At 45.1% G+C, this 144179-nt stretch overlaps 1 protein-coding gene across 1 annotated transcript; it reads right to left on the bottom strand.

Moving 5' to 3' along the window:
• Positions 1-32940: 32940 nt before the first annotated feature.
• Positions 32941-96901, bottom strand: LOC141139002 (omwaprin-a-like). The gene is made up of 3 exons (XM_073624771.1): positions 96768-96901; positions 34646-34789; positions 32941-33103 (listed from the first exon to the last, which is right to left on the bottom strand). Exons 1-3 carry the CDS (start codon positions 96850-96852, stop codon positions 33099-33101), a joined length of 234 nt encoding a protein of 77 aa, XP_073480872.1. The 5' UTR covers positions 96853-96901; the 3' UTR covers positions 32941-33098.
• Positions 96902-144179: the final 47278 nt, after the last annotated feature.

Consider the following 144179-nt stretch of genomic DNA (forward strand, 5'->3'; position numbering starts at 1 on the left):
ACTCCATTGATAGGCTCACTTTCATAAAAATGAATCAGTCTTGGATCAGCAGCTATCAAGCACCTGATGCTAATATAACTGATTGAATTTGCTATGGAGTGGTATCCCTTGAAGACTGCCTATGCTGACTATCCTATTCCTTCTCAATCTTGATGTTGCTAGCTTCCAACAATATTTTTGGTTTAGGGCACCACCACCACCACCCAAGGCCCAATTTTTCTGGGCATGTAGTTACAATTTTTGATATAATATTTCACAGCAGGGCCTGTTCCTGCACCCAACAAGAGTATCTGTGGCACCACCACCACCACCCAAGGCCCAATTTGTTTGCCCCTGTTTAACAGGGGCATGTAATTACAACTTTTGATATAATATTACAACACAGGGCCCATTTCTGTACCCAATAGACATGTGCATTTCGTTTCGTTCCGAATCGAAATTCGGACAAATTTTTCATTATTCGGAAATTCAGATGCATCCGAATTTCCGAATTACAAAGGTAAAGAATTTAAACGAATCCGAAAAAAAACGAACTAATTCAAAAACATATTCGAATCGAATTCAAAGACAAATTCGAATCGAATTTGAAAAAAATAGAAAACGTTTTTCTAAAAAAAACAATATGATAGAATATAAAATAATAAAGCAATAGAATATATATATATATATATATATATATATATATATATATATATATAATTTTTTTTTATTATTCTCTTCTATTGTTTTTTATGCTTTTCTTTTCTATTATTTTATATTCTATAATAGTCTTTTCAATTCAGATTCAAATTCATTCTATACGAAATTCGAATTTCGAACATGGCGTCTGAAGTTTGAATTTAGTATAGAATGAATTCGAATAGAAAAGATTAGAACAGAAAATAATAGAAAAGAATAGACTAGAAAAACAATAGAACAGAATAGAAGAAAATATAATATATATATTATATTTTCTTCTATTCTGTTCTATTGTTTTTCTAGTCTATACTTTTCTATTATTTTCTATTCTATTCTAATCTTTTATATTCAAATTTGATTTCGGTCTATATGAAATTTGAATTTTGGAAGATGTTTTATATATATATATAATATTTTTTCTATTCTGTTTCATTGTTTTTCTATGCTATTCTTTTCTATTCTATTCTAAACTTTTCTATTCGAATTTGAATTCATTCTATACGAAATTCGAATTTCGGAAGATGGCTTCTGAAAGTGGAATTTCGTATAGAATGAATTCGAATTTGAATAGAAAAGATTAGAATAGAAAATAATAGACTAGACAAACAATAGAACAGAACAGAATAAAATATAATATATATATTTTATTCTATTCTGTTCTATTGTTTTTCTAGTCTTTTCTTTTCTACTCTATTCTAATCTTTTCTATTCAAATTCAAATTAATTTTATAAGAAATTCAAATTTCGGAAGATGGTTATATATATATATATATATATATATATATATATATATATATATATATATATATATATATTTATATTTATATATTTATTTATTTATTTATTTTTCTATGCTGGTCTATTGTTTTTCTATTCTTTTCTTTTCTATTTTTTTCTATTTTATTCTAATCTTTTCTATTTGAATGCAAATTCATTCTATACGAAATTTGAATTTCTGAAAATGGTTATACAGAAACAGAATGAAATAGAATGTATATATATATATATATAAAAACCATCTTCCGAAATTGGAATTTGGTACAGAATTAATTCAAATAGAAAAGATTAGAATAGAATAGAAAATAATATAAAAGAATAGCATAGAAAAACAATAGAACAGAATAGAAAAAAATATAAAATATTCTATTCTAATCGTTTCTTTTTGAATTCATTCTGTATCAAATTCCAATTTCGGAAGATGGTTTTATTTATATATAAATATATATAATATATAAATATTTATATATAAATATTATATAAATAATATTGCTTTCTATTCTGTTCTACTGTTCTATTGTTTTTCTATTCTATTCTTTTCTATTAGAATTTGATTTCATTCTATTTCTATATAACCATTTTCCGAAATTCGAATTTCGTATAGAATGAATTTGAATTCAAATAGAAAAGATTAGAATATAATAGAAAATAATAGAAAAACAATAGAACAGAATAGAAAAAATATAATATAATATAATATAATATATATATATATATATATATAATCTTTTCTATTCAAATTCAAATAAATTCTATACCAAATTCTAATTTTAGAAGCCATCTTCCGAAATTCGAATTTCGCATAGAATTATTCAAATTCGAATAGAAAAGTTTAGAATAGAATAGAAAAGAATAGCATAGAAAAACAATGGAACGTAATAGAAAAAATATATAATATATATAAAACCATCTACCAAAATTGGAATTTGGTACAGAATGAATTTGAATTTGAATAGAAAAGATTAGAATAGAATATATTATATTTTTTCTATTCTGTTCTATTGTTTTTCTATGCTATTCTTTTATATTTTCTATTCTATCCTAATCTTTTCTATTGGAATTCGATTTCATTCTATACAAATTTCAAATTTCGCAAAATGGTTATATATAGTTTACTTTTTCAAATTAAGTTAATGTTTTTTTCTAATGTGGTAGAATTTTTTCAAATTTGACAGTTTTTTTCGAATGTGGTATTTTTTCGAACTTGATAGTTTTTTTCGAATGTGGTAGAATTTTTTCGAATTTGATAGTTTTTTCGAATGTGGTAGAATTTTTTCGAATTTGATAGTTTTTTTCGAATGCGGTCGAATTTTTTCTAATTCGAATATGAAACCAAACGAATTCCGAAAACGAATGTAACGAATGCAACTAATTGAACTAAACGAATTTAGTTAAATAACGAAACGAAACTAAATTAAACAAATTTTTTCATCCTGCACATGTCTAGTACCCAACAAGGGTAACTGTGAGGGGTTACAGTGTTGTGGCACCACCACCACCACCCAAGGCCCAATTTTCTGCCCCTGTTTAACAGGGGCATGTAATTACTACTTTTGATCTAATATATTTTACAGCAGGGCCCGTTCCTGCACCCAACAAAAGTATCTGTGAAGGCTTATGCCCTGTACACACGGTCGGACATTGATCGGACATTCTGACAACAAAATCCATCGTTTTTTTCCGACGGATGTTGGCTCAAACTTGTCTTGCAAACACACGGTCGCACAAAGTTGTCGTAAAATCCGATCGTTCTGAACGCGGTGACGTAAAACACGTACATTGGGATTATAAATGGGGCAATAGCCAATAGCTTTCATCTCTTAATTTATTCTGAGCATGCGTGGCACTTTGTCCATCGGATTTGTCTACACACGATCGGAATTTAAAGGATCGGATTTTTTGTCGGAAAATATTATAGCATGCTCTCAAACTTTGTGTGTCGGAAATTCCGATGGAAAAAGTCAGATGGAGCCCACACACGGTCGGAATTTCCAACAACAAGCTCCGATTGCACATATTCCGTCGGAAAGTCCGACCGTGTGTACAGGGCATTACAGTGTTGTGGCACCAATACCACCGCCCAAGGCCCAATTTTTCTGTCAAGTTTAACAGGGGCATGTAATTACAATTCTTGATATAATATTTCACAGCATGTTCTGCTGTGAACCGAACCAGGGGTGTTCGGCTCATCCGTAGTAAGTAGGGTTGCACCAATACCACTTTTTTAAGACCGAGTACAAGTACTAATACTTTTTTCAAGTACTCCCCGATACCGATTACCAATACCTTTTTTCAATGTCATGTGACAGTGGCACTAAAATGCAGCACTGATGACGCATAGACAGTGTCAGTAGTGTTTTTTTTTTTTACAATTTATTTTCTTTTGTTATTTTTTTTTTTTTACAATGCTTTGCTTTTTTTTTGGGGGGGGGGGGGTGGAGGAGTGGACGGTGTCAGTGTGTTTTTTATTTATTTTTTTATTATTTTTTCAATTTAACCTTTTAAATATTGATTACAATTCTTTTTTTTTTTCTTTATGAGCCCTGTTGGGGGGCTTTGGTGATATATCAGGGGTCTGTTAATCTCCCCTTTGAGACATGGAAAGGGACTGAGGATGGAGATTCCCCAGTCCCTTTCTCAGCAGCCTCAGCTGCACTGAAGATGAATGGAGAGGAGACAGAGGCTCCTCTCCATTCATAAATTGAAGCATCGTAAACACTGATGCTGTGCATTCGGAAAAGGAAGGAGCCGGTAAATATTTGACAGATCCAGGACAAAGGGGGGGAGGAGCACGGATGGGGGAGCGGAGCACGGAGGGGGGACAGGAACACCGAGGGGGAACAGGAACATGGAGGGGGACAGGAGGAGCCTGGAGGAGGACATAAAGGGGGACTGGAGGAGGATACAGGGACAGTCAGGGGATGATCGGTGCGGTGGTGGGGGGAGTTACAAGCACCGACCCCCCTGTATAGATTTCAATATAGCAGCTGAAAGGCGTGGGGGGGGGAGAGGAGGAGAAGCGGCTGTCAGCTGCTATAATGAAATCTATACAGGGGGATCTGTGCTGATATCTATACACCAATCACCGCTGACTGCCCAAGTATCGGGTCAAGCATTGGAGCATTTGCGCAAGTACAAGTACTCGCGCAAATGCTCAGTATCGGTACCGATACCGGGACAACCCTAGTAGTAAGTGATGCAGAGTTCAGGGGTCAGTAGTAAGTGAACCAGAGTTCAGGGGTTATTAGTATTTGAGGTGGAGTTCAGACGTCAGTAATAAGTGAGGCAGAGTTCAGACATCAGTAATAAGTGAGGCAGAGTTCAGACGTCAGTAGTAAGTGAGGCAGAGTTCAGAGGTCAGTAGTAAGTGAGGTGGAGTTCAGGGGTCAGTAGTAAGTGAACCGGAGTTCAGAGGTCAGTAGTAAGTGAGGCGGAGTTCAGAGGTCAGTAGTAAGTGAACCGGAGTTCAGAGGTCAGTAGTAAGTGAACCGGAGTTCAGAGGTCAGTAGTAGGTGAGGCAGAGTTCAGAGGTCAGTAGTAAGTTAACCGGAGTTCAGAGGTCAGTAGTAAGTGAACTGGAGTTCAGAGGTCAGTAGTAAGGTAAAGTTCAGAGGTCAGTAGTAATTACCAGAGTTCAGAGGTCAGTAATAATAAACAATCAGCTTGGCTTTCAGACTAATGCGGTGCAGCTTTCCCACACCATGGCTGCAGCGCAGTGTAACCGCGGTCTCCGTGTGGATTAGTTGCACTTTGCCATAGACTTCTATTATGTCCCCTGGTTTGCGCTTTCTGAAGGTGCACCAAAACCGCCCTTTCAGTTTTTGTTTTCAGAAAGCGCACTAAAACTGCAGGATCTAATAGAAGTCTATGGAAAAATGCAACTAATCCGCACCGAAACTGTAGGTACGCTGCGCTACAACCATGAAAACCATACGGCATTAGTGTGAATGCACCCTACTGGGGGGAGAGAAGACCATAAAGCATATTTTATTAGTATAGGAAGACTTTTGCTTTATTTTAACATTCCCCTTTAAGCCCCTTCCACTGTAAAAAAACAATTTGGCAACACCCACCGTTCACTATGTCTTTGGGGGGCACACCCTAATGAAATAGGCCACGCACACCCATCATGCACACAACATATAATTCATCTAAATACACACGCCAGTAAAATGTGTCAACACCTTTACCAGTCAAAAGATCTCCGGCACATAGTGTGTGTGCTGCAACGTCCTTTCATAATACACATTTCACATGTTCATGCACATCTCATTACCCCAAAGAAATTTGCGTAGTTAAAACATTGTTGGTGTGAACAAGACCATTGGCCATAGCTCCCAACTGCCCCTGATTTAAAACAAAGTCCCCCTTTCCTCCTCATTTGTCCCTCATTTTGGTCTGATCTATATGGTTGTATATAAAATGCACCTTTTATCTTTCAAAATGTGTTTCCCAGTGCTAAACCTTTCATCCAATTTCAAATTCCAAAATCCAATATAAAGGAATAGTAGTGGTAAAAAACAGTCATTTCATTTCGAAAGGGGGGGCGTGGAAGGGGGAGTGTCTTATGCCTACATACTTTTGCTAATAGGTGTCTCTTGTTCCCATCTCAGAAAGTTGGGAGGTATGCCATTGGCACCAGGTCAATGATTGTAGTAAATTCTTGCAATCTACTATGTACTGTATATTCACCAAATCAAAGAACCTGCAAGCACTATTCACATTCCCATACAGGTGTGCAAAATATAATCAAACCACTCAGTCAGTGTGCCATGCTGTGTTCCCCTATGCAAGTGATAATCACAAATACAAGTAAAACTGAAAAGTGACAAAAAGCAAATACATGCAATCAAAGTGCATATATAATACTATGATAAAGTGATTATAGACAATTATATGTGAAGTCCATATAAATCCTGTGTAGTGTAGCCCCAACAGCCAATCGGGGCTACACAACTGCAAACCTACCAAGACATGGCCATTCACCTAAACTGACAGGCCATGGCAACTCTGGAGGATCCACAGCTCAGGTGGGAGAATCTGTCCACAGGACAACTATTACTCGTGCACTCCAAAAATCTGGTCTTTATGAAAGAGTTGAAAAAAGAAAGCCAATGTTGAAAGAAAGCCATAAGAAGTCCTGTTTGCAGTTTGCGAGAAGCCATGTGGGGGACACAGCAAACATATGGAAGAAGGAGCTCTGATCAGATAAGACCAAAATTGCTTTTCTTCATCAGGGACATTGAAGCTGGTCAGAGTTGATAGGGAGATGGATGGAGCCAAATATAGGGCAATCTTAGAAGAAAACCTGTTATGCCCTGTACACACAATAGGATTTTCTGATGGAAAATGTGTGATAGGACCTTGTTGTCAGAAATTCCGACCGTGTGTAGGCTCTATCACACATTTTCCATTGGAATTTCCGACACACAAAGTTTGAGATCTTGCTATACAATTTTCCGACAACAAAATCCGTTATCGGAAATTCCGATCATGTGTACACAATTCCGACACACAAAGTGCCACGCATGCTCGGAATCAAGCAGAAGAGCAGCACTGGCTATTGAATTTCATTTTTCTCGGCTCGTCGTACGTGTTGTATGTCACCTCGTTCTTGACGTTCGGAATTTCCGACCAAGTTTGTGTGACCATGTGTATGCAAGACAAGTTTGAGCCAACATCCGTCTGAAAAAACTATGGATTTTGTTGTCGGAATGTCCGATCAATGTCCGACCGTGTGTACCGGGCATTAGAGTCTGCAAAAGACTTAAGACTGGGGCGGAGGTTCACCATCCCGCAGGACAACAACCCTAAACATACAGCCAGAGCTACAATGGAATGGTTTAGATCAAAGCACATTCATGTGTTAGAATGGCCCAGTCAAAGTCCAAACCTAAAACTGAGGAAAGACTGGAAAATTGCTGTTCACAGATGCTCTCCATCCAATATGACAGAGCTTGAGCTATTTTGCAAAGAAGAATGGACAAAAATGTCACTCTCTAAATGTGCAAAGCTGGTAGGGACATCCCCCCAAAAAATTGCAGCTGTAATTGCAGCGAAATGGAGTTCTACAAAGTATTGACTCGGGCGGGGGGGGGGGGGTGAATACTAATGCACGCCACACTTTTCACATATTTATTTGTAAAAAAAATTGAAAACCATTTATAATTTTCCTTCCACTTCACAATTATGTGCCACTTTGTGTTGGTCTATCACATAAAATCCCAATAAAATATATTTACGTTTTTGGTTGTAACCTGACAAAATGTGGAAAATTTCAAGGGGTATGAACACTTTAAGGCACTGTAGTACTTGGTGGCAAAACCCTTGTTTGCAATTACAGAGGTCAGACGTTTCTTGTAGTTGGCCACCAGATTTGCACATATCTCAGTAGGGATTTTGTCCCACTCCTCTTTGCAGATCTTCTCCAAGTCATTAAGGTTTCGATGCTGACGCTTGGTAACTCGAACCTTCAGCTCGCTCCACATATTTTCTATGGAATTAAGGTTTGGAGACTGGCTAGGACACTCCAGGACCTTAATATGCTTCTTCTTGAGCCACTCCTTTGTTGCCTTGGCCGTGTGTTTTGGTTGTGCTGGAATACCCATCCATGACCCATTTTCAATGCCCTGGCTGAGGGAAGGAGGTTCTCACCCAAGATTTGATAGTACATGGTCCCGTCCATTGTCCCTTTAATGTGGTGAAGTTGTCCTGTCCCTTTAGCAGAAAAACATCCCCAAAGCATAGTGTTTTCACCTCCATGTTTGACGGTGGGGATGGTGTTCTTGAAGTCATGGGCAGCATTCCTCCTCCTCCAAACACGGTGAATTGAGCTGATGCCAAAGAGCTTGAGTTTGGTCTCATCTGACCACAACACTTTCACCCAGTTCTCCTCTGAATCATTCAGATGTTTATTATTAAACTTCAGACAGGCCTGTACATGTGCTTTCTTGTGCAGGGGGACCTTGCAGGCTCTGCAGGATTTTAGTCCTGTAGTGTGTTACCAATTGTTTTCTTGGTGACTATGGCCTTGAGATCATTGACAAGATTCTCCCGTGTAGTTCTGAGCTGATTCCTTACCATTCTCATGATCATTGAAACCCCACAAAATTAGATCTTGCATGGAACCCCAGACTGGAGGAGAATGACAGTTATTTTGTGTTTCTTCTATTTGCAAATAATCGCACCAACTGTTGGATGGATGGTGCTGGGTGTAGTGGGGTGATTCATTGTTGAGACTGGAGGGATGGATGGTGCTGGGCGTAGGTGGGGATGCATTGTGGAGACTGGAGGGATGGATGTTACTGGGCGTAGGTGGGGATGCATTGTGGAGACTGGAGGGATGGATGGTGCTGGGCGTAGGTGGGGATGCATTGTGGAGACTGGAGGGATGGATGGTGCTGGGTGGGGATGGGGATGCATTGTGGAGACTGGAGGGATGGATGGTGCTGGGCGTAGGTGGGGATGCATTGTGGAGACTGGAGGGATGGATGGTGCTGGGTGGGGATTGGGATGCATTGTGGAGACAGGACGGATGAATGGTGCTGGGTGGGGATGAAGATGATTGAGTTGCATTGTGAAAATGGATGATGATGACTCTGGGTGGGGATGAGAGTTACATAGTGAAGAGGCTCTCCAAAATGTAACTCTCATCTGCACCCAGAGTCTATGCAACTCAATGATGCCAGCTTGTCAGCCTCAGGTATCCCATCCAAGAAGAAGGAGATTAAATAAAGTCCAAATCAAATCTACAGGCAGCACAGGGGGCACAGCAGCATACAATACATTTTTGTGACTTTGTATGGTGGGGGGCGCTGAATCTATATAGACAGTAAACTGAATAGCATCTGGATAATTGTGCTCAAACAAACTGAATGTGAACACAACAGTGTACCATACAAAATTATATAAAAATAAAAATATATGTATAAAAAGTGTCAAAAGTGCATATTACAAGAGAATGACAACCATCCAATCTCTGCATATATAGCAAAATAATATCTTTGTGAAAAACAGTATGAAAATTCTAATGATGAAAAAATGTGAATAAAAAATAAACTAGAATAGAGCCCACATGCAATTGAAAATGGTGCAAATCAATATGCATTAATCTTCCGCTGTTGCAAAATATACAAAATGAACAAAATGAATATAAGTGAATCTTCCTCTGTGTGAATAGACGACCTTCACCAGCTGTGCAACACACCCAAAGTGCTCTGTAAGTAGATGTCCGCTTACCAGAAGATGTGGACCTTTTTTAATTAAAAAGAGGTCAGTTATAGCCTTTAGCAAGAAATGGCCTCAGGCGTGCTTGGTTATGCAATCTTCATCCCTTTTCCGGTCCCTGTGGTTGTCGGCAGCTGTTGGTGAGGCGCACGCCAGCTACCACACGCAGAGCGGAGCTTTCATACTATACGAGTGGTATAGCCTCAGTGCCGGGCGAGGGCACTTTCAAATGTAAGCAGCATTTTGGCTTTCTGTTTTTAATCGTTTTTTTAATAAATGGGATTACACTATTTTGGACCTTCTTGTATCCTTCTATATATTGCTGACGTTCTACTGGGGGAGAGGAAGAGGTTACCCACAAGGCTTATCCACACCATGGTAGCAAGCCATTTCTTGCTAAAGGCTATAACTGACCTCTTTTTAAGGTCAACATCTTCTGGTAAGCGGACATCCACTTACAGAGCACTTTGGGTGTGTTACACAGCTGGTGAAGGTCGTCTATTCACACAGAGGAAGATTCACCTATATTCATTTTGTTCATTTTGTATATTTTGCAACAGCGGAAGATTAATGCATATTGATTTGCACCATTTTCAATTGCATGTGGACTCTATTCTAGTTTATTTTTTATTCACATTTTTTCATCATTAGAATGTTCATACTGTTTTTCACAAAGATATTATTTTGCTATATATGCAGAGATTAGATGGTTGTCATTCTCTTGTAATATGCACTTTTGACACTAAGTTTTATACATATATTTTTATTTTTTATTTTTATTTTTTTTGTATGGTACACTGTTGTGTTCACATTCAGTTTGTTTGAGCATAATTATCCAGATGCTATTCAGTTCACTGTCTATATAGATTCAGCGCCCCCCACCATACATATTCTTCCACTTGCACTAGAATTCCTATCTAGTTCGGGGGTTAGCAGCTTACATTTTTATTCAGTCACATTTACCAATTTGCATGCACCTGTTATGGCTGTGTCCATGTGCACCATCGACGAGCTGGCCACTCCCCCCTGCCCCTGTCCCGGCCAATCACATTGTAAGCATACCTACCACCATCCATCATGTTCCGCCTCAACAGGGAATGGAAGAGGAGCGCTGGCTGCGATCTCCTGCTTGGGGTGTTGCTATTCTGATAGGCGGTGAGTGCTCGAGCAGCGGAGCGGGCTCACTAAATTACATTACTGGAGAATGTTACTGATTTCTTCAGGGCGTGGGTAAAAGTAGACGGAAGTAGCGGAGCTGCTAAATGATTAATTTCACATGCTGCTGTAGGACCCTCTAGGACCCCTTACATGAGTACCGCCTGTACCCCCTGATGGTGGCCCTGAGCAGGATAATCAATGTTATTCACTGTTACCTGTCAATGGTCATAAAGTTAGGGCTGATTGGTGTCTGTATCTTGTAAGGGGGACAGACTCAACTAGTATTGTCAGCAGTAAACACTGCGGCATATGTCAGAGCTATATAGAATAAATGTATAATAAAGGTGCGTGACTGTGGGGGGACATTACAGTGTAAATTTTTTTTATTAAAAAATCATACAAACATACAGCTCATTAATAAAAACATATTTACACAAAAATAAACAACTAAACAAAAACAAGCATGCTTACATCAGCAAGTAAAGAAAACCGTTTCCTGACAAGATAAGATATTAAGAAAAATATTTTAATGACAACAAAAAAGAGACTACAAACCTCAACTTAAACACAATCCAGGCTAAGAAACCTTTTGAGATTTAATCGCCATCAGGATGCGATTCAAACCCCCCCATTAACCCCTCCCCTCACATCATTCACCCCGACTTCCACTTCCATTCACCTTGCATTCTGCACCAGCCACCCTCATTCCCTTCCCACCTCCCCCTACAACATCATCCAATCCATCCCTCACTCCATCCCTCTGTGTCCGCTGACCTCCAGCCGCACTTCTGCCAGGCCGAGGAGGAGGGGTTGGCACCACCATACATTCTGGTCCAGCACCCTCCGCTGCCTTCACTACACTAGGAGAAACAATAGGTACAGACACAGACTTGACAACCACACTTTTTGACACTGACTGGGAAAACCACAGACTGGGGGGACACTGACACCGCAGAGGGCCTCACAGACACAGATTCTGACGGGACAGAGACACTAGGATCCCCTGGTACAACCTCCGCCAACCCAGACTCTTCTCTATCCGGACGGAAGAATTCCTCCACTAACTCTGGCTTATGCCCCGTACACACGGTCGGATTTTCCGATGGAAAATGTGTGATAGGACCTTGTTGTCAGAAATTCCGACCGTGTGTAGGCTCCATCACACATTTTCCATCGGATTTTCTGACACACAAAGTTTGAGAGCAGGATATAAAATTTTCCGACAACAAAATCCGTTGTCGGAAATTCCGATCGTGTGTACACAAATCCGACGGACAAAGTGCCACGCATGCTCAGAATAAATAAAGAGATGAAAGCTATTGGCCACTGGCCCGTTTATAGTCCCGACGTACATGTTTTACGTCACCACATTTAGAACGATCGGATTTTCCGACAACTTTGTGTGACCATGTGTATGCAAGACAAGTTTGAGCCAACATCCGTCGGAAAAAATCCTAGGATTTTGTTGTCGGAATGTCCGAACAAAGTCCGACCGTGTGTACGGGGCATTATTGTGCAAAGCCTCAGGGCACCGGCTATAAGGGTGACCAACCTTATCACATAGGTTACATTTAATGTTGTTACAGCCCCTTGCCAGATGCCCCAGTTCCTGGCACAAAGAGCACTTCTGTTCTGGACATTTAGAGGAGAAATGTCCCTTGACTCCACATTTATGGCACAGCTTAGGTTGACCAGGGTAGAAGACAGTAATTCTATCTCTACCAATAAAGGCAGAGGAGGGCAAATGCTGGACCACATTCACACACACACTCAACCTCATTGATATTGACTACCCACCTGTCCAGATTCCCCTATCATCCACAATCTTTTTAGGGAATGTTTCACCAAACCTCCTCAACCAGACCCATAAATCCTCGGGGGGTATAGACTCATTCCTTGTCAGGATAGTCAATTTTTTATCAAGGGCTGTCGTGAGACAACTTTGGGGGCAAGCCCCTTCCAGTCCGGCTGGCCCCCATATACACGCTCATACCGCTCCCAAAACAGATCCAGCGATTCTGGATGCACAAATGATAAATTATATTCATAGGAACCAGCCGGACTGAAGAGAGCATAAATATCCTCCGCCTTAAATCCCATGGCTAGGATCTTATCCACAACCACCCTCCTGATAGGTGGAATATCTCCTCCTTCCCACCTGAGCTGCATCACATTCCTGCGTTTAACGGAAGAACGTGCGTTAGGTGAAAGTCGCACAACTGGCTTCCTTCCACCACCAATAGCATGACTTTGTCCCGACACAGCCTTTGCATAATTCCTAACTGGGACAGATGAAACATTAACTGGCTGCCTAGGAACATTAACTGGCTGTATAGGAACCTCTGAAAACTGGTTTGGTAAATTACCCACCACTTGATCCTCCCTCCTCCCCTCCAGCACAACAGTCCCGCTCACCATAGTCCCAGAAGTACCACAGTTACCAGCAGTCCCATCATCAAGTAAATTCTTCTGTTTAGAAAAAACACCAGCTGTTTCAGCGTTCATACGGTACTCCTGCTCTGCAGTTTCAATGTTCATGCAAGATTCCTGCTCTGCAATTTCAATTTTCATGCAACATTCCTGCTCTGCGCTGTTAGTGTCCATATTGGACTCCTCACAGCTAGGGATGAGCTTCGAGTTCGAGTTGAACTCATGTTAGACTCGAGCATCTGCTGTTCGCCAGTTCGCCGAACAGCGAACAATTTGGGGTGTTCGCGGCAAATTTGAAAGCCGCGGAACACCCTTTAAAAGTCTATGGGGGAAATCAAAAGTGCTAATTTTAAAGGCTTATATACATGGTATTGTCATAAAAAGTGTTTGGAGACCCGGGTCTTGCCCCAGGGGACATGTATCAATGCAAAAAGAAGTTTTAAAAACGGCCATTTTTTCAAGAGCAGTGATTTTAATAATGCTTAAAGTGAAACAATAAAAGTGTAATATTCCTTTAAATTTCGTACCTGGGGGGTGGCTATAGTATGCCTGTAAAGGGGCGCATGTTTCCTGTGTTTAGAACAGTCTGACAGCAAAATGACATTTTAAGGGAAAAAAAGTCATTTAAAACTACTCACGGCTATAATGAATTGTCGGTCCGACAATACACCTAAAAGTTCATTGATAAAAACGGCATAGGATTTCCCCACAGGGGAACCCCGAACCAAAATTTAAAAAAAAAATGGTATGGCGGTCCCCCTAAATTCCATACCAGGCCCTTCAGGTTTGGTATGGATATTAAGGGGAACCCCGCTGCAAAATAAAAAAAAAATGGCATGGGGGTCCCCTCAAAATCTATACCAGACCCTTCAGGTCTGTATGGATTTTAAGGGGAACCCCGCGCCAAAATTTTAAAAAAAAATGGGGTGGGGTTCCCCCAAAAATCCATACCCCCAGATTCTGGCCCCCCTGTGTCAATTGGTAATGGGGTACAAATGTACTCCTACCATTTCACAAAAAAAGTGTTAAAAAACACAAGAGACGGTTTTTGACAAGTTCTTCATTAATTTCTTCTTCTTCCATCTTCTTTCTTATGGTGTTCTTTCTGTGTTCTTCTTCTTCCTCCATCTTCTTCTTCATCTTCTTCTTCTCCTTTTTCTTCTTCTTCGTCCGCTCTTCTCGTCCCGCATCTTCCTCCAGGCTTCTTCTCCACTCCGTCCGCATGATCCGCCTCAGTGGGAGTCTTCAGCCGTGTGACGCTTCGCTTCTTCTGACACTTCTTATATAATGGAGGGTGGGGCCACCCGGTGACCCCGCCCTCCTCTGACACACGGGGAATTCACGGGACTTCCCTGAGGCTCCCCATGTTGTCAGTGGGGGGCGGAATCACGTAGAATTTTTTAAAAATTCTTTTTGCAGTGATACATGTTCCCTGGGGCAGGACCCAGGTCCCCAAACACTTTTTATGACAATAACTTGCATATAAGCCTTTAAAATGAGCACTTTTGATTATTCATGTTCGTGTCCCATAGACTTTAACGGTGTTCGCGTGTTCGAACTAATTTTTTGACTGTTCGCAAGTTCTGCTGCAAACCGAACCGGGGGTGTTCGGCTCATCCCTACTCACAGCCAGCAGAAACTTCTCTGTTTGGATACATGCCATCTCTTCCTGCATTCCCATGATCTTCATTTGATGAGTCGGTGCCACTCAATGGAGATTCCTGTAATGGCCGAAAGTTTCTGTTCCTCCTTAACAATGCAGCAAAGTCTGTTCACCACTTTATCCTGGAAGACTGGTAAAGACTGGTAAAGACTCCTCTTGCATAGGAACAGGCCCAGGATCCATTGCAGCTTGAGCACATGGAGTAGGCCTCAGCGCCTCTGGAGAGCCTCCACCTTCATCTTCCCCAATATGGTCCATACTTGCCTGGGAAAAGCCTGCATGAGAGGCCCCAGGCTTGCTGCTTCTCTCAGCTGAGATCACAGCAGAGTGAGCCAACAGCACCCTGCAGAACAGCATCACCTGGTGGAGAAGCTCCTCTGGTACAGAGACTGATGTGACTGGCTCAGTGTTCTCCCTACAGCACTGCGGTATATGTCAGAGCTATATAAATGTATAGTAATGGTAATAATAATAGTGTGTGATTGTGGAGGGTCATTAGAGTGTAAGCTCCTCTGGTTAAGAGACTGATGTGACTGGCTCAATGACGTGTTCCCTGTACAGCACTGTGGTATATGTTGGAATTTTACATATCAATAGAAGCCATAGCAGAGCATCACTTACCTGCAATCACCACTTGGAACAGTAGCGCCCCCAGCAGGATGGATACGGTCACTGCTGTTAGTTTCATGTCTTTGGTCTAGAAGGAATATCTCCCTTCTGTGGACGGACTTTATATCTTTATATCCAAATCTTAAAAAAAAAAAAAAAAAAAAGCGGTTAGAGCCTCAAACATCTGATTGGATTTTAATATTTCACAATAGACAGATACATTTTCTGCCATCATCCAGGTTTGCAATTGTTTACTGCCAGTTTTGTTCTGGTGTAATTACCTGGAATGCTGTATTAAAATCTCTAGTCCCAGGCATAAATGTGAGGTGCTGGAGGGGTGTGACTGCATGCCAACCTCTAAGCTTCACAATTAAACCTCCTCATACTGCTTCTTCTATATCCTCCTCTAGGAAACGTTTGCTGGATTCTTGTATGGCATATATTGCAGTACATGTTAAAGCCACCAACAGGGTCAGAGTGACCCATCTCTATTTATTTCAATGGAAATGTTTGTGGTACAGGTGACCATTGTTATCTAGAGTTAAAGTCAAGGAAAATCCAAACAGTATGACTTGCCACCTGAACAAAAGGTGGAGGAAATATTTAATGGGGACACCTGACCTTGTGACAACTGTCAATGTTTGGCAGATATCCTCTCAATAGCTCTATATTTAGGATGTATCTGGTCTATAAACCAGAGGCTTGGGATGGACAGTTGGATAAATGGCTCTATATTTAGGATGTACATGGTCTATAAACCAGAGGCTCTGGATGGACTGTTGAATAAATGGCTTTATATTTTGGATGTATCTGGTCTATAAACCATAGGCTCGGGATTGGCAGTGGGATAAATGGCTCTATATTTAGGATGTACCTGCTCTATAAACCAGAGGCTCTGGATGGACAGTTGGATAAATAGCTCTATACTTAGGATGTATCTGGTCTATAAACCGGAGGCTCTGGATGGACGGTTGGATAAATGGCTCTATATTTAGGGTGTATCTGGTGTATAAACCAGAGGCTCTGGAGGGACAGTTGGATACATGTTTATATATTTAGGATGTATCTGGTGTATAAACCAGAGGCTCTGGATGTACAGTTGGATACATGGCTCTATATATTTAGGATGTATCCAGTCTATAAACCAGAGGCTCTGGATGGATGGTTGGATAAATGGCTCTATATTTAGGGTGTATCTGGTGTATAAACCAGAGGCTCTGGAGGGACAGTTGGATACATGGTTATATATTTAGGATGTAAATGGTGTATAAACCAGAGGCTCTGGATGGACAGTTGGATGCATGGCTCTATATATTTAGGATGTATCCAGTCTATAAACCAGAGGCACTGGATGGACAGTTTGATAAATGGCTCTATATTTAGGATGTACATGCTCTATAAACCAGAGGCTCTAGATGGACAGTTGGATAAATAGCTTTATATGTTGGATGTATCTGGTCTATAAACCAGAGGCTCGGGATGGACAGTTGGATAAATAGCTTTATATTTAGGATGTATCTGGTCTATAAACCAGAGGCTCTGGATAGACAGTTGGATGCATGGCTCTATTTTTAGGATGTATCTGTTCTATAAACCACAGGCTCTGGATAGACAGTTGGAGAAATTGCTCTATATTTAGGATGTATCTGTTCTATAAACCAGAGGCTCTGGATGGACAGTTGGATAAATGGCTCTATATTTAGGATGTATCCGGTCTATAAACCAGAGGCTCTGGATGTACAGTTTTATAAATGGCTCTATATTTAGGATGTATCTGGTCTATAACCAGAGCCTCTGGTCACCTGTCAATTTTTCTGTCTCTGTCCCATTGTTGAGATTTCCCCTCACTTTCATCTGAAGGAGAATATCCCTCCAAAGTGAGTATAAATCCCCTCTAATGGCCCGTACACACGGTCGGTTTTACCGATGGAAAATGTCAGATCGGAGCGTGTTGTCGGAAATTCCGACCGTGTGTAGGCTCCATCAGACATTTTCCATCGGATTTTCCGACACACAAAGTTGGAGAGCAGGAGATAAAATTTTCCGACAACAAAATCCGTTGTCGGAAATTCCGATCGTGTGTACACAAATCCGACGGACAAAGTGCCACGCATGCTCAGAATAAATAAAGAGATGAAAGCTATTGGCCACTGCTCCGTTTATAGTCCCGACGTACGTGTTTTACGTCACCGCGTTTAGAACGATCGGATTTTCCGACAACTTTGTGTGACCGTGTGTATGCAAGACAAGTTTGAGCCAACATCCGGTGGAAAAAATCCTAGGATTTTGTTGTCGGAATGTCCGAACAAAGTCCGACCGTGTGTACGGGGCATTAGACAGCTGTCAGTAGAAGAGGTTTTCCCATCGGAGGATTTTCACTGCCTTTTGGCGTGACATCTCAAACATGTTGTATTTCCTTTCACCTTCTGTGCCAGAGACCAGTGGTGGTCAATAGGGATACAGACAACAATAAAAAAGTTATCCAAAAGTAAAAAAAACAAAATATCTTTGGCTTTTCATGCACTTTCCATGGGCCCCAGGTGCATGGGGGGTCCCTGCAGGTCCCCCCTCCCCGCAATTTTCGGAACTCTTCCAGTGCTTTGCAGGGGTTAAGGAAGAACTCTGGAGGTGGAGCATCTTCCTACTGCCGCTGTTTATGTGGCGGGATGTGTACTGTTCCAATCCCCACTGGCCCTCCTCTCTTATTCATCCCATGTGATTGGAACAGTACACATCCCACACAAGCAGCAGCAGTAGTAAGATGCTCATGGGTTCTCCCTTAACCCCTGCAAAGTGTCTGAAGAGTGCCAGGAGATGTCATTCCAATTGCAGATTTAGCTCAGTGCCAGTGTGCCAGAACAGGCAAGATCTGTGACAACAGCTTCCCTGCGCTGCTCTGTTCGAGAAGGTCATCTCTGTATTATACATTACTGCACCCTGTACTGTACCCTCTGCCCCCTATACTGTGCCCTCCTGACCACTGTACTGTACTCTCTTGACCACCCTGTACTGAACACTCCTGACCCCCTGTACTGAGCCCTTTTGCCCCCCTGTACTGTACCCTCCATACCGCCCAGTACTGTACCTTCTTCGCCATGTACTGTAGCCTTCAGCCCCCCTGTACTATGCCCTCCTTCCCCTCTGTACTGTTTCCTTCTAACCTCTGTAATGTACCTTCCTGCCCCCCCAACACTGTGCCATCCTTACCACTATACTGTACACTTCTTACCCCCCCCCATATTGTACCTTCCTGCCCCCCCCCAATACTGTGCGCTCCCGACTGCTGTACTATACCCTTCGGACTTCCCTCTTCTGTACCCTTCTGACTTCCCTGTACTATAACCTTCTGACTTCCCTGTACTGTACCCTTCTGACTTCCCTGTACTGTACCCTTCTGACTTCCCTGTATTATACCCTTCTGACTTTCCTGTATTGTACCCTTCTGACTTTCCTGTACTGTTCCCTTCTGACTTCCCTGTACTGTACCCTTCTGACTTCCCTGTATTATACCCTTCTGACTTTCCTGTACTGTACCCTTCTGACTTTCCTGTATTGTTCCCTTCTGACTTCCCTGTACTGTACCCTTCTGACTTCCCTGTATTATACCCTTCTGACTTTCCTCTCCTGTACCCTTCTGACTTTCCTGTACTGTTCCTTTCTGACTTCCCTCTTCTGTAGCCTTCTGACTTCCCTGTAATATATTCTTCTGACTTCCCTCTTCTGTGCTCCTCTGACTTCCCTGTAATGTACTCTTCTGACTTCCCTCTTATGCACCCTTCTGACTTCTCTCTTCTGTACCCTTCTGACTTCCCTGTACTGTATCCTTCTGACATCTCTCTTCTGTACCCTTCTGATTTCCCTGTACTATACCCTTCTGACTTCTCTCCGCTGTACCCTTCCGACTTCCCTGTACTGTACCCTTCTGACTTCCCTCTTATGTACCCTTCTGATTTCCCTGTACTATACCCTTCTGACTTCCCTGTACTATATTCTTCTGACTTCCCTCTTCTGTACCCCTCTGACTTCTCTCATCTGTACCCTTCTGACTTCCCTCTTCTGTACCCTTCTGACTTCTCTCTTTTGTACCCTTCTGACTTCCCTGTACTATACCCATCTGACTTCCCTGTACTGCACCCTTCTGATTTCCCTGTACTATATTCTTCTGACTTCCCTGTACTATATTCTTCTGACTTCCCTCTTCTGTACCCTTCTGACTTCTCTCTTCTGTACCCTTCTGACTTCTCTCTTCTGTACCCTTCTGACTTCCCTGTACTGTACCCTTCTGACTTCCCTGTACTGTACCCTTCTGACTTCTCTCTTCTGTACCCTATTGACTTCCCTCTTCTGTACCCTTACGACTTCTCTCTTCTGTACCCTTGTGACTTCCCTGTACTACACCCTTCTCACTTCCCTGTTCTATATTCTTCTGACTTCCCTCTTCTGTACCCTTCTGACTTCTCTCTTCTGTACCCTTCTGACTTCCCTCTTCTGTACCCTTCTGACTTCTCTCTTCTGTACCCTTCTGACTTCCCTCTTCTGTACCCTTCTGACTTCTCTCTTCTGTACCCTTCTGACTTCCCTCTTCTGTACCCTTCTGACTTCTCTCTTCTGTACCCTTCTGACTTCCCTCTTCTGTACCCCTCTGACTTCCCTGTACTGTACTCTTCTGACTTCCCTCTTCTGTACCCTTCTGACTTCTCTCATCTATACCCTTCTGACTTCCCTCTTCTGTACCCTTCTGACTTCCCTGTACTGTACCCTTCTGACTTCTCTCTTCTTTACCCTTCTGACTTCCCTGTGCTATATTCTTCTGACTTCCCTCTTCTGTACCCCTCTGACTTCCCTGTACTGTACTCTTCTGACTTCCCTCTTCTGTACCCTTCTGACTTCTCTCATCTATACCCTTCTGACTTCCCTCTTCTGTACCCTTCTGACTTCCCTGTACTGTACCCTTCTGACTTCTCTCTTCTTTACCCTTCTGACTTCCCTGTGCTATATTCTTCTGACTTCCCTGTGCTATATTCTTCTGACTTCCCTCTTCTGTACCCTTGTGACTTCCCTCTTCTGTACCCTTTTGACTTCCCTGTACAGTACCCTTCTGACTTCCCTCTTCTGTACACTTCTGACTTCCGTGAGTCCGTGAGTAAAAGAAAGAAGATCTAGTGAAGGGATGGGAAGAATCCCACAACAGTTCTCCGCGGAAATCTGATGGAAAATGAAAATACAACACACCATACACCGTGATCCTCCACGATAAAAAATATCCGCTCACCAGATGGCAAACGCAAACAGGCACATCTCAGGACTACATCCAGATAGAACAGCTAGCACTGACACACTCCTCCAGATATTTCAGTGGATGGTAAGCGTCTCAAGCGTGTGGAGGCTGGATCCAAAATCCTGTCAACGGTATCCCTCTGTGCAGTGTACCTCCACTCACACACCAACCCGAGTTACAGGGCATAGGGGTAAAGAGAAAGCAGCCATAGCTTAATTCCGATAGAGCAATTTATTTAAAAAAAGGTAGAACACTTACAAATAAGTAGCATAAAAAGAGCAGATCGCCGGCCAGCAAGCGAGCGCCCATTCGTGACAAGGTGCGATGACGTCAGAGCGTCAACCTCCCGACGTACGTTTTGTCTATACCTGACGTCGTCTGGGGAACGGGCGATGCTCTGACTCATCGCAATAAATAGACAAAGAAGAACACACCCCATTGTGACAACTCAGAGGCGTCTGTTCTAAACAGCCAATCCGCTGAGGGAATGGGACCAGGAAGCAACCACACTAGCCAGTCTAAATAGACTACAAGGCAATTGTACTCTAACATATGGGGAAAGGTGAATCTAAAAAACGAAATAAGAAAACGGCATGACGCCATCTTGTGGAAAAGAAAGAAAGTACCACCAAAAAAGGACATAGAAAATACATCCTCCGAGAACTATAATCAGAGAATATTCAATAAAATATATTAAAGAATATAGAGAAAGAGGAGTAGGTGGACATAAGAAATGGTCTAGTCTGTGGCTAATAGATAGACACAAACCTCCAATGATACGCACCCAAGTACAAAGCAAATGAAAGACAACACTCCGCCATTGGATAGACCCCTAAAGGGTAACCACCCGTCAACAGTAATACGTTGATATTAGTTAGAACGTTGAATGCATAGTATATAGGAATAAATAGGTACATATAAAAAAGTGAATAAAGATCACCCATAAATTTTAAAACTATATGTGCACAAATTATCCAAAACCCTGTGAAGGGAGTGCCTAAAAATAAAAATAAGAAAAAAAAGAGACAATAAAAATAAGAATACGAACAAAAATAATAAATAAAAAATAAAAAAATGAAAAATACAAAATATGAGATAAAAATTACGTGCATAGGAGGTGATTGCACAAAGACCAATACACGTCCCCATATAGAAAATATGCGATAAAAATTACATGCATAAGAGGTGATTGCACATAGACCAATACACGCACCCATAACAGATATGTCTCTGAGTTGTCACAACAAGTTCACAAAGGCATACAGAATACCATCGACAAGTAAATTTAGACAATACCCATAACATGGAAAACCAATATTATTAAGCATCATCTCTAAGGTATTAGGACAAATTCATAAAGGCATACAAGATGACATAATCATAGTCCAAAAACATCTCAACCTAAATGTAAAAAACAGCATCACTAAGCATTATCGATGAACGCATTTAAGTCTACCTCTACGTTCAACCCAAATGGTGTATAACTTTTGATCCTATATATCCAAGCCATTTCGAGGCGTGATATGCCCCGAACCAAAGAACCACCTCGATGAGTCAGAGCGTCGCCCGTTCCCCAGACGACGTCAGGTATAGACGAAATGTACGTCGGGAGGTTGACGCTCTGACGTCATCGCACCTTGTCACGAACGGGCGCTCGCTTGCCGGCCGGCGATCTGCTCTATTATGCTACTTATTTGTTTGTATTCTACCTTTTTTAAAATAAATTGCTCTATCAGAATTATGCTATGGCTGCTTTCTCTTTACCCCTATGCCCTGTAACTCGGGTTGGTGTGTGAGTGGAGGTACGCTGCACAGAGGGATACCGTTGACAGGATTTTGGATCCAGCCTCCACGCGCTTGAGACGCTTACCATCCACTGAAATATCTGGAGGAGTGTGTCAGTGCTAGCTATAGATATACTATTCAGAGAGCACTAGATGTTATCAATCTCATTTCATGTACCAATATTTTGGCGCGAAAGACACCTATTGCCATCCCACTCATTGGCTCACTGGCTGTGATTGACAGTAGTAGACAGGAGTCTATGGCTCCCATTGCTGTCTCAGCCAATGAGGAGGGAGAGATCCGGGAGAGCTGAGGCCCCTGTGCACAGCGCTTGAGGAATATCGGGCTCAGGTAAGTATTGAGGGGGCTGCAGCACACAGAAGGTTTTTTAGACTGCATGAAGGTAAAAAAACCTTTAGTCTTTACAACCACTTTAAACCTACTTAAAACTCGCATATCTCTCTATTTCCCATTTGATCAATGTTTATAAACAATGCTACTTTGTATCTCTCTATCTCCTGTCTGATCAATGTTTATAAACAATGTTACTTTGTATCTTTCTATCTCCTGTATGATCAATGTTTATAAACAATGTTACTTTGTATCTCTCTATGCGTCAGTTCACACCATAGAAACACAGTCCAGATGTGTTCCAGATGCTTTTCTGCATGCATGTTTTTGGTGCGTTTTTGATGCAGTGGTGTGAACTTGTCCTATCTCCTGTCTGAAAAAAATATTCATAAATATGTTGCTTTCTACCTCCCTATCATACATCTGAACAATGTTTACATCTTATCACAGTCATCCACTTACTGGTGGGTTCCGAGCAATCAAATGAACAGCCGACGTCACAGCACTTCTTTGTCCCGAGACAATCCGAGTCTACGTTACAATGCCGTGGGATGGGGCGCCTACATGCTTCAAGGTGTTTAACTATGGGACAGGTGCCCGGTTTCACCACCTCTGCAGGAAAAAACACATTTATCATTATTTTTATTATTATAATTTTTACAGGTTTACCTAGCACTTTACAGATACATTGTACATTCACTTCAGTCCCTGCCCTCCAGGATATAACAAGGCAATAACTGTCTATACTGAGAATGAGTCTTTACAACCACTTTAACCCTACCTAAAACTCGCATTTCTTTGGACATCGGGTGCTCTTTCCTTCTTTTCCAAATCTACATGCGGAAATGACCGTAAGGCCGAATCGGAAAAGGTAGCAGCCCAAGCCCCAAGAGAGTTCATCGCCACCATCCACCATACTAACCCACACAATTTCCCATCCATTACCAGGGACTGATCCAGTCAGTCCAGCGTGGTCTCCAGCACAAACCAGTTACCACTGTAGCTTGTGTCTCTGCTTCTCCTTCTAAGCCCCTCCACCAGTTTGTCTTTGCTCATCCCAAGACCATAGCAAGGGTGTTATCCACTCACAGTTTGACTCCTACAAACTTGTCTTTATTCTACATTATGGAGAACCATTAAGGCAGGGTGACATCTTTATTTGGCTTTCTATTGACCATGGGAGTTAGGTGAAAATGGGACATGTAAAGGGAGCCTAAAGCGGAACTTCACCCCAAAGGGTAAGTTCCTCTCTTCCTCCTCCCCCCCATCCTCCTTTACATTTGGCACTTTTTTTGGGGTGGAGCGGGTACCTGATTTTGACAGGTATCCATTCCTCCACGTCTGGTCAGATCACAATGTCTGCCGACGACCCGTGATCGCTCCTCAGAAAGCCAGAACGGGGATCTGTCAATGTAAACAGACAGATCCCCGTTCTGTTAGGGAAGTAGAGAGAGATCTGCTGTTCCTAGTGATCAGGAACAGCGATCTTTGTCCTCCTTTAGTCAGTCCCCTCCCCTCACAGTTAGAAACACCTCCCTAGGGAACACTTAACCCCTTGTTCACCCCTTCCCTGACATTTATACATTAATCAGTGGCTATTTTTAGCTCTAATCAATAAATGTCACTGGTCCCAAAAAAGTGTCAAACGTGTCCGATCTGTCTGCCACAATGTCGCAGTCCCGCTAAAAATCGCTGATCACCGCCATCACTAGTAAAAAAAAAATAATAATAATAAAAATGCCATAAATATATCACCTAATTTGTATATGCTGTAACTTTTGCGCACACCAATCAATATACACTTATTGCGATTTTTTTTTACAAAAATATGTAGAATTCATTTTGGCCTAAACTGATGAAGACATTTTTTATTTTTTGGGGGGATATTTATTATAGCAAAAAGTAAAAAATATTTTTTTTTTCAAAATTGTCGCTCTTTTTTTGTTTATTGCGCAAAAAAATAAAAACTGCAGAGGTGATCAAATACCACCAAAAGAAAGCTCTATTTGTGGGGAAAAATGACATTAATTTTGTTTTGGGTACAGTGTCGCACGACTGCCCAATTGTCAGTTAAAGCAATGCAGTGCCGTATCGCAATAAATGGCCTGGTCATTAAGGGGGTAAATCCTTCCGGGGCTGAAGTGGTTAAGGTTGCAAGGGTGTTATGAGTGCTCCTTTCAAAGGACTAACAGAAATGATCACTACTCTTCTGTGGCAGACCTAGCCGGGACAGAGGTTTTTGGAGGGGACTGAATGCCAGCCTCTTGTCGACCGATTATGGGCCCTGGCATTTGCGGAAATGGTGCTTGTTGTGAGCTGTATGCCTGGGGACCCTGGAAGTAATGTTACTTTGGATTCAAGTCCATGTCCCCCCTAAAACACAAAACTCTGGGAACCCGTATGTGCCATATTATAGATAGTGACTGCTTCACAATGTTGTGTGTATATATTATGTGTTGTCTCATGCTATTGTGTACTGTTTGCTGTACTCGTTTGGGGTGGGGCTGTATTCCAATGTTCTATTGTGTCTGTCTACCTGGGATATCACAGGATTTGTATTCCTATGGAGGGAGGGGGGATTCCTCCAACAGCATCTGTGGCATCACCAGAAACTTCTGCAGCTGAGGCGCTGACAACTGGACAGAGGATCCAAGACCTCTGCCCTACACTTGCCGCGGTTCCGGAGGCCCAAGGTGAGAAGGTGATGGTCACTCCCCAACAGTTAGCCGGAGTGGATGATGTGGGGTCCTCAGCAGAAGTGCTAACAGGGCAGAATGCTACTGGCCCCTACACACAACTGCAGCTTGAGCTGATATCGGTGGATGGGACTGCGGTCTCCACTAACAGCAACCCAGCAGAAGGGCTGGCAACCAGGCAGAGTACTGCTGGCCTCTGCCCTCAACTAACAAAAGAGGGAGTTCCTGTTGTAGTGGATGGGACTTCAGTCTCCACTGACACAACCCCAGAAAATGGTGCGGCACTGAGACAGGAGGACAGCCTTGCTTTGCAAGCTCTGGGGGATTTTCACCTACCAAAGGTGTAGGGGATTTCATTTTCCACTTGGATACCCCATGGATGCTGGGCGGTCGGCCCAGATCCCCAACAGCATGATGGAATGAGCTCAGTCACCCTGTTTTCTCTCCAGCGGCTGAAAGGACTTCAGGGAGAAGGGCCAGTCCAGGCCTCTCCCCAGCGGCTGGCAAGAGGCAGAAGTTGGCTGGGTGAGTAATGCTCTGTTTGGGACAATTTGTTTGGGGTACTGTGTGGATACCGGCATTAGAGGACTGGAACTACTGACTAACTTCGGAGTCAACCCGTCTGGGATCTCCTCCTGTGTTAGTCTACTGCCGAAAGGGGAGAAATGTGACAGACCCAGCCGGGACAGAGGCTTTTGGAGGGGACTGAATGCCAGCCTCTTGCCAACCAATTATGGGCCCTGGCATTTGGGGAAACGGTGCTCATTGTGAGTTGTATGCCTGGGGACCCTGGAAGTAATGTTACTTTGGATTCAAGTCCATGTCCCCCCCAAAACACAAAACTCTGGGAACCCCGTATGTGCCATATTATAGATAGTGACTGCTTCACAATGTTGTGTGTATATATTGTGTGTTGTCTCATGCTATTGTGTACTATTTGCTGTGCTAGTTTGGGGTGGGGCTGTATTCCAATGTTCTATTGTGTCTATCTGCCTGGGATATCACAGGATGTGTATCCCTATGGAGGGAGGGGGGATTCCTCCAACAGCTCTCCCTGCTAACACTGTGTACTGACGTTAAACACACCTGACCTGTGTGTCCATTGTCATTGGACAGTTTAACCCCTCCCTCTTTTCAAAGGGTGGGGGGAAAAAGTCTCTGAGTTATTTTATCTGTTGTGTCCATGTGTGATAATAAAGGAGTTCCTGCTTGAACCTCAAGACAGAGCATCTTGTCTTGTATTTGGGGGAGAATTATTTGTATGGGTTCCTTGTTCGGCTGATTGAACTGTTTGGTAGCTACCTTTGTGTTTGGGTATGGAATGTCCTAAACGGCTTTAACCCCTTTCATACTCGGGGTGTCGTTACACCTTCCATGACTTCCTTCCAACAACTTGGTTTACTTCCTGCCCTTGAAGAGGAAGGGAGGTGTGACGGATCTCGGATACCCCTGCCCCCTGCTGGACATCTCCGCCAGACCTGTGCCTCCGGTCCTCCAAATGCACCCGCAGCCTGCAGACTCGCGATAACCAGCCCTTAACCCCTCAATCACGAGACAAGCCACACAGGTGTTGAGGGTTAAACATGCAGAGCATAAACTGTTTATTAAATACAAAACATACACCTTTAAACGCAGTAACACAGTTAGGGACACTCCTATTAGCCTTGTCGTAGAAGGGGTAGGGGACAAGGAAGAACCAATGGGAACTCAACGCTTGTACATTGAAACAGAAACTACAGTGAAAACACATAAAGGGATTATGATAAGCAGGCAGCCCCTCCTTACACATTCCCTGCTGGGATGTGTCTCCAGTCCAGACCTTTTGTCTACATGCCATGACCCAACACAATTAAACACAGCAACAAGAAGGGGGGGGATGGGGGAGAAGGGATGTAGGATTACATTGCATTATATTACAATATCTCAATGCCATTTTGTCCTCAAATCTCTCAGTCTCTTCTGGGCCATAGTCTGTGGGTAGGAGGCCAGCCCACAGCCCCTTCCAAAACACAAAGTGACAGTTGTCAGTGTGGTAAATGTGGATGTTGGTGCCCGCATTGGTTAGCTGTTTTAGTCCTGGAATGGATGGGCCGGGGGGGTGCCAATAACAAGGGGGGGGGCAAGCACAGCAGAGAATGCCATTTCAATTTCATTTGATTGTTCAAAGATTCATACCATATCCCCATCAATTGGATTCATATCCACAAGCGGCACCCCCGTTTAAGAACCCCTTCTCAAGTTTACCTTTAGTTTGCTTTCTACATAGTGTGTCACCAGATTCTCAGTAAATCCTAGTGAGGACATGTTTTGGCTTGATCTGTCCTGGCATGGCCCTGAGAGCCGGGAGAGCAAGCCAGCTGAGCCTTGCTTGATAGCCCAGGCTACCTTGGGGTCACAAATCATGGGTGGGGGGGGTTGGGGTGCAGACCAGCAGGTGGGGGGCTGATTGGTGGGGTTGTTGCACTTTCATGGTCATTTCATGATTCATGCCTCACAGCATTTTCTGTCATAGCAGTTCTGTCTTTAGCAGGTTCTGTCATAGCGTTTCTGTCATTAGCGTTTCTGTCATAGCGGTTCTGTCTTTAGCATGTTCTGTCATAGCTTTTCTGTCATAGCGGTTCTGTCATTAGCGTTTCTGTCATAGCGGTTCTGTCTTTAGCGCGTTCTGTCATTAGCGTGTTCTGCCATAGCGGTTTTGTCATTAGCGTCATTAGCGTGTTCTGTCATAGCGGTTCTGTCATAGCGGTTCTGTCATTAGCGTGTTTCTGTCATAGCAGTTCTGTCATTAGTGTGTTCTGTCATAGTGGTTCTGTCATTAGTCTTTATTCTGATTAATCCTGTTGTGCGTGTTAATCTGATCTTTCTGTTCCATCATGACTGTGCCTCTGTGCACAAAGCCAGCTCCACTAAGACATGGTTTGACCAGTCTGGTGTAGAGGAAATTGAATGTCCTGCACAGATCCCTGACCTAAACCCTACTGAACACCTTTGGACTTAAACCCTGCTGAACATTTTTTGGACCTCAGCCATACAGAACACCTTTGAGCTTGATCCCTACTGAACATGTTTAGACCTCAACCTTACTTAACCCCTTTTGACCGCAACCCTGCTAAAGTCCTTTGTACCTCAACTCTAACAAAGTCTGACTCCTTTGTACCTCAACCCTACTGAACACATTTTGACTTCAACCTTAAGATACATCTTTGGAGGTCAACTCTAATGAAAGCTTTTGGACCTCAACCCTACTGAACACCATAGGCGTGTGCAGGGGGTGTACTGGGTGTGCCTGTGCACACCCTAATCACCCAGTGTGGTGCAGATTCCCCCTGCTGATATTTCACCAAAGCCCCCAACAGGGCTCCTAAAAAATTGTAAAAAATAATAAATCAATAAAGGAAGTAAAAATAAAAAAACTACTGACACCATCCACTGCCCTACTGACAAGCCCACTGCTCTACTGACACCATCCACTGCTCTACTAACATTGTCCATGTTTTAATACATTTTTGGTGCACACCCTAATGCAATAGGCTGCACACACCTATGCTGAACACCTTTGGACCTCAACCTTTCTGAACACCTTTGGACCTTAACCCTACTGAACACCTTCGGACCTCAACCCTACTTTAACACCTTTGGACCTCAACCCTACTGAAGTACTTTGTACCTCAACCCTACTGAACACCTTTGGACTTTAACCCTGTGGTACATGTTTGGACCTGAACCCTAACAAATGCCTTTGGATCTCCACCCTACTAAACACCATTGGATTCCAACACTACTGAACAGTGAACACCTTTAGAACTCAACCCTACTGAACAAGTTTGGACTTCAACCCTACTGAACTGCTTTGGACCTCAACCCTATTGAACACCTTTGGACCTCAACCCTATTGACCACCTTTGGACCTTAACCCTACCTTAACACTTTTGGACCTCAAACTTACTGAATACCTTTGGACTTTAACCCTGTGATACAATCCTAACAAATGCCTTTGGCTCTCAACCCTACTAAACACATGACCTCACAAATGGGCACAAATTCCCACAGATCCACTCCAAAATCTTGTGGATAGCCATCCAAGAATAGTGGAGGCTATTATAGTGGTGAAGGGGGGTCAACTCTATATTAATAGCCATGCTTTTGCAATGAAATGTCCAAGTTTATATATGCGTGATGGTCAGGGGTCCACAAACTATGGGCCATATAGTGTACAGTTCCAAACAAAATAACTCACTGCTCCAGGTGAGACAGGAAGCCTAATGATATCACGGGTGCTCGCCTCGGCTCGTCTCCGCATATGATCAACACTGAAGAAATGGTTGCACTCCAAGATCCATCAAAATTCTTATTTAATGAATGAACATCCCAAGTGTTATAGACAGTTCAAATGGTAGATGCGTTTCACACACTAACAGGTGTCCTTAATGAATAAGCACACCTGTTAGTGTGTGAAACGTGTCTACCATTGAACTGTCTGTAACACTTGGGATGTTCGTTCATTAAATAAGAATTTTGATGGATCTTGGAGTGCAGCCATTTCTTCAGTGATATGCCCTGTACACACGGTCGGATTTTCCGATGGAAAAAGTGTGATCAGATTGTGTTATCGGAAATTCCGATCATGTGTGGGCTCCATCTGACTTTTTCCGTCTGAATTTCCGACACACAAAGTTTGAGAGCAGGCTATAACATTTTCCGACAACAAAATCTGATCGGTTAAATTCCGCACGTGTGTACACAAATCCGAAGCACAAAGTGCCTTGCATGCTCAGAATAAATTAAGCGACAAAAGCTATTGGCTACTGCCCCGTTTATAGTCCTGACATTACGTCACGGTGTTCAGAACGATCGGATTTTCCGACAACTTTGTGCAACCGTGTGTATGCAAGACAAGTTTGAGCCAACATCCGTCGGAAAAAATCCATGGATTTTGTTATCGGAATGTCCGAACAATGTCCGACCGTGTGTACAGGGCATTAGCGTACAGTTCCTGCATGTTATAAGTGGTGAAACAGGTTGTGGCAATGGATAGGGGAGCTAAATGGGGGGAGGACGAAGTGTATCAAGAGCTGGGCCTCGTGCTTTTTATGCCAAGTAGTGTTTCCATGCTACTATATGTAGTATCCTCTTCATATTTTGGACTATTAGTTACATATTCATGCTTTTTTTTTTTTAATCAATATTTATTCACTCTTAGGGATTTATTTATCAATGTTTTCACCCAAGAGTCACACAACTTTCTCCAAAGATTTACCAGCTTTTAAATAAAATGATGTGAACTAAAGACTGCAAGAAGGAAATCACAAGACAGCCCAGATTCTGGAATACTTCACTGGTGATTGGGGGGTGATTTCTTTAAAGCTTTTCTCTGTCTATGAACATTAGAAGGGGTTATCATCTCCTCAGAGAATGAGGGATGCTCCCTTCTGCTCCTCTTTCAGAACTTCCACACTCATTCTGATTTCTCATTTCAGTTGGTGTGCAAGCATAGTGCCTATACAACCCAGGGGCTCTGTTATAAAGTAAAGACATCCTTTAGGGTCAGTTGGATTGTGTGTTACACAGGTGCTGTGCTTTACTTACATGCAGGCTCTTTACACGTCTTGTGACATTATAAATGTATAATGGGGGGACATTAGAGTGAAAGCTCCTCTGGTGCAGAGACTGACTTGACTGGCTCAGTGTTCTCTGTACAGCACTGCGGTATATGTCAGAGCTATATAAATGTGAAATAATAGTGTGACTGTGGGGGGGACATTAGAGTGAAAGTTCCTCTGGTACAGCGACTGATGTGACTGGCCCAGTGTTATTGGTACAGTACTGTGGTATATGTCAGAGCTATATAAATGTATATTAATAATAATAGTGTGTTACTTTAGGTGGACATTAGAGTGTAAGCTCCTCTGGTAGAGACTGATGTGACTGGCCTAAGCCTAAGTCTACAGTGCATTCCATGGTGTACTGTTTCTAATACGCTTCAGGCGATGTATTCAAAATATATATATAAAGTCTTGTGTGTATATATATATATATATATATATATATATATATATATATATATATTCTGCATCCAGTGTAGCCTATATCTACAGTGCATTCTGTGGTGTACTGTTTCTAATGCACTTCAGGCAGTGTACACAGTATCTAATACAGTGCAGGCGGTGTACACAGTATCTAATACAGTGTGTACAGTTTCTACTACACCTCCACCACCACCACCACCCAAGGCCCGATTTTTCTGCCCCTGTTTAACAGGGGCATGTAATTACAGTTCTTGATATAATATTTCACAGCACGGCTCGTTCCTTCACCCAACAAGAGTAACTGTGAGGGCTTACAGTGTTCTGGAAACCACCAACACCTAAGGCCCAATTTTCTGCAGAGTATATAGGACAGGCCGTACAGTATATATACTGCTGTTCAGAGTATATAGTTCCTGGGGGATCCCCACGCCATTTTTTTAAAAATTTGGGTGCGGGGTTCTCCTTAATATCCATACCAGACCTGAAGGGCCTGGCATGCATTTTGGGGGTGACATCCACACCATTTTTTTTGGTATTTTTGGTATTTATATCTATATTGCCAGAATCCGACAATACATTACAGCCACAAGCAGTTTTAAATTACATTTTTTTCTTTAGAAATGTCATTTTGCTGTGGCATTTTTATAAACATGGGAACGATACGCTACTTTACAGGTATACTAAGGACACCCCCCCCCCCCCCCCGGCACGATATTTAAAGGAATATTTAATTTTTATTGTTTCACTTTAAGCATTATTAAAATCACTGCTCCCATTGTTTTTAAAACTTTTTTGTGTATTGATACATGTCCCCTGGGGCAGGACCCGGGGTCCCCCAACATTTATGGCAATAACTTGCATATAAGCCTTTAAAATGAGCACTTTTGATTTTTCACGTTCGTGTCCCATAGACAAGGTGTTCGAACAAATTTTTTGCCTGTTCGCATGTTCTGCTGCAAACTGAACCGGGGGGGGGTGGGGGTTTTGTTCGGCTCATCCCTAATCAGAACAAGGTGAGTGTCACAAACTTTCACACCTCCCTTGTTCTTGTACAATAAACATCTGCCATGACACATTCTGTGCTGATTGGATGAAGGTGTCGGAATTACCTGTGTGGCTGGGGTATGTTCCTGACACTCATTGTGGCTGAGGAAGCATTACAGAACAACACCAGTGACATGTGACTAACTACTATTAGTTATACCATGACCTGGATTCATGAGAACCTTCAAAAGTATAGAAACCACACAAATCGTCATGGTGTAGATTGGAATGATCATTTATTAGTTATTGACATTAGTCATTAGTTTTTTATTAGTCATTATTAGTCATTGACAGGCTGATGTCCCCACGGGAGAAAAGAACTAATGCCGTTCTCGTCATCTGGAAGACCTTGTGACTTGTCTCGTCCTGTTGTGACTTCACTCTGGATGAGGAGACAATGAAGGCAGTCATGAGCAATATAATCCAAACACATTACTAGTCAATATGTCATATAGAAGCGTTATTACATGAAAAATGGACACATGGTATTTCAGATTTGGGTAGACACGATTGGGTTGAATGATTCTCGTGCTTCTTATATCAGAGTTTCCTCCTACAGCTGTGAGACTTCCCCACTCTAGCTTGTAGATGTCCAAACAAACAAAGAGCTTTAGGTAGGTTCAAAAGGTGTTTATTGAAAGTAGCGACGTGTACATCAAGCCAACGTGTTTCAGGGAAAATGACTCCCCTTCTTCAGGGCTGTTGTTGGTATGCTATGAGAAAGGCTGTATAAGCCAAAACACATTGCATTTCTGATGCTGTGTCATTTTACATGTAACCACAAAAAGGATTTCTTTATTAAGAGTACACTGAGTATCCGGCTTTATACATTATGGACTGTTGCTGCATGCTATTAGATGGGAATGGTTCCCAAACTGGTTATATTAATTGCAAGATTTCCGATAGCTGGCTGACAGAGTTCAGGCTATACAGTAGCTGCAGAGGCAACAATCTTTGCCATCTAATAATAGCATGCAGTAACTGCCCTGAAGAAGGGGTAGTCCTTTCCCACAAAACACGTTGGCTTGATGTACATGATGCTAATTTCAATAAATGCATTTTAAAGTAATAAATTGTTATTTTTTTTTAAATAAAAAAATGCCCTAACATGTTATATTTATATGCTCTATGCAGTGGTTTTGCACAGAGCAGCCCCGATCTTCTTCTTCTTGGCTCTCTTGCTGGTATTTCTGGCCCCTCCCTCCTGTTGAGTGCCCCCATAGCAAGCAGCTTGCTACAGGGGTACCCAAGCAGACTCACTCCCGAGCCGCTGCTCTGTGTATCTATTCACACATGGAGCGCAGCTCGGCCCTGCCCCTGCTCTCTCCTCATTGGCTCACTGGCTGTGATTGACAGTAGTAGACAGGAGTGTATGGCTCCCACTGCTGTCTAAGCCAATGAGGAGGGAGAGATCCGGGAGAGCTGAGGCCCCCGTGCACAGCGCTGGAGGAATATCGGGCTCAGGTAAGTACTGAGGGAGCTGCAGCACACAGAAGGTTTTTTAGACTGCATGAAGGTAAAAAAACCTTGAGTCTTTACAACCACTTTAAACCTACCTAAAACTCACATATCTCGCTATCTCCCATCTGATCAATGTTTATAAACAATGTTACTTTGTATCTTTCTATCTCCCATCTGATCAATGTTTATAAACAATTTTACTTTGTATCTCTCTATATCCTGTATGATCAATGTTTATAAACAATGTTACTTTGTATCTCTCTATGGGCCAGTTTACACCATAGAAACGCAGTCCGGATGCGTTCCAGATGCTTTTCTGCATGCATGTTTTTGGTGCGTTTTTGATGCAGTGGTGTGAACTTGCCCTATCTCCTGTCTGAAAAATATTCGTAAATATGTTGCTTTCTACCTCTCTATCTTACATCTGAACAATGTTTACATCTTATCACAGTCATCCACTTACTGGTGGGTTCCTTGCAATCAAAATAACAGCCGACGTCACAGCACTTCTTTGTCCCGGGGCAATCCGAGTCTACTTTACACTTATTCATGGGGCGCATACATTTTGCAGGTTTTTTAACCATGGGACAGGTGCCCGGTTTCACCGCTGCAGGAAAAAACACATTTATCATTATTTTTATTATTATAATTTTTACAGGTAGTTATATTTACCTAGCTCTTTACAGATACATTGTACATTCACATCAGTCCCTGCCCTCCAGGATATAACAAGGCAATAACTGTCTATACTGAGAATGAGTCTTTACAACCACTTTAACCCTACCTAAAACTCGCATTTCTTTGGACATCGGGTGCTCTTTCCTTCTTTTCCAAATCTACATGCGGAAATGACCGTAAGGCTGAATCGGAAAAGGTAGCAGCCTAAGCCCCAAGAGAGTTCATCGCCACCATCCACCATTGGGGCATAACCTACTGGAAAGGGATTTCTTCCTACTCACCCACACAATTTCCCATCCATTACCAGTGACTGATCCAGTCAGTCCAGCGTGGTCTCCAGGACAAACCAGTTACCACTGTAGCTTGTGTCTCTGCTTCTCCTTCTAAGCCCCTCCAACAGTTTGTCTTTGCTCATCCCAAGACCATAGCAAGGGTGTTATCCACTCAGTTTGACTCCTACAAACTTGTCTTTATTCTACATTATGGAGAACCATTAAGGCAGGGTGACACCTTTATTTGGCTTTCTATTGGCCATGGGAGTTAGGTGAAAATGGGACATGTAAAGGGAGCCTAAAGCGGAACTTCACCCCAAAGGGAAAGTTCCTCTCTTCCTCTCCCCCCCCCCCCCATCCTCCTTTACATTTGGCACTTTTTTTGGGGGAGGGAGCGGGTACCTGATTTTGACAGGTATCCATTCCTCCACGTCTGGTCAGATCACAATGTCTGTCGGCGACCCGTGATCGCTCCTCAGAGAGCAAGAACGGGGATCTGTCAATGTAAATAGACAGATCCCCGTTCTGTCAGGGAAGTAGAGAGAGATCTGCTGTTCCTAGTGTTTAGGAAAAGCGATCTCTCTCCTCCTCCAGTCAGTCCCCTCCCCCCACAGTTAGAAACACCTCCCTAGGGAACACCTAACCCCTTGATCACCCCCTAGTGTTAACCCCTTCCCTGCCAGTGACATTTATACAGTAATCAGTGGCTATTTTTAGCTCTAATCGCTGTATAATTGTCACTGGTCCCAAAAAAGAGTCAAACGTGTCCGATCTGTCTGCCGCAATGTCACAGTCTCGCTAAAAATTGCTGATCACCGCCATTACTAGTAAAAAAAAAAATTAATAATAAAAATGACAGAAATATATCTCCTATTCTGTATATGCTGTAACTTTTGCGCAAAGCAATCAATATACACTTATTGCGATTTTTTTTACCAAAAATATGTAGAATACATTTTGGCCTAAACTGATGAAGACATTTTTTATTTTTTGGGGGGATATTTATTATAGCAAAAAGTAAAAAATACTGTTTTTTCTTTCAAAATTGTTGCTCTTTTTTTGTTTATTGCGCAAAAAATAAAAACCACAGAGGTGATCAAATACCACCAAAAGAAAGCTTTATTTGTGGGGAAAAGGGACATCAATTTTGTTTTGGGTACAGCGTCGCACGACCGCCCAAATGTCAGTTAAAGCGATGCAGTGCTGTATTGCAAAAAATGGCCTGGTCATTAAGGGGTAAATCCTTCCGGGGCTGAAGTGGTTAAGGTTGCAAGGGTGTTATGAGTGCTCCTTTCAGAGGACTAACAGAAATGATCCCTATGACTTCCTTCCAACAATTTGGTTTACTTCCTGCCCTTGAAGAGGAAGGGAGGTGTGACGGATCTCGGATAGCCCTGCTGGGCATCTCCGCCAGACCTGTGCCTCCTGTCCTCCGCAACCGCAGCCTGCAGACTCACCATAACCAGCCCTTAACCCCTCAATCACGAGACAAGCCACACAGGTGTTGAGGGTTAAACATGCAGAGCATAAACTCTTTATTAAATACAAAACATACACCTTTAACCACTAAGCCACCGCCCACCGTCATATGACGGCTGGACGAGGCTTCTATTGTTCTGGGAGGACGTCATATGACGTCCTCGCCCTCCCGAGCCACTAGGGGGCGCGCGCGCGCGCTGCCGGCGGCGCGCGCGCGCGCCCGCTGCGTCACTCGGGACCCGGTGCGCGTGCCTGGCGGCCGCGATGTCCGCCAGGCACCCGCGATTGCCGGGTAACAGAGCAGGAGCGTGGATCTGGGCATGTAAACACAGATCCACGTCCTGTCAGAGAGGAGAGGAGACCGATGGCGTGTCCCTTGTACATAGGGACAGCGATCGTCACCTCCCCCAGTCAGTCCCCTCCCCCCACAGTTAGAATCACTTCCTTAGGTCATACATTAACCCCTCGAGCGCCCCCTAGTGTTAACCCCTTCCCTGCCAGTCACATTTACACAGTAATCAATGCAATTTTATAGCATTGATCGCTGTATAAATGTGAATGGTCCCAAAAATGTGTCAAAAGTGTCCGATGTGTCCGCCGCAATATCGTAGTCACAATAAAAATTGCAGATCGCCACCATTACTAGTAAAAAATAAATAAATAATAAAAAAACTATAAATCTATCCCGTATTTTGTAGACGCTATAACTTTTGCGCAAACCAATCAATATACGCTTATCGCAATTTTTTTTTACCAAAAATATGTAGAAGAATACGTATCGGCCTAAACTGAGGAAAAAATTTGTTAAAAAAAAAAAAAAAATTGGATATTTATTATAGCAAAAAGTAAAAAATATTGTGTTTTTTCAAAATTGTCCCTCTTCTTTTGTTTATAGCGCAATAAATAAAAAACGCAGAGGTGATCAAATACCACCAAAAGAAAGCTCTATTTGTGGGGAAAAAAAATGATAAAAATTTAATTAAGGTGCAGTGTAACATGACCGCGCAATTGTCATTCAAAGTGCGACAGCGCTGAAAACTGAAAAATGGCTGGGGCAGGAAGGGGGTGTAAGTGCCCTGTATTGAGGTGGTTAAACACAGTTAGGGACACTCCTCTTAGCCTTGTCATAGAGGGGGTAGGGGACAAGGAAGAACCAATGGGAACTTAACACTACATTGAAACAGAAACTACAGTGGAAACACATAAAGGGATTATGATAAGCAGGCAGCCCCTCCTTACACATGCCCTGCTGGGATGTGTCTCCAGTCCAGACCTTTTGTCTACATGCCATGACCCAACACAGCAACAAGGGGGGGGAAGAGAAGGGATGTAGCATTACATTACATTACCTCAATGCCATTTTGTCCCCAAGTCTCTAAGTCTCTTCTGGGCCATAGTATGTGGGTAGGAGGCCAGCCCACAGCCCCCTCCAAAACACACAGTGACAGTGGGTTCTGTCACAGGAGGTATCTGGGCAATGGTTGTCAGCGTGGTAAGTGAGGATGTGGGTGCCCGCATTGGTTAGCTGTATTAGTCCTTGAATGGATGGGCTGGGGGGGTGCCAATAACGGGGGGGGTGGGGCTGCTTGCAGCACAGCAGAGAATGCCATTTCAATTTCATTTGATTGTTCAAAGATTCATACCATACCCCTATCAATTGGATCCATATCCACAAACGGCACCCTTGTTTAAGAACCCCTGGTCAAGTCTACCTTTAGTTTGCGTACTACACAGTGTGTCACCAGATTCTCAGTAAATCCTAGTGAGGACATGTTTTGGCTTGACCTGTCCTGACATGGCCCTGAGAGCTGGGAGAGCAAGCCAGCTGAGCCTTGCTTGATAGCCCAGGCTACCTTGGGGTCACAAATCACGGGGGGGGGGGTTGGGGTGCAGACCAGCAGGTGGGGGGCTGATTGGTGGGGTTGCTCCACTTCCATGGTCATTTCATGATTCATGCCTCACAGCGTGTTTTGTCATAGCGTTTCTGTCATAGCGTTTCTGTCATTAGCATTTCTGTCATAGCGGTTCTGTCTTTAGCATGTTCTGTCAAAGCTTTTCTGTCATAGCGGTTCTGTCTTTAGCGCATTCTGTCATTAGCGTGTTCTGCCATAGTGGTTTTGTCATTAGCGTGTTCTGTCATAGTGGTTCTGTCATTAGCGTGTTTCTGTCATAGCAGTTCTGTCATTAGCATGTTCTGTCATAGCGGTTCTGTCATTAGTCTTTATTCTGATTAATTCTGTTGTGTGTGTTAATCTGATCTTTCTGTTCCATCATGACTGTGCCTCTGTGCACAAAGCCAGCTCCACTAAGACATGGTTTGACCAGTCTGGTGTAGAGAAATTGAATGTCCTGCACAGATCCCTGTCCTAAACCCTACTGAAGCCATACTGAACTCCTTTGAGCTTGATCCCTACTGAACACGTTTGGACCTCAACCCTACTGAACACGTTTGGACCTCAGCCTTACTTAACCCCTTTTGACCTCTACCCTACTGAACTCTTTTGGACTGCAGCCCTAGTAAACGCCTTTGGAACGCAACCCTACTAAAGTCCTTTGTACCTCAACTCTACCGAAGTCTGACTCCTTTGTACCTCAAACCTACTGAACACATTTAGACTTCAACCTTAAGATACATCTTTGGAGGTCAACTGTAATGAAAGCTTTTGGACCTCAACCCTACTGAACACCTTTGGACCTCAACCTTTCTGAACACCTTTGGACCTTAACCCTACTGAACACCTTTGGACCTCAACCCTACTGAAGTACTTTGTACCTCAACCCTACTGAACACCATTGGTCTTTAACCCTGTGGTACATATTTGGATCTCAACCCTACTAAACACCTTTGGATCCCAACCCTACTGGACAGTGAACACCTTTAGACCTCAACCCTACTGAACACCTTTGGACTTCAACCCTACTGAACTGCTTTGGACCTCAACCCTATTGAACACCTTTGGACCTCAACCCTACCTTAACACTTTTGGACCTCAAACTTACTGAATACCTTTGGACTTTAACCCTGTAATACAAACCTAACAAATGCCCTTGGCTCTCAACCCTTCTAAACACATGACCTCACAAATGGGCACAAATTCCCACAAATCCGCTTCAAAATCTTGTGGATAGCCTTCCAAGAATAGTGGAGGCTATTATAGTAGCGAAGGGGGGTCAACTCTTTATTAATAGCCATGCTTTTGCAATGAAATGTCCAACAAGTTTATATATGCATGATGGTCAGGAGTCCACAAACTATGGGCCACATAGTGTACAGTTCCTGCATGTTATAAGTGGTGAAACAGGTTGTGGCAATGGATTGGGGAGCTAAATGGGGGAGGACGAAGTGTATTAAGAGCTGGGCCTCGTGCTTTTTATGAAAAAAAGAGAGACTAGAACCGCGCTAAATCTGCAAATTAAACAAATATAAACCATAAATCAATGAGGAAAAACATCCATAATGAGACTATTCACAGTTCCTATGTAAGTCCTGGACTGAGTGATAAATCAGTGAACGGGTGTGTAAATGTGGTTGGTGTTGAGATAATAATCTCACAATACCCAAATGATGGTTTGATGAACAAAAAATAAATAAAAAAAGTCTAATGAAAAATTATGAATAAGTGATTTGCCCCCAAAAGGTGAATGGGATTGAAGCAGCTGAGAAAGCTCAGCCCTGTGCACTGCCCTAGGAGCCTGGAGGAAGCAGGTATCTATTCATGGGCTTAATTACCAATGAGGACATCTGGAGGTTAACCAGCGGATTTGGTGCACTCTGGAGCAAGCTGTGTCTACACTACATGCTTTCCCTGATCCTCTGTAACGGGGGATCACGGATATCTGGTAAGAAGTGATTCTTTCTAAAGTGGTGGTGGATACAACACAGTGTTTCATCAGTGACTGAAGATAGATTTCATTTACAGATGGACTTTATCTCCGAATCTGGCACGGGTGGATGTCATTTTTCACTACTTGTTACACTTCATCACTTATTCATAATTTTTCATTAGACTTTTTTTATTTATTTTTTGTTCATCGAACCATCATTTGGGTATTGTAAGATTATTATCTCAACACCAACCACATTTACACACCTGTTCACTTATTTATCACTCAGTCCAGGACTTACACAGCACTGTGAATAGTTTCATTATGGATGTGTTTACTCATTGATTTATGGTTTATATTTGTTTAATTCGCAGATTTAGTTCTATTCTCTCTTTTTTTCATATTTTTCACTGTTTGATGTTATACAGGAGAATCGCTGCTTCCAATATTATTTGACATTTATCATCACTTATGGTTACATTTTTCTCTTAGCGCAGTTTCTTTTCTTTTTTTCTACTCGTGCTTTTTATGCCAAGTAGTGTTTCCATGCTACTGTATGCAGTATCCTCTTCATATTTTGGACTATTAGTTACATATTCATGCTTTTTTTTTAATTAATATTTATTCACTCTTACGGATTTATTTATCAATGTTTTCACCCAAGAGTCACACAACTTTCTCCAAAGATTCACCAGCTTTTAAATAAAATGATGTGAACTAAAGACTGCAAGAAGGAAATCACAAGCCAGCCCAGATTCTGGAATACTTCACTGGTGATGGGGGGGGGGGGGGGGTGATTTTTTTAAAGCTTTTCTCTGTCTATGAACATTAGAAGGGGTTATCATCTCCTCAGAGAATGAGGGTTTCTCCCTTTTGCTCCTCTTTCGGAACCTCCACACTCATTCTGATTTCTCATTTCAGTTGGTGTGCAAGCATAGTGCCTATACAACCCAGGGGCTCTGTTATAATGTAAAGACATCCTTTAGGGTCAGTTGGATTGTGTGTTACACAGGTGCTGTGCTTTACTCACATGCAGGCTCTTTACTCGTCTTGTGACATTATAAATGTATAAAGGGGGACATTAGAATGAAAGCTCCTCTGGTGCAGAGACTGACTTGACTGGCTCAGTGTTCTCTGTACAGCACTGCGGTATATGTCAGAACTATATAAATGTGAAATAATAGTGTGACTGTGGGGGGGGGGCATTAAAGTGAAAGTTCCTCTGGTACAGCAACTGATGTGACTGGCCCAGTGTTATTTGTACAGTACTGTGGTATATGTCAGAGCTATATAAATGTATATTAATAATAATAACAATAATAGTGTTAGTCCCACCAATCTCATGTCTGCAGTCTGGATGGAATAAATCCTTAATTTGTGGATGGTTTTTATATCTGAATTCTAGAAGGAAGAGATGTCAGAGGCGTGCCAGAAACCTGTCATTATCTGTTATTGTTTTCCCAATTTCCCAATAATCTTTTCCCTTTGGTGGCATCATACCCATCTTGCAAACACCTTATGTGTAAATCCCTGGAGGTGTTGTAATAAAGCCTGTATTCCACTGCACACCTCTGATATATAGAACACACGAGGAACTGGAGGGGAGTGCCCCATGTCAGTCCTAATATTCACAGCTAATGTCTGTTTACATCAAAAATAAAGGGTCAAGATTTGCATATTTTGCAGCACATGTTTAAGCAAGCTCTATGTGGGAGTTTTCTTATTTTATTTTAACTTTTTCCAAGGGAGGAACAGCAACATTTTGTTGTCAACTTAAGCACTTTAAGGCGACAATAAAATGAATGGTTGCTTCATGATACAGTGCCTTGAAAAAGTATTCTTACCCTTTGAAATTTTCCACATTTTGCCATGTTACAACAAAAAACGTAAATGTATTTTATTGGGATTTTATGTGATAGGCCAACACAAAGTGGCACATAATTGTCAAGTAGAAGGAAAATGATAAATGGTTTTCAAAATGTTTTACAAATAAATATCTGAAAAGTGTGGTGTGCATTTGTATTCAGCCCCTTTACTCTGATACCCCTCACTAAAATCTAGTGGAACCAATTACCTTCAGATGTCACCTAAATAGTAAATAGAGTCCATCTGTGTGTAATTTAATCTCAGTATAAATACAGTAGAGCTGTTCTGTGAAGCCCTCAGAAGTTTGTTAGAGAACCTTAGTGAGCAAACAGCATCATGAAGGCCAAGGAGCACACCAGACAGGCCAGGGATATAGTTGTGGAGAAGTTTAAAGCAGGGTTAGGTTATAAAAAAAAATCCCAAGAGCACTGTTCAATCCATCATCCGAAAATGGAAAGAGTATGGCACAACTGCAAACCTATCAAGACATGGCCGTCCACCTAAACTGACAGGCCGGGCAAGGAGAGCATTAATCAGGGAAGCAGCTAAAAGGCCCATGGTAAATCTGGAGGAGCTGCAGAGATCCACAGCTCAGGTGGGAGAATCTGTCCACAGGACAACTATTAGTCGTGCACTCCACAAATCTGGCCTTTATGGAAGAGTGCCAAGAAGAAACCCATTTTTGAAAGAAAGCCATAAGAAGTCCCGTTTGCAGATTGTGAGAAGCCATATGAGAGACACAGCAAACATGTGGAAGAAGGTGCTCTAGTCAGATTAGACCAAAATTGAACTTTTTGGCCTAAAAGCAAAACATGATGTGTGGCAGAAAAACTAACACTGCACATCATCCTGAACACACCATCCCCACTGTGAAGCATGGTGGTGGCAGCATCATGTTGTGGGGATGCTTTTCTTCAGCAGGGACAGGGAAGCTGGTCAGAGTTTATGGGAAGATGGATGGAGTCAAATACAGGGTAATCTTATGCCGCGTACACACGATTGCACATTCCGACAACAAAATCCATGTTTTTTTTCCGACGGATGTTGGCTTACACTTGTCTTGCTTACACGCGGTCGCACAAATGTTGTCGGAATTTCCTAATGTCAAGAACGCGGTGAGGTACAACACATACGATGGCACTATAAAAGTGAAGTTCAATACCAAGTGCGCCACCCTTTGGGCTCCTTCTGCTAATCTCGTGTTTATCTCATGTTAGTAGAAGTTTGGTGAGAGACGATTCACGCTTTTCAGCCTCGTGCTTTTCAGATCGTTACTGCTCTTCAGTTTGTGCTTGTGGGTTTGTATCTGGTTTTCAGTGCGCGTAGTCAGTTTGCATCTCCCCCCAGGCTCTGGTGATCATTATTCCAGAGACCTGTTCTGCCATCATAGAGGTCCTGCAGAAGGACTATATTAAGTTAAGATTTCTCCTTTAACATTACATTCTATGTATTTAATGCTTGCTAATGTATTGTATTTCTTTCCTCATTCCCTAATTACCATGATTGTAATATGCTGTGAATGTCCCCTTTGTCCTCAAGCATGCTTGAAGTTTTTAAAGTTCCTTTTTTGTCCTGCATATTTTCCTTCACTAACCTCCCCAGCATGCTATCCTGGGCCCATACACACCTTAACAATGTATTTTGTCAGCTCCGTTGTAGTGCTTTACCCTAAATACCCCCTAAAATAAGTCCTAATGTTATTTGTGTCCTTAGATTCATGCAGAGTGCAAGAGGCTTTTTTTTGGGTGTCCCAAAATCATTTGGAACCCTACCTCCCCCCCGACCGCTAAGTCAACCGATACCAATCCTCCATCTGCTGACTTTCCCAAACCCATACACACTATACCTACCTCTTTTGTGGTCATATTTCTGAATGAATTCCCCAAAGCATGTAGTGAAAGGGCCTGCCTGAATACTTTCAAATGGTACTGGTTAAAGTTTTGTTCTCCTATTATCTTGATAGGTAATTGCAGAATGTTAAAAAGTGCTTCAATTTGGACAGTGTGTATTCACATTTTTGTATTATGACACTTCTTACCTGTCCAGTGGGCTGCCAATAGTGTAAGTAAGGAGGGGAGAGGGTTACCTGTCCAAAACATACCCCCCCCCTAAAAATTTTACAATGGGCCATCAGAGGGGGTGAGGAATCTGAAGTGGACCTTATCTTTTTGTGTTTAAATACTCCTTCAAATAAATGTTATACTGATATTGGCCAAGAATGTTTGTGTCTAATCTGCTTGCAATGTTTATGTGCAAAATGACTAATTTTTTTTTCTTGTTTGACTCCACAGTTTCCTTCAATGCCACAGGAATCGCAGAGTGTGGCTTCCCAATTTGCCCAGCGGTGGGAATTTCCCAACTGCGGAGGGGCAATTGATGGGAAACACGTCCACATAGTCCCACCCCCCAACTCAGGGTCATACTATTACAACTATTAGGGGTTTAATAGTATTGTGATGTTGGCGGTGGTGTCGGCAAAATATGAGTTTCTCTATGTGGACGTGGGGAAGAATGGCCGGATGTTGGATGGTGGAGTCATCGCCCAGACCGAGTTCTACAGATGGCTCCAGAATAGTGGCTTGGGATTGCCTCCTCCGGAAGACAACGTGGCTGGTCTGCCGTTTGTCTTTGTCACTGATAAAGCGTTTGGGCTGGGTGAACACCTGATACGGCCGTTCCCAATGAGGACCCTCACCCCGGACCAGAGGGTTTTTAACTACCGGCTGGCCAGAGCCAGAAGAGTGGTGGAGAATGCTTTCGGGATAATGGCCAGCCGGTTCCGCCTATTCCTTACAGCAATCAACATGGCGGAATATAAACTTAACCATATAATCCTTTCATGCTGCATTCTCCACAACTTTTTAAGAAGAAATTCAATGAACTATGTGGCCTCAGTTGGGCCTGAGGCCGGACTTGAAGATCAAACACTGACAGCGTTGAAGCTGGCCGTCCTGGCTTGCCCCCCCAAAGCACCAGCGAGGTTCGTCTAAAATATATGGAGTACTTTGTGGGTAGGGGGGGCCATTGATATGCCAGAAAATGTTTAAGAGACATTTGAAAAATACATTTTTTAGTTAAACTGAAATAATATTTCCTTTGATTTACTGCTTGTGTTTCTTTTAGCTGTCTCCTAGGCTATCCAATGGGCTTTTCTTTTTGGCCTTTTTCTTCAATAGTGCAAACGTAATTTATTTGATACATGAGGTGACAATCTCTTCTTCAGCGAACTATTATGTTGTAGGTCTGCTACACACATACCTTGTTTTTGTTGTTAATGTATGTAATGCATTACTGATAAAAATATTCATCAATTTCAGCACCATGAATTAAATTTGTGGAATCACGAAAATAGCCTGATTGTGGCAAATTATAAAGCACCGTGGGTGTTATTTACTAAAGGCAAATCCACTTTGCACTACAAGTGCACTGCAAACGTGCACTTGAAACTGCACTGAAAGTGCACTTGTAGTGCAAAGTGGATTTGCCTTTAGTAAATAACCCCCATTGTCACTGTAAACACCAACTTAGTCCAAAAACTGCTATTGAGCATTGATAGAAGAAGCCACATATTGTTGAGTAGAAAATGTTTTACTCTGTGCACATTCACATGTGCATTAGAAAAGGGTTTTTGAACAAACCAACATATTTTGGGAATAACATTTTTGTGTTTGACAGTACAAATAGCCTTTTTGTGGTAAACAGGCATGTTTAAAACCATAAAACAATACACAACTCAGGAACTTACAAAGTTCAACTTTGATAAATTGAAGGCAATATCAGACATTAGTATGTCCAAACTGTGTCGATCTTGCCTTCATCAGATGTGGTGAGGTCACCGCTGTGAAAGCCAAATTTTGAAGATGCACACAATTTGAGATTCAAAATGGATATTTCCCACTTGATCCCATGCCTAATGTCAACATGTGCTTGCTCCCATCATGGGGGGAGCAATGGACGTGTTTTGGGGGTGCAACCACTTCCTCTCACCTACTTGAGTTGCGAGGAAGGGGTTGCACCCACAAAACTCGTACATTGATATCCCGTGATGGCAGATAGCACATGTTGACACACTGGGGGTTATTTACGAAAGGCAAATCCACTTTGCACTACATGTGCACTTGGAAGTGCAGTCGTTTTAAATCTGAGGGGTAGATCTGAAATGAGGGGAAGCTCTGCTGATTTTATCATCCAATCATGTGCAAGCTAAAATGCTGGTTATTATTTTCCTTGCATGCCCCCCTCGGATCTACAGTGACTGCACTCCCAAGTGCACTAGTAGTGCAAAGTGGATTTGCCTTTAGTAAATAACCCCCACTGTGTGCATCTTCAAAATTTGGCTTTTAATATACTTCAAAACAGTTTCAAAAATATAAAAATATCAACAAATTGAAGAATTTTGGTGTGTTTTAGATTCTGCCTAAAACACCAGGGATGTTTTTGAGTCTTTTTTTAACATCATTGATGTCTTCTTTGATCTTCTGTAAATCCTGATTGCACACCATGATCTTCCCGTTGAGGATATGTGCACTTGCACTTGTGAAATGAGTTTCTTCTTCCACAACATCCATATCACCTAAAATTCAAAAACACACCATGTATTATAAATATGCAGGCATACATCTATTACCTGAAGCTGTGGTCTCAGACACTGACCTGTTGTGGTCACTATTTTGCCTACTTCATAAACCTCTCCTTCCTCCACATCCTCTGGTTGTGGTGTTGGGATTTCCCCTTCTTTAGGAGGTTGTGGGTCCCTGGTGTCCTCAAATGTCCAGAGTCTTTTCTCCCCTATGTGAATAAAAAAAAGGTATACTTAGCACACAGATATTTGAGGCCAGAAACATTGCTTGGAAGTGTCGTACAATTGTCTTTTTTGGCAGAGATCCAAGCTGAAGACATTTTTTCACCTTTGTAAAGCTGGAATACTTACCTTATTTGGTAAATTTTCACACATGGAGAGACCCCTAGTATCCACTGGAGCACCTGAGTGGGACACCCTAAAAAGGGTGTTCTGGTGTCCCACACTAGTGCTCCTGCGTCCAGATGTGTATACAGCTGCTGAGTGTCCTCTCCTTACACTGAATCAAGTTTGCATTTCATTCTAGTTCCAAGCCCATCTAGACAACAATGTACTGAACTTCTTTTAATACAAATAGGCATGACCAAATGTAGTTAACCTGCATCTGTCAAAAACATTGTATTAGTGGGCGAACGAACGATGTTTACTACGACCGATTACTGTGCCCACGAACCTGAAAGTTGCCATTTGAAACTTTACAACAGTAAAAAGAAAAGCACATGGAGCAGCATGCAAGTAATAATAATAATAGGAACACAGGACAACTACTTACTTACTTTTTAGAAGCATTTTCCTGATCTTTCTGTACTTTCTGTGCTCCCTCAATTTCAAGTCTGACCAGCGTTTCCTCAATTGCTCCTTGGATCATCGTACCCCAAAAGTCTTGTGCAGACTTTTCACAACTTTTCTCACATTTGGGTTTATGTACGGTCCATACTTCCCATCATAATCAGCCCTCTTCAAGATGTCCACCATCTCTACAAAGGACATATTTGAGGCCTTAAATCTCCTCTGGGATCAGGACGTTCGTGGCTCCAGGCTTTCATCGTTGCTGCTGCTGTCTGCATGCACCTGCTCTTTCTCCGCCATGTGCTCTCCCACTGTGCAGAAAGAGAAGGGGCAGAGAATATACTAGATAGAAGGTCAGGGGCGGGTGGAGTTTCACGCATGCGCAGTGTATATAAAGCGTAACACGCGTACGTCGTACGTACGATCTGTGTGAGGAGGAAGGAGTAGCGGAAGCGGCGATCGTGATAACAAAGGTACAATTTTAACTTGGGGCATCAGTGGGCTATACTGCTTATAGATTGAGGCCTAGATTGGGACAAGATTAGGAGAGTTTAGCCTGACATTAGGGTTTGTCTTGTGTTGTGTCTTGCAGAGAAAATGGATCCATTCAATGATTAGGACTTTATCCCCATATTCATTGGTATGTTCAGGGAGCTGCCCTGTCTGTGGCATGTGTACCACCCCTTCTACAATAACCAAAGAAAGAGGAAGGCAGCGCTGGATAAATTGCTGGAATCTGTGAAGCCGATGATCCCCATGGCAGACATCCCCTAGTTGAAGGCCAAAATTGGTGGCATGAGGAGCACTTATATTAGGGAGCGCAAGAAGGTCCAGGATTCCCAGAGATCAGGAGCAGCAGATGGCGTTTATGTACCCAGGCTGTGGTACTATGACAGACTGCATTTTCTGTCAGACCAGAGTGAACCCAGGCCAGCACTCTCCACTCTTCCTTCAAGGTTTCCTTCCACCTCAGCTGAGGCTTCCGACGTCCAACCTGGGCCTTCCAGCCTGGAAAAAGTGGAGGAGCCCAGCTTGAGTCGGGTATAGCATTGTTCAACATATTTCTGGGTGTAAAATTAATGATGTTAACTAGATGTTATTATTGATCACTAATTTCTAATTTAACAAAGTGGTTTACATATCAATAGACAGTAGTGGCCAAAAATGATTGGGATAAGAATGAAAATTGCTGGGGTCAGAATGATAGTCTTTTCTATTTGTTAACATTCAATTGGCAACAGTCATGAGCTGAAAATTGTGTGTGATTGATGACCAAAAAAATAAAACTATGTCCCTTTTTCATACACAGGAAAGCCTCAGCTAGGAGGAGGCTGTGGCAAGTGGCAGCCAGGAGGTGGCGGGGGTTAGTGGAAGCCAGCAGTTCGACCATCGTCCTCCTCCTCCACCTCCTGCCACACCACCAACACCAGAGCCACAGCCTGGAAGGAAGCATCTAAGGAAGACAAGAGAGTGATGGCCTGGGTTCAGTCTGGTCTGACAAAAGATGCAGGCTGTTGTGTGACCACAGCCTGGGGACATATATGTCATCTGCTGCTGTTCCTGATGTCTTGAAGTCCTGGACCAGATTGTGCTCCCTTATATATGAACTCCTCAGGCCACCAATTTTGACTTTAAAATAGTTGATGTCTGCCCTGGGGTAGAAAGGCTTCACCAGTTTATCCAGCATTGGCTCCCTCTTTATTTTCTTATGACCCATAATAAAGGTCTATTTTTTTCACAAATACTTGCCTATGTGTTTTACTTCAAAAAGGACAGTTTGTTTGTGAGTAGGCAGGTACATTTCTAAAATACAATGTCAAATTAACAGGGACACCAACACCAACCAACCTCCTTAAAGTTAAAAAATACAAGATAATAATGGTGTTGTGGTAACTTGACACACAAAACAAAAAAAAAAGATTAGGGAGATCACTAGAAAAACAAAAAAAAAACAGGAGATCTTAATAAAAAAAACCCCAAAAAATGTAACACTATAAAAACAAAAACAAGAAATTATTATGGCGATCTGACGAAAAAAAAAAAGGAGATCACGAGAAATAATAAAGATACCTGTTTGTCTCTCTTGAACTCTGTGTGAATATCAGCAGCAAAACAACTTCATTATTCTAAAATTGTAAAAGGAAAGGTTTGGGACTTTATATGGGTAGGTGCCTCCATCCCTGGTTCGGGTACATATCAAAGGGAATTAGGACTGTCGCGGACACTGGCTGCAAGGACCTTTTTCTGTCCACATTCACCCTGTTATTTGGTATTTCTATATTAATCTTTTTTTTGTTATTTGTTTTTTTTTGGACTTGCCCAAAGACTATTCTTGGTTGTTTATTCTGAACAATACATGATTCTTGAAAGAGCTGATCACATTAACCTGCGGAGATGAACTGTCTGGTCACCAGGTCTGCCTTAAGTGTTGTGTTAATTAACATGTTAATTATATTATTGTCTTTTAAGTTTTTGCTAGAGGGGAGGGGGGGGAGGAGTATCCATGAGTCAGCCCTACCTCGTTATCTAACCCCTTGTGTTAAATGTGTATAAAAAGGCTGTATTCTGTCCAATAAAGCATTCAAGATTCTACAAGATATTTTCGGCTAGACTTGTATTCAATGCAGCTATAATAATATATCTCTCTGATGGTCAGACTGGAGGAAGTGGTGTTACTGATGGAAGCACTCAGTGGAGTGTGGGATAGGATCCGTCACAGGGACTTTGTATGAAGCAGTTGGAATGCGGAGGTATAAATAAACGTGCTTCTTGCGAGGAGTAGTTGTCGTCAATCGTTGAGCAGTTACTCAGCTCAGGTGCAAACCCCCCTGCACACGATCATCCCATTTGCCCGAGTTTGGATATATTGGGAGACTGGAGGCCTGAGAATCAGATTATGATCTCATACAGGCCAGGATGGATGCTAATGCAGCCATGTTCTTTCAATACTAGAGTCCCCACTCCTGCACGATCGCCATCAAGTTTATTACATCAAACCTACCTTACAAGTCTAATACAACCTCCAGCCTACAGGATCTACAACATTGATAAGGTAAACTACTTGTTAGTTCACATCACTTCACACAGCACTTCACATCATCCTATACACACACTTTCACACTTTGATTGGCTTTTACCCATTTTTAGATTTTATCACCTCCTAGTTCACACTTGTTTTTGTTTTTCACAGCCGACACCAAGCAGGCACTATGTCATGTCACCACTTCATGCACCATCCCAATCACATCATCCTCTTGCACACAACGCACTTTTCTTGATTAAGGCAATTGTCCTTTTTTACACATACATCTCTTCCCCCTTTTTACCCATTTTACCTATTTAATTTACCCATTCATTATGAATTACAAAGACTTACTACACTACTGCATTGTTGGATCATATGATCATTAAATCTTGTTGATTATATTTATGGGACGAAAATAATATCTTAATATATTTACACAGTAAAAATCCAATCCAACGTCAGTCTCTACATAGATAATTGGAAATACTCAGTATATTACTAAGCTAACTATTAAACTTCCTCTAACTAATATATGGCTATTCTTGGGTTTCTGTTGCAGGTGTGGGCTCCTCCCCTTTTTTCCCCTTACCCCCCCCCCGGGGGCGCGCAAAGTGTGGCTCCTTGTAAGCTCCTTGGGGCTGGCTCTCCTGGGAAATTGAGGGTGGCCCCCTGAGCCCTCCGGTGTCCTCATTGGCCCTCAGTACCTATCCTGGATTATAGAACACCCATACCACCGTTGAGCGGTAAAAATTATTATCTTGGTATAATCCAAGTGATGCACAATAACATATATATTTATGTATTTTAATTCTATTTATGTAATTATTCTTTAGATCCAACTGTCCCCCTGAAGAGACCCCATACAGGTCGAAACGCGTCGGGGCTTGCTATCTATGTAACATTATGTAATTTAGCAATGTGTATTAATATGTGTTTGTTACTGCACTGGGGAATATGATTTGTGTTACTGTACCAGATGATTCTCTATATACTGTACTTCAATAAACCATGATATTGGACAAAATATTTTATACATCTATTAAGAACTTCCTTTTTTATCATGTACATTGCTGTTTTAAAGCCCCATGGGGGAAAACAATTCTTCTATAAAGGAGTGTGCAGCTTGTATAACAGTGTAAATTTGCTGTCCCCTCAAAATAACTCAACACACAGCCATTAATGTCTAAACTGCTGGCAACAAAAGTGAGTACACCCCTAAGTGAAAATGTCCAAATTGGGCCAAATGTGTAAATTTTTTGTGTGGCCACCATTATTTTCCAGCACTGCCTTAATCCTCTTGGGCATGGAGTTCACCAGAGTTTCACAGGTTGCCACTGGAGTCCTCTTCCACTCCTTCATGATGACATCACGGAGCTAGTGTATGTTAGAGACCTTGCACTCCTCCACCTTCCGTTTGAGGATGCTCCACAGATGCTCAATAGGGTTTAGGTCTGGAGACATGCTTGTCCAGTCCATCACCTTTGCCCTCAGCTTCTTTAAAAGGCAGTGGTCATCTTGGAGGTATGTTTGGTGTCCTTATCATGTTGGAATACTGCCCTGCAGCCCAGTCTCTGAAGAGAGGGGATCATGCTCTGCTTCAGTATGTCACAGTACACGTTGGGATTCATGGTTCCCTCAATGAACTGTAGCTCCCCATTTCTGGGCACCACTCATGAAGCTCCAGCCCATGACACTCCCACCACCATGCTTGACTGTAGGCAATACACACTTTTCTTTGTACTCACACACGCTTGACACCATCTGAATCAAATAAGTTTATCTTGGTCTCATCAGACCACAGGACATGGTTCCAGTAATCCATGTCCTTAGTCTGCTTGTGTTCAGCAAACTCTTTGCGGGCTTTCTTGTGCATCATCTTTAGAAGAGACTTCTTTCTGGGACAACAGCCATGCAGACCAATTTGATGCAGTGTGAGCACTGACAGGCTGACCCCCCACCCCTCCAACCTCTGCAGCAATGCTGGCAGCACTCATACATCTATTTCCCAAAGACAACCCCTGGATATGATGAATGAATGAATGAATGATTTGTAAAGCGCTGCAAATGCGAACTGAATCGCCTCAAGGCGCTGGATGCATTCTCTGTTGTCAGCTTATCAGAAAAGGAAGGTCTTTAGTTTTTTTCTGAAGGCCTGGTGGTTTGCTTCCATGCGGATGTTAGTTGGAAGAGCATGCTGAGCACATGCACTCAACTGCCTTTGTCGACCATAGCGAGGCCTGTTCTGAGTGGAACCTGTCCTGTTAAACCGCTGTATGGTCTTGACCACCATGCTGCAGCTCAGTTTCAGGGTCTTGGCAATCTTCTTATAGTCTAGTGAGTTCTTTGCCATGAGGTGTCATGTTGAACTTCCAGTGACCAGTATGGGGCAATTTAGGTAACAGCGATCACAGGTCAATTGTCTTCAGTATAATTCACACAAATAGGAAACATAAGGGGAATACAAAGACACTGAATTTCAAAAGCGCCAACTTCCCTAAACTACAAACCTTGCTAGAAGGCATAAATTGGGATAAAATCTTAGGAACAAAGAATACGGAGAAGAGATGGGTTTGCTTTAAGAGCATATTAAATAAAGGCACTAGCCAATGCATCCCATTGGGTAATAAATTTAAAAGAGCTAACAAAAGTGGATGGCTTAACTCCAATGTAAAAATGCATATAAAAGCAAAGGACGAGGCCTTCAAAAAATAGGATAAGATAGAACGTGAAAGACACATAACGGAGGAGAGCAAAAAATATCCCAAGAAATTCTTTAAGTATGTAAACAGTAAAAAAGTGAGGACAGACCATATTGGCCCCATAAAGAATGAGGAAGGACATCTGGTTACAAAGGATGGGGAGATGGTGAAGGTATTAAATGTATTCTTCTCCTCAGTCTTCACGAGGGAATCGAGGGGCTTCAGTAACCAAAACTGCATTGTTTATCCTCATGACACATCACTGGAAGCACCTCCATGGTTAACAGAGGACAGAATTAAAATTAGACTTGGGAAACTTAACATTATTAAATCACCGGGACCAGATGGCTTGCACCCGAGGGTACTTAGGGAACTCAGTCAAGTATTGCCAGACCATTGTTCCTAATTTTTACTGACAGTCTACTGACTGGAATGGTACCAGCTGATTGGAGAAAAGCCAATGTAGCACCAATATTTAAAAAGGGCCAAAAATACATCCCTGGGAATTACAGACCAGTTAGCTTAACATCAATAGTATGTAAACTCTTGGAGGGGATGATAAGGGACTATATACAAGATTTTAGTAATGAGAATGGTATCATTAGCAGTAATCAGCATGGATTCATGAAGAATCGTTCTTGCCAAACCAATCTATTAACCTTCTATGAGGAGGTGAGTTGCCATCTAGATAAAGGATGGCCCGTAGACGTGGTGTATCTGGATTTTGCAAAAACATTTGACACAGTTCCCCATAAATGTTTACTGTACAAAATAACGTCAGTTGGCATGGACCATAGGGTGAGTACATGGATTGAAAACTGGCTACAAGGGTGAGTTCAGAGGGTGGTGATAAATGGGGAGTACTCGGAATGGTCAGGGGTGGGTAGTGGGGTCCCCCCAGGGTTCTGTGCTGGGACCAATCCTGTTTAATTTGTTCATAAACGACCTGGAGGATGGGATAAACAGCTCAATCTCAGTATTTGCGGACGATACTAAGCTAAGCAGAGCAATACGTTCTCAGCAGGTTGTGAAAATCTTGAAAAAATATCTGAACAAATTAATGGGGTGGGCAACTACATGGCAAATGAGGTTCAATGTAGAAAAATGTAATCTATACACTGGGGGGAGAACCTCTGGGAGAATCTAGGATGGAAAAGGACCTGGGTGTCCTAGTAGATGATAGGCTCAGCAATGGCATGCAATTCCAAGCTGCTGCATAAAAAGCAAACAGAATATTGGCATACATTAAAAAGGGGATTCATTCCAGAGATAAAACGATAATTCTCCCGCTCTACAAGACTCTGGTCTGGCCGCACCTAAAGTATGCTGTCCAATTCTGGGCACCAGTATTCAGGAAGGATATACTGGAAATGGAGCGAGTACAAAGAAGGGCAACAAAGCTAATAAAGGGTCGGAAGGATATTAGTTATGAGGAAAGGTTCCGAGCACTGAACTTATTCTCTCTGGAGAAGAGACACTTGAGAGGGGATATGATTTCAATATACAAATACAATACTGGTGACCCCACAATAGGGATAAAACTTTTTCACGGAAGGGAGTTTAACAAGACTCGTGGCCACTCATTAAAATGAGAAGAAAAGAAGTTTAACCTTAAGCTACGTAGAGGGTTCTTTACTGTAAGAGCGACAAGTATGTGGAATTCCCTTCCACAGGTGGTGGTCTCAGCGGGGGGCATCAATAGTTTCAAGAAACTATTAGATAAGCACCTGAACGACCGCAACATACAGGGATATACAATGTAATACTGACAAAATCACACACATAGGTTGGACTTGATGAACTTGTGTCTTTTTTCGACCTCACCTACTATGTAACTATGTAACGATGTATGAGAGAGTGAGAGCGAATTACACCAATTTTTTAAAATTAATTGGGCCCAATTTGGACATTTTCACTTAGGGGTGTACTCACTTTTTTTGCCAGCGGTTTAGACATGAATGGCTGTGTGTTGAGTTATTTTGAGGGGACAGCAAATTTACACTTTTATACAAGCTGTACTTTTACTACTTTACATTGTAGCAAAGTGTAATTTCTTCAGTGTTGTCACATGAAAAGATATAATGCAATATTTACAAAAATGTGATGGGTGTACTCACTTTTGTGAGATACTGTATCTGTAATTAAAGAAGAAGCAAACAAGAAGGTCCTAAGAGGGCAGAATATGGGACAGCTGCAGGGGCGGACTGACCATTCGGTCAGTCGGTCGCTGTCCGAGGGCCCCGTGGTGGGGGGGGCCCGGGCCGGCTCAGTCCGTCCGTCCCTGGAGGTGCCCGCAGCATAATCTGAAAAACAATACCCCTTCCTAAGCAGTGAAGTGTAGCCTTTAAATCCGGTTGATGCGGCTATATGAGCAGATCATTGGATCATTCATCAGCTCAGTGGCAAGCCGTCAGCCATTCGGGGATGATTTAATGACAGGCGCTCCGGCCACCTCTCCCCCTGGGGAATTCAGCCGAGGGGGGGGGAGCATTCGTCACTGCCGCGGGGGGGACCGGTAAAGAAGCTGGAGGCTGCAGAGCGTGCCGCACAGGCTGAGCAAAGTCATCTGGCATCTGGAGAGAAGAATTTCCCTTTCCCAAAGGAACCCACACTGACCTGCCTTGTGTGCAGCAGCAGGTCAGTGTGATAATGACAAAGAGGAGAGCAGTTGCCAGTTAGTGTATAATGTGTGTTGTAAACGAGAGAGTCATGCTGCTGAGTGTTCCACTTCATTCTTGCCCTGTGCTGTGCCTATTTACCAGGTGGCAGGTGCTATTCACTAGTGCACACTGACATCTGGTACATTGAATGCCACTCAGTGTATAGATATCAGTGTTATATATAGGGAATAGCACTTAGCCCTGGTTCACATTGGAGCAATTTGCCATGCGATTTGACATGGCAAATCGCATGGCAAATCAGCGGCAATTGCCGGCAATGGCACTACCCGAATTAGTGCAATACCGCATTTGTGGCGCAGCACTGATTCCCAAAAGTAGTTTCTGTACAACTTTTGGTGACTTCTGGGTGCGATTTCCATAGACATCTGTGCAGCAACCCGCACAGATGTCTCTGAAATCGCTGCCAAACTCGCACTGACATGCAGGTATGAAATTGTGCGAGTTTAGCTGAACTCACACACTTTCATTCCCGCTGTCAGTGTGAACCTAGGCTAAGTGCGTTTATTATATATATATCACTAAAATCTGTACACTATAAATGTTCCTTACATTGGTGGTCAGTGAGAAGAATGTTCCTTACATTGGTGGTCAGTGGGAAGAATGTTCCTTACATTGGTGGTCAGTGGGAAGAATGTTCCTTACATTGGTGATCAATGAGAAGAATGTTCCTTACATTGGTGATCAGTGAGAAGAATGTTCCTTACATTGGTGGTCAGTGAGAAGAATGTTCCTAACATTGGTGGTCGGTGAGAAGAATGTCCCTTACATTGGTGGTCATTGGGAAGAATGTCCCTTACATTGGTGATCAGTGAGAAGAATGTCCCTTACATTGGTGATCAGTGGGAAGAATGTCCCTTACATTGGTGGTCAGTGGGAAGAATGTCCCTTACATTGGTGGTCAGTGAGAAGAATGCTCCTTACATTGGTGATCAGTGAGAAGAATGTCCCTTACATTGGTGATCAGTGAGAAGAATGCTCCTTACATTGGTGATCAGTGAGAAGAATGCTCCTTACAATGGTGATCAGTGAGAAGAATGTTCCTTACATTGGTGGTCAGTGAGAAGAATGTTCCTTACATTGGTGGTCAGTGGGAAGAATGTTCCTAACATTGGTGATCAGTGAGAAGAATGTTCCTTACATTGGTGATCAGTGGGAAGAATGTTCCTTACATTGGTGATCAATGAGAAGAATGCTCCTTACATTGGTGATCAGTGAGAAGAATGTTCCTTACATTGGTGGTCAGTGAGAAGAATGTTCCTTATATTGGTGGTCAGTGAGAAGAATGTTCCTAACATTGGTGGTCGGTGAGAAGAATGTCCCTTACATTGGTGATCAGTGAGAAGAATGCTCCTTACATTGGTGGTCATTGGGAAGAATGTCTCTTACATTGGTGGTCAGTGAGAAGAATGCTCCTTACATTGGTGATCAGTGAGAAGAATGCTCCTTACATTGGTGATCAGTGAGAAGAATGTCCCTTACATTGGTGGTCAGTGAGAAGAATGCTCCTTACATTGGTGATCAGTGAGAAGAATGCTCCTTACATTGGTGATCAGTGAGAAGAATGTCCCTTACATTGGTGATCAGTGAGAAGAATGTCCCTTACATTGGTGGTCGGTGAGAAGTATGTCCCTTACATTGGTGGTCATTGGGAAGAATGTCCTTTACATTGGTGATCAGTGGGAAGAATGTCCCTTACATTGGTGGTCAGTGGGAAGAATGTCCCTTACATTGGTGATCAGTGGGAAGAATGTCCCTTACATTGGTGGTCAGTGGGAAGAATGTCCCTTACATTGGTGGTCAGTGAGGAGAATGTTCCTTACATTGGTGGTCAGTGAGAAGAATGCTCCTTACATTGGTGGTCAGTGAGAAGAATGTCCCTTACATTGGTGGTCAGTGAGAAGAATGTCCCTTACATTGGTGGTCAGTGGGAAGAATGTCCCTTACGTTGGTGGTCAGTGAGAAGAATGTCCCTTACATTGGTGATCAGTGAGAAGAATGTCCCTTACATTGGTGGTCAGTGGGAAGAATGTCCCTTACATTGGTGGTCAGTAAGAAGAATGTCCCTTACATTAGTGATCAGTGAGAAGAATGTTCCTTACATTGGTGGTCAGTGAGAAGAATGTCCCTTACATTAGTGATCAGTGGAAAGAATGTCCCTTACATTGGTGGTCAGTGAGAAGAATGTCCCTTACATTGGTGGGCAGTGAGAAGAATGCTCCTTACATTGGTGATCAGTGGGAAGAATGTCCCTTACATTGGTGGTCAGTGAGAAGAATGTCCCTTACATTGGTGATCAGTGAGAAGAATGTTCCTTACATTGGTGGTCAGTGAGAAGAATGTTCCTTACATTGGTGATCAGTGAGAAGAATGTCCCTTACATTGGTGATCAGTGGGAAGAATGTTCCTTACATTGGTGGTCAGTGAGAAGAATGTCCCCTACATTGGTGGTCAGTGAGAAGAATGTCCCTTACATTGGTGGTCAGTGAGAAGAATGTCCCTTACATTGGTGATCAGTGAGAAGAATGTCCCTTACATTGGTGGTCAGTGAGAAGAATGTCCCTTACATTAGTGATCAGTGGAAAGAATGTCCCTTACATTGGTGGTCAGTGAGAAGAATGTCCCCTACATTGGTGGTCAGTGAGAAGAATGTCCCTTACATTGGTGGTCAGTGAGAAGAATGTCCCTTACATTGGTGATCAGTGAGAAGAATCTCTCTTACATTGGTGGTCAGTGGGAAGAATGTTCTTTACATTGGTGATCAGTGAGAAGAATCTCTCTTACAATGGTGATCAGTGGGAAGAATGTTCCTTACATTGGTGATCGGTGAGAAGAATGTTCCTTACATTGGTGATCAGATGAATGTTCCTTACATTGGTGGTCAGTGGGAAGAATGCCCCTTACATTGGTGGTCAGTGGGAAGAATGTCCCTTACATTGGTGGTCAGTGAGAAGAATGTCCCTTACATTGGTGGGCAGTGAGAAGAATGTTCCTTACATTGGTGGTCAGTGAGAAGAATGTCCCTTACATTAGTGATCAGTGGAAAGAATGTCCCTTACATTGGTGGTCAGTGAGAAGAATGTCCCTTACATTGGTGGGCAGTGAGAAGAATGCTCCTTACATTGGTGATCAGTGGGAAGAATGTCCCCTTACATTGGTGGTCAGTGAGAAGAATGTCCCTTACATTGGTGGGCAGTGAGAAGAATGCTCCTTACATTAGTGATCAGTGGGAAGAATGTCCCCTTACATTGGTGGTCAGTGAGAAGAATGTCCCTTACATTGGTGATCAGTGAGAAGAATGTTCCTTACATTGGTGGTCAGTGAGAAGAATGTTCCTTACATTGGTGATCAGTGAGAAGAATGTCCCTTACATTGGTGATCAGTGGGAAGAATGTTCCTTACATTGGTGGTCAGTGAAAAGAATGTCCCCTACATTGGTGGTCAGTGAGAAGAATGTCCCTTACATTGGTGGTCAGTGAGAAGAATGTCCCTTACATTGGTGATCAGTGAGAAGAATCTCTCTTACATTGGTGGTCAGTGGGAAGAATGTTCTTTACATTGGTGATCAGTGAGAAGAATCTCTCTTACAATGGTGATCAGTGGGAAGAATGTTCCTTACATTGGTGATCGGTGAGAAGAATGTTCCTTACATTGGTGATCAGATGAATGTTCCTTACATTGGTGGTCAGTGGGAAGAATGTCCCTTACATTGGTGGTCAGTGGGAAGAATGTCCCTTACATTGGTGGTCAGTGAGAAGAATGTTCCTTACATTGGTGATCAGTGAGAAGAATGTTCCTTACATTGGTGATCAGTGAGAAGAATGTTCCTTACATTGGTGATCAGTGGGAAGAATGTTCCTTCCATTGGTGATCAGTGGGAAGAATGTTCCTTCCATTGGTGGTCAGTGAGAAGAATGTCCCTTACATTGGTGATCAGTGAAAATTATATAAAGTTAATAAAAATAATTTAAAAAAAATGTAAAGCACCCCCATGATCCCCACACATGCTCTATATGAAAAGCTTTATGTAGGATGAGCACATGTATGTAAACATGTGTCTATAGACGCAAATGCTGGACACGGGAGCCCACCTGCAAGGTAACCCCCCCCGGAGAGCGCTTCTCCTAGGAAGTTATCTGATGTGGGGAGGAGCTGCGAGAGCCACCCCCAGATGTCGAGGTTCGGGGCCACTCTGTGCAAAACGAGCTGCACAGTGGAGGTAAGTATGATATGTTTGTTATTTAAAAAAAAAAAAAAAAAACGAGCCTTTACAATCACTTTAATTTTGGAAAGGTACTGTTGTTGCACTTTAATGTAATTCTGTGACGAACGCATGTAGTGTGGGCAGTGCAAAATGTAGGTGGGGATTTGTGGGGGTGTGGCTGGAGTGTGGGTGGGAACACATGAGCGGGGACAGGGGGCCCCAGGATCTCCTATTGCCCGGGGGCCCCATGAGTTGTCAGTCCGCCCCTGGACAGCTGTACATCCCCACCATACTGGAAAAAGAAAAGAGCTAATCAACTGAAACTATATGCAGACTACAGAGATACTTACCTGGGCTAATATGTAGATGGCCAAACACTACAATAATAGACCCAGTAAGGAAAAGCGGTAGCCTTAAATTAGCCAAGCAGAGGGACAGCCAACCAGCCACAGAGAAGGCTAAGGAGTAAGGATCAAGGATGCTAGGGAATGTATTTTTTTTAAGGTGGTTGCCCTTACATTTCCACAATGTCGGCCATATTTCTAACCATACACACATAATTTCCAGTCCCACCCATTCTTCTTCCCTTAAAGTACCACTCATTCTTCTTCCCTTCCAGTCCCACCCATTCTTCTTCCCTTCCAACCCAAATGTGATGAAACTGTCCAGCACCCAGCTTTGGTGTTTCTGTCAGTATAACGCTTCCTCCAGTCTAGACATAGGAACCAGATATTATAGCTGAATATGCATAGCATAAAAGACTAGCTGGCAATAGCTTGAAAACTCACACAGAATGTCCCTGAAACATGGGAGAGGAGTGGGAGTTCTTTTTTCAGACAAATATAGACTCAGCCCCTTTTGACACTGTATGGGATACATTTAAAGCCCATGCCCATTTGTTACTATCCCACCGTATAGCTAGATATAAAAGAACCTCTAATCATATTCTTCAACAGGCTGAACAAAAAATGGCAGAGGTAGAAAGGTCTTTTTCAGAAAACCCTTCTCCTGAGGCAGCGACTCAGGTAAAGCTACAAGCCCGCATAGTGAATGGACTTCATTTTGAAAAGGCGGAAAGAAAAATATTTTATATTAAACAAAAGGTGTACGAGTATGGGGAGCGTGCAGGACGCCTACTGGCCTATTTGGCACACTTGGAACACAAACCGCCCACTGTGGTCACCTTACAAGATGCTACGGGTGCCGTGTTACGAGACCCAGACAAAGTGGCCAATGAATTCCGCTCCTTTTACGCATCCTTATACTTGTCCACCACCATTAACTCTAGGCAAGAGATAGCAGATTTTCTATCTAATGTGGCTTTCCCTCAGTTGACCCCCACTCAAATAGAGATGCTGGAAGCTCCCATCACCAAGGATGATATTGCGGAAGCAATGTCTCACCTTGCCCCCTCGAAAGCCCCTGGGTCAGATGGTCTCCCCCTAGAATTCTATACTATGTATAGTGAGATTCTAACTCCCAAGCTGCATGTGTTATTTACACATATATTTAAATCAGGCTCCCTCCCTAAGTCGATGAGCGAGGCATTTATCATACTCATACCCAAACTGGGCAAAGATCCGATGCTCCCCGAATCCTACCGTCCCATCTCCCTACTACAATTGGACATAAAAATTTTGGCCAAGGTCCTGGCACTCAGGTCAAATAAGGGGATCCTGAATCTTATACATCCCGACCAAACTGGGTTCATGCCTGCAAAAAACCTACGCAGGTTGTTTATGAACTTGCAGGCTAATCATGACCGGATCGGTTCCAGAGTGGTGGTGTCCCTGGACACCACTAAAGTGTTTGATTCCATAGAGTGGGACTACCTCTGGGAGTGTCTGGCCAGGTTTGGTTTCGGGCCTAAATATATTAGATGGATTCAGCTTCTCTATCAGGCTCCAAGTGCCAGGATCCTGGTCAATGGTAAAATTTCAGAAGCTTTCATGTTGTCCAGGGGCACACGGCAAGGCTGTCCCCTTTCCCCTTTACTTTACGCCTTGGTGGTAGAACCCCTGGCAACATCACTCCGCACACACCCAGGGGTTAGGGGCTTAGGCCGTGGAAATCTGACCAAAAAGATTAGCTTATACGCGGATGATATGCTTCTGTACAGTATCTAGAAGATGCGGGACAATCCCTGCTAATGGCCCTTGAAATTATAAAACAATTTGGGAGCTACTCAGGGCTATGGATCAGTTGGGAGAAGTCCCAAATCCTTCCTTTAGATATTGGGGCCCCATCAGAAATGCAGGCTTCTGACCCTCTGATTTGCATTAGTGAAATGAAATACCTAGGTATTACAATTACCTGCTCCTCAGAGGACTATATCAGGCTAAATCTAGAGCCATTATTCACGGTTTTAAAGAATAAAACACAGACATGGTCCAGATTACCTTTGGGAGTCATGGGCCGTGTAAACTTGATAAAAATGATTCTGCTACATAAATTTTTATATGTCCTATGGCACGCCCCAGTATATATACCCTGCAGATATTTAAGTCCCTAATAGCCATTTTAAATACGTTTGTGTGGAGCAAAACACGTCATAAATTATCCTGGCAAGTGCTGAAGAATCCCACTGACTTAGGGGGCACAGCACTACCGGATTTCAACTTATATTATTTGGCAGCACAATTGTCTCATTTTTTTTACCTAGACAAAGGAGATAAGGAATGGTATATGGCCTTAATATGCTCTCCATTTACTTGGTCACACACACACACCCCTTTCAGCTTATTCTTAGAGACCCCTGCGAGTCCGAGAATCTTGGCGGTCACAAGGGTCTGTTATATAATCACTGTAAGATATGGGCAGTAGTAAGACACAAACACAAACTCCCTTCAACACATAACCAGACACCACTGTGGGATAAACCATGCCTAACCGAGCTACTGCACTTACCGGATCGTGATTTATGGATCACTAGTGGGGTGGTTTACCTAGCAGACATGTATAGTGGAGACATCTTAAAATCGTTCCAACAACTTAAAGACGACTTCGGCCTTGCCAATTCCATGCACTTCCAATATCTCCAACTTCGCCACGCTCTTCAAACCCAATTCCGTGAATCCCCCCCAAATCTGGAGCAATTGGATATTCTGGACGTGATAACTGGCTCTGAACCCCAAAAGCTGATATCCACGTTCTACTCCTGTCTTATGCACCCTACTGCAGCGGCACTAGCGTATCAGTTGAAGGATCGATGGGTTAAAGATGTGGGTGAGATTGAGGAAGATGAGTGGGAAGAATATTAGACGCTTGCAAAAAAGTATCCCATAAGATTTCAGTCCGTCTCACACAACTATATATTTTGCATAGGTCCTACTTGACCCCTTCGCGTTTAGCCAAGTTCAGAGATAATTACAACGCACTTTGCCCTAGATGCTCGGGATCTAACGGAACGTTTTTTCATCTCCTATGGTCTTGCCCTGTGATACAGGACTATTGGTCCCATATAGTTAAGTTCATTCATGACAAAATGGGCTCCCCCCTAACATTATGCCCTAAACAATGTTTACTAGGGGTGTTCCCAAACCCTGACTCTGACAAGTTTCACAATGTGTTTTTACAAGAAACATTGTTTATAGGCAGACTACTCATTGCAAGGAAATGGCTTAGGGCGATGCCACCTACTATTCAGAAATGGGTTGCCGCAATCAACTCTGTGCTACCTTACAAAAAAGAAATTTATGCTCACAGGGGCTACAGGAATATAATTAACATAACTAAGGAACAACCAACATATGCTATATGCTATATGCTAATCCACCTCTAGCAACTAATAGCTGACAGTGATATAATTAACTTGAGTTAATTATCTAGTCACTTAAACTAGCCTAAGTGGAGGGGACACAATACTAGCAGACAGACTTGGGTCCTTTTGCAGGCTTTGAAGTATGAGGAAGCCCATGCACCGCAAGTTTGCAGAGGCATGAGAAGCAGACTCCTCTGGGTCACCGAGTATTATAGTATCTGCAACTGTCTCCTCCCAGCCGCGTACTACTCACAAGGTTTCTGGGGACAGAATACCATCTCTTAAGGTTTGACGTATGTCTTTCTCTACTTCATTGCCTCCAAAACTGCCAGAATCCTCCTCCTCTCTCTTCTCTTGTGTGTTCTGTGGCGTAGGAAGAATGTTGTCTGCATAAAGCGGGCCTTGAGAGGAAAGGAAGTGCTACTCTTCCTCCCGCTGCTCTGCCTTGAGTGGCCTGTCCATTATGCCACTCAGAGTCAGCTCCTGCAGGAACACAACAGGGATTGTGTCACTGATGCATGCATTGTCATGGTTCACCATCTTTGTCGCCTCCTCAAATGGTGACAGTACAGTGCATGCTTTCTTTATCAGCAGCCATTGGCATGGGAAAAAAAGCCGAGATGGCCTGAGCCTGTCGTGTGCCATACTCACACAGGTACTCTTTGACGGCCCCCCTTGCTGCATGTGAAGCCACTGCAGCATTGCCAAAGTTGAGCTCCACCTGGTGGGCATGTCACAAATCAGGCAGTTTATGGGCAGGTGGAATTCCCGCTGAAATTCAGCCAACCGTGCATTAGCTGTGTTTGCCCGTCTGACATGGCTACAGACTCTTCTGGCCTGCTTTAGCAGATCTTTCAACCCTGGGTACATATTTAAGAAATGCTGCACCACCAAACTGAGGACATGTGCCAGGCATGGCACATGTGTCAACTTTCCCTGTCTAAGGGAGGACAGAAGGTTTGTGCCATTATCGCACACCACCATTCCAGGCTCCAGCTGGTGTGGCGTGAACCACCTCTGGGCCTGCCCCTGCAGAGCTGCAAGAATCTCTGCTCCGGTGTCGTTCCTGTCCCCTAGACACACCAGCTGAAGCACTGCATGGCACCTTTTAGCCTGACTCATTCAATAGCCCCCTGAATGCTTAGGGGGTATTTGTGGTTCATCGGACAATTCAGCAGAGGAGGGCATGGAGGAGGAGGAGGAGGGGGTGGAGTTGAAAAATCCTGCATCATCACTACTAGCTGTATGGAGACGTGGCAGCACAACAAGCTGCCACACTGAACCCTGTCCTGCATCTTTCCGAGTTGCATGCAGAGTTACCCAGTGTGCTGTGAACAAAATATATCGTCCCTGACCATGCTTGCTGGACCACGTGTCAGCAGTAACATGGACTTTGTGGCTGACTGCCTTGCCAAATGATGCTGCAACATTGCCTTCCATGTGATGGTTAGGGATGAGCCGAACACCCCCTGGTTTGGTTCGCACCAGAACCTGCGAACGGACCGAAAGTTCGCACGAACGTTAGAACCCCATTGACGTCTATGGGACTCGAACGTTCGAAATCAAAAGTGCTCACTTTAAAGGCTAATTTGCATGGTATTGTCCTAAAAAGGGTTTGGGGACCCTTTTTAAACAGGGGCAGAAAAATTGGGCCTTAGGCACTGGTGCTGGTGCCACAACACTGCAACCCCTCACAGACACTCTAGTTGGAACGCAGGAACGAGCCCTGCTGCAAAGTATTGCATCAAAAATGGGACATGTATCAATGGGACATGTATTAATGCAAAAAAAACTTTTAAAATCGGCCGTTTTTTCGGGAGCAGTGATTTTAATGATGCTTAAAGTAAAAAAAAAAAAAGTGAAATATTCCTTTAAATATCGTACCTGGGGGGTGTCTATAGTATGCCTGTAAAGTGACGCGTGTTTCCCGTGTTTAGAACAGTCCCTGCACCAAATGTCATTTTTAAAGGAAAAAATCTAATTTAAAACTGCTTGCGGGTTTAATGTAATGTCGGGTCCTGGCAATATGGATGAAAATCAGTGAGACAAACGGTACCCCCCAGTCCATTACTAGGCCCTTTGGGTCTTGTATGGATATTAAGGGGAACCCCGCACCCAAATTAAAATAAGGAAAGGTGTGGGGCCACCAGGCCCTATATACTCTGAACAGCAGTATACAGGCGGTGCAAACAAGACAGGGACTGTAGGTTTGTTGTTAAGTAGAATCTGTTTGTCATTTTGAACGGGTACATTTTTAACGTGTTTAGCTCCAGCCAAAATATCTTTTTTAAGCTTTTTGGAAAACATAGGGAAGGGTTATCACCCCTGTGACATTTGTTTTGCTGTCTTTCCTCCTCTTTAGAAGATTTCACCTCACTTTTTGTCCCAATGACAAATGTTTTTTGAGAATTTGGGGTTTTTTGTGGAACAAGGATTGGAAAGCATCAGTGGAAAGGAGAAATGTTTTTCCCATATTAACTCTTACAGGAGAGAATTTCCCTTCCTAGGGGTAGATTTCATCTCACTTCCTGTTGTCTCCTTCCGTTTGCAAGTAGGAGTCGTTTGTAAGTTAGATGTTTGAAAGTAGGGGCCTGCCCTATATACTCAGCAGAAATTTGGGCCTTAGGTGTTGTTGTGGCCACAACAACGTAAGCCCTCACAGGGCTCTGCTGTGAAATATTAGATAAAGAATTGTAATTACATGCCCCTGTTGAACAGGGACAGAAAAACTGGGCCTTTGGTGGTGGTGATGGTGGTGCTGGTGCCACAACACTGTAAGTCCTCGCTCGCTCTTGGTGGGTGCAGAAATGGGCCCTGCTGTGAAATATTAGATCAAGAATTGTAATTACATGCCCCCGTTGAACAGGGGCAGAAAAATTGGGCCTGTGGTGGTGGTGGTGGTGGTGCTGGTGCCACAACACTGCAACCCCTCACAGACACTCTAGTTGGAACGCAGGAACGAGCCCTGCTGCAAAGTATTGCATCAAAAATTGTAATTACACGCCCCTGTGAAACAGGGGCAGAAAAATTGTGCCTTAGGCACTGGTGGTGGCGCCCAGAACCAAAAATGTTCTTACAAGCTATCAGCGTGATGATTGAGGAGGAAGAGGATAATTACTCAGGGATAGTCACTCAGCATCAGCATAGGCAGTCTTTGAAGGGATCTGAGATTTCAAAAAAAATTATTCGGTTACATCAGCATCAGGTGCTTGGTAGCTGGTGGTGATCCAAGACTGATTCATTTTTATGAAGGTCAGTCGATCGACCGAGTCGGTGGACAGACGCACCCTGTGATCGGTTACCACGCCTCCAGCAGCACTGAATGTGCGTTCCGAAAGAACGCTGGATGCAGGACAGGCCAGTAGCTCAATTGCATACTGTGCAAGCTCTGGCCAGTGATCCATCCTCAAGACCCAGTAACCCAGAGGATTTTCGGTGGGAAAGGTGTCCAAGTCTGATCTTGCCCCTAGGTATTCCTGCACCATGTAAAACAGACGCTGGCGATGGTTGCTGGAACCGATCATACCTTGGGGCTGCGGACCAAAAAATTGTCTGAACGCATCGGTCAGACGGCCACCTTCTCCACCGCTCCTTCTTTGACTGACCGAAGCCTCAGCAACACGTTGTCCAGAAACAGGAGTTTGTAACCTCCCAGTCTCTGGGAACGCGTTGCACAGACCTTTCTGCAAGGCCTCCCGAAGATGTTTCATCCTCTGCTCCCTCTGCGCTGGCAAGATAAGGTCCGCAACCTTACCCTTGTAACGTGGATCAAGGAGGGTTGCCAGCCAGTATTGGTCCTTCTCCTTGATACCACGAATACGAGGATCCTAACGCAGGCTTTGCAGGATCAGGGAGGCCATGCAGCGTAGGTTTGCTGAGGCATTCGGTCCGGAGTCCTCTGGGTCACTAAGGACGACATGATCCGCAGCCACCTCCTCCCAGCCACGTACAAGTCCATGTGTTTCTTGGGACTGATCCCTTAAAGACTGCTGCTGATGCTGAGTGCCAGGCTCCACCTCCATACTGACACAATCTTCCTCCTCCTCCTCCTCCTCGTCCTCTTCCTGTGTGATCGGCGGGCATGCAGGAACACTGTCTGGATAAAGGGGGCCTAAAGAGCTAAGGAAGTCCTCCTCTTCCTGCCTCTGTTCTGCCTCAAGTGCCCTGTCCATTATTCCACGCAGCGTGTGCTCCAACAGGTGGACAAGGGGGACAGTGTCACTGATGCATGCACTGTCACTGCCCACCATCCTCTTGGCCTCCTCAAATGGTGACAGGACAGTGCATGCATCCCTGATCATGGCCCACTGGCATGGGGAAAAAAACCAAGCTCCCCTGACCCTGTTCTGGTGCCATAGTCGCACAGGTAATCATTGATGGCCCTCTGCTGCGTGTGGCCGCTGCAGCATGGCCAACGTTGAGTTCCACCTGGTGGGCATGTCACAGATTAGGCGGTTCTTGGGCAGGTTAAACTCCTTTTGGAGGTCTGTCAGCCGAGCACTGGCATTATATGACCGGCGGAAATGCACACAGACTTTCCTGGCCTGCCTCAGGACATCCTGTAAGCCCGGGTACCTGCCCAAGAACCGCTGCACCACCAAGTTAAGGACGTGAGCCAAACAGGGCACATGGGTCATTTGTCCCTGTCGGAGGGCAGAGAGGAGGTTGGTGCCATTGTCGCAAACCACCATTCCTGCCTTAAGTTGGCATGGCGTCAACCACCTCTGAACCTGCCCCTGCAGAGCTGACAGAACCTCTGCCCCAGTGTGGCTCCTGTCCCCTAAGCACACCAGCTCAAGCACCGCATGGCATCTTTTGGCCTTCCTACTTGCGTAGCCCCTTGAACGGCTACGGAGCACCGCTGGTTCCGAGGACAAAGCACAGGAAGAGGCCATGGAGGAAGAAGAAGAGGAGGGGGTGGAGGAGAGAGGTGTGTCACAATCATTAGCATTTTGGAGGCGTGGTGGCGGAACAACCTCCAACACTACTGCACCTTGTCCTGCATCCTTCCCAGCTGCCAGCAGAGTCACCCAATGCGCCGTGAAACTTAGGTAACGTCCCTGTCCATGCCTGCTGGACCATGAGTCAGCGGTAATATGCACCTTACCGCTGACCGCCCTGTCCAGCGAGGCATGGACATTGCCTTCCACATGCCGGTAGAGAGCCGGAATCGCCTTCCGTGAGAAAAAGTGGCGTTTGGGTACCTGCCACTGAGGAACCGCACATTCCACAAACTCACGGAAGGGGGCAGAGTCTACCAACTGAAAAGGCAGCAGTTGAAGTGCTAGCAATTTTGCCAAGCTAGCATTCAACCGCTGGGCATGTGGATGGCTGGGAGCAAACTTCTTTCGGCGGTGCAGCAGCTGGGGCAGGGAAATTTGCCTGGTACAATCTGACGTTGGTGTACCAAAAGCAGATTGCCCACAAGTACTTGGCTGTGACACACCTAATTCTACACCTTCATTCCTCTCAGTGCAGGTCTCAGAGAGGACTGAAGGTATAGTGGGGTTGGAAATCTCAGCTGATGAGGAGCAAGGAGAGGTCCTCTTTGTTCTTTGGTGTGGGTCTTTTAGATACGCTTGCCAACGAACTGCATGGCAGGTCAACATATGTCTGGTCAAGCATGTGGTACCCAAGCGGGAGATGTTTTGGCCACGCGAGATACGCTTGAGACATATGTTGCAAATTGCAGCGGTGCGATCTGATGCACTCGTCTCAAAAAAGGTCCACACCAAAGAACTTTTTGAATAACGTGCAGAGACTGCAGCGCCCTGCACATGTGGAGCTTTGGGGTGTGATGCAGTCAATGTGCTGCCCTTATGATGTGCCACCTCCTCCTCCTCCTCCTCTCTCCTATCAGGCACCCACGTTGAGTCAGTGACCTCATCATCCCCTCCCTCCTCATCACTGGAGCAAACCTGGCAGTATGCTGCAGCAGCGGGAGCATGACTGCCAGATTGCTGTCCTTCTTGGGCACCCCCTCTGTCCGTGCTCATGTTACTGCCTTCATCGAGCTCAGTATCATCATCAGAGCCTTCCAAACGCTGGGCATCCTCCTGGAGCATGTACCCAACACTGTGGTCAAACAGTTCGAGGGACTCCTCAGGAGGACATGGTGGGGCTAGGGAAGGAGTCACTGATGACATTGAGCCGAGGGAAGAGGCCGCTGCTTTGCCAGACAAAGTACCCTGGGCATGGGTGAGAGAGGATGAGGAGGATGAGGACGGCTTGGTCATCCACTCGACCAAGTCTTCCGCATGTTGCGGCTCAACACGGCCAGCTGCCGAAAAAAAGGCCAAGCGTGTCCCACGGCCACGTGCTGATGAGGATGCACCGTCTCCACGACCAGCACTAGACACAGAGCCTGCTTGCCCTCTCTTATTGGCTTGTGACTGTCTACCTCTCCTTCTTGGCCTTCCAGACATACTAATGACCTGTAGCTGCACTAAGCTGGGATATATATATATATATATATATATATATATATATATATATATATATGTACTGATACTGCAGCTAGCAAAATCAACTGCCTGCCTGTAGTATGAGAACACCACCAACCTTCTACAGGTAGCTTTAGCTGAACACTGTGAGGTGGACGCACCCCACTAACTTGTAGGTTTAGCTGAACACTGTGAACAGGACGCACCCCACTAACTTGCAGGTTTAGCTGAACAGTGTGAACAGGACGCACCCCACTAACTTGTAGGTTTAGCTGAACACTGTGAGCAGGACGCACCCCACTAACTTGTAGGTTTAGCTGAACACTGTAAGGTGGATGCACCACACTAACTTGTAGGTTTAGCTGAACACTGTGAGCAGGACGCACCCCACTAACTTGTAGGTTTAGCTGAACACATGGTGAGCAGGACGCACTGCACTAACTGTAATAGAATGCTATACACTCGACCCAAGGCAAGATTAAAAATTAACAACGATTTGTCGGACTGGTTTGAGCTGGAGAGGGGGACGAGACAGGGGTGCCCACTCTCCCCTCTGTTGTTTGCACTGGCGATGGAACCCCTGGCCATTTCCATAAGGGGAAGTCGAGCGATAACCGGCTTCCAGAGAAAAACAGGCGAGGAAAGAATCGCATTGTATGCGGATGACATTCTGCTATTTTTGGGAGACTCGAGAAAATCGCTACCGGGAGCAATGAGGATAGTGGAGGACTTCGGCAGTTTTTCTGGCTTAGAGATAAACTGGGAGAAATCTGAGTTTCTACCGATAGACCCCATAAATGAGACAATAGCATGTGGTATGCCTCAGGTGGTAATAGTGGAAGCTCTGAAGTACCTAGGGATGTCCTGACGAAGGACCCTGTTCTATACATTAGTAAAAACCTTGTTCCTCTATTAACAAAATTTTAACGAAAAATAGGAATTTGGAGATGCCTGCCTCTATCAGTTGCAGAAGGATGTAGCTTAATAAAAATGATATGGATGCCACAACTGCTATACGTCTTGCACAATTCCCCTGTCTGGATAGGCAAGAAGTGGTTTAAAAAAATTGATAGTCTCTTTAGGGAATTGATTTGGAAGGGGAAACAAGCCAGGATTCGTCTTGGAGTGCTCCAGGTCCCTACCCAGGAGGGGGGCTTTGCCCTCCCACATCCCGAGAGTTATTTTTACTCAACTCAGTTGCAGCAATTATTGGGCTGTGGGATACCGAAAGGAGGCACCCCTAATGGCAAGTTACTGTTGTTGAGCTCCACACATAATACAATTATTGAAGCCCTAGAGGCGGACGCGTTCCATGATAAATCTCCAACAATTAAATTGATAATCAAACTTTGGAAAACAGTTAAGAAAAAGATGGGGTATGGAGTCTTAACAGCTTACTCTCCTATTTGGAACAACCGTAATTTGCAGGAAGTTCTTAAGATAGGCATATTCAGAGAGTGGGAGAAGCTTGGTATCAGTAAGTTAAGTCAGTTATATAACGACTCTGGGTTAAAGAAATTTTCAGAACTGGTTAGGGAATTTAAGCTTCCCCGGGGGTCTTTCTTCCTATATGTCCGGTTGGAACATGCCCTTAAAGCACAATTTAAAGCCCAGATTCCGAGATGGGAAGAGATGCCTCTATTTCAGTGCATAACTCAAATAACCCCCACTAGAGGGGTAATTTCAAGAATTTATGACCAATTAAGCAAATCGGTTAATAGCAGGGAAATACTCCTTGGGGTAAAGGCTAAATGGGAAGAGGAGGTGGGAGGAATGACCCAGGAACAATGGGCGAGAATCTTGGAGTTGGGAGCGCAGGTTTCTGTGACCCCTTCACAGAGACTCTCACACTTAATGCTGTTAAACAGAGCCTATTATACTCCTAAAAGACTTTTTAAATTTGGGAGAAGGCCCAATGACAACTGCCCCAGGTGTTGAAGGACGGGAGATCTTATCCACATGGTGTGGAGGTGTCCCAAGCTGTTTAGATACTGGGAGGAGGTGACTGGGAACTTGGGAAATATTTTCGGTACGACAGTGGCAAAGGAGGCCTTGGCTTGTATTCTGGGGCATAGAAGAGTGATGGGAGAAAGGTTGAGTACTACCTTAGCTGTCACGCGGGCCCTGTTCCAGGCTAGAAAGTTGATAGCACTTAGATGGCAGGTAAAGGAGCTCCCCACCGTGAAAGACTGGATCTCTATAATGAATGAAACCCTGGGTAGGGAAAGAATGGAGTACATAAAAAGGGGCAATCTTCAGGAATTTGAAAGTATGTGGAAGATGTGGATAGAGAAAGTGAAGCGTCAATAATAGCGGGATCGGCATAGGCACGGAATAGACTGAGGGATGGGCTTAATATAAGTATATAGGTAACTGGTATCCTTGCAGGCAAAGGATGCTATAATAAAGTGTTTCTAGATATGAACATTTTTAGTTAAATATATAGTTTAGTAGGGCACAGGATAAATATATAAGGAGCGGGTGGGGGGGGGATCGGGGTATTAGGGCATAGGCAATTCGGTGCACAATGCAGGCTGGGTCAGTAGAAGATGGGCACGGGGAGCCCACAAGTTCATTTTTACAAACCTCTCTTTTTGTATTTTTTGTTGGTGTTTTTGTCCTTTTTCTTTCTCCTTACTGGTCCCCTCTCTCTCTAAACTGAGTTGGAAAAGGATGGGTCCCTTTGGTTATCGAGTCCTAGTTGGTGGGGCTTACGAGATGGAAGTGACAGAGGACTTGATGGTAAAGAGGTGTAATGGAATCCTTTGGTCATTATGACGATATAAAAAGCAATGAGAAAAAGTATAATCCACTATGATGTGAATATGAGAAGGCGACAGTTAATGAACATCAAACTGATTTAGCCCTCCAAATACTGTTTACTGATGTGGAAAAAAAAAAAAAAAAAAAACTGTAAATAGTCTAGCTGCCTGACTGTGGTACTAATAGGTTTAAAAAAACACCAGTAATTTTCTTCAGGTAGCTGTATATACTGTAACAAGACAAGCCTGCCTGTCAGTAAGAAAATAACAGGAACGGATCTAGCTGAACACTGTGAGCAGGACGCACCCCACTAACTTGTAGGTTTAGCTGAACACTCTGAGCAGGACGCACCCCACTAACTTGTAGGTTTAGCTGAACACTGTGAGGTGGACGCACCCCACTAACTTGTAGGTTTAGCTGAACACTGTGAGCAGGACGCACTGCACTAACTGTAAATAGTCTAGCTGCCTGACTGTGGTACTAATAGGATCAAAAAAACACCAGCAATTTTCTTCAGGTAGCTGTATATACTGTAACAAGACAAGCCTGCCTGTCAGTAAGAAGATAACAGGAACGGATCTAGCTGAACACTGTGAGCAGGACACACCCCACTAACTTGTAGGTTTAGCTGAACACTGTGAGCAGGACGCACCCCACTAACTTGTAGGTTTAGCTGAACACTGTGTGCAGGACGCACTGCACTAACTGTAAATAGTCTAGCTGCCTGACTGTGGTACTAATAGGATCAAAAGAACACCAGCAATTTTCTTCAGGTTGCTGTATATACTGTAACAAGACAAGCCTGCCTGTCAGTAAGAAGATAACAGGAACGGATCTAGCTGAACACTGTGAGCAGGACGCACTGCACTAACTTGTAGGTTTAGCTGAACACTCTGAGCAGGACGCACCCCACTAACTTGTAGGTTTAGCTGAACACTGTGAGCAGGAAGCACTGCACTAACTGTAAATAGTCTAGCTGCCTAACTGTGGTACTAATAGGATCAAAAGAACACCAGCAATTTTCTTCAGGTTGCTGTAAATACTGTAACAAGACGAGCCTGCCTGTCAGTAAGAAGATAACAGGAATGGATCTAGCTGAACACTGTGAGCAGGACACACTGCACTAACTGTAAATAGTCTAGCTGCATGACTGTGGTACTAATAGGATCAAAAGAACACCAGCAATTTTCTTCAGGTAACTGTATATACTGTAACAAGACAAGCCTGCCTGTCAGTACGAAGATAACAGGAATGGATCTAGCTGAACACTGTGAGCAGGACGCACTGCACTAACTGTAAATAGTCTAGCTGCCTGACTGTGGTACTAATAGGATCAAAAGAACACCAGTAATTTTCTTCAGGTAGCTGTAAATACTGTAACAAGACAAGCCTGCCTGTCAGTAGGAAGATAACAAGAACGGATCTAGCTAAACTGAATACAGTGTATATATATATATATATATATATGCAACACCTGGGATGCATATATATACACAATACACTGTAAGTGCAGCTAACTGACTGACTGTTCTGCCTAATCTATCTAACTCAAATCAAATGTCACTGTCTGTCTCTCTCTCTCTCTCTCAATGAACGCCGGAACACACACTACACAGGGCCGCCGTGCAGGCGGCCTTATATAGTGTGGGGTGTGTACTAAATCCCCTGAGCCATAATTGGCCAAAGCCTCCTTGGCTTTGGCCAATTACGGCTCTCTGTTCAGGCGGCGCTGTGATTGGCCAAGCATGCGGGTCATAGTGCATGCTTGGCCAATCATCAGCCAGTAATGCACTGCGGTGCCGCAGTGAATTATGGGCCGTGACTCGCCACACGAATTTGGCGCGAACGGCCCATATCGTTCGCAATTCGGCGAACGGGCGAACAGACGGTGTTCGAGTCGAACATGGGTTCGACTCGAACACAAAGCTCATCCCTAGTGATGGTACAGAGCTGGAATTGCCTTACATGAAAAGAGATAGCGCCTGGGAACCTGCCATTGTAGTACAGCACATTCTGAAAATTATTGGAAGGGGGCAGAGTCCACTAGACCAAAAGGAAGGAGTTGTAAAGCCAGAAACTTTGACAAGCTTGCATTTAGACGCTGGGCGTGTGGGCAGGGCTGCTGTTAGAAATCATGGGGCCCCATACAGCTTACCTGACTGGGCCCCCTCAGCACACATCTCTATCATGCGTTTTTTTCCCCCCGCCCCAACCGCTTCCCCGTATGCTGCGAGGGGACAACATATGCATAGCATAGTAGCACAAATACCCCCCATCTAAAAATAATTATCTTCTCCCTCCCCTCCTACTACAAATACTCTCATCCCCAGCACAAATCTTTAATACTCTACTCCTCCTACCCCGATTTCTAACCTTTTCTATAGACAGTTGGTGGGAGAGATGCCGCTGCTGAAGGGGTATGGGAGCGTGACTCGGATATACCACTGGATTTCAGATCGGCACTTTACAGAGCTTAAATACCCTTCCTTTGCTGGGGCGGGCAAGCAAACTGCAAAGTTCCGATGTGACAATACCAATGCAGGAGTGCTACAGTGACAGCGTGAAGCTGGAGAGGAATGAGAGCACATCCCGCACCTCCTCCTGGCTCTCCCCTAATTTTACATCCAGCGTTAGGCTGACAGGAGTAGTGATGCCGCTGTCACTACTCCTGTCAGCCTTGTAGCAGCAGAAACGCTCCTCCAGGCACCCTCCAGCTCACATGTTACTGTCACCCTTCTGCTTCCCCGTTGGCCCTGCTCTGTGCCCCTGCCGCCGCCACTGCTGCCTGGATGATTATCCCTGAACAGTCTATATGCCTTCCACGTACCTTTCTAAAGGACTGCTACAGTCCCTCACAGTAACAGCCAGCTGCAGCCCCTCCTTCTGCCCTCAACACTTCCTGAGGGAGCGAGGCAGACAGGCATCCCCTCCATATCACTCTGCCAAGGACAGATAGGCTCTCTCTTTCCCCTTATTTTCCTGCAGCCTGCCAGGTTGCGTGCTCGGATAAGGGTCTGGTATGGATTTTGGGGGGACCCCTACGCCATTTGTTTAAAAATTTGGCACAGGGTTCCCTTTAATATTCATATCAGACCCAAAGGCCCTGGTAATGGACTGGGGGGGGGGACCCCATGCCATTTTTTTCAATGAGTTTTATCTATATTGCCGAGACCCAACAATTCTTTATAGCCGCGATCAGTTTTAATTTTTCCTTTAGAAATGTAATTTTGCTGTGGTACTTTTCTAAACATGGAAAAAATGCGCCACTTTACAGGCATACTATAGACACCCCCCCAGGCATGATATTTAAAGGAATATTTCATTTTTATTGTTTCACTTCAAGCATTAAAAAAATCACTGCTCCCGAAAAAACTGCTGTTTTTAAAACATAATTTTGCATTGATACATAACCTCTGGGGCAGGACCCGGGTCCCCAAACACTTTTTATTACAATAACTTGCATATAAGCCTTTAAAATGAGCACTTTTGATTTTTCATGTCCGTGTCCCATAGACTTTAACGGTGTTCCTGTGTTCTTCCGAATTTTTTGCCTGTTCAGTATGTTCTGGTGCGAACCAAACTGGGGGATGTTCGGCTCATTCCTACTCAGCATAGACAGTCTTCAAGGGATCCCACATCCATAGAAAATTCAATCAGTTACATCAGCATCAGGTGCTTGATGGCTCCTGATCCAAGATTTATTCATTTTTATGAATGTGAGCCTATCAACGGAGTCTGTGGACAGGCACACTCTATGATCTGTTACGAACCCTCCAGCAGCACTGAATGTGCGTTCAGAAAGAACGCTGGATGCAGAACAGGCCAGTAGCTCAATTGTATATTGAGCAAGTTCTGGCCAGTGGTCCATCCTCAAGATCCAGTAACCCAGTGGACGCTCTGTTGGAAAGGTCTCCAAGTCTGCTCTTGCCCCTAGATATTCCTGCACCCTGTAATGCAGATGCTGGCGATGGTTGCTTGAACCAATCATACCTTGGCGCTGAGGACTGAAAAATTGTCTAAAGGCATCGGTCAGCCGGCCACCTTCTCCACCGCTCTTCCTCTGACTGAACGAAGCCTCAGGAACACATTGTCCAGCGTCAGGAAATTGTAACCTCCCAGGGTCTGGAAATGCATTGCACAAACCTTTCTTCAAGGCCTCCAGAAGATGTTTCATCCTCTTCTCCCTCTGCGAAGGCAGGATGAGTTCTGCAACCTTACCCTTGTAACGTGGATCTAGAAGGGTTGCCAGCCAGTAATGATCCCTCAACCTGATACTACGAATCCTAGGGTCCTTTCGCAAGGCTTTGCAGAATCAGGGAGGCCATGCAGTGTAAGTTTGCAGAGGCATTTGATTCTGAGTCCTCTGGGTCACTAAGGATCACATGATCCGTAACAACCTCCTCCCAGCCACGTACAACTCCTTGGGTTTCTGGTGACTGAAAACCATCCCTTGAAGACTGCTGCTGAGTGTTATCCTCCACGTCCATGCTGACACAATCCTCCTCCTCTTCTTCTTCCTGTGTATTTGGTGGGCCCGCAGGAATACTATCTGGATAAAGGGGGCCTTGAGAGGTAAGGAAGTCCTCCTCTTTCTCCCGCTGTTCTGCCTCAAGTGCCCTGTCCATTATTCCACGAAGCATGTGCTCTAACAGGAAGATAAGAGGGACAGTGTCACTGATGCATGCATTGTTGCTGCTCACTATGTTTGTGGCCTCCTCAAATGGTGACAGGACAGTGCATCCATCCTTGATCAGTAGCCACTGGCGTGATGAAAGGAAGCCAAGCTCCCCTGACCCTGTCTTGGTGCCATACTTACTCAGGTACTCATTGATGGCCCTCTGCTGCATGTTTAGTTGCTGCAGCATTGCCAACATTGATTTCCACCTGCTGGGCATGTCACAAATGAGGCGGTTGGTGGGCAGATTGCATTCCCTTTGAATGTCAGCCAGCTGAGCACTGGCTTTGTATGACCAGCAGAAATTACCACAGACTTTTCTGGCCTGCCTCAGGAGATCCTGTAAGCCTGGGTAGCTGCTGAAGAACCACTGCACCACCAAATTCAGGATGTGTGCCAAACATGGAACATGGGTCAAGTGTCCCTGTTGGAGGGCGGAGAGAAGGTTGGTGCCATTGTCGCATACAACCATTCCCGGCTGAAGCTGGTGTGGCATCAATCACCTTTCAGCCTGCCCCTGCAGAGCTGATAGAATCTCTGCCCCAGTGTGGCTCCTGTCCCCTAAGCAGACCAACTCAAGCACCCCGCATGGCATCTTTTTGCCTGAGTGCTTGCGTAGCCCCTTGAACACCTACGGAGCACCACTGGTTCAGAGGACAAATCTGCAGAAGAGGCCATAGAGGAAGAAGAAAAGGAGGGGGTGGAGGAGAGAGCTGTGGCAGAATCACCACTAGCATTTTGGAGGCGTGGTGGCAGAACAAGCTCCAACAATACTGAACCCTGTCCTGCATCCTTCCATGCTGCCAACAGAGTTACCCAGTGCGCCGTGAAGGAAAGGTAACGTCCCTGCCCATGCCTGCTGGACCATGAGTCAGCGGTAAAATGCACCTTACTGACCGCCCTGTCCAACGAGGCCAAAACATTGCCTTCCACATGCCGGTAGAGAGCCAGAATGGCCTTCCGTGAAAAGAAATGGCGTTTTGGAACCTGCCACTAGGGTACAGCACATTCCACAAATTCAGGAAAGGGGGCAGAGTCTACCAGCTGAAAAGGCAGCAGTTGCAGTGCTAGCAATTTGGCCAAGCTAGCATTCAGACGCTGAGCATGTGGATGGCTGGGACAGAATTTCTTTTTACTGTTCAGCAACTGGGGTATCGAAATTTGCCTGCTAAAATCAGATGGTGGTGTACTGCTAGCAAATTGACTGCAAGTACTTGGGACACCTATTGCTATACCTTCATTCCTCTCAGTGCTGGTTTTTGAGAGGACTGGAGGTATAGTGGGGTTGGAGACCCCAGATGAGGAGCAAGGAGAAGTCCGCCTTTTTCTTTGATGTGGGTTTTTCAAGTGCTGTTACCAACGGACTGCATGGGAGGGCGTCATATGTCTGGTCAAGCATGTGGAGTCAGCAGTGCTCTGCACCTGTGGAGCTCTGTGGTGTAATGCAATAGGGTGGCTGCCCTTAAGCTGCCCCCTAGAGGACATCCTGGCTTGTTGGAATTGTGCTTCTTCCTCCTCCTCCTCCTCTCTATCAGGCACCCAAGTAGTCAGTGACTTCATCACCCCCTCCCTCCTCGTCACTGGAGTAAACTTGGCAGTATGCTGTGGCTGGGGGAACATGACTGCCAGTTTCTTGTCCTTCTTGAGCACCCCCTCTCTCTAGGCTCACGTTAATCCCTTCCTCAACCTGGGAACCAACATCTGAGCCTTCAAATCGATGCGCATCCTCCAGCAGCATGTACCCGACACTGTGGTCGAATAGTTCGGCTGACTTTTCCGTGCATGATGGTGGGGCTACGGAAGGAGTGACTGTGGACAAGGAGCCGGTGGAATAGGCCGCTTTGGCAGCTGCATTGGAAGGCAAACCACTCTGAGCCTGAGTGCAGGGCCGGACTGGGCATAAAAACCAGCCCTGGAAATAATTTCATAGCAGCCCCAGTGGCGTAGTGTTGGTTGTCCGCACCCAAGGCAAGTAATTTGCGCCACTAACCCGCGGACATTTAGCACTCCGAGTCCCTTCCACTCATACAGTATATTTAGCATAAGGTACCCTTATGGTACCTCTTAGGATGTACCACTCTTTCTATTTGTTCTCCTTTTCTTCCCTATATATCGCTCTCTATCCATCTGTCATGTTCTTTCCCAACCGCTTTCTTTGTTCCTCCCCCTCTTTTCATTCCTTCTCCTCCTTTTTGTTTTTTTTCCCTCTCTCACCTCTATATCTATACACACACATACACTGTACGTATTTACACCTATATGTATATTGCACCGAATGAATAATTGTCTTTTGGGGGAGGGTGGATTCCAATGTGAAATGTGCCTTGGCCATAGCGCCCACCATAAAGCATTCTCCCTCTGTACTGGTCCAGGACTGGGGGCTGTAATATACTTCTGCTGTGGCAGGTGGGGAAGTGTATACAGTGTGTGTGTGTATCATGTGTGTGTCCTCTCCTGCAGGGATTGCAAACACATTAGAGGAGATGGTCATAGAGTGCAGATGTTGTACAGGAGATGGTCAGAGACTGCAGATATTGTACAGGAGATGGTCAGAGACTGCAGATATAGTACCGGAGATGGTCAGAGACTGCAGACATACTACAGGAGATGGTCAGAGACTGCAGACATAGTACAGGAGATGGTCAGAGACTGCAGACATAGTACAGGAGATGGTCAGAAACTGCAGATATTGTACAGGAGATGGTCAGAGACTGCAGACATAGTACAGGAGATGGTCAGAGACTGCAGACATAGTACAGGAGATGGTCAGAGACTGCAGATATTGTACAGGAGATGGTCAGAGACTGCAGACATAGTACAGGAGATGGTCAGAGACTGCAGACATAGTACAGGAGATGGTCATAGACTGCAGACATAGTACAGGAGATGGTCATAGACTGCAGACATAGTACAGGAGATGGTCAGAGACTGCAGACATAGTACAGAAGATGGTCAGAGACTGCAGACATACTACAGGAGATGGTCAGAGACTGCAGATACAGTACAGGAGATGGTCAGAGACGGCAAACATATTACTGGAGATGGTCAGAGACTATAGATATAGCACAGGAGATGGTCAGAGACTATAGATATAGCACAGGAGATGGTCAGAGACTGCAGTCATACCACAGGAGATGGTCAGAGACTGCAGACATATTACAGGAGATGGTCAGAGAATGCAGACATAGTACAGAAGATGGTCATAGACTGCAGACATAGTACAGGAGATGGTCATAGACTGCAGACATACTACAGGAGATGGTCAGAGACTGCAGATATAGTACAGTAGATGGTCAGAGACTGCAAACATATTACAGGAGATGGTCAGAGACTATAGATATAGCACAGGAGATGGTCAGGGACTATAGATATAGCACAGGAGATGGTCAGAGACTGCAGTCATACCACAGGAGATGGTCAGAGACTGCAGATACAGTACAGGAGATGGTCAGAGACTGCAGATATAGTACAGGAGATGGTCAGAGACTGCAAACATATTACAGGAGATGGTCAGAGACTATAGATATAGCACAGGAGATGGTCAGAGACTATAGATATAGCACAGGAGATGGTCAGAGACTGCAGTCATACCACAGGAGATGGTCAGAGACTGCAGACATATTACAGGAGATGGTCAGAGACTACAGATATAGTACAAGGGATGGTCTGAGACTGCAGATATATTACAGGAGATGGTCAGAGACTGCAGACATAGTACAGGAGATGGTCAGAGACTGCAGACATAGTACAGGAGATGATCAGAGACTGCAGACATAGTACAGGAGATGATCAGAGACTGCGGACATAGTACAGGAGATGATCAGAGACTGCAGACATACTACAGGAGCTGGTCAGAGACTGCAGACATATTACAGGAGATGGTCAGAGACTGCAGACATAGTGCAGGAGATGGCCAGAGACTGCAGACATAGTACAGCAGATGGTCAGAGACTGCAGACATAGTACAGGAGATGGTCAGAGACTGCAGACATAGTACAGGAGATGGTCAGAGACTGCAGACATAGTACAGGAGATGGTCAGAGACTGCAGACATAGTACAGGAGATGGTCAGAGACTGCAGACATAGTACAGGAGATGCTCAGAGACTGCAGACATAGTACAGGAGATGATCAGAGACTGCAGACATAGTACAGGAGATGATCAGAGACTGAAGACATAGTACAGGAGATGGTCAGAGACTGCAGATATTGTACAGGAGATGGTCAGAGACTGCAAATATAGTACAGGAGATGGTCAGAGACTGCAGACATACTACAGGAGATGGTCAGAGACTGCAGATATTGTACAGGAGATGGTCAGAGACTGCAGACATAGTACAGGAGATGGTCAGAGACTGCAGACATAGTACAGGAGATGGTCAGAGACTGCAGATATTGTACAGGAGATGGTCAGAGACTGCAAATATAGTACATGAGATGGTCAGAGACTGCAGATACAGTACAGGAGATGGTCAGAGACTGCAGATATAGTACAGGAGATGGTCAGAGACTGCAAACATATTACAGGAGATGGTCAGAGACTATAGATATAGCACAGGAGATGGTCAGAGACTATAGATATAGCACAGGAGATGGTCAGAGACTGCAGTCATACCACAGGAGATGGTCAGAGACTGCAGACATATTACAGGAGATGGTCAGAGACTGCAGACATAGTACAGAAGATGGTCATAGACTGCAGACATAGTACAGGAGATGGTCATAGACTGCAGACATACTACAGGAGATGGTCAGAGACTGCAGATACAGTACAGGAGATGGTCAGAGACTGCAGATATAGTAAGGAGATGGTCAGAGACTGCAAACATATTACAGGAGATGGTCAGAGACTATAGATATAGCACAGGAGATGGTCAGAGACTATAGATATAGCACAGGAGATGGTCAGAGACTGAAGTCATACCACAGGAGATGGTCAGAGACTGCAGATACAGTACAGGAGATGGTCAGAGACTGCAGATATAGTACAGGAGATGGTCAGAGACTGCAAACATATTACAGGAGATGGTCAGAGACTATAGATATAGCACAGGAGATGGTCAGAGACTATAGATATAGCACAGGAGATGGTCAGAGACTGCAGTCATACCACAGGAGATGGTCAGAGACTGCAGACATATTACAGGAGATGGTCAGAGACTACAGATATAGTACAAGGGATGGTCTGAGACTGCAGATATATTACAGGAGATGGTCAGAGACTGCAGACATAGTACAGGAGATGGTCAGAGACTGCAGACATAGTACAGGAGATGATCAGAGACTGCAGACATAGTACAGGAGATGATCAGTGACTGCGGACATAGTACAGGAGATGATCAGAGACTGCAGACATACTACAGGAGCTGATCAGAGACTGCAGACATATTACAGGAGATGGTCAGAGACTGCAGACATAGTACAGGAGATGGCCAGAGACTGCAGACATAGTACAGCAGATGGTCAGAGACTGCAGACATAGTACAGGAGATGGTCAGGGACTGCAGACATAGTACAGGAGATGGTCAGAGACTGCAGACATAGTACAGGAGATGGTCAGAGACTGCAGACATAGTACAGGAGATGCTCAGAGACTGCAGACATAGTACAGGAGATGCTCAGAGACTGCAGACATAGTACAGGAGATGATCAGAGACTGCAGACATAGTACAGGAGATGGTCAGAGACTGCAGATATTGTACAGGAGATGGTCAGAGACTGCAAATATAGTACAGGAGATGGTCAGAGACTGCGGACATACTACAGGAGATGGTCAGAGACTGCAGATATTGTACAGGAGATGGTCAGAGACTGCAGACATAGTACAGGAGATGGTCAGAGACTGCAGACATAGTACAGGAGATGGTCAGAGACTGCAGATATTGTACAGGAGATGGTCAGAGACTGCAAATATAGTACATGAGATGGTCAGAGACTGCAGACATATTGCAGGAGATGGTCACAGACTACAGATATAGTACAGGAGATGGTCGGAGACTGCAGACATATTACAGGAGATGGTCAGAGACTGCAGACATACAACAGGAGATGGTCTGAGACTGCAGACATATTACAGAAGATGGTCAGAGACTGCAGACATATTACAGGAGATGGTCAGAGACTGCAGATATAGTACAGGAGATGGTCAGAGACTGCAGATATAGTACAGGAGATGGTCAGAGACTGCAGATATAGTACAGGAGATGGTCAGAGACTGCAGACATATTACAGGAGATGGTCAGAGACTATAGATATAGCACAGGAGATGGTCAGAGACTGCAGTCATACAACAGGAGATGGTCAGAGACTATAGATATAGCACAGGAGATGGTCAGAGACTGCAGTCATACAACAGGAGATGGTCAGAGACTGCAGACATATTAGAGTAGATGGTCAGAGACTGCAGACATAGTACAGGAGATGGTCAGAGACTGCAGACATAGTACAGGAGATGGTCAGAGACTGCAGACATAGTACAGGAGATGGTCAGAGACTGCAGACATAGTATAGGAGATGATCAGAGACTGCAGACATAGTAAAGGAGATGATCAGAGACTGCAGACATAGTACAGGAGATGATCAGAGACTGCAGACATAGTACAGGAGATGGTCATAGACTGCAGACATAGTACAGGAGATGGTCAGAGACTGCAGACATACTACAGGAGATGGTCAGAGACTGCAGACATAGTACAGGAGATGATCAGAGAGTGCAGACATAGTACAGGAGATGGTCAGAGACTGCAGATATTGTACAGGAGATGGTCAGAGACTGCAAATATAGTACAGGAGATGGTCAGAGACTGCAGACATACTACAGGAGATGGTCAGAGACTGCAGATATTGTACAGGAGATGGTCAGAGACTGCAGACATAGTACAGGAGATGGTCAGAGACTGCAGACATAGTACAGGAGATGGTCAGAGACTGCAGATATTGTACAGGAGATGGTCAGAGACTGCAGACATAGTACAGGAGATGGTCAGAGACTGCAAATATAGTACATGAGATAGTCAGAGACTGCAGACATATTGCAGGAAATGGTCACAGACTACAGATATAGTACAGGAGATGGTCGGAGACTGCAGACATATTACAGGAGATGGTCACAGACTGCAGACATACAACAGGAGATGGTCAGAGACTGCAGACATATTACAGGAGATGGTCAGAGACTGCAGACATATTACAGGAGATGGTCAGAGACTGCAGATATAGTACAGGAGATGGTCAGAGACTGCAGATATAGCACAGGAGATGGTCAGAGACTGCAGTCATACAACAGGAGATTATCAGAGACTATAGATATAGCACAGGAGATGGTCAGAGACTGCAGTCATACAACAGGAGATGGTCAGAGACTGCAGACATATTACAGGAGATGGTCAGAGACTACAGATATAGTAAAAGAGATGGTCAGAGACTGCAGACATATTACAGGAGATGGTCAGAGACTGCAGACATAGTACAGGAGATGGTCAGAGACTGCAGACATAGTACAGAAGATAGTCAGAGACTGAAGACATACAACAGGAGATGGTCAGAGACTGCAGACATACAACAGGAGATGGTCAGAGACTGCAGACATATTACAGGAGATGGTCAGAGACTATAGATATAGCACAGGAGATGGTCAGAGACTGCAGTCATACAACAGGAGATGGTCAGAGACTATAGATATAGCACAGGAGATGGTCAGAGACTGCAGTCATACAACAGGAGATGGTCAGAGACTGCAGACATATTACAGGAGATGGTCAGAGACTGCAAACACATTACAGGAGATGGTCAGAGACTATAAACATATTACAGGAGATGGTCAGAGACTATAGATATAGCACAGGAGATGGTCAGAGACTGCAGTCATACCACAGGAGATGGTCAGAGACTGCAGATATATTACAGGAGATGGTCAGAGACTACAGATATAGTACAAGGGATGGTCTGAGACTGCAGACATATTACAGGAGATGGTCAGAGACTGCAGACATAGTACAGGAGATGGTCAGTGACTGCAGACATAGTACAGGAGATGATCAGAGACTGCAGGCATAGTACAGGAGATGGTCAGAGACTGCAGACATAGTACAGGAGATGATCAGAGACTGCAGACATACTACAGGAGCTGGTCAGAGACTGCAGACATATTACAGGAGATGGTCAGAGACTGCAGACATAGTACAGGAGATGGTCAGAGACTGCAGACATAGTACAGGAGATGGTCAGAGACTGCAGACATAGTACAGGAGATGGTCAGAGACTGCAGACATACAACAGGAGATGGTCAGAGACTGCAGACATACAACAGGAGATGGTCAGAGACTGCAGACATATTACAGGAGATGGTCAGAGACTATAGATATAGCACAGGAGATGGTCAGAGACTGCAGTCATACAACAGGAGATGGTCAGAGACTATAGATATAGCACAGGAGATGGTCAGAGACTACAGTCATACAACAGGAGATGGTCAGAGACTGCAGACATAGTACAGGAGATGGTCAGAGACTGCAAACATATTACAGGAGATGGTCAGAGACTATAGATATAGTACAAGGGATGGTCTGAGACTGCAGACATATTACAGGAGATGGTCAGAGACTGCAGACATAGTACAGGAGATGGTCAGAGACTGCAGACATAGTACAGGAGATGATCAGAAACTGCGGACATAGTACAGGAGATGATCAGAGACTGCAGGCATAGTACAGGAGATGGTCAGAGACTGCAGACATAGTACAGGAGATGATCAGAGACTGCAGACATACTACAGGAGCTGGTCAGAGACTGCAGACATATTACAGGAGATGGTCAGAGACTGCAGACATAGTACAGGAGATGGTCAGAGACTACAGATATAGTACAAGGGATCTTCTGAGACTGCAGACATATTACAGGAGATGGTCAGAGACTGCAGACATAGTACAGGAGATGGTCAGAGACTGCAGACATAGTACAGGAGATGATCAGAAACTGCGGACATAGTACAGGAGATGATCAGAGACTGCAGGCATAGTACAGGAGATGATCAGAGACTGCAGGCATAGTACAGGAGTTGGTCAGAGACTGCAGACATACTACAGGAGATGATCAGAGACTGCAGACATACTACAGGAGCTGGTCAGAGACTGCAGACATATTACAGGAGATGGTCAGAGACTGCAGACATAGTACAGGAGATGGTCAGAGACTGCAGACATAGTACAGGAGATGGTCAGAGACTGCAGACATAGTACAGGAGATGGTCAGAGACTGCAGACATAGTACAGGAGATGATCAGAGACTGCAGACATAGTACAGGAGATGATCAGAGACTGCAGACATAGTACAGGAGATGGTCAGAGACTGCAGACATAGTACAGGAGATGGTCATAGACTGCAGACATAGTACAGGAGATGGTCAGAGACTGCAGACATAGTACAGGAGATGGTCAGAGACTGCAGACATACTACAGGAGATGGTCAGAGACTGCAGATACAGTACAGGAGATGGTCAGAGACTGCAGGTATAGTACAGGAGATGGTCAGAGACTGCAAACATATTACAGGAGATGGTCAGAGACTATAAACATATTACAGGAGATGGTCAGAGACTATAGATATAGCACAGGAGATGGTCAGAGACTGCAGTCATACCACAGGAGATGGTCAGAGACTGCAGACATATTACAGGAGATGGTCAGAGACTGCAGACATATTACAGGAGATGGTCAGAGACTACAGATATAGTACAAGGGATGGTCTGAGACTGCAGACATATTACAGGAGATGGTCAGAGACTGCAGACATAGTACAGGAGATGGTCAGAGACTGCAGACATAGTACAGGAGATAATCAGAGACTGCGGACATAGTACAGGAAATGATCAGAGACTGCAGACATAGTACAGGAGATGATCAGAGACTGCAGACATACTACAGGAGCTGGTCAGAGACTGCAGACATAGTACAGGAGATGGTCAGAGACTGCAGACATACTACAGGAGCTGGTCAGAGACTGCAGACATAGTACAGGAGATGATCAGAGACTGCAGACATAGTACAGGAGATGATCAGAGACTGCAGACATAATACAGGAGATGATCAGAGACTGCAGACATAGTACAGGAGATGATCGGAGACTGCAGACATAATACAGGAGAGGGTCAGAGACTGGAGACATAGTACAGGAGACGGTTAGGGATTGCAGACATGTTTGATTCAGGAGATGGTCAGAGACTGCATTTAAAGCTGAATTCAGTGTACAGGTATATAGTATTGCAGGGTTGCTCCACTCTATTTAATCCATCTCTGCAAGATCAAGTCAGTCCTTTTCCTTTGAAAGTACATCCAAGTGACAGAAGAAAACATCACATCCAGTTTCCAAAATACAAATTTTCTTGCAAACACTGAACTGCTCAAGATTAGATGAGGACAGTAACCATTTAATAGGTCTGTGAAGCTTTTAGCCTGATCCAGCAGTAAATCCTCAAAAAAAAAAAAAAAAAACATCAATCTGTGCAGCACACACAGCGCTCTGGCTAAATAGCTGATTATAAGCTGAAATGTGTCCCTGGTCTCATAGAATGTGTCCCTGGTCTCATAGAATGTGTCCCTGGTCTCATAGAATGTGTCCCTGGTCTCATAGAATGCGTCCCTGGTCTCATAGAATGTGTCCCTGGTCTCATAGAACGAGTCCCTGGTCTCATAGAGTGCGTCCCTGGTCTCATAGAATGTGTCCCTGGTCTCATAGAATGTGTCCCTGGTCTCATGGAATGCATCCCTGGTCTCATAGAATGTGTCCCTGGTCTCATAGAATGTGTCCCTGGTCTCATAGAATGTGTCCCTGGTCTCATAGAACGAGTCCCTGGTCTCATAGAGTGCGTCCCTGGTCTCATAGAATGTGTCCCTGGTCTTATAGAATGTGTCCCAGGTCTCATAGAATGTGTCCCTGGTCTCATAGAACGTGTCCCTGGTCTCATAGAATGTGTCCCTGGTCTCATAGAATGTGTCCCTGGTCTCATGGAATGTGTTCCTGGTCTCATAGAATGTGTCCCTGGTCTCATAGAACGAGTCCCTGGTCTCATAGAGTGCGTCCCTGGTCTCATAGAATGTGTCCCTGGTCTCATAGAATGTGTCCCTGGTCTCATAGAATGTGTCCCTGGTCTCATAGAACGTGTCCCTGGTCTCATAGAATGTGTCCCTGGTCTCATAGAATGTGTCCCTGGTCTCATAGAATGTGTCCCTGGTCTCATAGAACGAGTCCCTGGTCTCATAGAGTGCGTCCCTGGTCTCATAGAATGTGTCCCTGGTCTCATAGAACGTGTCCCTGGTCTCATAGAATGTGTCCCTGGTCTCATAGAATGTGTCCCAGGTCTCATAGAATGTGTCCCTGGTCTCATAGAACGAGTCCCTGGTCTCATAGAGTGCGTCCCTGGTCTCATAGAATGTGTCCCCGGTCTCATAGAATGTGTCCCTGGTCTCATAGAATGCGTCCCTGGTCTCATAGAATGCGTCCCTGGTCTCATAGAATGTGTCCCTGGTCTCATAGAATGTGTCCCCGGTCTCATAGAATGTGTCCCCGGTCTCATAGAATGCGTCCCCGGTCTCATAGAATGCGTCCCCGGTCTCATAGAATGCGTCCCCGGTCTCATAGAATGCGTCCCCGGTCTCATAGAATGTGTCCCTGGTCTCATAGAATGTGTCCCTGGTCTCAGAATGCTGCTGAAGTGTCTTCCAGAGATCTTATCAGTGTGATCAGACAATGTGCAGGTCAGGTTAGGCAGATAAAAAAAAGTAACCAGGGAGACAAGAATGAGGGGAGGCTGATTGGTAACCTGCACACTGCCTGATCACATAGATATCTGGAAGACACTGCAGCTGGCCAGCAACATGTAACTGTGCTCCAGACCATCCTGTTTCTTCCTTTTAGCCAGAGTTGTGTGTCCTGGAGAACTTGCATTATTGCAGTCATACCTCCTTGTATCTCCCTCCTGGCGTCCCCATTCAGTCTCACTCCAGCACTTACAGTCAAATGTGAGCTGGGGAGGGCTACACTGCCTGCTGATTGGCTGTGGATGGACGGGAGGAGAAGCAAGTCCTCCCTTGTACTCCCATAAGCAGCGTTATTGGCTGTGGGTTCCCTACTAAACCTACTACGAGAAATGATCAGTCCACTGCTCAGAGAACACACGGTGACCATGCTCCCTCCTACCTGCATTATCCTCCTGCACACCACAGACCTGCCTGCAGCATGATAGCCACGTGCTCCTCTGTCCCTCCGCTGCTAGAATTCATTTCCTCAGCCAGCCCCGCCTCCTGTTCACAGCTCCTAGCTGACAGCGGCCACAAGGCAACCAGCCTACCGGGAAATCTCCCGCTATCCGGTAGGCCAGTCCGGCCCTGCCTGAGTGACGGAGGATGAGGAGGATGAGGACGGCTTTGTTATCCACTCCACCAACTCTTCTGCATATTTTGGCTCAATAACACGGCCAGCAGCAGAAAAAAAGGACAAGCGTGCCCCATGACCACCTGCAGAGGATGCACCGTGTCCATGACCAGCACTGTTGACTGTAGACACAGAGCCTGCTTGCCCTCTTTAATGGCCTGTGAGCGTCTGCCTCTCCTTGGTGGCATTCCGGACATGATGTTTATTTTGTTTTGCAACACCACACTACACTGTATTAGATACTGTGTACACCACCAGAAGTGTAGTAGCAACTGTACTACAGCTGCACTGTATTGTGTACTGTGTACACCACCAGAAAAGTAAGTAGCAACTGTACTATGGCTGCATTGTATTGTGTACTGTGTGCACCACCAGAAAGTAGTAGCAACTGTACTACGGCTGCACTGTATTGTGTACACCACCAAGTAGAAAAGAAAAGTAGTAGAAACAGTACACCATCGAATGCACTGTAGATGTAGATACACTGGATGCAGAGTATATATATATATATATATATATATAGACTGTCTATATATATATATATATATATATATATATATATATATATATATATATATATATATATATATATATATAGACTGTCTATATATATATATATATATATATATATATATATATATATATATATATAGACTGTCTATATATATATATATATATATATATATATATATATATAATATATTAATACACTGCCTACACTGACTGAATATAGAGTAAACACTGAATTTATAGGCTATGCTAAATGCAGAGTATTAATATATATATATATATATATATATATATATATATATATATATATATATATCAAATACACTGCCACTAACTGAATAACCTGCCTGCTTAATCTAAATCAAGCTATCTCTCTGTCCACACCAACAACACTACACCTGGCCTCCATTTAGGCAGCCTTATATAGTGTGGGGCGTCCTGCCTTTGGCCAATTATGGCTCTCTTAGCAGAGGGCGCTGGGATTGGCCAAAGCATGCAGGTCAGGTGCACTGCGATTTTGCAGTGTATTATGGGACGTTCCTCGGCGCTTGAATTTCCCACGAACGCCCCATAATGTTCGCTGTTCTGCAAATGGTTGAACATCGAGCTAATCCCTAGTGCTGAGGACTGGGAGTAAATGGGAGCATTGTGAGGACTGGGAGTAACTGGGAGCATTGTGAGGACTGGGAGTAACTGTGAGAATTGTGAGGACTGAGTAACTGGGAGCATTGTGAGGACTGGGAGAAACTGGGAGTATTGTGAGTGCTGAGGAATGGGACTAACTTGGAGCATTGCGAGGACTGGGTGACTGAGGGTATGGTGAGTACTGAGGACTGGGAGTATTGTGAGTACTAAGGACTGCGTAACTGGGAGCATTGGGAGTGCTGAGGACTGACAGTAACTGGGAGCTGAGGACTGGGAGTAATTGGGAGCATTGTGAGGACTAGGTAACTGGGAGCATTGTGAGGACTGAGTAACTGGGAGCATTTTGAGGACTGAGTAACTGGGAGCATTGTGAGGACTATGTAATTGGGAGCATTTTGAGGACAGAGTAACTGGGAGCATTGTGAGGACTGAGTAACTTTGAGCATTGTGAGGACTGGGTAACTGGGAGTATTGTGAATACTGAGGACTGGGAGTAACTGGAAGCATTGTGAGTGCTGAGGACTGGTAGTAATTGGGAGCATTGTGAGAACTAGGTAACTGGGAGCATTGTGAGGACTGAGTAACTGGGAGCATTTTGAGAACTGAGTAACTGGGAGCATTGTGAGGACTATGTAACTGGGAGCATTTTGAGGACAGAGTAACTGGGAGCATTGTGAGGACTGAGTAACTTTGAGCATTGTGAGGACTGGGTAACTGGGAGTATTGTGAATACTGAGGACTGGGAGTAACTGGAAGCATTGTGAGTGCTGAGGACTGGGAGTAACTGGAACATTGTGAGGACTGGATAACTGGGAGTATTGTGAGTACTGAGGGCTGGGAGTAACTGAGAGCATTGTGATTGCTGAGGGCTGGGAGTAACTGGGAGCATTGTAAGTGCTGAGGACTGGGAGTAACTGGGAGCATTGTGAGGACTGGGGTATTGTGAGTACTGAGGTCTGGGAGTATTGTGATTATTGTGAGTACTGAGGACTGGCAGTATTGTGAGTACTGAGGACTGGGAGTATTGTGAGTACTTATGACTGGGAGTATTGTGAGTATTGTGATTACTGAGGACTGGGAGCATTGTGAGTACTGAGGACTGAGTAACTGGGAGCATTGTGAGGACTATGTAACTGGGAGCATTGTGAGGACTGAGTAACTGGGAGCATTGTGAGGACTGAGTAACTGGGAGCATTGTGAGGACTGGGTAACTGGGAGTATTGTGAATACTGAGGACTGGGAGTAACTGGAAGCATTGTGAGTGCCGAGGACTGGGAGTAACTGGAACATTGTGAGGACTGGATAACTGGGAGTATTGTGAGTACTGAGGGCTGGGAGTAACTGAGAGCATTGTGATTGCTGAGGGCTGGGAGTAACTGGGAGCATTGTGAGGACTGGGGTATTGTGAGTACTGAGGTCTGGGAGTATTGTGATTATTGTGAGGACTGGCGGTATTGTGAGTACTGAGGACTGGGAGTATTGTGAGTATTGTGATTACTGAGGACTGGGAGCATTGTGAGTACTGAGGACTGAGTAACTGGGAGCATTGTGAGGACTGAGTAACTGGGAGCATTGTGAGGACTTGGTAACTGGGAGCATTGTGAGAACTGAGTAACTGGGAGCATTGTGAGGACTGAGTAACTGGGAGCATTGTGAGGACTGGGTAACTGGGAGCATTGTGAGAACTGAGTAACTGGGAGCATTGTGAGGAATGGGTAACTGGGAGCATTGTGAGAACTGAGTAACTGGGAGCATTGTGAGGGCTAGGTAACTGGGAGTATTGTGAGGACTGAGTAACTGGGAGCATTGTGAGGACTAAGTAACTGGGAGCATTGTGAGGACTGAGTAACTGGGAGCATTGTGAGGACTGGGTAACTGGGAGCATTGTGAGAACTGAGTAACTGGGAGCATTGTGAGGAATGGGTAACTGGGAGCATTGTGAGGAATGGGTAACTGGGAGCATTGTGAGAACTGAGTAACTGGGAGCATTGTGAGAACTGAGTAACTGGGAGCATTGTGAGGACTGGGTAACTGGGAGCATTGTGAGGAATGGGTAACTGGGAGCATTGTGAGGAATGGGTAACTGGGAGCATTGTGAGGAATGGGTAACTGGGAGCATTGTGAGGACTGAATAACTGGGAGCATTGTGAGGACTGGGTAACTGGGAGCATTGTGAGGACTGAATAACTGGGAGCATTGTGAGGACTGGGTAACTGGGAGCATTGTGAGGACTGGGTAACTGGGAGCATTGTGAGGACTGGGTAACTGGGAGCATTGTGAGGACTGAGTAACTGGGAGCATTGTGAGGACTTGGTAACTGGGAGCATTGTGAGAACTGAGTAACTGGGAGCATTGTGAGGAATGGGTAACTGGGAGCATTGTGAGAACTGAGTAACTGGGAGCATTGTGAGGGCTAGGTAACTGGGAGTATTGTGAGGACTGAGTAACTGGGAGCATTGTGAGGACTAAGTAACTGGGAGCATTGTGAGGACTGAGTAACTGGGAGCATTGTGAGGACTGGGTAACTGGGAGCATTGTGAGAACTGAGTAACTGGGAGCATTGTGAGGAATGGGTAACTGGGAGCATTGTGAGGAATGGGTAACTGGGAGCATTGTGAGAACTGAGTAACTGGGAGCATTGTGAGAACTGAGTAACTGGGAGCATTGTGAGGACTGGGTAACTGGGAGCATTGTGAGGAATGGGTAACTGGGAGCATTGTGAGGAATGGGTAACTGGGAGCATTGTGAGGAATGGGTAACTGGGAGCATTGTGAGGACTGGGTAACTGGGAGCATTGTGAGGACTGAATAACTGGGAGCATTGTGAGGACTGGGTAACTGGGAGCATTGTGAGGACTGAATAACTGGGAGCATTGTGAGGACTGGGTAACTGGGAGCATTGTGAGGACTGGGTAACTGGGAGCATTGTGAGGACTGGGTAACTGGGAGCATTGTGAGGACTGAGTAACTGGGAGCATTGTGAGGACTGGGTAACTGGGAGCATTGTGAGAACTGAGTAACTGGGAGCATTGTGAGGAATGGGTAACTGGGAGCATTGTGAGAACTGAGTAACTGGGAGCATTGTGAGGGCTAGGTAACTGGGAGCATTGTGAGGACTGGGTAACTGGTAGCATTGTGAGAACTGAGTAACTGGGAGCATTGTGAGAACTGAGTAACTGGGAGCATTGTGAGGAATGGGTAACTGGGAGCATTGTGAGAACTGAGTAACTGGGAGCATTGTGAGGGCTAGGTAACTGGGAGCATTGTGAGGACTGGGTAACTGGTAGCATTGTGAGAACTGAGTAACTGGGAGCATTGTGAGGACTGAGTAACTGGGAGCATTGTGAGGACTGGGTAACTGGGAGCATTGTGAGAACTGAGTAACTGGGAGCATTGTGAGGAATGGGTAACTGGGAGCATTGTGAGGAATGGGTAACTGGGAGCATTGTGAGAATTGAGTAACTGGGAGCATTGTGAGGAATGGGTAACTGGGAGCATTGTGAGGAATGGGTAACTGGGAGCATTGTGAGGAATGGGTAACTGGGAGCATTGTGAGAACTGAGTAACTGGGAGCATTGTGAGGGCTAGGTAACTGGGAGCATTGTGAGGACTGGGTAACTGGGAGCATTGTGAGGACTGGGTAACTGGGAGCATTGTGAGGACTGAATAACTGGGAGCATTGTGAGGACTGGGTAACTGGGAGCATTGTGAGGACTGAATAACTGGGAGCATTGTGAGGACTATGTAACTGGGAGTATTGTGATTGCTGAGGGCTGGGAGCATTGTAAGTGACAAGGACTGGGAGTAACTGGGAACATTGTGAGAACTGGTGGTATTGTGAGCCCTGGGAGTATTGTGAGTATGGTGAGTACTGAGGACTGGAAGTAATGTGACTGGGAGAGGATACTGGGGACTGTGTGATCAGGGACAGAAGGAGAGGATACCGGGGACTGTGTGATCAGGGACAGAAGGAGAGGATACCGGGGACTGTGTGATCAGGGACAGAAGGAGAGGATACCAGGGACTGTGTGATCAGGGACAGAAGGAGAGGATACCGGGGACTGTGTGATCAGGGACAGGAGGAGAGGATACCAGGGACTGTGTGATCAGGGACAGGAGAGGATGCCAAGGACTGTGTGATCAGGGACAGAAGGAGAGGATGCAAAGGGCTGTGTGAACAGGGGGCAGGAGAAAAGGATTCTGGGGACTGTGTGATCAGCAAGGTTATGAAGTGGCCCAGCCAGTCTCCAGACCTTAATCCTACAGAAAATTTACGGAGGGAGCTGAAACTTCAAGTTACCAAGAGAGCCAAGAAACTTTAAGGATTTGGAGAAGATCTGTAAAGAAGAGAGGACCAAAATCCCTCCTGAGATGTGAACAAACCTACAAGAAACGTCTTACCTCTGTGCTTGCCACAAGGGTTTCTCTACCAAGTACTAAGTCATGTTTTTCTTGAGGGATCAAATACTTATTTTACTCACTAAACTGCAACTTAAAGTGGAGGTCCACCCTAAAAAAAAAATTGCATAAAAAAATTCCTAAAAAAATGGAGGAAAAAAAAAATGTAACTCACGTGAAATGGCTGTTGCTAGGCAGTCTTCCTAATCTGCCTCTTCCTACACCATGGTGATCTTCAGTCTTCTCCTCCCTTGTTATGGGAACTGTGTGTGTCCCACAACACATCGCGTCCCATTCACAAAGTGCTGCGCGAGTCGCGCATGCGCAGTAGGAAACGGGCAGTGAAGCTGTAAGGCTCCACTGCCTGTTTCCCTTAGTTAGGAAGGCAGTGCCGGGACCCGAGAGCCGAGGGACGGGTCGCCCTTGGGCGGCCGACATTGCTGGCACCCAGGACAGGTAAGTGTGCTTATTTAAAGTCAGCAGCTACAGTGTTTGTAGCTGCTGACTTTAATTTTTTTTCCCCGGTCGGAATCCCGCTTTAATTTATAGCATTTGTATCATATGTTTTTTTCTGAATTTTTGGTTGATATTCTGTCTCTATCATTTGAAATACACCTATGATAAAAATGATAGACCCTTCATTTCTTTGTAAGTGGGCAAACTTACAAAATCTGCAGGGGATCAAATAATTATTTCCCCATTGTATGTGTGTGTATGTGAGCTAGGGACTGTAACAGCCTTGAGGACAGGGAGTGATGTAAAGGAACACTATGTAGAGTTCTGTGTAAATTGTCAGCTCTGTATTAATACCTATAGTAACTAAGAAAAGAGGGAAGGAGAAGAGAGGTAAATGAAAAGAAATTGGAGCTTTACCAGGAGGAGGCATGGCTGCATCAGTCACATCTTGAAGTAGGACCATCCCCAGGAGAATGGTGAAAGCGATCACTGTGGCCTTCATGTTGCTTTTTGGAGGAATATGATTGCTCCTGGGTCTACAGCTGGAATTTATATCCTAATTTCTGGCAGGGGGGATCTGACACGGGTTATTTATTTCTTAGGCATTGTTCAAGTTTAACAATAGGCTTTCTAAGTCTGAGGTCATTCGAACAATGGTCCAATATATTAATGCTTTTTATTCTTTACCCAATACCTCCCTTCCTCCAAGCCAAGAACAAAATGTAAAAGTTAAAAATAAATATCTTATGATATTGGGGATGTTTAGCTCTCGTGGTAGATGTGTTTTGTACAGTGAGTCTATGGCAGACAGGGACTATAGTTAAGGGCCTGGTAGCCCACTTTTATTAAAAAAGAAACAAAAAAAGTCTTTATGACACAGGGTTTCCAACGCAGGAGGTTTCAGCTTCACACAAAATGAAAAAATGCCGAGCCACCTGGCTCGGAAGCTCACTCAGCTTTCATTGTAGTACCTTGCTGACCATGTCCACTTTTAGCTCCTAGGCAGGGCCGTGTTTAAGGCAGGGCAAAAGGGGCAGCTGCCCTGGGCCCTGTCGTTGTTGTGGGGCCCAAAGCTGCTGCCTCATATTTGCCAACTATGCTGGTTGAAATTCCCTTGTCCCTTGAGGTTTTAGTCCCGTGCTGTGTCCCGATAACTCAGTGTGAAGTGCTGCTACTAATGCTGCCCAGCTCTGCCCTATTGTTGTGTACAGATGACTCACCTGCAGACCCTGTGTTTACATGTAAATAACCGGCATTGATATGTAAATAGCGGCTGCATTCATCTGTAAATAGTGGCGGACCAGCGAAATTGATATGTAAATAGAGGTGGCATTCATATGTATATCATGCCCCCTGAGGGTAGCGTGGGGTGTGCAGAGGAAGACAGATAAGGAATTACAGTTTGGGTGCACAGGTGAGCAAGAAGGGGGTGTATGGAGGTAAGGAAGGTAGGTGCAAAAATGAGCAGAGGAGGCAGGTAGAGTTAAAGGGGGGGAGGGTTGGCGTAAAGAGGATAGGGAAGTTTTGGGGTGCAGAGGTTAGCATGGGTTTTAGGATGCAATGGTGTACTGACAGGGTGGATAAAGATGTAAGTCGTGTGAAGGGTAGCCCATTCATTTCAATGGGCTGCTCTATGCGCTACAAATGTGTAAGAAAATCCCTAACCCTTTTTCACAGGGTTGCACAGCACATGTCAGCAGATTCGTGAGGGTGTCATTAACAATTTATGGCATTGCTGTGTATCTGCTAAAGGACAGCATGTTTCTGTGGTGTCAGGAAAGCGATTTTGCATGCGTTCCCGACACACAAAAATGTGAACGCAGGCTAAATGTCTCAGTTACATTGGTGGTCAGTGTAAATCTTCTTATTACATTGGGTCTTGGTTTACAATCCTTTCATTCATACTAGTGGCCAGTGTGAAGGTTCCCCTTACATTAGTGGTCAGTGTATATCCCTCTTTACATTGGTGGTTACTGTGAATGCTCCTATTACATTAGTGGTCAGTGTAAATCCCCATTACATTGGGGGCCAGTGTTGAAACGCCTGTATATTGGTAGTTGGTAAAAAAAAAAAAAAATCAGCATTGCCATTGATCACACCCTCCCCTCAGCACTGTCACTGATCCCAGGAGTTCTAGGATCCCTAGGAGTTTTCTATTGATGGGTCTGCTCACCTCCCCAGTCCATGGTGTGCAGGCAGTGAGGAGATGTGCTGTACCCTTTAGCAACCAATCAGTGAGCAGTATTGATGTACAGTAATCTCTAGCAACCAATCAATAAGCAGAAATCATGTGCTGTAACCTCTAGCAACCAGTCAGTAAGCAGTAATGATATGCTATCTCAGAGCAGGTGGAGAGCGAAATTGCATGGGGAGGGAGGGCCCAAGTAAATGTTTGCCCGGAGTCCAATCAATATTAAAGGCGGATCTGCTCCTAGGTAGAGGTTCTCCTAATACCCCGGTAGATTTCACTCCCCTGAGACTCATAGATTCCTCTTGCCCCCCTGGACTCTCTACCAGTTGCCTCAACTCTAGTCTGTGACCTAGGAAATGTGCGTGTGCCGCTCAGCTTTGGTGGTAAAGGGGTATGTAATCAATGCTTCCTTAGCTGCTGTTATAGTGCAGACAGGGGATGGAACCCATCCTGGTTCCTATAAGGCTTCAAAGAACAATGGGGTAGCCCCTAAAAGTCGCACATCTAGATGTTCTGAAATGGTGAGTAGAGTGGCAACCTCAGCCTGGACTGCAACCAGCCACGCCCCCAATACAGTTCACTCTGCCCCCCGGAGCTCAGTCATCACTAAGCTTCGGGGGGGGGGGGGGGCAGAATGGAACACATTGGGGGCTTGGCCTGGTTGGAGTCCAGGCTGAGGTTGCCACTCTACTCACCACTTCAGAACATCTAGATGTGTGACTTTTTGGTGCCACCCCATTGTTCTTTGTTGCCTCAGCTCTAGTCTTCCAGACACACGCAGTCTCCCTGACTCTCTCAGCTGGCCCAACTCTCTCGGTCCAATGGCCTGGAACCTCTCCCACATGGAGTGCTGTCTCAAGTAGCTTGCCTTGGTCTCTAGACAGGAGCATGCCTCCCTCCTGGTGCTCCTCCCTCCTGGCTGCAGCAACAACACCTCCAACTTTGTAGTTTTTTTTCAGATCCTCAGAGAGTTCTTTGCCATGAGTTGCCATGTTGAACTTCCAGTGACCATTATGAGAGAGTGAGAGGGATAACACCAAATTTAACACACCTGCTACCCATTTACACCTGAGACCTTGTAACACTAGCGAGTCACATGACAGCGGGAGAGAAAATAGCTAATTGGGCCCAATTTGAACATTTTCACTTAGCGGTTTAGATATTAATGGCTGTGTGTTGAGTTATTTTGAGGGGACAGCAAATTTACACTGTTATACAAGCTGTACACTCACTACTTTACATTGTAGCAAAGTGTCATTTCTTCAGTGTTGTCACATGAAAAGAATAAAATATTTACAAAAATGTGAAGGGTGTACTCACTTTTGTGAGATACTGTATATCATCCCAACACCATGCTTGATATGGTGTCAGGATGCTCAAATCATATTATTTCTATTACTACATTGTAATATATAATGAAATAGTTCAATAGTTGCCCAGGGAAATCGGGAATGTTTGCATTTTACATTTTTTTGGCAAGCGGGCTTCAGTAAAATGTCGGCCGGTCCCCCCGCCGCTAAATCGCTCCCCCTTGTGTTCAGTAGAGAGAGGAAGGGGGCTCGATCCGTGCAGCCAATGAATCGGCTTCTCCTCTCTCACGGATCGGCCCCTCTCCTCTCCACTGAACACACAGCGCCGGTGGCCACTGTAATGGACATGTGCTGGGGCCTGGGGGGGCATTATGGGAGGGGAGGGTCTGCACTGAGGGGGGTCTGCTGAGGGTGTCTGCACTGATGGAGGGGGGTCTGCACTGAGGGGGTCTGCATTGATGAAGGGGGGTCTGCACTGAGAGGGTCTGCATTGATGGGGGGGTCTGCATTGATGGAGGGGGGTCTGCACTGAGGAGGTCTGCACTGATGGAGGGGGGTCTGCACTGAGGGGGTCTGCATTGATTGAGGGGGTCTGCACTGATGGAGGGGGGTCTGCACTGATGGAGGGGGGTCTGCACTGAGGGGTCTGCACTGATGGAGGGGGGTCTGCAACGAGGGGGTCTGCACTGATGGAGAGGGGTCTGCACTGAGGGGGTCTGCACTGATGGAGGGGGGTCTGCACTGAGGGGTCTGCACTGAGGGGGTCTGCACTGATGGAGGGGGGTCTTCACTGAGGGGGGTCTGCACTGAGGGGGTCTATACTGACTTTGCTGGGGGCACCTGATGCAAGGACGGACTCTGCTGGGGGCACCTGATGCAAGGAGGGACTCTGCCGGGGGCACCTGATATGAGGACAGATTCTGCTGGGGACACCTGATACAAGGTCAGACTCTGCTGGGGGCACCTGATGCAAGGAAGGACTCTGCTGGTGGCACCTGATGCAAGGATGGACTCTGCTGGTGGCAGGCGACGTGGCTAGTGACACGCTCAGGGATCCCACTGATTTGGCATTATGGTGAGTTGAATGATTTCATTTTATATTTAAAAAGCTCTCAAAAGTTACCATATACACTCTGGCCACTTTATAAAGTACACCTGTTCAATTGCTTGGTAACACAAATTGCTAATCAGCCAATTGCATGGCAGCAACTCAGTGCGCTTAGGCATCTAGACGTGGTGAAGACAACTTGCTGAAGTTCAAACCGAGCATCAGAATGGGGAGGAAATGAGATTTAAGTGACTTTGAACGTGGCATGGTTGTTTGTGACAGACGGGCTGGTCTGAGTATTTCAAACTACTGGGATTTTCACACACAACCATCTCTAGGATTTACAGAGAATGGTCCAAAAAAGGGAAAATATCCAGTGAGCAGCAGTTGTGTGGAGGAAAATGCCTTGTTGAGGTCAGAGGAGAATGGGCAGACTGGTTCGAGATGATAGAAAGGCAACAGTAACTCAAATAATCACTCATTGAAACCAAGTATGCAGAATGCCATCTCTGAAGGCACAACACATCGAACCTTGAAGCAGATGGATTACAGAACAAGAAGACCACACCGGGTGCCACTCCTGTCAGCTAAGAACAGGAAACTGAGGCTACAATTTAACAGGCTCACCAAAATTGGACAATAGGAGATTGGAAAAATGTTGCCTGGTCTGATGAGTCTTGATTTTAGCTGCGACATTCAGATGGTCGGGTCAGAATTTGGCGTAAACAACATGAAATCATGGATCCATCCTGCCTTGTATGAACGGTTCAGGCTGGTGGTGGTGGTGATGATGGTGTAATGGGGTGGGGGATATTTTCTGGGCACATTTTGGGCCTCTTGGTACCAATTGAGCATCGTTTAAATTCCACAGCCTAACTGAGTATTGTTGCTCAACCATGTCAATCTCTTTATGACTACAGTGTACCCATCTTCTGATGGCTCCTTCCAGCAGGATAATGCACCATGTCACAAAGCTCAAATCCTCTCACCACTGGGTTCTTGAACATGACAATGAGGTCAATGTACTCCAATGGTCTCCACAGTCACCAGATCTCATCCAATAGAGCACCTTTGGGATGTGGTGGAACTGCGTGGTTCTATCATGTCAATATGGAATGTCTCCAACACCTTGTTGAATCTATGCCACAAAGAATTAAGGCAGTTCTGAAGGCAAAAGGGGGTCCAACCTGCTACTAGCAAGGTGTACCTAATAAAATGGCTGTGAGTGTATCTAGCACCCTCCTAGCTGGTAAAGGTTTCTTTTTTTTCTTTTTGTTTCATAAGTTTTTATTGATGTTAAAGAGGCATACAAGTAACATATAACATTAATACATCTCGAGGTAATAAGTAGACAATTGGATCATATGTGGGAGGCACATGAAAACACACATACAGGAGAACATTCTTATTTGTGTGCATCTCTATTAGTGGGTCTATATTTCAAGGTAACCATAGAAGCAAATTGGCATATTACTGTCTACATAGTCTTTATATATGTTAAATTTTGGGAGAAGTTTCTAGCTATAAAGATATTGTGTATTATTTAATATTTTGTTTATTTATTTTATTAGGAGGAGCATGTGATGTGAAGGAAGAAAAGGGGGAGTGGAAGGTAATGACGGGAGAAGGGGGTTAAAGCGCCAGGAGGGGGGGGGGGGGGAGAAAGGGGTGAGAGAGAAGATAGAAAAAAAAAATAGGGGAGGGGGGAGCTGCATTCTCCTCTCTCTCCGCTTGAGCTATAATCGGTATAGTATTGATTTATTGGGTTAATCGTTCATTTTGATGTGTAATGGATGGTTCCTATATATAATTATGTCACACTAGGGACCAAGAGGAGACATTCAGGTTATGGTTTTACTGATTTCTGTTCTATCAGGCAGTTATGTGAAGTAGAGGTTAACAGACATTTTCTGCATATGCAGATGTTGTCTTATAGTGTTGCCAACAGTACCATGTTGATGTAAATTTGGATATTATTTCCTGTAAGATACTGATGAGTTCTTAAATTTTTTTCTATATTGTTGAGTCTGCGGTACCATTCCTCTTTCGTTGGGATGGCGGAAGTGCGCCAATGGCAAGGTATGCAGTGTTTAGCAGCGTGTATCATAAACATCGTTAGTGATTTGAGATAACGCTTCTTTGGAATTTTCGTATGATGAATTGGTATTGTGCTGGAGAGAATTTGACTTTCTCTGAGGTAACAGAGAGAATAGTGTCGTGTACCAATTTCCAAAATGGTTGGATCTTAGGACACGACCAACAAATGTGCATCATTGATCACATCGCCAACATCTATTGGGGATCGAGTTGTAGTATTTGTTGATCAAAGCAGGGGTTCTGTACCATCTTGTTAAAATCTTAAACCCACATTCTTGTGTGGCGACGTTAAGTGAACCTTTGTGTATATAGGAGCAGATGGACTCCCATTCAGGAATGGTGAAGTTTGTGTTTAGATCGCGTTCCCATGCTAGACAAAAGAAGCTAGAGAAGGCTGAGTGATCTTTACATAGAGAAGAGTATAATTCATAGGGATTCAAGAGAAGATAGAGGTTTTTTCCAGTGATTTGCAGTATCCGGCCTAGTCAGGAAGTATTTCATTTGTATATATGTCCAAGATGGTATATTGTGAGGAGCTAGCTTGGTGTTGAGAGCTTCTAATGGCAAGAGAAAAAGGTGAGTTGCCAAAACATCTCTGTGGGGACAGAGCTTGCATATGAATTTGTCATTTGTGCCAGGGGGGAAGTCTGGGTTGGCCCGTAGTGGCGTTAAAGGCTCAACCATGGAGTTGGGTTTGTATTTCTGTTCAAAGTAAGGAAGACTTCCAAAGTAGGACCAATCAGTGGATGGAGTTTGGTTTGAGAGGCGATGTGTTGAGGGTGAATCCAAGGTAAGGATCTCAGGCACTGAGAGGTGACTATGTGTTCTAACGTAACCCAGTCATTTACCGTGTGATGTATGTTCCAGTCTATTACTCGGGCTAAGTGGGTTGCCCAGTAGTAGCGGCATAAGTCAGGAAGTGAGATTGCCCATTTACTCTTTGGAAGGGTGAGGCGGTCGAATTTAATTCTAGGAGGTTTGCCTCTCCAGATGAAGGATGAACATGCTTGTCGAAAGGAGGAAAAGTAGGAAGTAGGTATTCGTATGGGAAAGGTTTGTAACATGTAAAGAAAGTGAGGGAGGATATTCATTTTGAGTAGGGATACTCTGCCAAACCATGATATGTTGAGAGCGTTCCATCATTTTAGGTCTTTTCTCATTTCCTTTGGAATACCACCAGCGGGACCCATACCACTGATGGGTCCCGAAATCTTCCTTATCCAAGGTTTTTCATTCACCCACAAAGACCAACACCCACCACAGCACCCAAGGGGAAAACCTTACCCTTGTTTGCCCCTCCACACCCTCAACGCTCTCTGGATACCATCCTGCAACCCCAGTGCCCACATGTCAATCCCCACCGCATTGAGGTGTACCCCATCACGCCGCATACCCACACAAACTTGCCCAATGAGCTGCCCTTACCCCGTTACTCTGATAACAGGTGAGGACGAATGTGTAACTTGAACCAACGTGATTCTCACCTACCAATGCGCTTGACCGCCTCTTTATCTAACCCCCATCTGGCAGCCTCCATAGCTGCCCCAATTCGAAAAGAATGCAAGGAAAATTCCTTGTCCCCCAAACCCAATGCCCTTAAGCATTTCCAGAAAACAGAAATGAATGGAAATCTGGACAAAGGGGCCCCGTCAGCATGTACAAAAAAGGACCCCGCCAAATCTGGGTGCACTGCGAGGAACCCCCTTACCACCTCCACCGGACATAAGGGTGAACCCGGTACCGAAAATACCTGAACCTTCCTGCCCTTGCCCACCTGATCCATTTTGGACTTGCGCAACACCAGGGACAACCTATCCTCCCCACAGGTGACTTCTGTAGCCCACATACCCCCCTGTACCCCCTAGGAAGGGCTAACTAGCTCACCGATCCGAGAAGCACCAAAGAACGCCAGGGAGAATGCCCTTTTAAACAAGGAAACTTCATAGGCTGATGAACACAGAAAAACCAACTTGGCTAAAACCCTCCCCAAAAGCTTAAATGAAATAGGGCGCCTGGAGTCCCTGCGCTTCTGAGAGCGCTGATACCCTTCATTGCTTGCCGTATCTAAAAATATTTAATGAAGTCCTGGCAACCCTGCAATTTGAACAAAAAATGCCAATCCTGCCAATTTTTTCTCCAACCCCGACACCGACACCTTCCAGATTCCGTGAGACAAAATACAGAAGCACCAACCGCACTTCCTAGCCCTCCTGCTCAACCTCGACCTGTTGCAATAAAGCCAACTATTCTCGCCATACCCTGCTATATGAAGCCCCTGTCGCGTCACTTACAGACCATCTGATCCATTCAAAGATGACCCCAAGGCAATCTTCCACAGCCATTCAGGACAAGGAACCCTGCGTCGCTCTGCCGCTGGCGCCAACTCCCGGAACCTGTCCCACTAAAAGCGAGACAAAGCGTCAGCTATGACGTTCTCAACTCCTGGGAGGTACACAGTATGGATAAAAACATTTAATTGCAGACACTTAGTGTTGGAGCAGCTGGACCATGAGCAGAGACAAGGCCAATACCTTGTTGATGACCTGTACCACACCCAGATTGTCCCTATGAAAGCGCACTTTCAGGTCCCTGAACGACGCTCCCCACAGCTCCACAGCCAGCACCACCGGAATCAATTCCAGCAATATCATATTACAGAGAAAACCTGCCTCTTTCAATGAATCCGGCCAAGGCCCTGCACTCAATGTCCCTGGAAAAAGGCCCCAAATCCAGTTGAGCATCCCTGTAAAGTTCCAGGTCAAAGTTACCAACCGGCCCCGACATCCACAATGCCCGCCCACTAAAAGAGTCCAGCAACTAGTGCCACACTCACAAATGCTACCTGTGCTCCCGTACCAGGCACACAAAATGAGTGGGAGATTTGACCCCCGCCGTACTTGCCGACAGCTGTCGGCAAAAAACCCTCCCCATGGGTAGGATGCAACATGCAAAATTCAACTTACCCAACAGCGACTGTAGCTTCCGAAGTTGAACCTTGCGCAATACCAAGAGCCCCCGAATCTCTCCCTTGAGCACCACCAGCTTGTCTTCCGGTAGGCGATGCTCCATGGCGTCAGAGTCCAATACAATGCCCAGGAAACGGATCATGGTAGTCGGCCCCTCTGTTTTTTCCGGGGCCAAGGGCATGCCAAAACGAGCGGTGAATGTAGCCAGAAGCACCGCGCAGATCTCAGGGAAGACCGGTCTCACGCAAAGAAAATCATTCAAGTAATGGATGATGGAATTCACCCCCACAACATCTCGAACTACCCACTCCACGAAGAAACTGAACTTCTCAAACAGTGCACATGAAATAGAATAGCCCATGGGCAGGCAGGGATCCACATAGAATTCCTCCTGCCAATGACAACCTAGCAAACGGTAATTATCTGGATGAACGGGAAGCAATCTAAATGCAGACTCAATATCAGATTTGACCATCATAGCCCCTTGCCCATAATGTCCTACCCAGAAAACAGCCGCATCAAATGAAGTGTACGATAGAGCGCACATCTCTGAGTCAATAGCATCATTGACCGACCCTCTTTCGGGAAGGAAAGGTGGTAAATCAGCCTAAATTTATTGGGCTCCTTCTTTGACACGACCCCTAAGTGCGAGATAACCAAATTCGCTAAAGGTAATGACAGGAAAGGGCCACCCATGCGGCCTAATGAAACTTCCTTCCTTAGTTTCTCAGAAACCACTCCTGCATGTTGCGAGGCCGAGCGCAAGTTCCGGGACAGTGATGGTACTTTAGCCAGGGTAGAAGATATACGAAATCCCTCGGAGAAACCCAGGCATAACAACTGTGCCGCCTCCCTATCTTTTCCACCTTCAGTGGCATCATCCCTTTTGCTAACAGACTCACCGGCAAGACCCTTCCCCTGCTTGAATCATCGGGACAAGCGATGGGCACCCCTGCAGCCGGAGCATTGGTGCTTGTATCGGCAAGACCCCCAAACTTGCAGGAACCCTCATTATACTGCCAACACTGCCTTCTTATTCGCAGCCGATTATCCGGGGGTCGATGAAAAGCCACCGCCCCCCCCCAGAAAAAACTGATTCAGGGCCCTCGCCAGTGTCATAAGTCACATCCACAGACTAATGTCCTTGTGGTCCCACCGCCATGATGGCAAAAGCCTGTACCCAGTTAGGGAAAGTCTGTGGGATGAGTTTGTACCGTCTCTTCTCCTCATCCTCCTTCTTGTGCTCCTATGGCTTGACCCTATCCAGATTGAATTTCTCCAATGGTAGCAGCAAGAATATCTCCACATACTCACTTTTCCAAATATTTTTAGACTTTACGTTTTGCTGAGTTGGCCAGCCTAACAGCATCTTGTTTGCTAGCAGCCTCCCCCGCCATCTCCGCCTTGTCCCCTGACGCCAACTTACTTGCCGCAGTCTGTCCCGTTGCCGCAGTTTCCACCAAGGCGGGCGCCGCCGCCGCAGTAGGGGGTGGGGAGGCAACTCAAGACCTGGAATCCTCCGGAACTGCCGGGCCCCCAAGGTTCAAACCTCCTGACCAGTTCCTTCAAACCCGCCAGGAACCCCTGTAACCCAGTATCTGCCGCGGCGTGGTCACGGGCCGAATTGGCCAGGAGAGACCCTGCGGGCAACTCAGCCTGCATATACGGCAACTTCCTAATGGACCTAGGCCCACTCCCAGAAACCACTCCCGCATCCCCCTCAGATCTCCGGGAACAAAAAGAAGCAAAATTGGACTTATCAGGCTGCCCAGGAAGGGTCCCACCAGCCGAAGTTCCCGCCTCCATCGCTGCAGGTCATCTGCGAGGCTCCTCATCTTCTGACATGGACAGCTTGCCCTCTGATCGTTCGATCACCACTCCTTTTTCCCTCACCGACAGCCCTCTAGGAGATCTGTCCCTGGATGCCGAGGATCTGCGTGTCAGGCTCTGCCTCCTCGCGCCAGATCTGCCCACCAATTTCCTGGTCGCTTTCCCTGGGCATTCCCCTCTCTGTCATCCTGCATCCACACTTCAGACCTCAGGCTAGGAACTGGGGAACCGCCGGCTGCTGCAGTGGAAGGTCCGGCGGCCGCTGCTGACCCATTCCCACGCCAAAGCCCCCCCGCTGACTCACAGCCAGGGGTGGCGCCCGCATGGTCCTGCTCCTGCTGTGGGGCGGGCCGAGGGGGGACTCTGGTACTCGCCGCCCGCCGAGCTCCGTCCTTGAGGGGGTTTCCTCCCAGGACCACCTACCATGGGCACAGCCGGGCGCTTAGCAGGCGGTCCTGAAGGGGCCTGTTGGGACTCCCAGTGTGACGCCGAGCTCTGGGGGAGGAGTCCGGGGGGAAGAGATCCAGAGGCCGAGACCTCCGAGCTCATGTGGACTCCTGCCCCCCCGTACTGGCTCCTGATGCCCTATCACCAAGTATTGTAGACAGCTGTTCCTGCAGCCACTCTCCACCCTGTGATGCCACCTCTGCCTCCAGCTGGGACAACAGTCTGTCCACCTCTGACATGCTATACCTCAGCCAAACTCGCTCCTCATGCTGCCACTGAACGCTGGGGAGGGGCCATCTCCTTTTTACTGCCTATGTCCCCTCTTCCTCCAGCTGCCCCAATCAGGTGAGCTCTCTCATTTTTCCCACTTTGTCCCCTGTTTCCCCTGTCATGCAAACCCTGTGCTATTTTTTTTTTTTGCTCCGGGCTTCTCTGGTGATGTGTTGGGGTGATAGGTATGGGTTGTGGATTTTAGGATAGAGTTGCAATGGGTTAATAGATCAGCGGTCCGTGATGTATACAGAAGAGGCAAAGTACAGTATATATTCTGCGTTGTGTATATGCCACTTGAACTATTGTGGGATGGGTAGTGGATTTAGGGTACTTCCTTTCCCCCTGTATTTCCTGTGAGTCTAAGCTATGACTGGTCATCAAATGCAGTCTGGTACAGTGTCATGGCTAGATGACATTGAAGTGCAAGACAAGATGGTATTTTCTTTTTCTTTTTTACACCTTCAAATAACAGTACAAGGGAGTAGTCACAGGTGATAGTAATGCTGTTGCCATTAAACAATTGTGTAGAACCTGGAAAGAGTGAGGTTTTGAGAAGGTAGGGTAGCTAAAGGATAGAGGTGTATAGGCTTGCTATATCGCGAATATAGATGTATAGTGTTTAAAATTATATTACTATCTACTCCCTTGCAATTGTCATCAGATAACAAATGAAAAATAGGCTGCATGCTATGAAAAGAGGGTAAATCAGATTTTCATTTTTTTTTTTAGCGTCAATTTTTATGCTGACCAAAGGCAAAGTGTATTTGAGATAAATCAAGGGTCAAATGAGACATATACCATCTATGGAATATTGTCTTGTATGATTCGTACCCATTAGGCAGTTTGAAACCTTAATAAGTGTTTACCAGGTATTGTGTTGAGTCATTGAGCCCATACAGCATTGTTAATAAAGGACGGTGTGTTATCAGTTTTTGATATAACTATGTGTGAAAAAGTGTAAAAAGAAAAAAAGTAAAAAGAAGAAATAATGAATATGCTGTATATGATAAGAAGTCACTGAGGGTAGATTTTTTTTTTTTTTTAACATAAAGTTTATTTATTTATCTCAAACAAACAGATTACAAAACAAGTTACTTTAGCTCAAGACAGACAATGTACAATGATCATCCTTATCATAAAAAGTCAATAAGTACACTACAGACAATGTAGTTCAACTTCATAAACAGTGACAAGAGTATAGTTGTAAAGCTTCAAATCTAGGTTGCTATAAAAGCCCCCGTGGGGGGGGAGGGGGGGGGGGGCCCGGGTAGGAAGGCCCAGCAGGGGTTCTCCTATTTTAATTATATATTCACCTTGTATCAGGGAGGTTTTGTCCGGAACAGAGTTACTTAAAGCAGGGCTGATTGGACATCTAAGAGTGTAGGTTATATTACTTAGTATATTTATGGAATAGTCAGGTGTTTGGCTTCCATCCAGCCCGCCCAGACCCTATCAAACTTTTTCGGACAGTTCCTTCCCATATATGTTAGTTTATATAGGGGCAGGGCTGCATTGATGAGAGAGAGCCATAGTTGTTTAGTAGGTAATTGAGGCTGATTCCAGTTAAGGAGAATCGCCTTTCTGGCATACATTGCGGTGTAAAAAACAAATAATTTTTTCCTTTTGGGGGCCTCAAGAGAGTCACATATGAGTTAGGTATTGCTGCACCCCTTCCTCCCATTCATCTTCAGTCAGGTCAGGGATGTCACGCTGCCAGGTTGCCAGCAGTTGCGAGACTTTAGATGTGTCCAGGAGGGTCAGCTTGTTATAAATAGACGAGAGTAGTCTAGTGCCTGCAGGTGCACGAAGTTCAGTTTCCAAATCCGACATCCTCAACGTTATCGGGCTGGGAAACTGGGAGCGAAATGCATGTCGTACTTGGAGAAATCTAAAAAACATCCGGTTTGGGAGGCCTTTTCTACTTTTCAGATCATCGAACGTCATCAGTTGTCCCTGCGATACAATATCACCAAGGGCAACTATACCGTATCTAGCCCATATGACGGGGTCTGGAATCGACTGAAAATGACTCAACCGCGGGTTACCCCAAAGAGGAGTCACAGGGGACCACGTATTTTGTTTCTTCAATTTCACTTTCACTGTGTCCCACACCTTAATAGTCGTTTTCATGGGGACCGATATTTTGGGATTGGATCGGGGCCCTCTATGTATGAGGTTTCATAGTTCAGAGTAGGAACCAATCAAGGCGGCCTCCACATCTGATGCCAGATTAGCGGGCTCCTCCGCGAGCCACCACTTTAACGTCACCAGGACTGCCGCCCAATAATATTTTAAGAAACACGGGAGTGCCAAGCCTCCCAGCGTAATCGGCAGTTGTAGTGTTGTTTTTGCTATTCTAGGCGCCTTTCCATTCCATACAAAGGATATGACCAAACTGTCCAGCTTGGCAAAGAAGGAAAGAGGTATGGGTACAGGGGTTTGTCTGAACAAATAGGTGAATTTGGGCAGGATGGACAGCTTAATTAAGTTTACGCGGCCCACTGGACTAAGGGGAAGGGATTTCCAGGAAGAAAACTGGTGAGTCACTCGAGACATCACCGGGGTCAGATTTAGGCCAATGAACTGGCGAAGGTCTCTGTGTATCTCTACACCAAGGTATCTGAACTGTGATACCCGGCTAAGCTGTGCGTCTGAATGCATAGGAGCAACCCCAGAGTGCAGTGGGAACAATACTGATTTTCCCCAATTAATGCATATTCCTGAATATCGCCCACAATTATCTATAACCTGAAGCGCTTGTGTCAGTGATTGTCCATCGTCTTTAAGATATAACAAGGTGTCATCGGCATACAAGGACACCTTTTCCTGTAGTGGACCTATAGTAATACCCTGTATTTGTGAGGTGGATCTAATAAGGATAGCCATGGGTTCAATTGCCAGTGCAAAGAGCGCCGGGGATAACGGGCATCCCTGCCTTGTTCCCCTACGAAGGGGGAAAGACGGAGAGAGAACCGCTCCAGTACGTACCCTGGCCGTCGGGGACCTGTACACTGCCTCAACCCAGGAGATGAAGACGGGACCAAATCCAAATCTGCGGAGGACCTCCCACAGATATTTCCACTCCACAGAATCGAAAGCTTTTTCTGCATCCAGGGAGGCCACTACCACTTGGTCAACGTCTCCAATCCCCGAGGCCAAGACAGCATACAGTCTCCGGAGGTTAATGTCTGTGCCCTTGCCCGGCATGAACCCCGATTGGTCTTCATGCACTAATGTCAGTATTACCTCATTGAGACGCCTGGCGAGTATTTTAGTTAAAATGTTTGCATCAGAATTCAACAGGGAAATGGGCCTATAGGATGAACACAGTTGGGGATCTTTCCCTGGTTTGGGCACTACGACTATAATCGCTTGTGCCATAGAAGGGGGGAGAACTCCTTCCCTTAATGTTTTAACTAACATGTTGTGTATTCTTGGAGCCATTTCCTCCACATACTGCTAATAAAACTCAGGAGGGAATCCATCCGCTCCAGGAGTCTTACCCGGTTGTAGAGAGCCCAAGGCTATTTGGACCTCGTCTAGTGTGATTGGACTATCCAGGGACTGCCTTGCCTCTGAGGTCAAAGTAGGAAATTCCACTTCATCCAAGAACCCAGATAGCTCTTCTTCAGAGTATCCTGCCCTTGATGAGTACAAATTGGAGTAGAATTCCATAAAGCATGTGTTTATATCTACTGGGTCTGTCTTTATTGTTCCGTCAGTCGCCTCAATTCTCGCTATAGTGGGGGTCGTGGATTGTTCTTTAGCAAGCCAAGCTAACAGTCTCCCCGTCTTCTCCCCATGTTCAAATATTTTTTGTGACTGAACTAATTGTTTTTTATTAACTTTGGCTACTCTAAGAAGCAGAACCTCCCTGTACGCTGCTTTCATGTCCTGTCCTGTGATGGGGTTAGCCGTGAGGGCAAAGTCAGATTCGAGAGTCTGAGCCTTGGTCTCTGTAAAAATGTAGAGAGGGTGTAAAAACCTTCTCTTCTCAGACACGTGTTATGTCAACAGTGTCTTAGGAGTTTTGTTCAAAAGTTCAGTAGCCAGACTGTCTTAAAACAAAGTGTGAGTTTATTTGGTCACACTTGGCAACAACTTGAAAATATATAGAAAGTTAAATTCTTCTTACAGCTTGATGTAGTAAAACAAAAGATAATAGGAACAAAAACTTGTATCAAAAAGGTTCAAGAGATGTTTTCAGCTCCGTTGGTGCTTTTCTATGTCAGAGAGATGTCCGCTCTAGCAGCTGTTTGTGAGGTAGGCTGTATTTAGGCCTAATGTAAACAAAATGTCTTCTTCAGTGTAAGGATGCGTGTGTCCTTCTTTGTATATGTGAAAAAGTAGTGAAGTCCTTCTGTGTGTGAGTAAAGGACATGTGTTGTGTGTGTGTGGTGTGTCGTGTGTGTGTCGTGCGTGCTGAAGTGAAGTGTCACTCTGTTTTTATACTATTTCAAATCTACTAGTCAGCAGACTATAGCCATAGCCATATACGGCTAGAACTAAAAATGAAATGATCATATTCGTGATTATTCTAAATATTCTCCTTGCCAACAGCTGATACGTCTCTTAAGCTTCTTTGATTGTCAGTAACACACAACAGATTCTTATAAAAAACTCAAGGTGAATGACCTTTCCAAATGGCCAAATTCTTGTAATGGATATTCTTTAAGCTACAGAAATGCAATTCTGTACCAAACCTTACAAATGCATATTAAACTACAATTGGATACATAAATATATATATTACTTCACACAAACTCAATCTAGCTAACTAATTAAATAACTATATCAAATAACTAACTATATTATGGATAATATATGTTTTTACTTTAAAAAGATCTTTACAATAAAGTCTATGACAGATACTGTGAGTATATTCTTATCTGTGAAACCACTGACCCACTGACCCTTAGTCATTAACCCTGTACATGGGGAACAACTGTTACAAAAATGACATGCACACAACCTAGCTATTTCAAGATTCGTCTTATGCTGAGCTGAGTGAGCTTTTTCAATGTCAAAGCATAAAAGGAAACTCAGACTGCATACTTACAGATCTTGATTATAAAGCCGAATTAATATAATTATTCTACAGTCTCCGCCTCCTCAAGTGTAAGCAGGTTATTTTTACATTCCGTAGCAATAGAAGACATGTAGCATCCTCTGATATAGGCCTTGAATGCATCCCAGTCATTACCCGGTGAAGTTGAGCCAGCGTTTATCAACCAGTATTGTCTAATCAAGGTGGCCATCTCAAACTCTATAGTCGGGTGGTTTATCCAAAATCTAGACAGACGCCAGATTCTGTCAGCAGGGGGTGTCGCCGCTTGTATAACACAGAACATTAGTGAATGATCCGATATTCCTCTGGGGAGGATCCTGACCTCTCTAATCTTAGGCAAAAGGCTGCCACTGGCATAGATGAGATCTATGCGAGATAGCGTATTGTGTGAAAGGGAGCAGCACGTGTATGAGCGTTCATTAGGATGTTTCCATCTCCACACATCCTCAAAACCAAATATACCCGCCCATCTAGATAGGGGAGAGTCTGTGGCCGGGTCGGGTGTGAGTCTATCCCGGGACGGATCTGGTGCTATATTAAAGTCTCCTGCCATAAGGACATTATCTGTGGGATATTGCGCTAGGAGGGGGATAAGGTCATGGATTAGGGACATGTCAGATGGAGGTGGTAAGTAAATGCCCACCACCACCATCTCAACCGTATCGATAATTGCATGAATTAGTATATACCTACCCCCAGGGTCCAGCTTAACATCCAACAACTGAAATTGAAGGGACTTATGAGTCAATATACTGACTCCACGTGAGTAGCTAGAGTGGGTGGCATGAAAGTGCCGCCCCACCCAGGGACGTTTGAGACTCAGTATCTTACTCCCCACTAGATGTGTTTCTTGCAATATGCAGATGTGGGGGTTGTATTTCTTAATATAATCAAACACTAGGAAGCGCTTTATTTTATCACCCAGTCCCCGGACATTCCAGGAAAGAATTCTCAAGGGGGCCATAGCATGGGAGAATATATATATGCAAGGATTGAGTTATGGTCAGCTGGACCCTGGGAGGCCATCATCCCCATTAATGCATTGTACCTATGGGTCCGCCACGTATCCGGGCATAGAGGGTAGATTTTTGATTGGAGGATCTTCAAATGAGTTTGTTGGGTCCCATGTGTCTTCTTACGGTTGTAATCTTTGTGTCACGCTATATAGACATAACTAGAGAAAGAAGTTAATGTTTGACATGTGAAGAGGTTGTTGCAAGTGTTGTGGATTATATTTAAAGCTTGCAAGGAGGGTTGATGAGAAACATCAGGTATACATGCGATCTCTCCTTCTTGGCGGGGATGAACCAAGGCTCCTGGGTGCCTCATCTCTACGGTTTGGAGTATGGATTGAGGATGCTGAGTTTCTGTGGCGTCGGTCACGCTGTCTTTGCACTCTTGGGGTGCAGTTGTTGGAAACTTTGGTCCAAGCTTCTGAAATGGAGAAAGAACTGTACCAATCCGGCACTTCTATTAGGGGAAGTACGGAGTTGAGCTGTGTTTCCCCTCCACGTGGCAGATAGCCATAATGGGAATTTCCATCTGTATGGAATTCCTCTAGTGCGAAGCAGGTCCTGCAGGGGTTGCAATGCTCGTCTGTGCTGGAGAGTAATGGTGGATAGATCCTGGAAAAGCTTAATTTCAGTCCCTTTAAAGAGAACTCGGTTCCATTCCCTAGTTTTTCTGAGAATGGCTTCCTTTAGTGGGAAACTTACTAAACAACATATAAAATCTCTTGGAGGATCATTTTCACGTCCCCTGGATCTCAGTGCTCTGTGTATTCTCTCCATCTCTATAGGGGGGTCTGCAGGTCTTTCTAACAGATTGTTAAATACTCCAGTGACTGTTTGCTCTATGAGCTGTTGTTCCACAGTTTCTGGGATCCCCAGATACGAATGTTGTGGCGGTGGCCACGATTATCCAGATCTTCAAAATGTCTATGGATCTCAAGGATATGGGAGAGATTTATGTCAGATGTTCTTTGTACTTGCCTGATGGCTTCCGCTTGGTGGGTGGTAGTCTTCTCCACTGTTCCAACTCGAGCTGCGAGTCAGTAATGCAAGTCAGTAATAGCTGCTGACAGGGTGGCTTTAATATCGGCTGCCACTGCCTGCAGGTCCGAGAAGCACAGGGATTGTGTGGCTGAGGCAGCAGGGCCTCCATTAGATTCTTGAGGTATTGAGGGGCTGTTTGCAGAACGTGGCTGCTCAGTTCCTGAGGCCACATGGCTGTCTCCTGATGTCATACAGAACATTGCTGGTATGTTGCCAGATGACTGTGAGAGCAGATCTTTGTGGCTGCGGAGAGCAGGATTCGTGTGGTCATTTTTCCCTATGGTTTTAGAGCTCGTATTGTCCCAAAAATTGTGTTTTAGGGCTCCGTTGTGCAGAAGAGATCTGTTTAGGTGGCCGTCTCCGTCCAGTGCTAGACCACGCCCCCTTGAGGTTTCTAGGTAAATTTAGTGTAGCTTCTTTGTAATCAGTGGAGCAGGGGTTGATTGTTCTAGCCTGCTCAATATTACATATGCTGTTGGTCTGATTGCTTCTCCTTGCATTCTAGAAGATTCTAGAATTACAGTGGGAGGAAGAACAGGAGAGCAGCTTGAATGTTTAGGGGAACCCAGCCAATCCCTGGAAGGGTGTGTATAGAGGGTGTTGGAGAGACCAAACATATTCTGGAGCCCATAGCAGGGGGTCTTTATGGATGCTGAGTAAGCCCTACCAGAGGAGCCCCCTGTCTTAGGGGCTCTGCCCCTCTATGCAGTCTGCTATAGATGATGCTTGGAGGTCCCTGGAGGTTAGGCTCTGGGCAGGGCCTGTGCAAGGATTTTTCTCCACTCAGACGAAGGTGCAATTTGCCGCCCCAGACCACCCACAGTTCTCCCATCACCCCCCTCCCCTTCACAAAGGAACCCAGATTTATTCACTCCCCACATCCCCTCACTGTCTAGAACTGCACTGGCAACTCCTTTATGTTGGGTGTGTGTGTAATGAGAGGACACGGTTATGCATTCCCTGCTTCTCCTCACTGGCTCTGGCCAGCTGGCAGGTGAGGCTAAAACTTCTATGCTGCGCCCAGTAGGGCACAGCATTAGGACTCGTTCACACTTATGTGCATTAAAAAAGCAGGTGAAAATTAATGTGCAATCACCTGCACTTACCTGGGTTTATGTGCGCTTTTTATACTCATGTTGCGTTTAGCTGCATTTTATTTTCTTTGAGTTTTCTGATTATTTCCTGTGACATCATTATAGTATTTCTTTATGTGGATGGAGCTGTGTGCAGGCAGCTTATGTTACACTATGGGGATGCAGCAGCTGTACGAACACAGCCACAGGTTGTAATTTTGACAGGCATGTGGGTGCAGGTGTACGGCCCCAAACACAGACAGTGTGCATTCAGGGCCACTCACCCACGTCTGTATACCTGTCAAATTAGAACCTGCGGTTGTGTTCGTACAGCCGCTGAATCCTCATAGAGTAATAGGTGGCTCCAGCTGCACAAACAAACCTGTCATACTATCAGGGCCAGATAATTATTTTTACATTCTTTTATTTTTTTATTTTTTTATACTTTTCTTTATTATTTGTTTCAATACATTTTTGTTCACAATGCTTTTTTTCTTGTGGGGCCTAAGCAGAACCCTGAAGTCCTACTGTCGAGACAGAGAAAGGGACCAATGGTCCTGTAGAGGTGGAACCGCTGGTGTTATCCCATGGGAACAAGACACTAGAGAGTGGAGGAACTCCGGAGAAGGTGGCAGCCACTATCTGCCCTGTCACCCCTGCCCAGAAGGAGTCGAAGTCCACTAAGCTAACAATTGAGCTGGTGGGGACTGAGAGTGGTGGGAAGACAGATACGGGGTCCCCAAAGTTCAATGCGCAATAAAAATCCCTGCAGGAGGAAGTGGGTAACTGGGACTTGCCCAGTACATCTGAGGCAGAAAGTGACTGGGGGGATCCCTCAGAGGAAACAAGACAGACACAGTAATGTGAAGAGTCTATCATCCCTGATATGGCAGGAGAAAGTGGTTCAGCAGAGCAGCTGTTGAACAGTGCCCAGGTACTGGGGTTACAGAGATCATATATGGAAAGCCAGGTACAGGCAGCATCACTTACCTCGTGGATGACGGTAATGACACAAAATAAGACATTTAAAGAGCAGATAATAAATTTGCTTGAGTCATGCGTCCCCCTATAGAAAGGAAGTATCTGAAAGTTTTTAAGGTTTTCACTTTTCCGAGAGTTACAGTGGAATGTGGCCCTAGAGTATGGGTTTGATTACATACCTCAGCAGATCATGGATGAAATGGAGCTCAAGTATCCTGAATGGGAGTAGGAACTAATTTGGGACTTTTTTGCATGTTCCAGGGCCTTGTCGGTGGCCTCACTACCCCAGGTTCTGGGCTCAGTTCCAGAACTTTTAAAAGGAGTGGCCCCTGGGGTGTTCTATTTACAAGAACAGGCTAGTGGTTGTAAAAGTGGGAAGGAAAGACCGCTCACTACATGAACATCTGGAGCCCTGACAGCTACATGGTTCAGGTCCCAGACCACTACGGATGAGCCGCTCCACATCTTTCTCTTTGTTCTGTCTTTGTGAACTAACTTTCTGGTCAAGGGGCAAGCTACTTAGTGGATAGTCCTCCAAAAACAGCTGCTTCAGATTTCTTCAGATTTGCCAGATTTGTTTTTTTGCTCAGCTCCTGGTTAGAAGAAGTTGAATTGTTGATAAAGTTGGGAGGGTGAGCATGACCGAACTTGTTATCCCAGGAAAAAAAGTGTTATTCTTACCATAAGTTACTTACCTGATTTGGGACTCTGGATCTGCAGAGCTAACACCCATTCCAACTTTGTATTACTGTTGTGCAGGATTTTTTAATATTGTAGATAGTTTGTAGAGTAGTTAGGAAGCTTCTTTCTGATTTGTTTCAGGGACCTGGAAAATGATGACGTGTTAAAATCAGTTGCATCTATACAGTTTGTCTAATTAGATCTTGCAGTCCCATTTGGGCATCTTAGTAACCTGGCCACTAGATGGTCATACAATTGTAAGCATTAGATTTATAATTTCTAGAGCATTATGCTTGAGGTATTTGAAAAAAAATGCGTTAAACTACTGAGTTCCTGGGAGGATTGTCTTTGCGGAGATGATGCTCCAACCTTATAATTTATTGTCAAAAGGCTATTACCGTAACTCTGTTTCCTTTCATGAGAACCACCTGAAGATTTGTACTGTGACATTTATAATGCACTAACCACTTGTATACAGTTAGCAAATGGATTTTTATTTTGTTAGGATTTGTGTAAATATGTTACGATACTCCAGATGTCTGGGCAAGTCCTGATATGACTTGGTGCCAGTTATTCACCTTAGGGTTTAACCGCTTGCCGACCAGCGCACGCTGATTTACGTCGGCAGAATGGCGCTGGTAGGCAAAAGGGCATACAGGTACGTCCCCTTTAAGAAGTGGTGTTGCGTGTGCGCGCCGCAGTCTCTGTGACAGTGGGTCCCGCGGACTCGATGTCTGCCAGGTGCCCGCGATCGTGTCACGGAGAGGAAGAATGGGGAGATGCTTTTGTAAACAAAGCATTTCCCCGTTCTGCCTAGTGACAGGACAGTAATCACAGCTCTCTGTCATCGAGAGCAGTGATCACTGTCCTGTGTGTTAAAGCCCAGCCCCCTAACAGTTAGAATCACTCCCTAGGACACACTTAACTCCTTCACTGTGCCCTAGTGGTTAACCCCTTCACTGCCAGTGTCATTTACACAGTAATGAGTGCATTTTTATAGCATTGATCGCTGTATAAAAGACAGTGGTCCCAAAATAGTGTCTAAAATGTCCGATGTGTCCGCCGTAATGTCGCTATCCCGATAAAAATTGCAGATCACCACCATTACTAATAAAAACATAAATAAAAATGCCATAAAACTATCCCCTATTTTGTAGACGCTATAAATTTTGCGCAAACCAATCAATATACACTTATTGCAATTTTTTTACCAAAAATATGTAGAAGAATACATATCGGCCTAAACTGAGGGAAAAAAAATGTTTTTTTATATATTTTTGGGAGATATTTATTATAGCAAAAAATATTGAGTTTTTTTCAAAATTGTCTCTATTTTTTGTTTATAGCACAAAAAATAAAAACCGCAGAGGCGATCAAATACCACCAAAAGAAAGCTTTATTTGTGGGAAAAAAAGGACGTCAATTTTCTTTGGGTGCAACGTTGCATGACCGCGCAATTGTCAGTTAAAGCGACGCAGTGTCGAATCGCAAAAAGTGCTCTGGTCAGGAAGGGGGTAAAATCCTCTGGGGCCGAAGTGGTTAAAATTTCATTCAAAGTTTTATCCGAATTTATACTGTTTAGGCTTACCATGTGGAATGTCATGTTTTGTTACTCTGTTCATTACCTTTTCCTCCCACCTTACTGTCATGAGATACCCTTGCTTTTGGTTCAAAAGCTATTTTTGTTCCTCGGCCCATTAGAACATGGCCTATTTTTTTTTTTTTTTTTTTTAGCAGGGGGTAAGTGTAGCACCCTCCTAGGTATTATAGGTTCCTATGTAAATTTAGTGTAGTTCCTCTGTAATCAGTGGAGCGGAGTTGATTGTTCTAACCTGTTACAGAGGCTACTGGTCTGATTGCTTCCTCCTGCATTCTAAAATATTCTAGAATTACAGTGGGAGGAAGGATGGGAGAGCAATTTGAATATTTTTGGGAACCCAGTCAATCCCTTGAGGGGTGTGCCCAGAAGGTGGTTTCTCCCATAAATAGCCTGGAACCTAGAGCAAGGGATCTATTTGAATCCTGAGTGAGCCCTATCAGAGGAGTCCCCTGTCCGAGGGCCTCTTCCCCTCTGGGCAGTCTTCTGGAGATGCTGCTGCTTGGAGGTCACTGAGGTCCCAGTCATAGCTTAGGCTGGCGAGCCTATTAAAGTCTGGGGTTTCTTTTTTCTGATCTGGAGATGCACTCTGCAGGATACCATGTAGAGACTGGATAGAAGAGGGTCCAGTGGCTGGTGGTATTATGAGTTTGCATATCCATCACTAAGAAGCATTTAGGGGATCACAAGGTGGCAGTTGATGATCTTAAGGCCTTGTGAGTACTGACCAAAGCCCTGTGCCTTAGAGGCTGTATACAGATATTTTGTTCTATAAAGAAGCACATCCTTAGCATTTTTCTAGCAAGTAGTAACTCTGTGAAAGTTCCCTACCAAGAAAGTAAGGAGAGATAAGTCCCCAGTTACTTCAGTTCCTTGCCTCTCCCACACCTATCCAAGTTATATTCTGCAACTGAAAAAATACAAAAGATACTCTCAGACTGTTTATTGAGCTGGTGAGAGAGAAGAAAATCCTGTGTGCCGGGCTTTGTGTGCACTGGGGAAATGGGACCATTCAAAGCCGGCGGCTCCTGCGGGGGTGTGCTACATATATGAATGTCTAAAGTCAGAAAATGATTTCATATTAGTTTACAGTATATATAAAAGCTAAAGAGACTGACTTGTGACCTACAAGATGCTACCTCTCAGCCAGACTAGCCACAGTTCCCCTCCTTCTTCCCACCTAGTGTCATGGCCTGGCCCGGACTGGGACAAAAAATAGGCCTGGGCATTTTAAACTGAGCAGCCACTTTTCCAGGGACCGGGGGGAGAGATGTCGGTAGACATTCGTGGGGGTGGCTGGTGTCGGTCCTCCACACTGTAATGTGCAGAGACACTGTGATATAAAGGGGACTGCACTGTAAAGGGGCACTGTAATGACTACAGTGCAGTCCCCTTTATATTACAGTGTCCCAGTCCTATTGTGGCCATACAATGCTAGTACTGTCTGTCTCCTATTGTGCCCACACTGCCCAGTGACACTGACCTGCTCTCTCTGGTGGTCCTGGACAGCATGGCGCTCTCTTTCTGGTGGTGCGGTACAGCATGGCTCTCGCTGGTGGTACGGTACAGCGTAGCTCTCTGGTGGAGCAGGTACAGCGTGGCTCTCTCTGGTGGTGCGGGTACAGCGTGGCGCTCTGGTGGTGCGGCAACAGAATGGTGTTCTGGTGGTGCGGGTACATCATGGCTCTCTCTGGTGGTGTGGGTACAACGTGGTTCTCATGGCTCTTTCTGGTGGTGCGTGTACAGCGTGGTGCTCATGGATCTCTCTGGTGGTGCGGGTACAGCGTGGCGTTCATGGCTCTCTGGTGGTGTGGGTACAGCGTGGCGCTCATGGCTCTCTGGTGGTGCGGGTACAGTGTGGCTCTCATGGCTCTCTGGTGGTGCGGGTACAACGTGGGTCTCTGGTGGTGCGGGTACAGCGTGGCTCTCTGGTGGTGCGTGTACAGCGTAGCACTCTGGTGCGGGTACAGCGTGGCTCTCATGGCTCTCTGGTGGTGCGGGTACAGTGTGGCTCTCATGGTTCTCTGGTGGTGCGGGTACAGCGTGGCTCTCTGGTGGTGCAGGTACAGCGTGGCTCTCTGGTGGTGCGGGTACAGCTTTCCTCTGGTGGTGCGGGTACAGTGTGGCGCTCTGCTGGTGCGGGTACAGCGTGGTGCTCTGGTGGTGCGGGTACAGCGTGGCTCTCTCTCTGTTGGTGTGGGTACAGCGTGGCTCTATCTAGTGGTGCTGGGGCTATTAGTTCCCCAGCACAGTCTTCTTTCTTTTTCCATGTCTCCTGTAGTACTTGCTTGTTTCCGGGTTTTCTCTTTTCCCCCCAGCAGAGTGCATGCTGGGGACTGTAGCCATCTCCCTGCTAAGATCAATTGGGCATCCTATCTCTGGGACTACATTTCCCATGATGCCCAACTAGTTATTTCTGATTGGCCCTCAGCTGTGGCCAATTGGGAGGGAAGAAGAACAAGCAGGAAGCTTTCTTCTCTCCCGTCCCGTGCTGCCAACAAGCCTGACATGAGAAAGGGGGAGGGGGGGGACATCCTGACAGCGGCCCAGAGGAGGAGGAACAAGGGGCCAAGAGCAGAACTGTCAGCGCAGCTCTGAGGCTGAGCTATGTGTGAGAGACACACAGCTCAGCCCATGCAGTCGCTAGTTCCGCCGGAGAAGGCACTGGCACGGCCGCATAGCGGTAGGTGAGCTGAGGCCGTGGCCTGTGTTAACCCTGTCCAGGCCGCAGTCGCCGCTTACCTCCCACTGCGTGGCCTGAACATCAACAGGCCACGGAACGGGCGGCCCACTGGGAAAATGCCCGGTCTTCCCTATGGCCAGTCATGGCCAAGGGATGGGAAATTTAGGAGCCATTCATTGGCTGTCACTGTCTGAGCCACCAGGTAGTGCGTTTGCCTAACACATATCAGGTCCCTTTTTTGGGCATTAGAAGGGAAGTAACAGAGAAATTAGGCTTGTCCAAGGTCCACTCCAGGACACAGGTAAGTATTTTGGGAGCTATACCGAAGGGATCTTGATCCACTAATTTTCATACCTGCTGATATTATGGTGCTTTGCAAGACTATATATGGCCAATGATGTCTCCCAGCATTCCCTGCTGTCTGTTTGCATTCCAGCAGCCAGGGATCTGTCATTTAGTGACGGGAGTTATCATCAAGTGGTGGGTCATCGTGGATGGTGGGTTATTGTGATTTAAGAAGGTTTACATTGTTGGACACTTCATTCACATCTGAAAGTAGGACCATCCCCAGGAGAATAGTGAAAGTGGCCATTGTGGCCTTCATATTGACTTCTGGAGGAATATGTTTTCTCTTATGTTCCTGGAGAGGATTGGGCACGGGGACCTGACACAAGTTATTTATTTCTTAGGCATTGTTCTACATTTAACAATAGTCTTTTTAAGTTTGAGGACATCTGAACAATGGTCCAATATATCAATGTGTTTTGCTCTTTACATAATACCTTTCTTTCCCTAAGCCAAGAAACAAAATGTGCCATTATATATTTATGCTTGTGTAATTTCTTCCTTTCTCTCTTTTTTTTTTTTTTTTTTTTTTTGATGGATCTCAGCTTAATCCCCTTGTGGTTTCTTGAATCAGGGTCTTTGGCAGCAGGAATTCTTGTAATTGTCTTCTCAGGTCTTGAATATTAACATACATTAATGTATAAAGTTAGAAAACTGCTTCAGGTGAGCTGATTTTTAAGAGCTAAAAATACTCACTTGTGACCTTTAAGGATTCACTTCTTGGCCAGACTGGCCCAAATATTCCTTTTGCTTCCCACCTAATGACATGGCCAATGGATGGGAAATATGAGAACCATTCATTGATTGCCTCTTCCTGAGCCACCAAGCAGTATGTCTGTCTATCACATATTGGGTACATTAGAGGGAACATAGAAGGGAACTGGAGCCTATCAAGGGACCATTGCAGGTCCCAGGTAAGTTATTTGGCAGCTTTTTTTAGATGTAAGAATTGCAGTGCGGGCAAATTGACCCAAAGCCTGTTTTTACTTTAATTCAGCTTTAACAATCTTATTGGTGCAGATATGAAGTAACCAAAGGGCATCAAAACATTTTTAATCTGCTCTCTTCTGGGCCCAGTTTGGTTACCAAATGCCTAGAAACTTGCTCATATGATCGTAGTTAAAGGGAAGAATCAGTGTTCAGACATGTCAGCCCTACCCTGCAATATGGATCATTTGACTGAAGGCCTGGGTTTCTGGCTACATGATGACACTGAAGAAGCTTGGACCAGCATTTTCCACACCAGTTGATATTATGGTGCTTTGCATGACCATATATGGTCAATGATGTCACGCAAGACATTGACTGCCTCTACCTGAGCCACAAAGCAGCAGGTCTGTCTATCACATATCTAGTCCCTTAGCTGGTGCATTTGACCGGACATAGAGGGGAATTGGAGCCTGTTCAGGGGATGCTCCAAGTCACAGCTAGGTATTTTGGGAGCTATTTTTAGCTGTAAAGAAAACAGTGCAGGCAGATGGACCCAACACCTCCCGCCCGCGCTATAGCCAAAAGATGGCTACAGCGTGGGCTTACTTTGCCGGAAGGGCATACATGGACATCCTCTCGTGATTGCGCTGCCCATGCGCCCCTGTGGCGCTGGCGGCACGCTCTTTGATCGCTGATCGTAGATCGAGGTAAAGGGCCAATCACAGCGTTGTAAACATTAACTGGTTATTGGCTTTCCTTTCCTTTCCTCATGCTGACAGCGTGAGGGAGAAGAAGAGAGCCGATAACCAGCTTCTGTTAAAGGGACATTGGCAACGATAATCAGGGCACTGATTATCAGTGTCCTGATTATCAGTGCAGTCCCAACAGTGCCCACCAGTGAGGCCAATCTGTGCCCATCAGTGCCTCCTCATCAATGTCACCTTTCAGTGCTGCCTATTAGTGCCCATCACTGCCACCTATCAGTGCTGCCTATCAGTGCCCTCCAGTGCTGCCTATCAGAGCCCATCAGTGCCGCCTATAAGTGCCACCTCATCTGTGCCTCCTCATCAGTGCCCACCAGTGCTGCCTCATCAGTGCCAATCTGTGCCTATCAGTGCCTCCTCATCAATGTCACCTATCAGTGTGCCTATAAATGCCCATCAGTGCTGCCTATCAGTTGATTCTGCCTGTCATCCCACTTCCTGTCACAGGCCAAGCTGTCCAACAAAAGTGACAATTGCAGGTGTTGGGATGAACCATTTAAAATCTGCCAAAGGGAGGGTGCAGGGCTTACAATGGCCAGTTTCTATTTATATGGCTTGAATTTTTTTTTGATAGAAAACGAATCGGTTCTGTACCTGCTTAACCAGTGTTAACTGGGTTTAATCTTTTTCATTTTTATTTTACTAAAAGTTTATGTAGGCCTCATGCACACAGGGCTTTATTTTCCTCCCCTGGATGCCTTTGCTCTAGGGGAGTAAAACGCAGCTCAAAAAACCCACTTAAAGCCACATTTTGCATGCACATTCATGCGCGTTTGTCCTGGTAGGTGAGCATGAAAAGCCATGAACAGGAATCTGCCTGAGGGACCCGTCTCGTCTGCTGGTATGTTCTTCCTGACAGCGTTTATGTGCATTTATGCACGTTTGGTGTTAATGAATTCTATCCTGGGCTTCAAAATGCATGAACGCACAAGAGTGCAAAGGGCCTAAACGTATCTAGCGTGTTTATACATGTTTTCCGTTTTGTCTACCCAAACAGCCCACTTCGGAACACACAATTTTTTTTTCTCCTGCTTCTAAATGCTCCTGCCTCTAAAAGCCTGTGAACACCTATGTGTGCATGGACACATAAGCTAACATAAAAGGGGAGTATAGAGGTAGAAAAAAAAACATCAAATGCTTTGTAAGGGGTGTAGCACCCTGATGTTTAGGCAGGGCTGCTATTAAATTTAGTTGTCAGGCGATAGTTGCCTTGGCCAATTATTAGGAGATCAATTGATTTCCCCCTGATTCTGGAATTGCTGCACGTCTCTCTTCTGTCATTAGGAGGCCTGGTAGCTGGTGACATTGGATAAGATAAGGACATAGCAAGGACAGATTATGAATGAATGGGGTATCTTAGCCAATGGGCAGGGATTTTCTTGGGTCCCTTGGGCTGCTGGGAGCGCTTATTTATTTGGGTGGAGTCAGGTGATCGGGGTTCTGTGCCACCTGGACGGATGTCTGGGTGGACATGTGTTATGTTGCCCTGGGCTGCTAGGCCGTAAGCCTTAGGCCTATCCCAGGGACATCTGGCTGCTAGGCTGTCAGAGGGCCTATCCAGAATCAGGAGAGCAGCGTAGGGTTGGGATTGTGGCTTGTAGTCCAACAAGAATTAACGGTTCTGCCGGCTGGGGAACCAGTTGTGGTCGTAGGTAGAGGGGAAGCTGTCGCCACTAAGGGACCATCCACCTTCTTACCGGAGACCACTATGAGTAAGCTGAGGTCAGTACCAGAGCAGACTTCTCGCCAGCCGGGGACGGTGAAGCAGTGGGAAAACTTCAGCAAGTGCCAAGTCAGGGACCCAGCAGGACAGCAGAGGTGATGCTTGCGGAGCATCAGTGAGTGCCAAGCCATGGACCTAGCATGCCAGCAGAGGTGACGCTTGAAGAGTATCTGTGAGTGCCAAGTCAGGAACCCAGCAGGGAAGTGGGGGTGATGCTTGAGGAAGATACTGAGTGCTAACAGTAGAAGAGCTCAGGGGATCCAGTGGATATTGGACTCGAAGTGTAGTGAGAGAAACTTGGAGCTCATTGAGTGAAGAACCACAGTGAATGATTGTGGGGTAAGCAGAGAACTGTTCAAGTTGCAAATAGTATGATACAATTATAGGGCGTACACACGGTCGGACTTTGTTCGGACATTCCGACAACAAAATCCTAGGATTTTTTCCGACGGATGTTGGCTCAAACTTGTTTTGTTTACACACGGTTGCACAAAGTTGTCGGAATTTCCGATCGCCAACCACGCGGTCACGTACACCACGTATGACGAGACTAGAAAAGGCCGGTTCAGAACCAAGCGCGGCACCCTTTGGGCTCCTTTTGCTAATCTCGTGTTAGTAAAAGTTTGGTGAGAGACGATTCGCGCTTTTTCAGACTCGTGGCTTTCAGATCGTTTTCTGCCGTTCAGTTTGTGCTTGTGGGTTTGTATCTGCTCTTCAGTGCGTGCAAGCAAGTTCCGCGTGACTTTAATTAGTCATTGTATTCTTGTTCGTTCGTTACTGTTTTTCAGGTCGCTCTTCACAGGCCTTGCTGTTCTTCAGTGCGTTCTGTTACTTCGTTCTGAGCAGCCGACCGTTTTCTAGCCATGTTGCGTATGCGTACTCCTCGTAGAGTTCGTGCTGTGCGGGGGCTTGGTGTTGGGGTCCTGACCTTGACACAAGTCCAGTCCATGAACAGGGTGGGGTGGAGTTCATGGACCAAGAATTGGTTGCTTCAGCGTGACCAGTTCTCTCATATGCCTTTGCTCAGTGAGATCTGTGAGAATAATCCTGATGATTTCAGGAACTTTCTCAGGATGACGGACCCCGTGTTTCACCGTCTGCTGGCTTCGCTGACCCCTTATATTAGCAGGCAGGATACCTGCATGAGGCAAGCCATCACTCCGGAGCAGAGGTTGGTCACTACCCTGCGGTATTTGGCGACAGGGAGAAGTCTGCAGGACTTAAAGTTCTCGACAGGCATCTCCCCCCAGGCTCTGGGGATCATTATCCCAGAGACCTGTTCTGCCATCATCCAGGTCCTGCAGAAGGAGTATATGAAGGTAAGATTTATCCTTTAATATCACATTTTATTGTATTGAATGTTTGCTAATATATTGTATTTCTTTCCTCATTCCCTAATTGCCATGATTGGAATATGCTGTGAATGTCCCCTTTGTCCTCATGCATGCAGGATTTTTAGGTAATTATTATTTTAGGTCCTTCATACATATTTGCCCTTCAATAACCTCCCCAGCATGGTGTCTCCTGGCCCTATATTCACCTCCTGTAGTCACTTAACAATTTATTTTTTCTGCTCCATAGTAGTGCTTTACCCCAAACACCCCCTAAAATGTTTAGAAATGTTATTTTTGCTTTAAATTCAGGCAGAGTGCCAGAGGGTTTTTTTTGGTGGTGTCCCCAAATAATTTTTAGTAACCCTCCCTCCCCCAACTGCTAAGTCAGCTGATCCCAATTCTCTATCCTCAATCATCTATCTGCTGACTTTGCCAAACCCATACACACTATACCCATCTCTTTAGTGCTCAGATTTATGGATGAATTGCCCAAAGCATGTAGTGCAAGGGCCTGCCTGTATACTTTCCAATGGTACTGTTTAAAGTTTTTGGATCCTATTATTATCTTGATAGGTAATAGCAGAATGTCCAAATGTCCTCAAATGTGTACAATGTGTATTTATATCTTTGTATTATGACACTTCTTACCTGTCCAGTGGTCTGCCAATAGTGTAACTAAGGAGGGGCTGTTCCAAGTAATACCCATTATTTAGGCATTCATCTCTCAATGAAGTGAAGAGGGTTACCTGTCCAAGATTTCCACACACCCCCTATAATGTTAGAAATGGCCCATGAGAGGGGGGGGGGGATATGATAGGTGTACCTTATACTTTGGCGTTGTTAAATTCCCCTTAATAAATGTTATCTGGAGGTTGCCCCATAATGTTTGTGTCTAATCTGCTTGCCATGTTTCTGAGAAAAAAATAGTAATGTTTATTGTTTTTTCCTCAACAGTTTTCTTCCACGCCACAGGAATGGCAGACTGTGGCCTCCCACTTTGCCGAGCGGTGGGACTTTCCTAACTGCGGAGGGGCAATTGATGGGAAACACGTCCACATCGTCCCACCACCCAACTCGGGGTCGTACTATTATAAATACAAGGGGTTCAATAGTATTGTGATGTTGGCGGTGGTGTCACCTAATTACGACTTCCTGTATGTGGATGTGGGGAAGAATGGCCGGATGTCCGATGGTGGAGTCATCGCCCAGACTGAGTTTTACAGGCGTCTCCAGAATGGCAGCTTGGACTTGCCAGCTCCAGAGGACAATGTTGAAGGACTCCCATTTGTGTTCTTTGCTGATGAAGCGTTTGCGCTGGGGGACCACCTGATGCGGCCATTCCCAATGAGGACCCTCACCCTGGAACAGAGGGTTTTTAATTACCGGCTGGCCAGAGCCCGAAGAGTGGTGGAGAACACATTTGGAATCCTTGCCAGCCAGTTCCGCCTATTTATGACACCCATCCATATGGCGGAGTATAAACTGAACCATATTATACTTGCGTGCTGTGTTCTCCATAACTTTTTAAGGTAACATTCGGCCAACTATGCTGGCTCAGTTGGGCCTGAGGCCGGAATGATACATCAAACCACACTGACGGCGCTTGAAAGTGGCCGTCCTGGCTTGCCCTCCCTGAGTGCCCGTGATGTCCGGTTACGCTACCTGGAGTTCTTTGCGGGTAGGGGGGCTATCAATATGCCAGCAAATCTGTAAAGCCTTTTTATAATAAAACAAAAAAAGAAAATCTTTGTGGACATTTACTGCTTGTGTTTGTTTTAGCTGACCCTGACAGAAATGTTTTGAGTCCAGAAAATGTCGTGATTGTGTAACCTTATTATACAAAGCACTGTTGGCTGTTATTTACTAAATGCAAAAACACATTTCACTACAAGTGCACTTGCAACTGCACTGAACCTGCACTTGTAGTGCAAAGTGGTTTTGCCCTTAGGAAATAACCCCCATTTTCGCAGAAAACAGCAATTATATCACCCCAAAAGTGTTGTAGTGTTGAGACAATAATCCACACATTCTTGATTAACCTAATTTTTTGTACCTGCACAATCACATGTGCATTTACCAAAGGTTTTTAAAACAAACCAACATGTTTGTTGTATAACAATTTTTGGAGTAGCATTATCAAAAATCGAAATGTCCATTTAAGATAAAACAGGCCTGTGTAAAACCAACAAGAAAGCCAAAAAACTTGAACTTACAAAGTTCACATTAGGTAAAACCTGAAGGCTATATCAGACGTCAGTATTTAGGAACTGGGTTTGATATAGCGTTCAGATGGGGGGAAATCACCACTGGAAAAGCCAAATTTGGAAGATGCACACCAATTTGCGAATGTCAACATGTGCTAGCTGCCATCATGGGGGATCAAGGGACGTGTTTTGGGGGAGCAAGCCCTTCCTCACCACTACTTTATAATTGAGGAAGGGGTTGCACCCCCAAAACGCGTCCATTGATCTCCCGTGATGGCAGATAGCACATGTTGTCACACTGTGTGCATCCTCCAAATTTGGCTTTTCAAAACATTGCAAAAATATTTAAAAGATTGGACCACAATCCAAAAAGTGATTTTGTGGGGTTTTAAATTCGCCCCAAAACATCAATGATGTTATTATTTTTTTGTATCACATTATTTATTTTTTTCTGGATGTTTTGCAATTCGACATTACACCCCATGATCTCCCCGATCAGGATCTGGGCACTTTCTGATGTGAAAGGATCTGGATCACGATCACCTAAAAAGAGAAACAAAACAAAAACAGGTTTCAAAAATCTGCCACCATCCATCTCTTTTACCTGAGCCTGTGGTCGCAGACACTCACCTGTTGTGGTGCCAATTTCCACCACTTCTTCTTCTTCCTCCTGCTCTTCTTGGGTTGGTGGTATTTCCCCTTCTTCCATAGGTGGGGGGTCTGTGGTCTCCTCGGATGAGGGGTGTCCTCCGAGTCTTTTCTCCCCTATGTAAAACAAAAATGGTATAATTAGCACACAGATATTTGATGGCAGAACTAGAAATAGGAAACATTGCTTGGAAGTGGGGTACAATTGTCTATTTTAGCCGAGTTCCAAGATGTATTTTTTTTATTGCCCTTTGTCAAGCTGCAATACTTTACCTGTTTAGTACAAGCTTCACAGATGTAGCCCCCCCTATAGTATACACTGGAGCACCTGTGTGGCCCCCCTAATAAAAATGGTGTTCTGGGGTCCCACACTAGTGCTCCAGTGTCCAGATGTGAAAACAGCTGCTCAGTGTCCTCTCCTTACACACAATCTAGTTTGCATTTCATTCGAGTAACAAACCCATCTACACAAACAAATATATGGCATCCAAGTAGGCCCAAAAAAAATGTGGGAAAATGCATATGGCCTAAACAATGGTGTTTTAGAGGCCGAAAGAAAAATGTTTGATACGAACGAATAATGGGCCCATGAACATTAAAGTTGCCCTTTTAAACGTTACAATTAATAAGAAAAGCATATGGAGCAGCACGAACGAAATAAAGACAGAAAGAATAGGAACACAGCACAACTACTTACTTTTTTGCAGCACTCTCCGGATCTTTCGGTACTGCTCTGGCTCTCTTAATTTGAGGTCCGAGCACCGCTTCCTGAGCTGATCTTTCGATCGTCGTACCCCGAAATTCTTGTGAAGACTTTTGATCACTTTCGCCATGATCTTGGCCTTTCTGATATTGGGGTTGGGGTAAGGCCCATACTTTCCGTCATAGTTGGACTTCTTCATGATGTCGGCCATCTCCAACATCTCCCCAAAGGACATATTTGTGGCCTTAAAACGTCTCCTTCTGGATCGGGACGTGTCCGGATCCGGGCTTTCCAACTCCTCCTCCTCGTTCCTGCAATTATCACGCACCTGCTGTGACTCCGCCATGTGCTCTTCCCCCACTGCGCCGAACGAAAAGGGGCGGGGAATAGAATAGAAAGAACGTCAGGGGCGGGCGGAGTTACACACATGCGCAGTGTATATAAAGCGTAACACACGTGCGTATTACGTACGATCTGTGAGCGGAGGAAGGAGCATTGGACGCGCCGATCGTAAGAACGAAGGTAAGAGACAGACTTGTGTCTATACTGCTTCTACATTGAGGCCTATATTGTAACAAGATTAGGAGAGTTTTGTCTGACATTAGGCTTTGTCTTGTGTTGTGTCTTGCAGTGAACATGGATATGCTACTGAAAGATAATGACTTCATGTCAGTATTCCTAGATATGTTAAGGGAGCTGCCATGTTTGTGGGAGATTAACCACCCCCATTTCAAGAACCAAGCAAAGAGGAAGGCAGCACTGGCGCAATTGTGTGAAATTGTGAAGCAGGTGATCCCCACGGCAGACATCACCTATTTAAAGATATTAATTGGTGGCCTGAGGAGTACATATCTAAGGGAGCGCAAGAAGGTCCTGGATTCACAGAGATCCGGAGCAGCAGATGACATCTATGTCCCCAGGATGTTGTACTACGACAGGCTGCATTTTCTGGCAGGCCAGACTGAACCCAGGCCATCCCTCTCCAGTCTTCCTTCCACGCTTCCTTCCCCCCCGGCTGAGGCTTCTGACGCCCAACCTGGGCCTTCCAGGCCACATGTGGAGGAGCCCAGATTGAGCCAGGTATAGCATTCCTCTAAATATTTCTGCTTGTCCAATCAATGATGGTAACTAGATGTTAGTTGGGAGTACTAATTTATGATTGTGATTGATGAAGCAACAACTAAAACCATGTCCCTTTTTCATACACAGGGAAGTCTCAGCCAGGAGGTGGCCGGGCCGAGCTGGCTGGCTGATCTGCAGGTCCCTCCACCCCCCCTGAAAAGAGAAAGTGTCAGGAGGAGGAGTGCCCTAGAGAAGGCTGCCAGAGGACTCTTTTGGAGGGCTACAGAGGTCCTGGGAGCACGACAGACCGTGGAGGAGGATATTGCTGCCGTCATTGCATATAAAATGCAGAGGATGGAGGAGGGCCAACAAGTCATGTGTGAGTCCCTCATATTGGAGGCTCTTAACAAAGGTATGAGGGGCCAAATTACAGCTCAGACACACCTTTGCGATGGTCCTCCTCCTCCTCCTGCAGGTCCTCCTCCTCCTCCTCCTTCTCCTTCAGGTCCTCCCAGTCCTCCTCCTCCTCCAGGTCCTACTCCTCCTCCTGCCACATCTCCAACAGCACAGCCCGGAAGGAAGCGTGGAAGGAAGACCAAAAAGTGAGGACCCTAGATCCAGTCTGGTCGGCCAAAAAATGCAGCCTCTTGTGGTACCACAGCCTGGGGACACACATGTCATCTGCTGCTCTCCGGATCTGTGCGAATTCTGGACCAGACTGCCCTCCCTTACATATGGACTCCTCAGGCCACCAATTTTGATGTTCAAGAATTGATGTCTGCCGTGGGGGTCCCAGGCTTCGCTAATTTCTCCTGTTGATCCAGTGTTGCCTTCCTCTTTGTTTGGTTCTGATCCCTTAATAAAGGATTTTTGTTTTGAATTATACTCTCCTATGTGTTTTACTTCAAAAAGGACAGTTGGTTTGTGAGGATTCAGGTACATTTCAAATATACAATGTGAAATGAACAAGGGCACCAACAACAAACAATCTCCTTGAGATTAAATAATAAAAGATATCAATGGTGTTGGGGTAACTTGACACACAAAACACACACAAAAATATTCTGTAAAAATAAAAATAACATTGAACAAAGATCAGCCTTTGAAAAAATACAAACATTAAATAAAAAAAAAAAAAAGGCTTAAAATCCCCAAAAAAAAAAAAAAAAATATGTCAGATGTGACAACTAATAACAATATATTCAGGGAATACCAATAAAAAAACAAAAATAAAACTTTGTGAGAAGTGTGTGTGAATATGAGCAGCAAAACTACTTCATTCTTGTCACATTATAACGAAGAAGAGAGTGCGCTGTATTAAACCATTTTTAACAATACAGCGTGACGAAAGTGCTGTATCCATTGCGAACGCTAAGTTTACCAGAACGAGCTGTTCCGTGCCGGAATTTCTTCTGAGCATGCGTGGCACTTTGTGCGTCGGAATTGACGCGATCGGATTTTGTTGTTGGAAAATTTTATCTCCTGCTCTTCAACTTTGTGTGTCGGAAAATCCGATGGAAAATGTCCGATGGAGCCCACACACGGTCGGAATTTCCGACAACACACTCCGATCGGACATTTTCCATCGGAAAATCCGACCGTGTGTACGGGGCATTACAGTTAGCAAATTTTATAAGACTGTTTCCATAGGAGACAGCGTCCTACCTATACAGAAGTGGTGTCCGGCTGGGGGCCTTCACCTGTATAGTTGTCTGCCTATAGAAGTCTCGAAGTCTACCAATTAACATTGCATCTGCCTAAGGGTCTCCTGGACCCTAACCCTTTCTCCCACAGTTCTGTTCAAGAGACAATAAATATCTTTTTGCATTCTAAAAGTGTCGGGCGCCCACACTTTCATATCGCATTACACCCAACATTCCTTGCAACCCACTCTACATAGAAGGATGTCAGCTGTCCCTAACTCTGGAGGTCACCATTGTCTTCAGGGGCCCTGGGTCTTTGCTACATTTGGTGCCCAACATTGGGCAAAGGCATTATTCCTTCAGCAGTCGCCCATAGCAACCGGCTACAGCTACATCGGGATTTCGTCTGGCTCTGTGGGAAGGTGGCAAGTAACATCTTTACTTCGTATAGACTGTGTTTTTGTGCATTCCAGCAATATGGGGAAGAACCAGCATGTCTCATTGCTCATGGGAAAGTGTCAGCCTGGTCTTTTCACACTTTACGCCAGTGCTGCAGGGGTTAAAATGGACTCCTTTAAAGTTTTGGCACACCACAAAAGAAAAGAGGTGGGCACTGAGGTTTCCAGAAAGTATCTGCACCAATCTGGCAGGGGGAGGAGCCCCCGCTCTGCAGAGAAGGATTCATTGCCGCTTGTGTCACCATCTTGAGCCCGCATGCTGAAACCTTGTGGCCTCAAGAGAAATATGGAGCATCTGGGAGCTCCTAGGTTCAAGGCCCCCCCATCCTGTGTCGGCTGACTTTGACCCATGGGAAATTGCCAGTTTCTTTGCCTCTGGAGAGACGATTACTGATATGGGTATTCGGATGGTGCCTAGATTAGAGATAGCCTTGTATATCTCTCAAAGCTCTGCAGGCATGGGGATTTGTTCCGGTTTTGCTTTATTCTTGCACCCTTGGAGTCGGTGTTACCACTGTGGAGAACTGCTACTGGTTGCTGCTAGACCGCTAACTACCATCGCAGGTGATGAAGGCGGATTGGGCCTGCGGGTACACCACCGTGGAAGGACCCACTTCCAGCACTGCTGCCACTGACTCTGGTAGGCTTTTCTCTGCCTGGGCAGATTCTTCTCTATCGGAACTTATCCGTCTGGTGATCCTACAGAGACCGCAGTGGAAGTATCAGTTCCCGCTGCCACCATTCGCTCTGAGCTTTCTACAGCAAGTGCTAGTCTGGAGCAAGTGGTACCAGCACCTCGCTTTCCTCCGAAGGAAATTCAAGTGTCTGTCTCAGCTGCCACTCCGGGAGTCACTGCTGCCAAGGATTGTATTCCTCCGATTCTCACTCGTCTGGCTCAGTGCGTCCGTTCATCTCGTACAAAGAAGAGTGGGTGATCACGTGTTCAGCCCCGGCAGTGCCTGAAGCAGGTAAGCCAAGGGGGAGTAGAATATGCAAGGGGTGAGTAGAGTAACTGTTGCATAAAGCTGTTGGGATGTACTGCATAGCAAAATGTCCGAATAATACTGTTTATCCCCCCTTATTGCTAAGAGAAGAAAAGTATTGTTGCTGCTAACAGAGCTGTCAATGCAGCGTCCCCTAAAGTGTTCATTGAAAGGGTTATTATCGTTACGTATGGCCCAGTAACCTGATGGTCTTTGGGGCTTTAAGGACACTGGGATGTTCAGCTAGTTAGAATAAGCTGTCGCAAAGGGGCAAGTTCTTACCTTACAGATTGACTGATGGACTATTAAAGTGATTCTAAGGGTTTGTTTTAAAAAATAAAATAAACATATCATACTTACCTCCACTGTGCAGCTCGTTTTGCACAGAGTGGCCCCAAACCTGCTCTTCTGGGGTCCCTCGGCAGCTCTCGCGGCTCCTCCCCACATCAGATAACCCCCTGAGAGAAGCGCTCTCCCAGGGGGTTACCTTGCGGGCGCGCTGTTCTGCTAAATTGTGCACCTGCATGCACCGGTGCGCCATTCCACCATGCATGCGCGTGGGAAAGTGCCGATACTGTCAAGCCCGGTTTCTGTTATTTCTCTGACAGTGTCCCCCCCCAAGGGGCAGCCTTGGGATGCCCAACTTGGCCAAAACTCCTGGGTATTTCTTGTGAAAGGCTAGTACCAAACATGGGGCGTGTAAGTTATTTGAAGGTTCCCAAGAGTTATGTTCTGGGGGTACCCCTTCCATTTAATAGGATACTCGACTTGTCCACGCCTTTTTTTTACAGTCCAGCCTCCACCCCAAACTTGTTTTCGCCCTCAATTTCAACTGGAGGTGGTGGTAATTCTTCTCTTCCTGAGAAAGGGCTGGGGACCACTGGTTTCAGCAATGAAGCGTGAAAAACAGGATGCACTTTTGTAGGAGCTAGGTAGTGCTAATTCAAAAGCCATGGGATTCACCACTCTCTTAACCTTGAAGGGGCCGATAAATTTAGGGCCCAATTTTCGTAACAGACATGGTAGTTTAAGATTGATGGCGGATAGCCAAACCTTGTCTCCTACTTTGAAGGATGGGTTGCTCCTTCTCCCCCTGTCATAGTACTTTTTGTAGCTGTCCTGAGCCTTCTGCATAGCTTCTTGGATATGTTGAAAATTTATTTGAATGAAATGTATTCAACCTTGTACTGCAGGGACTGAATCTTCAGGGATAGAATCAGGAAGAATGGAGGGGTGAAACCCATAATTGTCCCAAAAAGAGGTTTGATTGGTAGCTGTGTGTATGGAATTATTGTAGGCAAACTCTGCATAAGGAAGAAGAGAAGTCCAGTTGTCTTGGGAGCAGGAACAGAAGCAGCGAAGGTATTGATTTGATTTGTCCTTTACGTTTGGCCATTACTTTGAGGGTGGTATGCTGAGGAAAGGCAGACTTTGATTTCTAAGGACTTGCAGAGGTCTTTCCAGAATTTGGAGGTAAATTGGACTCCCCTATTAGACTCGATATTGTTAGGTATCCCATAAAGTCTCACCACTTCTTTGATGAATATGTTTGCAGCATCCAAGGCAGAGGGAGTGCCTGCCATGGGCAAAAAATGTGCCATCTTTGAAAGGCGATCAACTATTACCAGAATGGTGGTAAACCCTTCTGAGGGAGGCAAGTCAATGATAAAGTCCATAGAGACTTTCTTCCAGGGTTGTTCTGGGATGGGTAAAGGTTTTAGCAGGCCCCAGGATTTAGTGTTGGACCCTTTGTTACGTTTGCAGGTAATACATGAATTGTATAAAACCGGTCGTGTGTACAGGACATTGTTGTCTTGTCTCCAACTCGGCCACCAAAAAGAACGCCGTATTAGTTTGGAGGTCTTTTGTACTCCAAAATGTCCTGCAAGCTTGTGATCGTGAAAAGTTTTTAAGACTTGGAGTTTTACTTGTGGAATAAATATTTGATTCTGAGCCCATAGCAGACCATCCTGTTTCCTCAAGGAAGATACCTCTGGTTCTGTACATTGACTGGAGGCCTGTTTGATGGCAATCTTTAGGTTGGGCTGAATGAGAAGAAAAAAATTTTGTGGAGACAGGATGGTACTAGGTTCCATTATCTGAGGAGCCTCTGGGAACATCCGGGAGAGTGCGTCTGCTTTTTCATTCTTGGAGCCAGGTCGGTATGAGATGTGAAAGTTGAACCTGGAGAAAAATAACGCCCAACGGGCTTGGTGGGGTCTTAGGCGTTTTGCTGTCCTAAAGTATTCCAGGTTCTTATGATCCATGAAGATCATGATAGGGTGGGACGCACCCTCCAGCAGATACAGTATCTCCATTCCTCAAGAGCGAATTTGAGGGCTAGCAGCTCTCAGTCACCCACATCATAATTCCTTTCAGGTGGGCTTAATGTCCGAGAAGCGAAAGCCACAGGGTGAAAAAGGGCCTTATGACCTTGTCTCATTGCTCCTGTAACTGTCTCCGAAGCATCCACCTCCAATACAAAGGCTAAGGCCAGGTCTGGGTGCTGCAGTATTGGGGCAGAAATGAACAGATTCTTTAGCTTGTCGAAGGCTTCCTGAATTTCTTGGGGCCACTGGAACTGATTTTGCCGGCGGGTCAGCTGTGTAATGGGTGACATGATTGACGAGAATCCTTTTATAAATCTTCTATAGAAATTGGCGACGCCCAGCGATTCACTGGGCTCTCTTTTTTTACAAGGGGGCTGGCCATTCCTGGATTGCTTTTACCTTTTGCGGATCCATTGTGACCCCCTCTGTGGAGATGATAAGCCCTAGGAACTGGATAACTGTCTTTTCAAACTCACATTTTTCCGCATTAACATAAAGTCAGTTTTCTCTGAGAATTGTGAGCGCTCTTTTCACATGGATTTGGTGCAGCTTTACTGTGGCTGAAAAGATGAGGATATTGTCTAGATAAACGATTACAAAGTTGTCAAGATACTCTCGAAAAATATTGTTTACCAGGTGTTGGAACATGGCAGGGCGTTGCACAGACCAAACGGCATCACCAAGTATTCAAAGTGTCCAAACCTGGACCTGAAGGCTGTCTTCCACTCATCCCCTGCATGGTTTTGAATGAGGTTGTAAGCGCTGTGGTACAGTTTCTACTACTTTTCTGGTGGTGTACACAGTACACAATACAGTGCAGCCATAGTACAGTTTGTAATACAGTGCAGGCAGTGTACACAGTATCTAATATAGCGTGTACAGTTTCTAATACACTTCAGGCGGCGTACACAGTATCTAATACAGTGTAATGTGGTGTTGCAAAACAGAAATACATCATGTCCGGAAGGCCACCAAGGAGAGGCAGACGCTCACATGCCACTTAAAGAGGGCAAGCAGCCTCTGTTTCTACAGTCAACAATGGTGGTCGTGGACATGGTGCATCCTCTGCAGGTGGCCGTGGGGCACGCTTGTCCTTTTTTTTTCTGCTGCTGGCCGTGTTATTGAGCCACAACATGCAGAAGAGTTGGTGGAGTGGAAAACAAAGCCGTCCTCATCCTCCTCATCCTCTGTCACCCAGGCTCCGAGTAGTTTGCCTTCCAATGCAGCTGCCAAAGCGGCCTATTCCACCAGCTCCTTGTCCACAGTCACTCCTTCCGTAGCCCCACCATCATGCACGGAGGAGTCGCCAGAATTATTCGACCACAGTTTTGGATACATGCTGCTAGAGGATGCGCAGCGATTTGAAGGTTCCAATGTTGGTTCCCAGGTTGAGGAAGGGAGTAATGGGAGCCTAGAGCGAGGGGGTGCCACAGAAGGACAAGCAACTGGCAGTCATATTCCCCCAGTTGCAGCACACTGCCAAGTTTAATCCAGTGATGAGGAGGAAGGGGATGAATGAGGTCACTGACTGTACTTGGGTGCCTGAGAGAAGAGAGGAGGAGGAGGAGGCACGACTCCAACGAGGCAGGATGTCCTCTAGGGGGCAGCTTAAGGGCAGCCACCCTATTGCATCACACCGCAGAGCTCCGCAGGTGCAGGGTGCTGTTGACTCCCCGCTGACTTTGAAAAATTCCTTAGTGTGGGCTTTTTCGACACATGTGCAGCACCGTTGTTGTTTGCAACCTATATCTTAAGCGGATCAAGCCTGGCCAGAACAGCAGTCGCTTGGGCACCACATGCTTGACCTGACATATGACGACCTCCCATACAGTCTGTTGGCAACAGCACTTGAAAGACCCACATCAAAGAAAAAGGCAGACTTCTCCTTGCTCCTCATCTGGGATCTCCAACCCTACTATACCTCCAGTCCTCTCAAAAACCTGTACTGAGAGGAATGAAGGTATAGCAATAGGTGTCCCAAGTACTTGCAGCCAATCTGCTAGCAGTATACCACCATCTGATTTTAGCAGGCAAATTTTCCTACCCCAGTTGCTGAACCGTAAAAAGAAATTCGGTCCTAGCCATCCACATGCTCAGTGTCTAAATGCTAGCTTGGCCAAATTCCTAGCACTGCAACTGCTGCCTTTTCAGCTGGTAGAAACTGCCCCTTTCATGAATTTGCAGAATGTGCTGTACCTCAGTGGCAGGTTCCAAAACGTCATTTCTTTTCACGGAAGGCCATTCAGGCTCTCTACTGGTATGTGGAAGGCAATGTTTTGGCCTCATTGGACAGGGCGATCAGCAGTAAGGTTCATATTACCGCTGACTCATGGTCCAGCGGGCATGGGCAAGGATATTACCTTTCCTTCACTGCGCACTGGGCAACTCTGCTGGCAGCTGGGAAGGATGCAGGACAGGGTTCAGTGTTGTTGGAGCTTGTTCCGCCACCACACCTCCAAAACGCTAGTAGTGATTCTGCCACAGCTCTCTCCTCCACCCCCTCCTCTTCTTGTTCCTCTATGGCCTCTTCTGCAGATTTGTCCCCTGAACCAGCGTTCACGGGGCTGCGCAAGCAGTCATGCTAAAAGATGCCATGCGGTGCTTGAGTTGGTCTGCCTAGGGGACAGGAGCCACACTGGGGCAGAGATTCTGTCAGCTGTGCAGGGGCAGGCTCAGAGGTGATTGATGCCATGCCAGCTTCAGCTAGGAATTATTGTATGTGACAATGGCACCAACCTTCTCTCCGCCCTCCGACAGTGACACTTGACCCATGTTTGGCACACATCCTGAATTTGGTGGTGCAGCGGTTCTTGAGCAGGTACCCAGGCTTATAGGATCTCCTAAGGCAGGCCAGAAAAGTCTGTGGTGATTTCTTCCGGTCATACAATGCCAGTGCTCGGCTGGCTGATATTCAAAGGGAATGCAACCTGCCCACCAACTGCCTCATTTGTGACATGCCTACCAGGTGGAACTTAATGTTGGCAATGCTGCAGTGGCTGCACACACAGCAGAGGGCCATCAATGAGTACCTGTGCGAGTATGGCCCCAGGACAGGGGAGCTTGGCTTCTTTTCGCCACGCCAGTGGCTACTGATCAAAGATGCCTGCACTGTCCTGTCACCATTTGAGGAGGCCACAAGGATGGTGGACAGAGACAATGCATGCATCAGTGACACTGGCCCTGTAGTCTTCTAGTCTTCCTGCTGGAGCACACGCTTTGTGGAATCATGGACAGGGCACTTGAGGCAGAACAGCAGGAGGAAGAGGAGGACTTCCTTACCTCTCAAGGACCCCTTTATCCAGATAGCATTCGTGCGGGCCCGCCAAACACACAGGAAGAAGAGGAGGATTGTGTCAGCATGGATGTAGAGGATAACACTCAGCAGTAGTCTTCAAGGGATGATGGTTTTCAGTCCCCAGAAACCCAAGGAGTTGTACGTGGCTGGGAGGAGGTAGTTACAGATCATGTGATCCTTAGTGACCCAGAGGACTCCAGAATCGAATGCCTCTGCAAACTTACGGTGCATGGCCTCCCTGATTCTGCAAAGCCTGCAAAAGGACCCTAGGATTCATGGTATCAAGGAGAGGGATGATTACTGGCTGCCAACCCTTCTTGATCCATGTTACAAGGGTAAGGTTGCAGAACTCATCCTGCCTTCCCAGAGGGAACAGGGGATGAAACATCTTCAGGAGGTTACAATTTCCTGGTGCTGGACAACGTGTTGCTGAGGCTTCGTTCAGTCAGTGGAAGAGCGGTGGAGAAGGTGGCCAGCTGACCGATGCCCTTAAACAATTTTTCAGTCCTCAGCACCAAGGTCTGATCAATTCAAGCAACCATCGCCAGCGTCTGCATTACATGATATTCCTTATATAGGGGCTAGAGCAGACTTGGAGACCTTTCCAACAGAGCATCCACTAGGTTACTGGGTCTTGAGGATGGACCACTGGCCAGAACTTGCTCAATATGCAGTTGAGCTACTGGCCTGTCCTGCATCCTGCATCACATTAATAAAAATGAATCAGTCTTGGATCAGCAGCTATCAAGCACCTGATGCTGATGTAACTGATTGAATTTGCTATGGATGTGGGATCCCTTGAAGACTGCCTATGCTGACTATCCCATTTATCCTCAATCTTGATGATGCTAGCTTCCAACAATATTTTTGGTTTAGGGCACCACCACCACCACCCAAGGCTCAATTTTTCTGCCCCTGTTTAACAGGGGCACTTAATTACAATATTTGATCTAATACTTCACAGCAGGGGTCATTCTTGTGCCCAACAAGAGTATCTGTGAGGGGTTACAGTGTTGTGGCAGTACCACCACCACCCAAGGCCCGATTTTTTTGTCCCTGTTTAACAGGGGCATGTAATTACAATCTCTGATATAATATTTCAACAGAGGGCCCATTTCTGCGCTCCAACAAGAGTAACTGTGAGGGCTTACAGTGTTCTGGTACCACCAACACCTAAGGCCCAATATTCTGCAGAGTATATAGGGCAGGCTGTATAGTATATATCCTGCTGTTCAGAGTATATAGTGCCTGGGGGCCTGAGGGACCCCCACGCCATTTTAAAAAAAATTTGGGTGTGGGGTTCCCCTTAATATCCATACCAGACCTGAAGGGCCTGGTATGGATTTTGGGGATGACATCTATGTCATTTTTTTTTTTTGTGGTATTTTTTGCATTTTTATCTATATTGCCAGGATCCGACAATACATTACAGCTGCGAGCAGTTTTAAATGACATTTTTTCCTTTTAAAATGTCATTTTTCTGTGGCACTGTTATAAACATGGGAAAGATGCGCTAATTTTCAGGCTTACTAAGGACAACCCCAGGCACGATATTTAACCGCTTCAGCCCCGGAAGATTTTACCCCCTTCCTGACCAGAGCACTTTTTGCGATTCGTCACCCGTCGATTTAACTGACAATTGTGCGGACGTGCGATGTTGCACCCAAATAAAATTGACGTCCTTTTTTCCCACAAATAGAGCTTTCTTTTGGTGGTATTTGATCACCTCTGCGGTTTTTATTTTTTGCGCTATAAACAAAAAAAGCGTCAGTTTTTTTACTTTTTTTTATAATAAATATCTCCCAAAAATAAGATTTTTTTCCTCAGTAGTATTCTTCTACATATTTTTGGTAAAAAAATCGCAATAAGCGTATATTGATTGGTTGACGCAAAAGTCATTTTTGGGACCATTGGCATTTTTACAGCGATCAGTGCTATAAAAATGCATTGATTACTGTAAAAATGGCACTGGCAGTGAAGGGGTTAACCACTAGGGGGCAATCAAGGGGTTAATGTGTTCCCTATTGTGTGTTCTAACTGAAGGGGGGATGGGACTGTGTAGGGAAAGAGATAGATCGCTGTTCATACTCTGTATGAACAGACGATCTGTCACTTCTTCCCTCAGACAACCGGAAACTGTGTGTTTACACACAGAGATCCCGGTTCTCTGTGTGCCCCGAGCGATTGCGGGAGCCCAGCGGTGATTGCTACCGCCGGACACTCGCATCGGCTCCATGGGCGAGCAGGAGGCGAGCACGCACCCCCTAGTGGCCACAGGGTGAAGCGACGTTACATAACATTGTTTCGCCCAGCCCTGCGTTTCTGCCGCAGTACAACTGCGGCAGATGGCCGGCAAGTGGTTAAAGGAATATTTCATTTACATTGTTTCACTTTAAGTATTATTAAAATCACTGCTCCCAAAAAGACGTCAGTTTTTAAAACTTTTTGCATTAATGCATGTCTTTAACGCAGGGCAAAAGGGGCAACTGCCCCGAGCCCTGTCATCGCTGTGGGGCCCAAAGCAGCTGCCACTTAAGCCCTGAGCTGCCTGCCAGTTTTCCTGGAGTAGCGGGTGCAGCTGATCCCCCCCCCCTCGCTGTGTCTTCCAGTGGCAACCTGTCCATAGGGGGGCGCATGGGCGCTGCCCCCCCCCCCCCCCCGCCAAAAATAAAAATAAAAAAAGTCCCTTTAAAAAAAAAAAAAAAACTTCCTTTAAGTGCACTAAACATATAAAAATTGATGCGCTCTAATAGTTGATCAATCAATGTAAAAAAACTGTATCAAATCTTAAATAAATAAATACATTATCAATATAAAGTACTTAAATGGATAAATAATCAGATACGCATATAAATGAATAAGTACCTATTAAATGGAGGTAAATAAAATCCTGGTGCTAATACATATACAGATACCCCCCAAAAGTGATAAATAGCAGTGTGTGCAAATAAATAAATGATGCCGATCTGATAAAGATGCAATCATAAAGTGAAAAAAATTTCAATTAACCAGAAAAACATCAAACTTGAATATGAGATAAGCGAGAAAACAGTCCACTTTTTAGATTTGGAAATACAGCTTGAGAATAACTCTATTAGTACCAAAACG

The sequence above is a fragment of the Aquarana catesbeiana genome, linkage group LG04 (assembly GCF_042186555.1).
Source record: "Aquarana catesbeiana isolate 2022-GZ linkage group LG04, ASM4218655v1, whole genome shotgun sequence".
Lineage (NCBI taxonomy): Eukaryota > Metazoa > Chordata > Amphibia > Anura > Ranidae > Aquarana > Aquarana catesbeiana.

Bases quoted from the DNA above. Each gene is read 5' to 3' on its own strand.
- LOC141139002 (XM_073624771.1), bottom strand. From the start codon at position 96,852: ATGAAGGCCACAGTGATCGCTTTCACCATTCTCCTGGGGATGGTCCTA. The intron at 34,790-96,767 runs GTAAAGCTCCAA...TTTTTCCTGCAG, and splicing joins TGCAGCCATGCCTCCTCCTG to CGGTGAAACCGGGCACCTGT.